Source organism: Blastomyces dermatitidis, assembly GCF_000003525.1.
Source record: "Blastomyces dermatitidis ER-3 genomic scaffold supercont1.2, whole genome shotgun sequence".
NCBI classification, from domain to species: Eukaryota; Fungi; Ascomycota; class Eurotiomycetes; order Onygenales; family Ajellomycetaceae; genus Blastomyces; species Blastomyces dermatitidis.
In genome coordinates, this window is record NW_025544775.1 from 3,480,841 (window position 1) to 3,621,980 (window position 141,140).

Genomic DNA, 141,140 nt, shown 5'->3' on the forward strand with positions numbered 1-141,140 from the left:
AAGAAGAAAGAACTGTGAGAACTTTCTTATCTCAGAAGCTTACAGAGTCTTTGTAAGGTTGAAACAGGCATTCATAGACACAGTGATACTGTTTCACTTTAATTTCTTACTCTTAATCAGATTAAAGACAGATGTCTTCTTCTTTATAATTTCAGAAATAGTCTCATAACTACAGTTAAATGAGAACTGAGTTTCAGTAATCTCTTTCTCATAGAAAATGTAATCTGTGAAGATCAACTATAACATTTATAATCAGAAGCTTCTTATAATAGTGAAATTCTTTTATCACTGATATCACTACTTTAAGAGCCTTGTAATAGTGATTACTATTAGAACTGATTATAACAGCTTATAACAGTTTACTTCAATTAAGAAACTCTCATGATAACAGATTCACTGAGTTCAGAGACTGAGTAAGTTCTGATTCAAGATAGAACATATTAAGAGAACTAAGAACTCAGTGAACAGACTCTCTCACAGATCAGACTATGTTAAGAAGATCAGAGCAACAGACACTGAGAGACTAGAGAAGGCAGAAAAGCTTCATGAGATGCTCAGACTGAGTGTTGTAAAGAGATTGACTGAAGAGTCTCTTAATTCTCTATAAGAGAAGAGAAAGAAGAGAGAAAAGAAGCCTGTACAACTACTTTCTATAACACTGAGAGTCAATACTCTGAAGATCTCTGCAAGAATTCTTGAAGAGAGTATCTATAATCTGAAGAATTTGCAGACTTTGAGAAGTACTGTGAAAGATCTGATATAAGAGAAAACAGAGTATAAGTCTTTATAAGATCTTCTATTCAGATTGTCTGAACTGCAACTGAAGAATGAATATACTCAGTATATTTGAAAACTGCTTATAATAGAGATTAACTCTGCAGAAATAAAGAGTTGAAGAGACTTAAATAATCTCTTATGAAGAGAGGACTGAATTTATATGCCTGTGAATAAGTTTCTATGTATAGAACTTATTAAAAGACATCATGACTCTTCTCTAGCAGGTCATTTTACAGACACTAGAACTCATAAGTTGCTTATAAGAAAATACTTCTGACTGAAGATATAAGAACTTGTGAAGAAGATAGTAGATTCTTATACTGTTTATCAGAGTTTGTGAGTAGTGTGATTCAGATTATATGAAGAACTTACTCCTCTACTCATCTCACAGAAACCTTGAGAACAGCTAGAAATGAATACTCTTGTAAGCCTCTCTAAAAGTAAGAACATATATAATGCCTGCTTTAACAGTGTACTGATGATAGTGAATCACTTTATCAAGATAACACACTTTATACTCACTTATAAGAACTTGAAGTCAAAGAATTTAACTCACATCTTTATTCATAATATAATCTGATTGCATGAGTTATCTGTGAATATTATCTCAGACAGAGAATTAATCTTTGTAGAAGAGTTCTGATCTGATCTGATGACTATACTGAAGATCTCATGAGATCTAAGTATGACTTTTTATCAACAGACAGATGATCAGATAGAATATCTGATAAGTATATTAAAACAGTATCTGCAGTGCTTTATCAATTATAATCAGAATGACTGAGTGCATTAATTACTACTTACAGAGTTTATATACAATAACTCAAAGCATGTCAGTACAGATAAAACTCTCTTTGAAATACTCACTGAAACTCATCTGTGAATAATCTTGATGAATCTGTGAGAGTACACTATAGAGTGTGATAATGTCTGTAAACAGACTGAGAGAATTCAGAAGATCTGAAAGAAAGCTCATGAATTCTTGAGAAAGACTTAAGAGTATCAGAAGAGATACTATAACTTCAAGCATATTATAAAGAGTTTTAAGAAAGATGATAGAGTCTGACTGAGTCTAGAAAACATCATTATATAGAGATCTAATAAGAAGCTGAATCTCTTACAGACAGAGTCTTGTAAGATTATGAAGAAAATTAGCTTATAGTTCTATAGATTGAAACTGTTATCTAAGTTACAGATATACAATGTTTTTCATGTCTCTTTGCTCTGTGAATATAAGAAATTCTCAGAAGAGAATTCTATGACTCATCACTCTATCTGTGAAGCACTAGAGAGTGAAAGAGAATATCAGATCAAAGAGATTATTAACTCAGAGAAGCAAGATTACAAGCTCTGATTCAAGATTCAGTGATAAGAGTATTCTGATAAGATAAATGAGTTCACTTAAGAATTATTCAGACAGATAAGATATCTGCAGAAGCTGAGACATGACTTTTATACTGTGAATTCTGATAAGTCAGAATGATATAATCTTTACTAAGAATCTGATTATGATAAAGATATTAACACTGTTATTTATAAATTCTAGTCTATAAGATAATGAGTTTCTACTGAGATGAATAGTCTGTGATGTATATAAGAAAAGAAGAAATCATATTCTTATTAAAGCTAAAAAATAAGAAAATAAACAGGACTATGAATGTAATTTAGAGATTAATAAAGAAAAAATAAAGAAAACTCATAGTTATATTATCAATATCTGTAATACTTAACTCTCTCACAACTATCAATTTCTCTCTTCAAAGAAGCAGAGAGTATTATATCTGTAGTACAGACAATTATTACATTTGATATAAAGACTATCAGAAATGCACAGACTTCAGAGAAGCTGAATATTAGAGTATATATAGTTACAGCAGAATCTTGAGAACTGATTATCTGCACATGTGATCAGATACTTCTTATAAAGCTGTATTCACTCTCTCAGTTATGCTGAAGTATTCAGCTCAGAAATAATTGATATATGAAGAGAGAGCTTATCTGTTCAGATCAACTTCTGTCACAAATTCATGACATTTGCATTATCTTGATTATTCAGATTTTGCAGATACTCAGAAACTCATCTCTTATTGACAATGAAATTGCAGAAATGCACTGCGGTGTGAGAATCATTGATGAGAAACCTAGACATATTTACATATGCCTGATCAGAGATTGTGCAGACAGAGAGAGAGTGATTATAGGCCTGCAGAGCTGCAGGAGACACTGACAATACTGAGAGCTTTATAAGAACTATTAGCTAGAATCTGTAAGAAATTACTTATAAGAAGACTTACAGCAAAGAAAAGAACTGTGCTGCTTGAAGCCAGAAACTGGTCTGAGAAAGAGATGAGATGAGCTGCTGGCCTGAAGATCAGGTATGATGATAAGACTGAGAAGAATGAAGACATGATTGTGAGTGACAGTATCTTCACTTCATCAGTTGATAAAAAGCAATCAGAGAAGTCACAGAAACACTCATAAGAAGCTCAGCAGCAGTCAGACATTATTATGAAGATATTGAAATTGAAAAATTTTTATTCTTAAGAAGTTCTTGAATCAATATACAGACATTGTCAGAAACACTCTCTCTCTATCATCTGAATAAAAACACTTCACAGATGAATGAAGATACTCACAGTTTATAGAGATAAAAGCTGTTATAGAAAAAGAGAAAAGAAGATAAGATTCTGTAGACAGATCTGAGATATTTATACTACTCTAGAGAGATTTATTTACACTGTGAGTGATCTTATAAAACAGTCAGATCACTCTAGTAAATAAAAGTGATTGTGAATTGCAGATCTGAATCTTTCTATATGACTATAAAGAGTGATTGCAGACTATGAACATCTTGATTCTACAATTCTACAGAGTTAATGAAAGAATGGAAAATTCCTCATAATTCTACAGTATCAAAGAACAATGATTTATAAGAATGAGTGAAAGATTAACTTATAAATGTTTCTCTTTGATAAGAGTGATCTCATAGAAAGTAATTCATCTGTGAGATGAATCTGTGTGATGATCACATAAGAATCTCATGAAAATGATTAAGAGTTAACTGAAATTCTTCTATATGAAAGATGTGAGATGAATCTGTGTGATAGTTAGAGAAGAATCTGTAGACTATAAAGAATCTTATAGAATAAGAAACTGAGTGACAGACTCTTTTCTCTTCACAGTAACAAGGAATTTTTCCTCACTGAGGTTTTTTATAGATATAAAGGATTTTTAGTGAGTATCACTGCAGTGCTGAGCTGATTCTATGAAGTCACTCAGTGAAAGGCTTCACAGATGAAGTCTTAGAGAGAAGAGAATATGTAAGAAATCTCACTTCTCACAGATTCTTTATCTCTATTTCTATCTCTCATGTAATCAATAGAGCTAGCGGCTCTTGACTACACACAACTATATAGACTGAAGTTCATGAATACTATTTATTTATAACTCAGCTTGAATGCTATTATACATTTAATCTCTACATTTTATCTTTCTACCGCGAATACTTCTAGTAGTTAACAGTACATATCACGCCAAGCTGCAAACACCCGAATAATCGCCTGCGAGCACTTATTCTTACAGAGTGATACTGAATATCTTATGAAGAAAATATTGAATAAGTAAATATATTACAGTAAGCTTCAATATCTCATTAAATAAGAAGATTATTCATTATCAGAGAATTTATGAAAATCACTTAAGTATTTGAAAAATGCTGAGAAAGAGATTGCAATCTATAAGACAGCTAGTAGAGACTGCTCTATTACACATCAGAGATATTAAATAAGAAACACTGCTTAAGACTTCTCATTTTTCTTAAAGAATTTTTTAGAGATAATCTTACAGTAATAAGCTGATATCTTATAGACTCTATAACACTCTTCTTCTATTTTCTCTTAAAGAGTTTTTAGAAGTTTAATAAGACTACACAAGTGTAACATTTCTGAAGCAGTTAAAAGAAAAGAAATATTTGAAATCAATAAAAAGATTAATATTATCAATTCATAGACTGCTGCTATTCTAATGAGACTGCAGTCTGTTAAAAAAGTAAAAAGAGAGATCAGAGTCTACTCATCAATAATTACATTCTCATTAAACTTATTCTTCACTGTTAAAGTCTCTGATATCAGTATCTTTATCTACTGAGAAGTTAGTACTGTGACACTGCAGAGAAGCATGCTGCAGAAGAGTATGAGAGATACTGAAAGTATTAACTTATCAACTTATAAAATATCTTAATCATCTACTTCAACTGAAGTGAGATTCTCTTCAATCAGTGATTGATCTCTGTGATACTTTTAACAGTGATATCAGCTGACTTCTTCTTAAGATCAGTTATTCTAAGATGTTTTTTTATCTTGAAGACTCATACTTTCATTTTCTTTTATAGATGAGTAAGAGAAATCTCTTCAGTCTTGATAGAATCTGTTAATACTTAAAGCTCTGAGATTCTCACTCTATACTGCTTAAGCATCTGAACTTCTTGTCAGAGCTGATACAATGCCTTCTTGTAAAGTAGATAATACTTACAGAGAGACAGAAGTCATTATTACAGATATAATGAAAATAATGAGAGTGAGAGAAGAGACAGATGTATAAAATTCTCTCTTTCTTCAGCTATTTAATATAGTGTAGATAAGTAGTGATACTGATCAGAGGCTGCACTGAAGCCTTCTCACAGAGAGAAGATGAAGAAACTGCAGGATTCTGCAGACTCAACTTAGTAGTATTATGAGCAGGGCTCAGGCATGCTGCAGGAGACAAACTACAGATTGAGCTTCTCAGAGTCACTGTTCTCAGAATCAAGCTCTTTTCAAGTTTCTCTCTGAATGATCACACAGGGTCATATATCACTGTATTGACTGAAAGAGGAGGCAGTGTTACAACAGTAATGAGAGAGGCAGAAAACAGATTAGATACAGACAAACTGATCAGCAGAAGAAATAACATCTCACTGTAAGATACAGTGACTGTTATCACAGTCATAAGAGAAGTAGAAGAAGAAGAAGAAGAAGATGTGATAATGAGAGCAGTGCTTTCACAGTTCATCAATACTGCTGTCTTCATCTTCAATCTGGCTTTCTTAACAGTTATGAAGGCTGCAGCTGCACCATGAAGACATTTATTACTTACTAGAAAACATCAGAATAAGCCTCTTATTATCTCTCAAGAATGATGCTCTTATGCACTCACTATTACAGATGAGAGAGAGAAAAGAAAAATGTGTTATAAGAAGAGAGAATCTTTTTGAAAAAATTCTATCACTACTATTAGCTTTGTCTCTAAAACACATCACTTTTATAGAGAATTTCATATATAGAATGAAATATATTAAGAGATCTGTAAGTCACTTATTAACTACATTTTTCTCATCTCAAATTAATATATAAGAAACCAACTTATCATATGTTTAATTTAAATAAAGATGAGCAAAGAAAGATCTACACAGTCAGCTGAAAAACTCATTTATTTCTTTGTATCATGCATAGTATATATACTGTCAAATCAGTTAATAACTGTTACTATATAACAAAGATAATTTCTAATTCAGTAATCTTGAGAATATCAGAACTATGCTCTTAAAGAAGAGAACATTGTCACATCTCTGACTATATCAAGACTCTGCTGTGATTTCACACAGCTCATCACTTTTATGTGAATAATTTCATTCATTTCACAGACTATCTAAACTAGTTTTTAACTGCTCTATAATATCATTCAGATATATTATAGAAAGATCTAATTAATAAATATAAGAACTCTGCTTCTATATAAGATCAGCAGATTACTTTTTCTTGACAGTGAGACACTGCTGAGATATCACTTCAGCTATTCTCACTTATGAAATAAGAGAAGGTATTCACTCATTATCTATATAAAATAGCTAGATGCTGACTTCTCATAAAAGAAGTCAGTAATTCATTTTTCTTCTACTGAAATATATATGAGAGTTACTGTGTGTCTTATATAATCTTCTTAGTATACTAAGTATTATATCTGTGATATTCTTGCAATAACCCTGTAGCCTACAAGCTCACTATTTAAGCAAGATAGTCAAGCTCACTTATACAGCTTCTCAAACAACTATCTCTATATATCGCCGCTGACTAGCCACCGCTTCGGTTCCGCCACGTTACACTAACTGTTGAAAGAAATACTCTGAGAAATATTCTTCAAATTCAAATTTCAACATCAATAGAAACAAGAATAAAGACAAGAATGCAGAGAATACAGATACTGCTTCTGTTCACAATGTTATAAAGCAAGTATTTTGCATCAAAGAAAAGATCTATGTAAGTGATCAGACAGAAAAAGATACCTGAATTCTAGACTCTGAATCAGACGCTCATGTCACACCTCACAGAGATCTTATCATGACAAAACCTCAGAAGATAAAAGTGATGTTGAAAATAACAGATGAAACAGTGATCTCTGCTACAGCTATAGAAGATACAAAGATTTCAGTGAAAGAGACAGATATGCTATTAAATAATATCTGCTATATTCTGAAGTTAGAAGTGAATCTCATGAGTATAAGTAAGCTTGTACATCAGAGTTATATCTATAAGCAGTTAATATATAGAAATAATCATACTATGTTGATTATGTCTTCTGACTGCATGTTCTCATTTACAGCAAGATTAAATAAGAATAATATCTATGAGATGAAAAGGCCAGTTACATACAGAGACTTGATTCAGTTTGCTATACTTAATAGTGATTTTGAACCTGTGAACACATTACAGATGAAAGATGACACAATATTGACACTATCTGAAAGAAATGATATAAAGATTATAGAACTTATAATGATGCAATGACATTAAAAGCTAGAACATCTAAATCTCACAGATATCATAAAAATGACAGTAGATTCTCAACTAGAAATGAGAATAAAGAGTGACAGAGCTTTGTCATTCTGTAAGATCTGTATACAGATAAAAATGATACATTCAACATTTGTATCAATGATAAGAACTATCAAACCTGCAATGAGATTCTTCATGAACCTTGCAGATGACAGCTGTACACTATATGATGAAGTCAACCTCTCTACTCAAGAGAGAGCTAATTATTGAATGAGTATTACAGATAATGCTACACACTACAGATGAATTATTCTTATAATATCAAAAAATGAGATCACTGTGTATTTAATAATCTTTATTGATGAAATTGAGATCACTACTCAACACTGAATTGAAATTCTATACTGAGATGATGAAAAAGAGTTCAAAAGTCAAGAACTTAAGATTTACTGTCAGAGTAAAGAAATAGTGTATAAAATAACTACATCTGATACATTATAATCAAATGACTCAGTGAAACACATGAATTAAATAGTTATAGAGAAGACAAGAAGCTTGCTATTTAATAGTAAGCTGATGAAAGAGCTCTGAGATGAGGCAATGCAAGTCACAGTCATGATAATCAACACATTCTCAATATTAATAAAGATATTTAAATGTAAGAAAGAAACATTACTTACATCTTTTAAAGCTTGAACTGAGATGCAATCTTCTGTTCATTGAATACAGAGATGAGAATGCAAGATTTATAAGAAGAATTTAAAAGTGTTAAATAAGCTCACAGATAGAACTGATGACAAGAAATAACAGCTGATTGAATATCAAGAATTACATTAATATCATGTGTGAAATTCTATTGTATGTTGTCTTGAGATTGCATGAGATATCATATTTAATAAAGCTCTTGACATAGGTGCAAATACACCTGTGAATACAGTGAGAGAATTCAATGAATTATCTAATGAATTGAATATTCTGAATATCAGAGAGAGATAACAGTACTACTTACTATAATATCTTATAAAGAAAAAGTCAGATGTTTTGAAGATAATTGTAAATAAGAACTTAGAGAATGTAATTAATTTAATCTATCTTCTAGATAATAAGATATAGCTTATTATGAATAAAGAGTCTGAAGACTCTGTTAATAAGAATAATTCTATTCTAAGTATTCTGACAGACTGATCAACTACACTAATAAATGTCAAGAGAAGCTCAGACTGAAACTATTAACATAAGATAATGAAAAAGAAGATTAAGATATTTAAATAGAAGAAGATATATATTATTGTTAAGAAGATCTCAGAAATGAATATTCTTACAGATAAATAAGTATATAATTGAAAATTCAATAATAAGAAAGAAATCATCTACTTTAAAGCTCACTGAGTGATTAGAGAGTTCTTACAATAGTAGAGTATTCATTATACAAGATTGTATACTGCAGTGATATCAGAGTCTACATCACACAGTCTATTCACTATATTAACTGTCAAAGAAAGAAAGATCAAATCAATTAACTATATATCTGCATTTTTGAATAATATACTATCACAGAATGAGATGATCTATATATAACTATTCACAGGTGTTAAGCATACTAGAGAGAACTTGATGAGACTACTCTGTCAGAGTCTATATGAAATGAAGCAAGCTGTAAGAGTATGATATTTTCTAGCAATGAAACATCTTACTACATTGAGATTTATATTATCTTATAATGATAAATTTCTATATCACTCTGTTCACAAGATCTATCTGACATTGCATATCAATAATTGTCAGATGATAGAATCTCAAGAACAGTAATTAGACTGAGTATTAAGAGAGATTATAAAGAGATTTGAGATAAAGAATATTGAAGAGACTAAGTCATATCTTGAGATAAAGATTAAATATCAGAGAAATGATGATTTAGCAGTTACACAGAGCTGTTATATTAAGAAGATTCTTAAAGATTTTAACATGAATAAGATAAATTCAGCTGATACTCTGATAATAGTTAGTATACAACTGAAATTCTCATCTGATAAGAAGAAGAGATTGAATAATAACTTTACAGCTATAAAATATTATCAAGAATTGAGATTATTGTAATATTTGATCTCAAGCAGTCAGTTAAATCTGATGTTCATGATTAACTATCTCTTGTGTTTTAACTTATATCTGTATAAGACATGTTAAGCAGTGTTAAAGCATGTTCTACATTATATTAAGAAGATGAAAAATCATGACATATTATACAGAAAGAAGATCAGTGATATGAGTCTGAGTTCTGTAATATACTGTAATTCAGACTAGACAGAAGTAAATTCTCAATACAAATTAACTACTGACTATATTATATTGATTAATAAGTAATCAATTTCATAATAGTTACAGAGACAGATATCTATCATTAAATTAATCATAGAAGCTGAATATATTACAGCTAGTAAAACAGCTTATAAGATAATCTGATTAAATAATATATTATATAATACTGAGTTGATGAATAATAAAAAAGTGAAAATATACTCACATCTATAAGTTGATAATAAGAAAGCAATTGATCTAGTAAAGAGAGAATTCTTAATATGAAGATTATATCATATTAAGATTAGATATCATATTCTTCATAATTTAATTGAAAAAGAGAAAATCATGATAAAACATGTTAATTCTACAGTGAACATAGCTGACAGCCTTATCAAGTCACTGGTGAAGCCTGCATTTGAAGATTTTATCAAAAGAATTGACATTCAGGAAATTGAGAAGAAGAAATGATTGAATAATAATGATAATACAGCAGATCAATGAATTTTGTATATATTTCTTAATTTTTACAGTTATTGCTGTACAGACGCCTTTCCTAATGAGGAAATCAGGGTCTGATTGATGTAATTAATTATTATTGCATTTTTGAAAGATTTGAGAATGAGGGAGGCCCCGGGTGGCGGCTTATAGACCACGGTGTAGCAAGGGGGGGTGTTGGTGATTACTACACCTACCCTAGTCACGTGCCACCCCAACCTATTTAGTGTAACTCGCGTAGTTAGATTACAACACAACAACGTTATCCTCCAAGAGAATCTATACGCGTTTGTAGCGGCCGAGGATCGGTGATTGAGAATGGCCGAGAATCGGAGTGTACGCGTTCGAGAATGGAGCGGTTGGAATCTGTGGAGTGTAACGGAATAGTCTATATGATTGATCAGGCGCAGCCCGCCACAAATACACTTCAATCTTTCAGATTCTGTAACCTGGAAATGACTCTGCTGAGTCAGTATATAATTAGAGAATAGAAATTCATGCTAAGAAGATTGAGAGCTTGATAATAACAATAATAATAATGATGATGATTGTGAATGTGAATATGAATCAGAAAAGATAATATAAATAGAGAAAGATTTAAATGAAGTTAGTGATTAATCTGTCTTACTACTGACTTATATTTCAGTATCTTTCATTCTCACAATAATAATAATAATAATAATATAAGATATGAGACTAACTTTTTAAAAAAAGATGAAGATTATTGAGATTGATGAGATTTATATCTATCTCACAGCAGATGATGAAGCATCAATTGTTATAACTAACTGAATAAGAAAGGCTGTACAGCACTAATTACATGTGCATACTATGTATGAATTCATATGGAAACATTGCATGTACAGATCCACCTGTGTGATAGTGATGTTAATTAAAAACACCACTGAATGTTAATTTACATGACATTAAACTATATAAGAAAGGCCATTACTGCGAAAGGTGCTTGCAGGATCCCTCTAATATATATATAGCTAGCTCTTCCTACACGAATACAACGGATTAACCATCCCACAATATAATGATGGAATATGTGTTACAATCGGCGACACGTGACACGGATGGAATGGTGGATCCACGGTGTAATCACCGTAAATTAACCCTACGTTCTTCCCGTATGGTTCCCACCGAATACAACAGATTAACCATCCCACATATTAAGCTCTTTGTAGATAGCTCTATCAAGACAACCTTCAACCATCCTACAAAAACCGACCCCGCGCCAAAACCGCCCGGTTATCTGATAACTATATCAAGACCGCAAATCGCAACCTCGAGAGTTTTTGAGATTGTATCCTCTTAATTTACTCCCATATACATACGCTCACACACGCATACAGAGAAAAAGAGAGGGAGAAAGAGCTTTTTTTCCCACGTGTCAGTTCTCACCATACGTGGGGGTATCTCTCTTAATTCTCAGTCGGCCATAATACGCGACGATAACAGCAGATGCTTAAGAACCAGGAACTGTAACTGGGACCGGGATCTAAGGTATCTGATTGAATATTCGACTGCGAACTGGATATTTGGAGGTAGAGGGGAGAAGGCGAGGCAGGAGGAGGTCTGTATATTTGCTCACTGATCCAAGAAATGTGCAACAACACCCTTTAATTGTGAGAAAGCCGTCCGTTTGTATACGCTATTCTATCCCAATATATATATAGTAACTTCAGCTATTTCCCTCCATTAACCAGTTTTACTTACTCACATAGCCAACCATCCCCCGCAGACGAAACGCGCAAGAAAAAAATTAAAAAAAAGCCCCAACGAACAACAAACAATGAGCCCCCAAACCTTCCAAATCCACTACTTCTCCATCGCCTCCGCCTACACAAAGAAACATACAGAATCCCTCCCCGCGCCGCTCCCGCTGTTCAAACTCTTTGATCTGCTCGAGTCGCGGTATCCGGGTATTAAAGAGAAGGTCCTTGTTAGCTGTGCGGTTAGTGTGGGGTTGGAGTATGTTGATGTTCATGCTGATGGTAATGGTGATGGCGATGGCGCTGTGACGAAGGCGGATGGGGGAGAAGAAGGTGGTGCTGGTGGTGGGGAGCAGCAGGAGAAGAAGGTTCGGATCATTGGACCTGGGGAAGAGGTTGCGATTATTCCACCGGTTAGTTCTGGATAGGTGGGACGCATCTTGGATTGGATTTTGGATTTTGGAGGTATGTAGATGTGGATGTGGAATTGGGGTCAGCGCTAGCTTTCATATATACGAACTGGATAATGTATTTATTGCTCTTGGAAGGCTTCGGAAGTTTTTTTTTTTTCAGTTCGATATCCGGGATACAGAGAATGTGTATAAAGGATGATACTGGAAATCAAAAGCCCTCATAAATTCGGATTATCATGATCTGCGATCATCACGACTAACTAGCCCATTCCAGCACGAAGATGGAGCGGAGGAAGCCCCCGGTAAAAGGGAGCAAAGGTGCGTAAACTATTAAATTACGCGGAAGGAAGGGACAAATTTTGGAAAAGAAAACAAAATGGTCCCGAAAATTTTGTCAATTTCAAAATCACGCATCCATCATAGTCCCCAATTTCCTAATACCAAGTCTTTTCCTCGCGACCCCCCCTTCCTCCCCCCTTCCCACACAAACTCATTACGTGAGTGATTCTCAAGATTTAAGACGGAGGAGTTAGCTGGAAGACCTTGTCGGCATCAGCAACCGCGGGCTGCCACTTGATGTTGTTCTTCGCGTAGATCTCTGCACCCACTGGCCAATCCTTGTAACCCTCCAGTCCGGCAGTGCGGATGACGTATTTGGGCCCTGCGACAGTCTGGTGGTGGTAGATGTGGGTTGTGCAGTTGGGGCAGAAGTAGCAGTGGACAGGGTTTCCTGTTTTTTTTGTTATCAGCTCACAGAAGGTTTAATTCTCTAACTATATACTTTTTGGGGGCATGATGCGGGACAAGCTAGGGCTGACGGCGGAATTGGTGGCAAAAGACGCAGTTTGGAAGAGGCATACCGGAATCACCGGTGTAGGTATATGAGCCTAGAGTGCCCTTGGTGAGTTCGAAATCCTCCTTGGGAACGATCTGATTGAGAGTATAGTCGCTGCCGTTGATGACTTTGCAAGCGTCGCAGTGGCTGCATTTGTAGAAAGCGCTTAGCCCACATCCACGGTATTTTGGGAGGGGATTACCTAAAAGCTCGGAGTATCTAGATTTATAGAACTATTGAGAGGATGGATATATTACCAAAGAATATGGCTGGGAGTCTCCATCTTAACAGTGAACTCGGTCTGGCCACAGTGGCAGCGTCCCTTAAAAGTCGACATTTTGGCAGTGGTTTTGTTTGTTGACTTTGCTATGATACAAGTGAAAATAGATCGGGCTTTGATGTAAGCTGGGGCTGGAAGAGCTGCGAAATCGAAAGGATGTCAAAGGGCCGTGTGTGTTAAGATGGAAAGAGAATTGCAAAAAGGGGTAGGATGGCGCTGGGTTTTTATATTTGTTCAGCCCTTCCTTGCCTGCTGCCCCTCACCACCGAAACCCTCCCCTCGATCACATTAACTTTCCCACCTTTTCTAACCCAGCAACCACGACGATAACCCTAATTGGCTAAGGTTTCTATGATGCGTGGGTGGGATCGAGTGTAAAAATAGCCAGCCATTATGATCATATATTTTTTCCTTAGTTTCGGCAATTGACGTCAGATCATTGGCAAGATAGCGGGGGAGCTGGCAGAGAATTTGTCAACCTGCTGCAGCTCTATATGATCCAGTCAGGGGGTGCGTGGTTAAAGACTAGACTCAGCTATACACTTGCAATCGTCTGCGATCCGCGGGCAACGGGTATTGGAGATTAAACATGATGCGGGAAGTGCCTGGACATGCCAGACCACATCCATCTGGCCAATGCCACAAATTCGATGTTAACCGTGCATCAGAGGCGCTCTCCGCTCTCCAATCTCCCGTCTGGAATGAAGCCAAGAATACCCGACCGATGCCAGAAATATCTCAATGTGGGGTTGTGCTGCGCTAAGGGTGCTTGGGACTTTCTGCTGGAGCCATCGAAAGGTGATTCCAAATCCAACCCTGGAAGCAACCGTGTTGGGGCAGCCGCTAGCGTTAGTAGACAATGAAAAAAAAAAAAAAAAAAAAAAACGTTCCGGTTAACACGGGCGGAGGAGGGCCTGGCGTTCAACCCTAGTGAACGTGGGAGGGATATATCGTGAACTGAAATCTTAGAAAAGGCTTATTGCCTATTGCCCACCAAATGTCAGCTGCGAGAATGGCTGATAACTTAGATCAAAGGATGTCCGAACCCGTTGAGATGCAGTTTGCAAGGTTGAACTTCATGAAAACTAACAATCCAAAACTGGTATATCAATCATGCTCGGCTTTCCTATTCCTTCTCCCAAAATACCCTCACGGGCGATACCCGCGTTTTATGACCAGCAAAGTCTGATAGCATTGAGCTCCCAGTCGCAAATTGCATGAAGCCTGGAGCGTACTATTATGACAGCGGGGGTTCTAGACAGAAGAGTCCATTCCATTTGTCACATTCGCAGTAATTTCCTCATGTCCTTGTCTTTGGTATTGTTCTTGGGCGGTGCTGTACTCAGCATCACGGATTCCAGGAAATCTGGACGTTTGAAATATCCAAGTCCTTGCAGGGTAGTTGCATATGGACTGGTTACTGGAGAAACTAAACTGACTACTGGATGTCAGGTTTGGAAATATATAGCAGTGGCATGAGGTCCGCAATCATGATGAATTGAGAATGTGAGAAAATGACAGAGCCTCGAAGGTGTGGAGAGCTCTATATATATATATATATATAACTGATGTGGGGAACCGCAAGGTCCTCATTCAAGACGTGTTTAGCTCCGATCCACAACACGACAACGCACCTTCAACCTTCAATCTTCAACCTCCAACCTCCATCTAACCTCCTCCCCGGTCGAAACCCCAACTCCTCGCTGAGACCGATAAATTCTACCCATCTCTCTAGATAAATGGAAGCAGTCCTACATCTCTAAACTCTACGCTGTGGTGTTGTTTCTCTGTTTTATTTCCCAATCTTCCCCATCTCACCGCCAATTGGCGTTTAATCCTGTCACATAGCAATCCGTAAGCCCTTCCCCTTGGTATTTGCAACCCAACTTGAAGGTCCAGAGATCCTTTGAAGCCTTGGCCAGTTCATGGATCAATTCGTTTTATACTCACGCGCACCCACCCCGTCGCTTTGATAACGACTTGAACCCAGCAGGCGTCAAGCAAACAAAGGGAAGCTATGCCGGCTCTACTATGGAATCCTAATGTTGTTAGACAATATGATCTACCCGAACCTATAATTCTACCTTGTGCAATGAGAATTTATTTTTCCTGCGAACCCGATATCGATTGTTGACTCGCCTGTATACATTGCTCAACTAGCGACGAAAATGAATAACCTCTTCAGTGGCCAGGGAATAGGACGCTTAGAGACCGCGAGCCAAGCATCCTGTAGCGAGGCTCAAGTTTCGAGTCCCACACTGGCAATAGGAGCCACCCAACTTTGGAGATTTTGCAGCACGCTCACAATGGTAGCGAGGGAAGATCTCTGACTGACAACATTGAGCAAACATCTGCGTCTAGAACGACAAACACCACTGTATAGGGGCACAGGTTTCTCAACTCATTTATAGGGCCGTCTAATCTGGTAGTACGGAGTACATGTAACTGCACATGAAATTCTGGCGAATGTGTTGCGAACGAGGCATCAATACGCAATACAACATCAACGGGCTTGAGCATGTTGTATGAGTTTGCCCGCTAACCTTCCGTAACCGTGTCTTCTAAACTTCAACGACCTAGGAACCTTGGAAGTTGACACTGATTACACGCTGGTTCCTTGAGCAATGTGGTTGGCGCAATAATAAAGCAGCTATCCCTCCGTAGCCGCTCGACCAATCAAATTCGCGAATCTTGTGGGATGCTATTATTCAAGGCAAAATCTACGAGACAATAAGGAACATAATCTATATTATTGTCTTATGGCGAATTTGGTTGGACTACCGGGCGACTTATTGCACGAAGCGAAATTGAGCTCTTTCATTCAATTTACATTTTTCCGAGCCCAACAGCGAAAACAGGGGAAGGCACCTTTACGGGAGAAATGGCATACGTCGCTCAATAATAGGATCTGGACAAGGAACAATAGGATCCAGTTGACTCAAAATTGGAAAAGAGCTCGGAGAGATAGTTGAAAACTGACATCGAAGCACTTAACAATCTAGAATTTGCGGATGATGGCTTGCCCCAGAGTATGGCTGTGTGGCTTTCACTATGGCTTCGGATAGCGAGCGTATCACTGCATCAGGATTCCACGTACTTGGGTGAAAATCCCCTTCAGCTGCAGTTCCCAATGTGTGTCTCCCGGTTGTTGGGACATATGATACTGCGGGTTATATGCATCTCTGTTCCCGGGAATATTCAAAGGGGCTTGTGCGCTGCAGACCCTGAGTCTTCCGCATTGTTCACTGCTTAGACTGCGGTTGAACTATGTTTCACTATGTCCCAAAGCCCAAGCCCCCGGGAGAAGGAAGATATTGTCTCTACATGTATGTATGTACATGTACACACATACATGGTACACCCGCTTTACCCCACAGCCCCAGGTGCGGGAAGGAAAACGTACTTTTAGGTCTCCCTCGGGATTATTATTGCGGAGGACCTTGGGCGTTTCGCGGCTTGGCTAGACGTATATGATTACCTCGGCGGTGGGGCCATTGAAATTCTCTGGTGATGAAAACATCTCCACTTTGTTCCTTGAACTAGAAAGGCTGGAGTAGGAGGAGAAGGGAAAAAAAAAAAAAGAAAAGAAAAAAACTAGAAAAACAGAACGTGTAGAACAGGAAAAAGGGCGGGATTATAACTGAAATATGAGTGAGGCTGTTCATACTCAGACCTTTAGCTCTTGACGTGTGAGAGAATGAGGATGCACTGTGGCCTGGCTATCTCGGGCAAGATGCATCTTCGCACAGAGCCTAGGATATCGGATATCCTTCCGGACCCTAAAACAAACGACGACCCTAACTAACTCCAGGCGCCTCGCTCTCCCAAGTTTTTGGCTCTGCGGTCCAAGTCTCGCAGATTCTTGAGGCGAACGGCGGAACAAAATTTTGGATCCGGGCCACGTGACTGAGCCGATGAATGGAGCCGCGACGTCACGGCGCGAAGAGAACAATAGTTGAAGGCACAGATTGTTCAGTAACTGAATTTTGGAACAATCGACATCCCAACACCAGGAAGTTGGGAATCGATACCGACGGAACGGGTGGATTCACACCCCACATTTTTACTCTTGATGGCTTACCAAGAATTCATTTATATATCTCCTTGATGCTCACAGAAAGCTCGAAAACATCCTTCAAAATGCATTTCCCCTGATTCCATGTGAGACTGTGTTGCTCCATTTCATATTATATTCACATTATTAACATATATATACATTTTCTTTGTCCTTATTTTTTATTTATTTATTTTTATTTTTATTTTTTTCCTCCTCGAACTGCATACAATGCAGAAAGCGACAACAGGAACGACGCAGAGAACAACGACTCAGGCTTCCTCGCCTGTCCCGCTCGCATGTCGTGCTTGTCGGAAGAAACATCTCAAGTGCGACGGCCTACATCCGGTCTGCAGCCGATGCCGGAAAACGCGCACCTTATGCGAATACACCCCGTCTCGCCGTGGCTACAGGTCGACACCTAAGCCAACTATAGCCGCAAGGACTAGTATAAGTTCTCCATCTGGCTCATCTGTACCGTCTGACAATCAGTCCAAGTCGCCAAACAACTTCGATTTCAACAATGTGATGCAGACGCCAGAATGGGCAGCTCAAGATCCTTCGATCATGAACGCTAGCTCCTCCACAGAGTCCTTGGATACATCGCCTCTAGCATTGCTAGATCAAGGGATTCTACGTCGTAACAACCTCATCTCAAAAGTTGGTGACCCGATGTATACCGATGACAGTGATGCGCGACTGGTTGACTTTTACTACGCCTTTTTCCACGAATCTCATCCAATAATGCCCCCTACCCACTTGCTGCATTTCATTTCCCCGTTTCCAGCATGTTTGAAGACAGTTATGAAATTCGTTGGCGCTCATTTTGCTTTCGGAGTGTCTACCGATGCCTACAAAATTTCCACAGCCAAAGCGATTGAGAATGATCGGGAACCGTCCTATCAGAAAGTCCAAGCTCTCCTTCTCTTTTCAACGATTCTCCACGCGCGAAACGATCGCGAAGAGGCCATCTCTTACTTCTCCATTGCGGTTAACTTAGCCGTTGAACTGGGCATGCACCGGAAATCCATGGTTGAAGTTCTCGCAGGCGGTAACTTTGTTCGTGAAGAGAGCATAAGGCGAACTTGGTGGGAAATCTACATGACCGATGTCATGTTTGGGGCATTTGATCACTGTCCCTTGAAGATTGGAAACTTGACCATGGACGTACATCTTCCCAGCGAGGAGGCTAGTTACTGCACCGGCATCAGCCTCGTTGAGCCACCGTCAACCACCCAATTCTATAACCGTGTATTTGCCGATCACTCACCTAAATACTCGTCTTTCTGCTATGCAGTCGAAGCAACTCACCTGTTGAAGCGGGGAATAGCCCTCGGTGTCACACTTGACGACGAAGACGTACGTGACCAAGTTGAAGCTCTCGAAGCAAATATCGGTAGCTGGTTCCGCCATGCACCAGAGGACAGGCCCAACGCTCTATGCATTGACGGAACCGTCGACCAGGTATTGTTCCGCGCCTACATGCTGGTCCACTGTGCCTCAATATATCTCCACCTGCCACGATCGTGTCTAATGGCCTCCCCTACCGCTAATGCCACCATTGCCTGTGCGCGCAGGGGAACCTACCTGCCGCCCACTTCCCACACACTCACGCACGCCTCCAAAGCGCTCGAGGCTGGGAACGGGATCGTTGCCCTGGGCTCCATCCGCACCCCTCTCCTCAAGCACACTCCCTTTTTTATCTGCGGCCTTGTCCTTGGCGCAGTCGTTGAACTCTGCGCCTGCTCCGTCAATGTCGGGCACTCGATCGAGCCCCGCAGGGACCGCATAGCGTTGATCGTTGGAGAACTGAAAGCACTGGACCGCACATGGGCGCTGGCGCATCAGGTTATGTGGCATATCAAAATGTTGGCACGAGAGGTGTTGGAGATTGGTCTCTTGCCACCTACTCAAGCGACTTTGGAAGATCCGGGCCCAGACGTTAATGTGTTGCTGTATAGTGATATGTGGTTGGGAGATATTACCATGAACCCGAATATGTAGCCTGAGATGTATTTCTTTCTTGCTTTTTTCTTTTCTTTTCTTTTTTTTCCCTCTTCTTTCCTTTTCTTTTCCTCCCCCCCCTTCTCTCATTTTTTTTTTTTCCAAATTTAACACGAAACAGAAAAAAAGCACACAAATCCCCTTGGATCCTCAATTCCCGTTTTCTTTTTTTTTTTTTTCAGTGTATTTCGGTTATTATAAATATGAACCTTCTTCTGAATACATAGTGGACGGTAGTGGTGTTTGATAGAGAGTGGCTTCATTGATTGGGACGGAAGGGGATATCACGGCAAATTACATCCGGCGTACACTGATAGCAGGAGAGAGTCGCTTTCGGGCTGCATTGAGCCTTTGTTTTATTTATATTTTGTCTAACTAATCAGTTACACTCTGCGTTCAATTAAGCATACAACTCATCGCAGTCACAACCCACAAAATGCACCTGCACTTCTGCATGCCCTGCATAATCCCATGTTGGCGGGAACATGGCAAATCAGAAGTATGTACGGAGTACTTTGTGCTCCTAAAAAAAATCCCAGAAACTCCCACCAACCAATCTACACCCAGGATTATGGGATGAGCTACAGATTACAGGCGTGCAGGTATTATTTAAATTAGCATTTATTTATCCACTGTTCAACCAACAAGTTTTTCCACAGTAAATTTTTCATCGAAAAACGTTAACTATCAATGTAACTACTGCTGCTGCTCTTATTTTCAAAAGCCCGAGACACACACAAGAGAACAAAAAAAAAAAAAAAAAAAAAACACAACAGCATAGTTATTATTTTAATTATAATTTCTAAACCAACGCCCTCCCGACGTTCCAGCCCACAGCCAGTTGACTAACCAGCATCGGCCTCTGACGTCATACCTTGCCGGCGCCAATTACACGCCACTGACGCCAGTCGCCAGCGTACTCGCATTTCCGTCAGCAATCTGTGCTAATTCAAAATTCTTGAGCTGGATTATTATTATTATTATTATTATAATTCCATCTAAAATAGCGGCAAATTATTTTATTTTATTTTTTATATTTTGTTTTTGTATATGTTTGTATTTGCCTAAAACTTGGAAGAGCGCCTGAAAAAGTTAAATACAAGGGCTCCACACTGGAGCCCGATCAATTTTGGTGGGGCCGAGGTGAATCTTTTGATGTTTTATATTATTATTGTTGCCGCCCGATATGTGGAATGGGAGAGAGTATGTATGTGTGTGTGTTTGTGTGTGTGTCTTTGTCTGTGCCATGGACCATGGCCAGTGCAGGTGATGGGAATTAAGAGCCACGTTGAGTAGTTATTATTTGAATGTTTGTCGGGTTGAGCGACTTGCGGAGACTGATACAAAGGTTTTAGATCGTATGGGAAAAAGTGTACATTGTGTACGCTGTAAGAGGAGGGAAGGAAAGAAGAAGAGGGGGGGAGGACTGGGAATGGGATTGGATTGGGGGGGACATTTTGGTTTCAGATTAATAATGAATGGTAGGGATATTGGTATTTGAAGTCTAATAACTGTACTGCGTATATATGGGCGTTAATAAGATGCTGAGGACTCATTGTATTTTAAAGTTAAAAGGAACTAACTAAGGAACTAGCAGGGGTCATTTATAACCTTTATGCTTAATCTTTTATGCTTTTATTAATGCTTTGCAGGACGGGAACCAAAATAAAGAACAAACACGTTGAACAGTTCATTTAAGACGGGTACTTTTTCTCTCTGCACAACGTTGCCTAACTCTGTTGTTCTGCTGCCGCTCGATTATATGATATGTTGTGTAGCAGGGATGCACGAAGGGAGCAGATGTAACCATAGCTAGCTTTAGAAGAGTATTATATGCTGAAAAGTGCATGGGGGTATAGATGGGATGTTTGTTAACTTTTGTTGACCAATCCAAGAAGCGGGGAAGATGTATATTTATATTACAATTATTCTATTAGTATCCCGATGTATGACTATTTTAAAACCTATTCAGAGGTTTTCAAAACACAAGCGCAAAACAAGAGGACCAAAGCAAAAATAGCTAATAATCACGCTACAATATATACATGCAAAACATCAATAGCTTTCAAGATGCTATCGTGTATAGCAGGTGTTGAAGCAAACCGATTGAACAAATCCAGGCTTTGACGTCTGCTCCTAACGCTCGCTACCTCTTTCTCAGGTACAAAACGCCCCATCCAAAGAATCTGTAGACCGCGGTGATAGCCAGTAGAATGCCCACCCACTTCCCAGTCCTCCCCGTCGCATACCCATAAGCACTCAGCACCCCTGTCCCAGCGATCTTACACTCAGACGCCAGCTCGCTGGCATACATACACTGGCAATTGGCCCCACAATCAAAAGTCCTGTCGGCAAACTCGTTAACCATCAGGCCCTGGAAGACGTAGGCCTGGTAGTCGATGTAGTGAAAGACGTAGCGCCAGAAGACGTTGAGGACGGTAGGAGAGACCATGAAGCCGCCAACGCACATCCAGACGCCGTTGGCGAAGGCAGTTAGGGCGAGGGAGATGACGAAGTTGGGGAAGAGGGAGGAGATGAGGACGACGAGGGATTCGGCGGCGAGGAGGTCGAGGAAGAGCCACATGACGAAGGTGAAGAAGCCTGTTGCGGTGTTGTGGTAGTTTACGAGCCAGAAGGAGACGACGGCGAAGAGGATTGTTATGACGACTGTTTTTTGTTGTGTGGTTAGGGTTAGTGAGCTGGTTGGGAATTGGAATTGTCTTTTGTTTTTGTGCGAAGGATGTATCCAGGTTTACTTACATAGGAATGGAATGCCAATTATGAAATTGGAGATGACGAATGATAAGGGTCCGTATAATCCATTGGCCCTTTCTTTGATAAAAATCGCGCGGTCCTCGAGGAATGCAGGGACGTAAGCGACGGCCATGAAGGATATAAATGCAGATGAGAAGAACTATGACGGAGAGGGGGGTTCGTTAGTATCATGCAACCCGATCGGGAGATTCTATAGACGCGTGTGGGTATTCTACTTACCACTGCGTTGATAAACGGCTGGATATTTTCTTGGCCGGAACCCAGCCGGAGCCAGACCGTGCCGACCAGAATCGCCAACCCTGGACTGTGTTAGTACTTGAACCCGGCTGTTCTGCGAAAAAAGGGACATGTCAAGGGGAATAACGTACCGAGATACATGATGATTCGAACGCCATATGCGAATACATCGCGATAACTCTTAACAAAGGACCTATGGAGTAGAGTAAAGACGGTACCAACGGCGCTGGCACCTCTTACGGATGAGGCGCAAATCTCATGCTTCTCAGCTTGGCTTGCGACCTTTTCAACCTCCGCATCAAGCGCCGAGGCCTCGTCTGAATTTTCCCAATTAGTGAAAATCTTGGAGAGTTGCTCGTCCGCGAATTCCTGGTCGCTTGCGAAATCGGTGTTGACTAGGTCGAGGACGAATTCTGCGGGGTTCATCTGGAGCGGCATGCGATATCCAGTCCTGTCGAGGTAGGGTTTCATTTCGGAGCTGGGTCCAAAGTAACAGGTGCGGCCTGCGGATAGAATCATGAGCTTGTCAAAGGTCTCAAAGGTTGCAGTAGACGGTTGGTGAACGCTCGCGATCACGATGAGCTTAGCAGCAGTTGTTGTCAGTAACGTAAATGTCACAAGCGTCCAGGCCCTGGGGAATAAGCTCACTTTATTATTCTGCGCAAGTTTCTTTACAAAAGACATCACTTCAAAACTGGCTGTGGAGTCCAGGCCGCTAGTCGGTTCATCAAGGAATATTATTTTAGGGCATGTAATCAGCTGGCTAGCCACGCTCACACGGCGTTTCTGGCCGCCGCTGATGCCTTTGCGAATCGGGGTCCCAATCAAGGTTTTGGCCTGGTTTTGTATTCCGAATGAATTGAGGAGAGTGGAAATACGTTGCAAGCGTTGTTTTTTAGGGATGGAGCTGCAAGTTGGAGTTAGAATATGGTTCCAATTGAGGATGGAGGTGCAATAACCGGCTCACCTGGGAAGGGAGAGCTGAGCGGCAAAATATAGTGTCTCCTCCACTGTCAAGGCTCCCACCAGAACATCTTCCTGCTCGACGTAGGAACTGATGTTCCTAAATATCTCGAGGTCGATATTTTGTCCATTGACGAGAATGTCTCCCTCTATTTCAGCACCGGGGGCAGACTGACGATGGGCGAGTACGTTCAATAAGGTAGTTTTCCCACTACCCGAAGGGCCCATTAGGACCATGACCTCTCCTACGATTTGAGTTAGAGAGCATTATCCACGGAGTAACTAAATGAGCAGTGATATGAGAAATTTATGTTAGTAATACACACCTGGGTTGACATGGCCGTTCGAGTTTTCAAGGATAGCCTTTTGTTTCTTTGTTTCGCGGTCCTTAACTGTGACAGCCACGCCTTTCCAAGCAAAGGAATGGACTGTCTCGTTCATGAGAAACGCATGTTCACCACCGGTTGCCTCGACGTCTGGACCCATTGTCATTGAGCCAAGCGACATCCTCTATATTCGTATATAGCTAGCAAGCTAGAGGGGAGTAGGAAAGTCGAATTTAGAATGCAAGAATATATGGGACGGAAGAAGATGCCTCCCTTTTATTTATTGAAAAGAGGAGATTAATTAATTGAATGACGCATTATGCACCTCCCACAGCCGCTTAACAGGCGCCCTTTATATATAAGAACAAACACCAACAGACGAAGGTTGAACCTCCCCGGCTCCCCGCGCGCCCCCTCCCCTTCCCTCACTGGGCCGCCACACGAGCGCAGAGCGGTGACCAGGGTGGGTCCGGCCACCATCGACGAGCGAACGGGGAACGAACTGGAGAATACAGAGTAATAAAGCCCGAGACGTAGTTATGTTAAAGTTTTTTTTATTCTCTCTTCCAAACTCACTGAGTCGCCGACGACCACAAATTTTGGGGTTTCAATGAGGGCCCATTGAGGAGGCGACGTGGCCCGTGGCCAACCCAAAAGCCCCCCAAGCCGGACGAAACGTAGATCCTGGATGCTGAACTGGGTCTTCGCCGGCATTCGGGCATGGATATGCCCTGGCTAGGGTGGCTAGGGCGATGCACATGTTGGACACTGGAGGGATTCTCAGACTCCCACAGGATGAACAGCATCGTTCGCGGGTGAGAAAACGTGCAGTAGCCCGGTGTTAAGTTAACTTAGAATGGTCGGCGTTAGTTGCACCAACCTCTCGCACAGTGTGCGGTGTCTGTAGCAAGGTCTGTTGTTGGCAGCCAGCTGGAAATGAGCCATCGTAGTAGCCGGGAAGCAGCCGGCCGAACACAGCAATCATAGTTAATCAATCATAGCAACGATGGATTGGAGTGCATTTGTGTGGAATGATGGAGGGATAAGAGCGACTCCAAGTTAACTACTAGGCTAGTCTCGTAACACAAGATCGACGGCCACCAGGTAACTAGGGACTAGGAACGAAGAACGGGATGTGTCGTTTTATTCAGACACAGATGAGGAAATGCGAGCGCCATCAGGATAAGATCAATCTGTCGAACAAACCGTGGGAGAGGTCGGAGATTTATACTCTCTGCATGCGAGCCTCCAAAAGCCTCAACGTGGGAAAACATGCAAACTGTGTCTATTATTGTTGAGGAACAATATCAAGAAGATCCTCCAGCTAGTTAGTGAGTTATTTAACTCGCGCCACGATTGAATTTACACTATTTTTTCCGTCTTTTTTCTTTTTTAGCCCCTAGCATCATCTAAATCAAAGGCACGTCCCAGTCAATCCAGTCAATCCAGTCAGTGCAGGCTCTGCGGATGTGGCTTCATCTACTCGTTTGCAGAAGAGACCACTACCACTACCACTACCATTAACCTATTAATATTCATTATTGTATTGCTTTATCTGAGCTAATCATCTCTGTCTGCGTGCTCCAGCTTCAACTGCCTGCCCAGGTCCATTGCTAGCGGCCAAGCGGTAGTTATGGCCCCAGCCTCCAGCCATCCCCAAACCTGCTTCGATTAACTCCATAACATACCACCCATGCGGCCCGCGTCTGTCCATCTCACTCCATTCGCCGTCATCTGCCCCTTGTCCGATTGGCAGTCAGTCCCTGGACTCTTCTGCGATTCTCCTGCGTCAAAGGACGTGGGGGAAACGAAACAAGTTAATTAAACAATTATGGCCAGGCCTCTCAGAGCGCTAGCCGCGTTCTGCCTCCTGCTTCTCACATACCTCTCCATTCACGCGCTCAGAAGATCATCGGATGCCAGGATATACATTCTGCCCTCTGCCCTCGAAACCCGTTCCCTCCAGGCCCGCCAGATCGAATTTTGGCATGCCCTTCTGCCGATCCTCCGCCAAAATGCGCCGGATTGCCCGCCCCCACGTCGAGATCGCCAGGCGGATGCGGTCGGGTTCAACGCCGCCCAGCCGCCACCACGTCCTTCCCTGATCTCCATGCCGGAGGGAGATGTACTGAAGATGCAACAGGCGCATACACGGTTCCTTCAGCAGGTTATAGCGTCCCCCAATTTGAAGCCCGTGGTTATTCCGAAAAGTCGCGGAGTGGTATCTACAGCGGGGGGGAAGTATCTGCCCGTTTTCATATCCTCGTTGCGCATGTTACGCCGTACTGGTTCAAATCTCCCCGTCGAACTCTTCCTCAAAGACCGTGCCGAATATGAGAGCAGCATTTGCGACGACGTCATCCCCTCCCTGAACGGCCGCTGCGTTGTCCTTTCCGATATTCTAAGCGCTTCTCCAGTACGCACAGGCGACGATGGCGACTCGGCTAATGACACTGGCGACCAAAAACCTCTGGTCGAGATAGCCCACTACCAGCTCAAAATCTTCGCTATGCTCTTCTCCTCCTTCGAAGAAATCGTCTGGTTAGACGCAGACTGTTTTCCTTTACGCAAACCGGAAGAACACCTCGACTTAAACCCTTTCAAACTGACCGGAATGGTCACCTGGCCCGATTTCTGGATCTCCACCGTGTCCCCCCTATACTACAACATATCACAACAACCAATCCCTTCCGTGGGGCTACGTGCCTCGTCAGAAACGGGCCAAATCCTCCTATCCAAGAAGACACACCCAATAACCCTCCTTCTCGCTGCCTACTACAACTATTACGGACCCTCCCATTACTTCCCGCTTCTCTCACAAGGTGCGCCAGGTGAAGGTGACAAGGAGACATTCCTCCAGGCCGCCTCTGCAGCGGGCGAACCCTTCTACGCCACCAGCGAAGCCGTCACGGCAATTGGACATGTAAAGAGAAAAGATGGCACTGACATCGCCGGTTCCGCAATGGTCCAATTCGACCCTTCTGACGAATATCGCAATTACCAACTCACCCTCACAAACTCCCACAAGAAAAACAATAATAATCATAATAATAACAACCACAACCACCATAGCAACAACAACAAAACCTCACCCCGCGTCTCCTTCATCCACGCCAACTTCCCCAAATTCAACCCAGCCACCGTCTTCGACTTAGCCCACGAGACAAAACCGACCTACCGCCCCGACGGCAGCGACGGACGCGCCTGGGTCGTGTCGCGCGACACCCTCGCCCGCTTCGGCTATGATGTCGAGCGCGCATACTGGGAGGAGATCCTGTGGGTGGCCTGCGAGCTGAAGGGCAAGTTTCGCTCGTGGGAAGGGAAGGAGGGTATCTGCGAGCGGGTGCAGAGGTATTGGGGGAATGTGTTTGGGGCGGAGGCGGAGGGTGTGGATGTGGATGGGGTGATGGGGCTTTGGGGGACGTGATGGATCGAGCTTTAAAATCGATTATCGAGCCAAAGGAGGAACGCATTTCCCTCCCCTCTCTCTTCCTGCGACTGGGGCATCAGTGTTCGCGGTTGATGGTTGGGGCGAGCAGTCGGCTATTGATATGGAATGAGTGTTGTATAGTTAGTTCTTACTAACTTTCTTTTTTTTTCCCCTTTTGGGGGGGGGGGGGTTCTTTCTTCTTTTGCTCTTGAGCGGGACCAACAAGTAACTTTCATATCCATATTTCTTTCATATATTTTTTTATTCCCCGGTATATATCCCCTTGGGGAGGCGTTGGTGGTCCCCAACAGTGTGCACCTGGGCCTGTCTATGTCATTGCTCAGCAGTCCCACGCCCCTGTGTCTCTTTACTTTCGCCGTTCGTGTTCGTGTCATTGCTTGATTCTTGCACATGCGTTTTGATATAGAGATCGCTGTATACATAAACGTGCATACATATAGATAGATAGATACACTCGGTTAGAGAGATAGATAGAGAGACCCGGGTTCCTGAGCTTCGTGCTTTGCAAGGGTACATGTACCACAATGTCTATGGAGTGATAATGATGATAGTTTTAATTGGTGCTTTCTTACTGACTTAAAGAAGGAGAGAACTGTGCGGAATACGTGTTCAATCTATCAATACTCCGTATATGGTGTTCAATATTCATTGGTCAGAGAAGAGTACGGCTTTCCATGAAAGAAATAGTAAGTAAGTAATAATAATAAAAAGAGAGAATATATGACTTCGTATCCAACACCAAGCCACCCATCTCATAAAAACCTCCAAATACACCCCTCTTTATTTACAACACGTACGAACAATAATAAACATTCGTTTATGGACTTTAAACGCTCGGCCCCTCACGACCTCTTCGGCTCCACTGATGTCCTTCAGGCCCCTTCGTCACATCCCTGGTCTTCTCCTTATACAGCATGCGCGTAAGCTGCTTATACAAAAACTCAGAACCACCATTATACCGGATACTATGGTCAGAATCCGTGAACCACTGCGTCGCCATCTTCTGCGGTGGCACCCCGGCACCCATCAGCAGATCAATCAGCGCCGCCGCGTGCTGGAAGTGCACGTTATCATCGCCCGTGCCGTGCTGCACGAGGAAACTGCCCGCGACATTCTTGAAGCCCTCGGGCTTGCGCACGGCGGTGGCGTTGTAGCCCGCCTCGTTTTGCTCATAGGTCTTCATGTAGCGCTCGGTGTACATGCTGTCGTAGAGGCGGAAGTCGGAGACGGGGGCGGTGATCATCCCGAAGGAGAAGATGCCGCTGTCTGTCTCGAGCACCTTGGATGAGAGGTAGCCGCCGTAGCTCCAGCCCCAGATGCCCATGCGGTCCTTGTCGACGAAGCATTTCTTGCCCAGGGACCTGGCCGCAGCGATTTGGTCCTCGGCTTCGAGCAGCCCGAGTTGCTTGGCCACGGTGGCGCGGAATTTGCGGCCCTTGAAACCCGTGCCGCGATTGTCGACGGTCCAGGTGATGAATTCTAGCTCTGGGTCGGATGCGATGTAGGCTTTCCAGTTAAGCGCTTTCCACGCTTTGCTGACCTCCTGGGCCCCCGGTCCACCATATGGGGTGAAGAGGACTGGATATTTCTTCCTTGGGTCAAAGTTCGCTGGAAGGCGTTGCATGACAGCCAGGGTATCACCGGATTCAATGGGGATGTCGAAAAATGTGATCTTGGGCAGTTTGTATTCCTTGAGCTTGTTCACTATTTCCTCATTGCTGGTGATTACCCGGAGGGGCTTGGGGGAATCAATAGAGTATAGTTCCTGGTAAGGAACGTCCGGGCCACGGTAGGTGAGAATATAATATCCGCCCTTGGAGGAGAAAGACGCAGACCAGTACGCCGCAACCGTGTCATCGACGAGAGCTTTTGTTTTCAAAGTGCTGTATGAAACGGAATATAGATGCCGTTCTGTCGGGTGATGTTTGGTTGAAAGATAGTAGATCAATTCGCGCTCCGTATCGATGCTAACAATACCCGTGACCTCCCACTCGCCAGAGGTCAATGCGATCGGTTTGCCCCCCTTCACGGGGAACAGGTAAATATGTGCCCACCCTGATTCATCAGAGATGTCAACATAGTAAGTGTCGCCGTGGCCTTGGGTCTTATCATTTTTAACATTGCCAACGTATTGGATGGACATCAGATTGTCCAACCAACCATCGGTGCCATCCCGTTCACGAACTACTGAAGCTTTTCCGGAGCCCGTGTCCACCAAGACAATCTTTTCCTGATCTTGGACTCTGTTGAAAGCGCGGAAAACGACTTCTTGGTGCTTTTCCGTGACCCATGCAACTTCACCGATAATCAACTCATCCGCGGGAAACGCATCAGTGGGCACTTTTTTGCTCTTGAGTGAGCTCATATCTAGCAGGTGGAATTCAACCGTGGGATTTGTTTCAGACACCTTTGGATAACGGAGATCCAGCTCCTTAGGGTAGGGTGGAGCCACTTTTTTGTTGTTCATATAGTACGGGATTGTGAATGTAGGCACCCCAGTTTCGTCGAAGCGTAGGAATGCAAGTGACTTCCCGTCAGGAGAGAACCAGAATGCATACCGATCACCGAAGATTTCTTCTTCATAGACCCAGTCGGGGACGCCGTTGAAGGTGTCAGGGCCACCATCGGTAGTAATTTGTGTGGTGGTACCGTCCTTCCAGATAAACAAATTGTTTCCACGGACGTATGCGATTGTGTTTCCAACGGGGCCCCAAGCAGCATACTGCAGATCACCGGCTTGGTCTTCGGCCAAAGGAGTCAACTCGCCTGTCTTAACGTCTTGAATAAAGTAGTTAGAGAAGTAAGAATGGCGATACTGCTTGGTGTAGTTGGTAGCCCACATCACAGCCGATAGGTCCGGCTTGAGGAAATATTCATGAGCGTCATCCGGCACTTGGTCAGCCTTGATCAACGTCTTCTTGGTTTCAGTAATGATGCTCTGGATAACGAGAGTTGAGTCTTCGTCCTGATACAAGTACTGGCCGTCCTCGTCCGTGGAGATCCAGTCCACTGAGATAGTTGCGGGAGAAATCTTCGCCCTGGGAACCGTCTCATTATAGGTCAGAAGCTTATCACCGCCGCCAATAGGAGGATGCGGCTGGCGCGCGGGTTCAATAGCCTGGCAGATGCCCGCAAGGAAAAGGAGCATAAATGTCTATGCATTTAGGCTGCTCAATCAGTATATCGCATTCTCAGAGTCCATACCGTGGTTGGTCATGAATATGTGTGTTTTGCCCGGCTTACTTACCTTCATGTTGAAATTCTCCAATGTGCGATCTCTTCAAGAAATGATAGTGATATCGATAAACAATGCCGCAACCAATGCTCTTCAGCTCTGGAGATGCACGAGAAGGGAAACCGCGGGAACGACTGTAAGGCGATAGCAGCGTACTCCTTGACGAAACACTGAAATCTAAAGTTTTCCCCGGGATCGCGATAACCGCAGTGTCCACAGCGTCTGCAAATAACCCATGTTGAGTAAAAGCGAAGGGGGTGGTGATGCGCAAGACGATATATATATATATATCCCCGCAAATTCATGATTTCCCCTGACTCGACCGAGAGCTTGCCGATCTTTCACGTCAATGGCACCTTCTTCTTTCCCGCAAATCAGGAGCTGCTGAGCCAGGACTTTGCTAGCTCCTCTTAGCCGTCATTTAACAGGGAGGAGGATGTTACATCGAACAACTCGACAATAATTCCACGACGGGCATAATGGGTTTTGGTTTCTCCTGGCACTGGGGAGAAGGCAGGGTGGGTCGCAATTGGTGGAAATGTTAAGTGCGTCATTGTGAGCAATAAGGCGAAGACTTTTGTACATGTACATGTATATACATCACATCAAAATGCTGGCGGTGCTGGTTCTGTGTTGTGTGATGATGATTTCTTTTTTTGCGGAGTGTAGACTCACTACTACTGCCGAGTGAGTGTGTGGAGTGACAAACGCGGAGAAGGGGCTTCAGTTAAGCATCCGGAAGGCCAAGACGCTAGAACTTTGTTAAGCCAGCCTCCAGTTAGTTAAAGCTAGTGAAGGCGGTTCAGGGGCTAGTTCAGGGGCTAGCTTCCCGGCTAACAACGGCAGACACAACAGAGTATGGTAAGTACTCCGTGCGATGTTTCCTCATCCATCCTTCGTTGCTCAACCTCAATAATAATAATAATTAATATTGGCGAACTCTCTCTCATATTTGTGCGTCTGAATTCAGGGCTATCCAATTCCAACCTGCCAGTCTAATAGTCTGTCCTGCAGCCGCTGGTCTCTTCAAAATCTTCTTTTATTAGCGGTGGAGATTTGCCAGGACACACACACATCTTGAAATTAGAGCACAATATATCAAACAATTTTCTCCAACACCTTACAACGCCCTCCTATTCGAACAACTTCTCACTAGCCCAGGCTGAGGTAACGTCGTCTACTGCATACCCTGCAGCTTCTTCTTACTCTCCAAGCCGCTGGGCATGAATCATCCGGGGGTAAACAATCCAGCCTTGAGCCTTCGCGCGGTTTGTGACTCTCATCATCGGAAAGTTGCGGCATGTGTGCGTAGGAGAAGATTATTTGCATCCTTCCCCGCTCCAACACCCATGTCCTCGCCTCGAAACGCAGTGTTTACCCTGTCAGTTGGCTAACTATTCATCAGATTCTCTGTTACTATCTTCCTGGATGCCAATTGCAAAGCTGCAGGTCTCCATTCCTATTTGAAAAGCCCGAAACGTGAAAATGAATGCCATACTTCTCTAAGGGCAGAGATCAAAATGATCAAGAATGTGGTGTGATCAAGGAAGTTGTTGAAGTACATAACGTGTACATATATCTACTCCGTAGTTACAGTACTCCGTACATGATCTGGCATCCCAACCTACGTTGCGCTGCATTGCCAATCAACCGGGCCGTTCCTTGCTTTCCGGCCCTCCGCTTCCATAACTAACTACGCCAAAGCTTATATTTGGTATGCGGCTCCACGCTGGTTCAGGAAATAAAAATTTCTTTATTTATTCCTTCCAGTCATTCCCCGCTCCGAACCGCAAGGACCCTACGCATACTACTCTGGAACGAGGCTTTACTCTAATATAAACCATGAGACTACCAAGGACATCCCGTACAATTTCCGTTGCGAAACACTGGGCAGGTATATCGCAAGCCATCCTTGGTTTAACAATTATGCACCAACACCAGGTACGCTGCCGAAATTTCAGTTAAAACAGTCAAGCTCGAATTTGGTGCTCTGCATGCATATTAAGCTAATGAACGCCACCACTATCAACACAACTGTGGCTCCAAGAATCGTTCGTTCGTATTTACCAAGTCGCAACGAAATTAACACTATTAGAAATCACAACATAAAGCCTCCAGGCCCGGGTTTCCACCCGTCGAATACCATATCTTCCTTCCTATTTGAGACTGGAACTACTAATTGCCCAGACTACAACTGTACGCTCAGCGTTTTACAAATCTTGGTGTCAACCCCATGCATCTCCTTCGGGAAATGGCAATTTGGTCGGTGGCACGGATTGTTCGGGCACCTGTGACCGGAATAACAATTTTCATCCTCGCACTCCAATCCGGAAGGGCACGGTGCGAGTCGTGCTACGTAGCGCAGAGCCTCCATCATTTTCTCACTCAGCCGTTCGCCATGCTCATGCTTACAAGCAACAAAGTGGCAGGCGCCCAGCAAATGGTATGGGTTGCAAAGTTTCCGCGATTTCAGGCTTTGGACAATGCTGGATGAAGGCTTGATGGAGGAGTCGACGCGCTGTCCATATTTATTCTTCAGAACCGCGGGCCCGGAGTTCACGGTACCATTACCATTGAACCAAACTGATCCATTGGCGCCGTTGGGTGAACCTGGCGTTTTCTCAACTGATGCGGGAGTGGATGGGCGGGAAGAATTATACCCCGGCGGAGAACTGCTGAAAGATGCGGCATGTGCGTAGCTTGGAGGGGATTTAGATGGGGTCGGCTCATACATAGGTGTGGCGGAAAATGAAACTCTTCTAATCGGAGGTAGCTTCGTGTCTCGGAAGAGCGTTGGGAATGAGGTAGTGCGGTACCTATTCTTCAACTCTGCTAGCTCTTTCTCGAATGGTGGGCCTTCGAGCATCGTCACACGCTTGCAGAATTCCGGACTACTGCTGTAGGGCCCGAGGAGACGCGCATATCCGTTATCGGTGGAAGCGGCAAACACGATGTGCTTACAATGGACATTGCCAGCGTGCAACTTGAAAATTTCTGGAGTTGAAGCAGGTTAACTGGCAAGTCCTTTCGTAGGATCTTAGTGCGATAGGAGATTTACCGCGAATCTTATCATCCGAGCATTCTTTGCCAGCACCTGCGTCCACAAAGCTGCACAGGGGATGGCCCATGTTGAATCCACGAACAAACAGCTCAAACTCATTCTCATCGTCCAGTATATGAGCTTGGTATGTTCGCCTCAACCCCTTCAGATTCGCGAATACACGGACATCGACGGAGAAGTGGGCGGGAGGATCGGCCAATTCATTCTGCACGTATCTCGACACTAGTTGAATTAGGAGTCGGGCAGCTTCTTGACCTCCCGACTCACCTTGCTCGACAAACTCGTCCAAAAACTATCATTCACATCAGAATTGACAACAAACCAACAATGGTAGTGATGCTTAATATCGAGAAGGATTCACAGGGTAAATCTCATACATTCATCGAGTCTCCGTCAACCAAAACGGACACAAACGCATTACGTTCCTAAAATATCAGATGCGCGTACAGTTAGCCCGGCCGAACCCAGTGGTTTAAATACTTCGTTGCGAACTATTCCCGGGGAGGGTCAAGTTCCCTAACCATATTCTGCTGAATCTTCTGCAAATCCGCCTTCGTTTCTCTGACACGCTGATGATACATATTTGCCATATCCTTCTCTTTTTCTAGATCCACGTTCTTCTTGTCAAGATCAACTTCGAGGCTCTTGATCTTTTGGAGCAATCCCTTTTTGCCACATCTGTTAGTTTTCAAGTGTATGAAACAGTTGGATCGGATTAAGACCGGCAAGCAAAAGGCACGGATACACACCTCGATGAAGCTGCATGCGGCTTCACTGGCTTTTCTAATCTGTATGAACTGCTCTTGATCAGGGCTGGTCACCCCAACGAGCGCCCCTGGCATGTCTAGAACTTCGGACATTGAATTGCTTCACTCGTTGTTGATTCGAAGTACGGTAAAATAATGATAAACAATCTGCTGCTTTAGAATTCGAAGGGAAAAAAAACAGCAGTTCCCCCAACTCTATATATATATATATATAGATACCTATCCACATTGAGCCATACACCTTGGGCATTTCGCACGGCCACTTGTCAGGCGTCATTAAGGTAAGCCTTGCAGAACATTAAACACAAGGAGTAGGTGAATCTGCCAGCCTGTCTGTATACATTTACCAATGAATAAAAGGCACATCGGGACCTTGGATGAGAAGGGGGCCAGATAAATGAGTGAAGTAGCGGCTGGAGCATTTATTCTGCAGCTCTCCATTAAATCTCATGGATATATCTAGCTCCAAGTCAGCCGCTGGCTCTGTTGTCGTGTGCCTTTTTTCAGTGTTTTTGTTTTTGTTTGCTTGTTGTTCTTGACATTGACATCTGAACGAAGGGGGTGCGAAGGGAGTGACCCGATTGCCCCCAGTCCCGCAAGCCAAGGCCGACCGATGCATGCCCGCCGCTGCTGTTGTCGCCTCACCCCCGCATCATCTGCCAACTTTTGCCCACACTACTGGATTCAACGTATCGATTTTTCATGGTTGTTTGAGGTTTTCTTTTCCCTTTTTTCGTTTCTTTTTTCCCCATGCTGGCTGGCAGGCTGTTAATATTCAGAGTTTCTCCGTTTCATCTTTCATTTTATCGACCCCATCATTACATGATTGAATGGATATAAGAAACAAGAATACATCGTATGGTCTACATGAGGGCCATTGATAACTAGGAAAAATGGTATTTCTCCCTTGCCCTCACTTCGTATCACTGATTCTCTGCTTTGCTCATCCATGCACAGGCGGAAGGAGACAGATCAATTTTACGACCCGCCCAAAGTTCAAGGGTCTTTCCCTAGCTTTTGTTAACTCGCTCCCGCCCCAGACCCTATGACACGGAGAAGAACTAGTTGACCTATGAGATAAAGCCCGCCAGCGCACCACTCTGTCCCTCCTTAGGCATTAGACATAGGCGTATGCGTCGCATAAGGCACTAGGGTGGAAAAGCGGGAAATTTTGCCTAGCTATTTAAATATGTTCGTTTTGAGCGGTAACTCCCCTCCCCCCAAGATCCCTCGCTCCTCTTATGTATACGCGTAGCCCATATCTAGGCTGGGCTGCTGACCAGTGGTAGTGTCTGAAATGTCATAACCAATCGATATTCGTAAACATCGCCCGGAACTTTTCACCACCCTCCATTAATCAGCTCAGTGCAGGGAGGTTATGGAATGGGAAACTATTTATTGGTGGAACGCTTCCCCCCGTCTCCCGCTCTCTCTCCCCTACTCCCCTAATGGGAACTCCCAACAACGCCCTCCATGTTTATTTTTGCCTAGTCCATTCGGGATTAACAACGCCCCAATTGGCGAAGTCAGCGCTTTAATTCTTCCGGTCCATTAGCAATCTGTGATAGCCAAGACAATAGAATGATATAGACAGCCAATCGTCGCTCTCGATAAGAGGCATGTTTTTGGCGGGTGTTCCAGTGCCTTGGCAACCGTATGTTTTAGTCGATGATATCACTGACTGCGGTTGGATGGACAGTGGAGGAACCTAGATTTTGAGAAGGGTACTCCGTAATGCCTGGGGAGAAGTGGTAGGTATGGCATATTAATGCCACCAAGAATTCGTCGACAAGATCAAATAGCAAGGGAGCATAGCTATATGTCTCTGGTATACCCTCTTTCCAACGCCACTGTTAAACAATATTGAAGATAGATTCCGTAGGCGTCGCTAGTATTTAATAAACCGGCGTTTGTCGAAGCGGCAAAATGCATTGACAATTGAAGGCGTCTGGTTAAATACAAGGGAAAAAAAAAAGATTTCGCTCGTGGTTGGCTCCTCTGCATGATTGACCTTGCTCAAGATAAGGCATCAAGGCGTTGAAAATGTCATGCGGCATCAGTCAATCTGCACGGCTACCAATTGCTCATTGAAGTTATGACGGGAATTGGCTCAGCAGGAGACCTCCATCGAAGCCGCAGCGTCTCAACATAGACGATAGACGGTGCTAGGAAAACCCGCAACATATACTCATCGAGGTGTATGGTATTCAGCCGAGAATACGCCCGGAGATAGACTGGTGGATGACGCGTAAAGAGCTCTCTAAGAAATCGTTGCCAGATATGTGTCGAACACGTCACACGCATATCAGGGATGAGGAAGCCTCGCTCTTGATTATGCTGATTAGAGATCCGGTTCAATATCCTCACGGTAGATAGGTATCTGCTGCGTAGGTAGTGACAATGAAAAACCCCCCTTCATAGCTCGAGGATCAAGAAAAGAGTGTTTATCAACTGAAACGTGTTCGAATGTTGTGCAAATGGCGTGCATTGGTCTCTTCAATGATATCTCGCAACATGTTCAATGTGGGGGCGAGATGCAGCTAGGGGTGTTGACTTCTGGATCCTGAAAGACACACCTCGCTTGCGTTCTTTTTCTCAATAACGCTTTCAAACTATGTCTAAATCATCATTTTATTTGAGCTATAACCTAGCAAGCTCAGCCGGCACGGACCAACTGGAGCTCCCTCGACATCGTTAACTATCGCTGCCATCAACTTCTCCCTTCCTCCCCTGAGTCTCTGCGAATGTACGGAGAAGTCAAGTGTAAGTGCTAAACATCTAAACTCTACCTCGTTTCGTCCTTTATAAAACTACGGAAACTACTAGAAGTATGAAAATCTGTGACTTCATTATTAACAGCCGCGCCTTTCTACGCCAAGCTCAGCATAACGTTATCTAAAGCCATTACAACAGTGAGCAAATGGATGGCGTTGTTGAGATGAAGGTATACATAACATCATGCTGGGAGGTATATAATGCGTGCCCTGAGCTGCTGAACGGGGACTCTGTTTTCTTAAGCACGCTGAAATCATCATTAGGCTTTATTCAAAGATATTTTACCATTTATATTTCTCCCAAGACCCGGCTACCCCTACCAACCACGAAATTTCTGAACAATTGTTGGAAGAAAAAAAAAAAAAAAAAAAAAAAAAAACCATGCAAGCTACGAATAACTGGTCCTTTCACTCCATCGCCGGAGCATATATGCTTGGCCTAGCGCCTCATGGATACTACGTGCTTAAACTAGCTTCAATGAAACAGATATCCAATGTCCTGTAAGTTGTCTCCTAGGGCTGGGGCGTGGAACAGGGGAAGTATTTCATTATTTGACATATATGGCCCGAAATTATTGCTAACAAAGAGATTTTCCTCCGACAGGCCTCGCGACCACTTCTCCTCACTCAAGGGTCGTATCCCAGCGGAGACATGGGGTAAGCTCTTTCGCGCGCACAGCGCGCATCTGAATGCGTTAGAGTCCCTTCCTTTGTTTGCTGCTGCAATGGTATGTACACACCGTCAATAAAACATTGTGCATCCTGCCAAGTCACAAGGCCGTTCTAGTCAAAGAAATTTTTGAGGGGATAACAACTAACAAAAATTAAATAGATCGCAGGAAATGCCGCGAAGCTGCCTGCCAGCGATCTAAACCTGATCGCTGCTGAATATATTGGTGCCCGTATGATATACACCGCGCTGTATATGAGTGTCAAGTCGGAAGGTCTCAGCTACTTGCGAAGCGGAGTGTGGGCATGGAGTATCGGGTTGCCGCTCTACTGTCTGATCAAAGCTGGGAGGGCGCTGGCGGGAGGTGAGGGAGATATTCCTTAGATTCTGCTGTTACTATAGCGGTTGTTGTTGGTGTCGCATTTTTCCTTTGCATGCCTGTATATATTATCGGGGCGAGATTATTTGAGAAAGAAATGGTGGTCAGCGTTGGTTTTGGCACAATAAATAGTGGGCCTTTGCTGCACATCTCACTATACAGCCCCCAATTTTTGACATAGAGGACAGTAGTATCAGAGGGCTTGAAGATGTTCGGAGGCATCGAACTACCTTAAGCATGCATAATACATACTCCATTATAACTGTTTTGTTTCAATATCGAATTTTTAACATCAAAGTAGAATCGGCGGAGCGTTGCTGTTGGATATACCCTTGTAGGTCCGCTCCATAAGTCACCAGCTAGATGTTGATGACCACCTCAACATTTGTGATTTGAGAGATATGCAGGATTGACATACATAATGAATCTTGCATAGCCCTACAGAGCTATCATTCCTGTCAATCCTATAAAAACCCCACAGAAGGTGGCCACGAGAACACACATGAAGTTAGTTTGTACTGTATAATCATACATTTACTGTGCAATCCAACGCCATTTTAAGGGAAACAAACAATAACAAGGACTCGTCATAACTTCCTCTAACCAGTCTTTAAAGATTGTTCTAGGCTCCAAGGTAAGAATAATAAGTTCTCGCTAAAGAGATATAGAGGGTTTGGCTGGGCCTCATCAACTATGTGAGGTGTTTAATGATTGGTCAGAACCCGAAGAGCACAGTAAAACGCTAAACTTTGTTTGGCCTGGTGCCTGCCCAGGTGTTTCTGTACGGATCGACCCTTTGTTCATTGAAGAACTTCAATGCATCTTAACTTCTTCACGTACGTTGTACTGTACTGGCTGCGTTTTATTGATATGAAGAAAGGGAACAATAGTACCCAAATTTCATCATGGGAAAAGGACCGAAGTACCCGTACATTGTACATGTACAGTGCATACATCCATCCCACAGGGATGCGACTGTTTGCACCCAGGTACCCGCATTCAATGTCTTCTGCTTGAGCCAAATCCAATGAAACTCGCTTCTTTTACTGGTTTACGGAACTTGGCCACTTGGGGAGTAATACGCAGAGTCCTTTGGCCAAATCCCCAAATGACCGCAAAGCTCATCGGCATACCAATGCTTCTTGTCAAAGGATCGAATCGATGGACCGAAATCGTAAGGATATCTCAACTCGTTTACTCAGAAAATTCTTTGAACATTGTTCAAAGGCAGAGAGATGCATGCCTGGTGTTCTCCTTCCCCTTAACTACTGGGGACCCCCAAACCCAGATATAGTCTCCGTGTGAATGTCGTACTCCAAATGCACAAACGCAAGCCACATACAGATGAAAGCAACCGATAATGCGAACACTTAACATTAATAGGATTTGTCCTGCATCAAAGAAGAGTCACTTAACTGTCGAGATATAATACTCCCCTCTAGTGCTCTGTTTTCTCTTTCACACAAAATTATTGTTTCCATTAGGCAGACAGGTGCTTGTGGGCGAAATAATGGCAAAACTCCCGGGCGTCGTGTATGATTTCAAGTTCTCAAATTTGATTGAGCCTAGCAGAATTTCGCCGGCCTGTTTTCATAGCACACTTCCTGTCCGCGTGTCGAGATTCGTCGGGCAGTTTCAAGCCGCATCACTCGATGCCTGGAGAGAATGGACAGAGGCGCTGGAGGCTGATCAAGAAGATTCACAGCTACGCGCCTTATATCTCACCGATAGCGGTGATAACTTCATGTCGTTACTACTGCCAGAATGCCCACCAGAGTTAATTACTCCGTGGACGAAATTTGCACAATTTGGTTTATGTTGGCATGGTATGTCCAGCGGCTTTCATGATCTCATGAACGTTTTTGAGCTTATAGTATCTGAGCAGATGCCGCTAAGAATCTCGATGAGCAATCTGTGAGTGCATCATGACGTAGGAGTTGATATTACCGGGAGGTTCTTAACTAACGCAAGAACAGCGTAACTCGGCGTTGACAGACCTACTGCAAAATCTGGACCAGAAGAATCAAAACTTCCAGTTCAAAATTAATGAACTGTGGTTTGATGCTTTTAAGGACTTCACGGGGACAGTTGGCATCACCGATCCCTGCACTCATTTCTCGAAGCTTTTCAAAAATATTGTGACAACAAAGCGAACTGCAGATCTCACGGTTGAGATGAACTTCGAGGAGTATAAGTTGCTTCGAGGAGACTATGGGGAAGAAAGGCATGGCCAAATAGCCCCTCAACAGCTCTAAGGGATATGCTAACGCGTACCTCTCTACTTTTGTTCAGGCTCATAATCTCTCTCGTTGCATCGTATGCACGGATCTCGGAGGAAGAGCAGAACTCAATTTCCTCCTTCGTCGATAAAGGGATTTTGGCCCTTGCTTTGCTCAATGACCTCTACGACTATCAGAAAGCGTTCAGAAATGACAGTAAAGGTGCCACTTTGGATAGGATCTCCAACACGGTTGTATTCCTAATGTCTACTTATAGTAGATCTGAGGATGATGCTGTGAGGATTTTGAAGACTGAGATTTGCGCGCTTGAAGATGCTGCGTTGCATGAATATGACACTTGGCAGTTGTCAGCGGTACAAAGGTCTGATGAACTTCAATTTTATGCTGCCTTAATCATGGCGGCAGCAGGGGGGATGGCCTATTGGAAAGCGACTTTTGAGACAGACCCGGCGACGAGCGCAAACGATGGAGATATACCTGTTAGTTACAGTTCCAAGAACTGCATACCTCGCCCACCCCAAAACGGTGCACTCACGAATGCGCAATGGACTACACAGGATGGTCATCAATTAATGGATACGAATGATTTCTCCGGCTCCATTACAAACGTCGCAAAGACAGCCTCAAAACTGTCTGGAAACAAAGCCCAAATTTCCGTCACAGCAGAGATTGATGTCTTCCAAACCTTTAGGAGGGCACCATCGGAAACGGTGAGCCATCTGTTCCCACTTTTATAGGCACCTTCTAATAAAAACTTGGACAGATGTGCATGGCACCGTTTGAATACACTATTTCCTCTCCTAGCAAGGGAAACTTGTCTAGACTCGTAGAGGGTTTACGGGCTTGGATCCCTGGGCTGCGAGAGGAATCAGTTAAGGTCATTGAAACCGCAGCCATGATGGTCTATCACAACTTGTTAATGTGTGTAAGGCCCTGTTCTTCATTCGCATAGCCGATACCGCATGACTGAAAATGTTCTTCAACCGATTTAGGGTAGATGATGTACAAGACGGCTCGCAGACGCGGCGAGGAATGCCTGCAGCGTACATCTTGTATGGCACGAATCAGACCATGAACTCGGCAACCTACGTTTGGGTTAAAATATTCGAGCTAATGGCGCAATTGAAATTCGCGGATGCATGCAGAGATATCTTAATTGGTAGGTTGAATTGAAGCCTCTTAACCCTTCCCACACTCAGACAATTTTGGGTAAATTGTTAACTTTACTGTCACAGATGAATTGAAATCCTTGGGTCTAGGCCAGTCTCTGGAATTGCACTGGAGATTTCACAAGCTGTGTCCACCCATCAGTGATTACTTTGTCATGGTCGACAATAAGTCGGGGAGTTTCTTTCAGCTCGTGATGAGGTTAATGTCTGCAGAGTCGGGGAATCCAGCAGCCCCGGACACCAAGCTGTCACATTTCATTAATCTACTGGGAAGATACTATCAGATATGGAATGATTATCAGAATTTGGAGTCTAGCGAGGTAAGTTCTGTTCTTTTACCCTCATTCAAGTCCCCATTCCTTCGATCATTATTCTTCAACCCCCCACCCAAGACAATCAAATGCTAATTATTACTTGATTTGCCCACTTCCACCTGCAGTACATGGCCATGAAGGGTTTCTGTGACGACCTTTCAGAGGGGAAGCTATCGATAATTCTAATACACACGCTTCAGAATAGTGTCGCGAAGGACCGAATTAAGGGGTTAATGTTCCATCGCGAGCCGGGTATCGAGCTTTCGGACGAGTTAAAATCGTATATACTTTCCGAGATGAAGGCTGCGGGGAGCTTAGATTTCACGAAGCATGTTGCTTTACAGTTATATGACGCTATGTTGGAAACCTTGACTGAGCTGGAGGCTACGATGGGAGAGAACAAATTATTGAGATACATTCTCCATGCGTGGAAAATATGATTCCATGTGGTTTGTGAGTTTCCAGCAGGTGTTGGGCAGCTTAGACGAAGAGGCATAATTGTATATGGGATATGGGACTATATGAAGAGAAATTCCCAGCGAGATGGGCGGCAAGGAAAGATAAGCGAGGAATGCCTGGTGGGTATACAACGACAGTGAAATACAATAAATACAATGTTCACCAGGGGTATTTTCAAGAGCTACCTGACATTTTCAAGGAAAGACATGAACGCGAAACTCTTGAACCAATTGTGCCAGGGAAGTTCCTGGTTATTAAAACGCAATTCACCGCGCATCCACAGCGGAAGTGGCCCGTTTAGTTTGCATATCCTGTCTCTTTATCAAAACTCAAAACATCCCCGTACTAGGCTTATTTTGTAACAAAAATCCGCGACGCCCGCCGTTGAAAAGATTTCACCAACGAGCGAAAACCCTCATTCAAGTTCCTGCGATTGGACCTCTGCTGCAATGGCCCTGCCTGGCGGCTTGGGACTCGGCTAGTGAGACTTTGCGCTTCAGATGTGCTATCAAATTCATCGGATGCTACGACCGCTACTCTGCGCTCACGAACAAGATTTGTCACTACATCCACAACGGGTTGGTTATACCTGGACGACAACTCGACGACATATTTGGCCTTCCTCTGTGGAGACCACCCGTGGTTTACTTGGGGTGACCCATCCCAATTCAGCCACTAAAGTCAAAGGTTTCGGCGGCAGGAACGTGTTTTCATTCCAGAATATTTTGGATCCTTCTTCATAAAAGAGTCTACACACTTTCAAAATGTCCAAGTTAATCCCAGCGACATGTGCCATGGTAAGCGGAACAGGATCAAGGACATGTGAGAGCTTCGCGCAGGACGGAGATTTGCAATTCCGGCAGGCGTGGGAAGCACATAAATGTTTGTGGTGTCTCCAAATTCGCCGCTTGGGTCGCTTTATCTTCTGATGACGCTTTGTAAATTGGCCAGCCAGGGAACACGCAGCTCTGTGGCGTAGATCTGAGAAATGCAGCATGGGTTTGCTGGGTTAAATCAAGCTCCTCCCTCTCCGTGACATCCAATGTGAGGATGAGGGTGTGGGTGTCCTCGAATAATAGGTGCACCTGTTGGTTATACTCCGTAGCAGTATTCTAGCATTTCTATCACAACAGCCTTGTCGTCGACCACCATCTGCTTTCGGTACTCTTCGCCACCAAACGGGTCGTATGTTTCAAGCCAGCCGCCGTAAAAGAACTTGAGAAAGGGTGAAGGTTCAGCTTGACTGTTACTGATAACATCGATGTTCCTTTGCCACAATTGGATACTGTCTCTGAATCTGTTTAGCTTATGGGAGTGGGGAAAGGTGGTGTGTAAAAGTTTGCTATTCACGGATTATTACTGCGTTCTTCTTGAATCCATTTTGGAGTAACTAGTTATGTGAGGTGAGTGAGTAGTTAAGCAACGGCACGAGTACTCCGTAGTTAATAACTAACTACTGTAAGTTACTGTAGTTAGTTACTAGTTAGTTACTAACTGTGCCATGCTTACTCACTCTCTCTAGTGAGTGCACCACAGTGTATGGAAAACCACATCATACAGAAAATATTTTGAATATATTGATCTTCAAAAATTAATTAATAATCATTACCACATCTATCTATAACATAAAGATTATCTATATACTCATTAGAAGATGTAGAATCCACTGTAGATTGAGATTCTATAGAATTATCTTATTGTGATTGAGTGACTGTAGATTTTATAGATTTGATTTCAATCAATCAAAGATTCTTATTGAATATCTTTTTTATGTTATCTACTCTACAGATTGTGATCTTGTGATTGACATTCTTAATAGTGAGAACTTCATCTACTTATACCTGTCTGTGAGAGAATTTGATAACTTAATATCTATTTGTTTAATAATGATCTGTAAGTTCACTCTTATAATATGTGTTCAATTTCATCTGAATCATGCTACTCTTGAAGATCTTGTTCAACTGTTTTATCAAATCAGATGTAAGAGTATTCTTCACATCTTCTAAGGTCTTGACTGCTGTATTGATTTAATGACATAGTTTTGCAACTGTCTCTGAAGAGGTTAATTGTAAGAAGACAGTTAATAATTAATCTGCAGATAGTGAGATAAAGTGATTGCATACATTATCATCATTATTATATATGTTGAGATTCAGAGCATCATCAATGATAAGAGGTCTCAATTGATTGAGAATTATATCATGATTAACTGAATACATTCTGCAGTCAGCAAAGCCAGCTCTCACAGTGTTAGATTTGAATGCTTGCAGTCAGACACTCTTCAGATTAGTAAGAAATTATCTATCATTGTAAGAATAAGTGCTTGCAGGCGATTATTCAGGTGTTTGCAGCTTGATGTGATATGTACTGTTAACTACTAGAAGTGTTCATGATAGAAAGATAAAATGTAGAGATTAAATATATAATAGTATTTAAGCTGAGTTATGAATAGTATTTGTAAACTTCAGTCTATATAGTTATGTATAGCCAAGGGCTGCTAGCTCTATTAATTATGTGAGAGATAGAAATAGAGATAAAGAATTCATAAGAAGTAAGATTTCTTATATATCTTTCTCTCTCTAAGACTTTATTCACAAAGTCTTTTACTAAGTGATTTCATAGTCAGCTCAGCACTGTAGTGATACTTACTAAAAACTCTTTATATCTATAAAAAATCTCAGTGAGAAAAAATCCCTTATCACTATAAAGAAAAAAGAGTCTGTCACTCAGTTTCTTATTCTATGAGATTCTTTATAATCTACAGATTCTTCTCTGATTATTATACAGATTCATCTTATATCTTTCATACAGAAGAATTTCAGTTAACTCTTAATTATTTTTATAAGATTCTTATATAATTATTATATAGATTTATTTTACAGATGAATCACTCTTTATAAGATTACTCTCATTAAAGAGAAATATTCATAAGTTAATCTTTTATTTATTTTTATAAATCATTATTCTTTAACACTGTAGAATTGTGAGAAATTTTTCATTCTTTTATTAATTTTATAGAATTGTAGAATCAAGATATCTACAGTCTGTAATCACTCTTTATAGTTATATAGAAAGATTCAGATCTGTGATTCATAATTACTCTTATTTACTAGAGTAATCTAACTGTTCTACAGAATTACTTACAGTGTAAGCAAATCTCTTTAAAGTAGTATAAATATTTCAGATCTGTCTACAGAATCTCATCTTCTTTTCTCTTTTTCTATAACAGCTCTCATCTTTATAAACTGTGAGTATTCTTATTTATCTATAAAGTGTTTTCACTTAGATAATAGAGAGAGTATATTTCTGATAATATTTATATATTAATTTAAGAACTTTTCAAGAATAAAAATTTTTTAATTTCAATATCTTTATAACAATGTCTGATTACTACTGAGCTTCTCATGAGTGTTTTCATAACTTCTCTAATTACTTTTTATCAGCTGATGAAGCAGAGACACTGTTACTTATAATTACATCTTCACTCTCTTCAGCTCTGTCACTGTATTCAATCTTCAGATTAACAGCTCATCTCATTTCTTTCTCAGATCAGTTTCTGACTTTAAGTAGCACAGTCTCTCTCTTTACTATAAGTCTTCTTATAAGTAATTTCTTACAGATTCTAGCTGATAGTTCTTATAAAGCTCTCAGTGTTATCAGTATCTTCTGCAGTCTTACAGATTTATAATTATCTTCTCTCTACTCACACAATCTCTGATCAGATATATGCAAATATATCTAGATTCTCTATCAATAATTCTCATATCACAGTGTATTTCTGCAATCTCATTATCAATGAGAGATGAGTTTCTGAGTATCTGTAAAATTTAAATAATTAAGATAATGTAAATATTATAAATTCATGATAAGAGTTAATCTGAATAGATAAGCTCTCTCTTCATATCTTAATTATTTCTGAGCTGAATACTTCAGTGTAACTGAGAGAGTAGACACAGCTTTGTAAGAAGTATCTGATTATATATATAGATAATCAGTCTTCAAGACTCTGCTATAACTGTATATACTCTGATATCTGACTTCTCTGAAGTCTGTGCATTTCTGACAGTTTTCATATTAAATGTAATAATTATCTGTATTATGAGTATAATACTCTCTGCTTCTTTAAAGAGAGAAATTGATAGTTGTGAGAAGATTGAGTATTATAGATGATAAGAATATAAGTTTAAGTTTTCTTTATTTTTTCTTTATTGATCTTCAAATTGTGTTCATAGCTCTGTTTATTTTCTTATTTTTTAACTTTAATAAGAATATGATTTCTTCTTTTCTTATATATACTGCAGACTGTTCATCTCAGTAGAAACTCATCATCTTATAGACTAGAATTTATAAATAACAGTATTAATATTTTTATTATAATCAGATTCTTAGTAAAGACTGTACTATTCTAACTTATCAGAATTTACAGTATGAAAGTCATGTCTCAGCTTCTACAGATATCTTATCTGCTTAGATAATTCTTAAGTGAACTTATTCATCTTATCAGAATATTCTTATCACTGAATCTTAAATCAGAGCTTATAATCTCACTTCTCTGAGTTAATAATTTCTTTAATCTGATATTCTCTTTCACTCTCTAGTGTTTTATAAACAGAGTGATAAGTCATAGAATTCTCTTCTAAGAATTTCTTATATTCACAGAGTAAAGAGATATGAAAAATATTATATATCTATAACTCAGATAACAGTTTTAATTTATAGAACTGTAAGCTAACTTTCTTTATAATCTTACAGAGCTCTGTCTGTAAGAGATTCAGCTTCTTACTAGATCTCTATATAGTAATATTTTCTAGACTCAGTCAAACTCTATTATCTTTCTTAAAACTCTTTATAATATACTTGAAGTCATAGTATCTCTTCTAATACTCTTGAGTCTTTCTCAAGAATTCACAGACTTTCTTCTGAATCTTCTGAATTCTCTCAGTCTGTTCATAAGTATTATTATACTCTATAGTATACTCTTATGAGTTCATCAAGATCATCTGCAGATGAGTCTTAGTGAGTATCTCAAAGAGAGTTTTATCTATACTGATATATTTTAAGTTGTTATATATAAACTTTATAAGTGATAATTAATGTACTCAGTCATTCTGATTATAATTAACAAAGTATTACAGATACTGTTTTAATATACTTATCAGATATTCTGTCTGATTATCTATCTATTGATAAAAAGCTGTGCTTAGATCTTATAAAATCTTTAATATAGTTATCAGATTAGATCAGAACTCTTCTATAAAGATTAATTCTCTATCTGAGATAATATTCATAGATAATTCATATAACTGAATCATATTATGAACAAAGATATGAGTTAAATTCTTTGACTTCAAGTTCTTATAGATGAGTATAAAGTGTGTTATCTTGATAAAGTAATTTACTATCATCAGCATACTGTTAAAACAGGTATTATATATATTCTTGCTTTTAGAGAGACTTATAAGAGTATTTATTTCTAGCTATTTTCAAGATTTCTGTAAGATGAGTAGAGAAGTAAGTTCTTTATATAATTTAAATCACACTATCTGTGAACTCTGATAAATAGTATAAGAATTCACTATCTTCTTCACAAGTTCTTACATCTTCAGTTAGAAGTATTTTCTTATAAACAACTCATGAGTTCTAGTATCTGTAAAATAACTCACTAGAGAAGAGTTATAATATCTTTTAATAAGTTCTATATATAGAAACTTATTTATAAGTATATAAATTCAGCTCTCTCTTTATAAGAGACTATTTAAGTCTCTTCAATTCTTTGTTTCTACAGAGTTAATCTCTGTCATGAGCAGTTTCTGAATATACTGAGTATATTTATTCTTCAGTTGTAGTTCAGACAATCTGAATAGAAGATCTTATAAAGACTTATACTCTGTTTTTTCTTATATCAGATCTTCTGCAGTGCTTCTCAAAGTCTGCAAACTCTTCAGATTATAGATACTCTCTTCAAGAATTCTTATAAAGATTCTCAGAGTATTAACTCTCAGTGTTATAGAGAGTAGTTATACAGACTTCTTCTCTTTCTTTTCTTTCTTCTCTTATAGAGAATTGAAAGACTCTTCAGTCAATCTCTTTATAATACTCAGTCTGAGCATTCTGTGAAGCTTTTCTATCTTCTCTAGTCTCTCTGTATCTATCACTCTGATCTTCTTAACATAGTCTGATCTGTGAGAGAATTCATTCACTGAGTTCTTAGTTCTCTTGATATATTCTATCTTGAATCAGAACTCACTCAGTCTCTGAGCTCAGTGAATCTGTCACTGTGAGAGTTTCTTGATTAAAGTAAACTGTTATAAGCTATTATAATCAGTTCTAACAGTAATCACTGTCATAAGACTCTTAAAGTAGTGATATCAGTGATGAAAGAATTTCACTATTATAAGAAGCTTCTGATTATAAATACTATAATTAATCTCTATGAGTTATATCTTCTATAAGAAAAAGATCACTGAAACTCAGTTCTTATTTAACTGTAGTTATAAGACTATTTCTGAAATTATAAAGAAGAAGATATCTGTCTTTAATCTGATTAAGAGTAAGAGATTAAAGTGAAATAGTATTACTGTATCTATGAATATCTATTTCAATCTTATAAAGACTCTATGAGCTTCTGAGATAAGAAAGTTCTTACAGTTCTTTCTTCTTAATAATCTTTTTATTCTCTATTTATGAAATAACTTTTTCTTATTTTCACTCTTCAGTATATCTGTAAGAGTTAAGAAGATTCTTATAAATATAAAGATAAACTGTCTATAGAAATTCACAAAGCTCAGAAAGATCTGAATCTCATGAATACTAGTTAGCTTCAGTTATAATAAAATAGTCTTAATCTATGAAGATTTCATCTGAATATTATCTGTAATAATTACATATTCTAGAAAATTAATCTGATGAGTACTGAAGTTATACTTTATAAGCTTAATATACAGTTCTGTCTTATCTAAGATCTTTAATATACTTCATATATACTCAGTGTGTTCTTTCTTCTTTATAAAGTACATTATCACATCATTCAGATATATTATTATAAAGATATTCAGATATATATAAAGTGTTTTATTAATAAAAGACTGAAATACTGTAAGAGTATTAGTCAGATTAAAAGACATCACTAGATATTTAAATAATCTCAGTATAATTCTAAAGATAGTCTTTTATTCATCTTCAGACTGTATTTACAGTTATATATATATATTAATTATATTCAGTTGTGTGAATATGACAGCTTCTATGAGACAGTTGATTACATTCTTAATCAGAGATAGAAAATAGCAGCTCTTTATTATCTTAAAGATTAGATTACAGTAGTTTATATATAATCTGAGATCTTTATTCTTCTTCTTTATAAATATTATAGAGACTTCTGTGAAGATCTGTAAAGATTAGATAAAGTTATTCTTCAGATTCTTTTTTATATAGATCTGTAAGATCTCTGTCTTATAATAAGAGAGTTTATAGATTGATTCTCAGAAGAATTTCTACTCTTCTATTAAATCTATTACTAGATTCTTCTTATAGTGAGAAGAAAGCTCAGCTGTCTTTACTGAGCTGAATATCTCTGTAAGATCTCAGTATTTCTCTAATATCTGAAGCTCAGTTTTCATGACTGTGAGATTCTCAGACACTTATAAAGTTATTATATAAATAAGCTTATCTTCTCTAATTAACTCTGCAGTATTAACTGATTCTATCTCTGTGAGTAAGTTTATTAACACTGATTAAAAGTATAAATCTGACTCACAGACAGCTATATGCAGATTATGTCTTTAAAGTTATATAAGTCTTAAGTATATATCATCTGCAATATCTGTGATAATTATAGTTTCTATAAATCTTCTTCAGATTCTAGAGAGATCTTGTAATTCAAAGATAACTCTTATAAATCTCTCAGTTCTCAGATCTGAGTTCTTATATTCTGCTTATTATAAGAGCAGATTCTCAGTCTTTATCTTTCAGCTTATTTACTTTATAAGCTTTAGAAATATTATAGTAATCTGAAATTCTGAGTTTATTAATACTTTTTATACTTATAGAGTAGCAGTACTGCAGTATAGTCTCTCTCTATAAGTAAGTATTTTCATTGAAGAAGTAACAGATTCAGATATCAGCTTTAAGACTCTTAAGAAGACTGTTACTAACTCTGTCTATAACTTCTTAAATTTCTATTTTAATTTATCTGAACAGTTTATATAAAGATATTCTGATTTAGAATAGATAAAGCAGAGTCTCTTTTTCTTAGTCTCTCTATTATATACTCTATTTATAAGAGCTTATAAAGCTCTCTCTTTCTACTCAGCAGTTAGACATAAATCTCTCTATATTTTATTATCTTTTTCTAATAAATCTGTTCTCTGTTGTTCTGATTCTTACAGAGTCAGTTAGTGATTCACTCTTCACAGATCTATAACTCTTACAGTGATTTATAAGTGATGAATAAGAGTTATTAGTTTCTTCAGAGTCAAGAGCTTAGAGTCTTATTTAATGAGCTTATTCTACATATCTTTATTCAGTTTCTTTATAAATATCATTATTCAGATCTTGTTTTAGAGCTCTATTTTCACAGATCTTAATTTATATCATAATTTTATAAAATACTATAAGTAGTCTTTATCAGATTTCTTATCTCTTTTTCTAATATTAATAATTACAGTTTAGATATTCTCTGTCTGACTTATAAAGTCTCTTAACTTATTCTCTAGATAGATCTTAAGAACAGATTAGTGAAATCTCTTATAATTATTCTCTAGATAATTCAGTCAGTTCTTGACTTCAGTATAATAAAGATCTGTTATTATATAGATAACAGCTTCTTCATCTTTTATATTACATAGTCAGACTTATAAGTCAATTTTAAATATAAACTTGTAAAAGCTTTTATAGATTGTGATTCAATAAGTGATTTTAAGTAATTATAGATTAAGAAAGTTTCTTTTCAGTTCATAGATATCTCTAAAGATTATGTTTAGAAACTCAGTTTAAGAGTGTTTATAGATAGTAAGTATTTCTTATAGAAAAATAGCTTAATTCTATAAGAGATACTCAAGAATATTCTTCATTGAGATTGATTTATTTATAAGTTTGAAGAGTTTCTCTATTACAGATATAAAGAATAATATTCTGTAAATAATTAATAAGTTCTCTGAGACTTCTTTTATAAGAATTATTCATAATTCAGATAACTGCTTCTGAGTATCTGCAGTAGAGTTTACAGAGATTAAGATATATAAGTTTCTAGTTCTTTCAGTTATAATAGACAGTTACTGACTGACTAAGCTTGAAATATAAGAATAAGTACTTATAGATGATTATTCAGATATTTATAGCTTAATATGATATATACTATTAACTACTAGAAGTGTTTACAGTAGAAAGATAAAATGTAGAGATTAAATATATAATAGTATTCAAGCTGAGTTATGAATAGTATTCATAAACTCCAGTCTATATAGTTGTGTGTAGTCAAGGGCCACTAGCCCTATTGATTATGCAAGAGATAGAAATAGGGGTAAAGAATCCGCGAGGAGCGGGATTTCTTACAGTCATCATACTGCTCATATCTGTAGCAGGCAGTCTTATTAATAATATTCAACTGATGAATTCATATCTTAATTGCCTCTTCCTGACTGTCATTCAATGCTCAATTCAGTGGAATCCTCATAGTCCTTAATTTCTTCCTGTTGATTCTCTCATACAAGATGATATATGAGACTTTGAATTCTTGTGACAGAGACATGATTTTTAATTTTGAATTGCTTTTATACATGTCAACAGCTCTTTGTAACTGCTTCTCAGTATAATTAGAAGATTTAGACATGATTATAATTAATGATGATTATTTGAAGATGAAGAATGAAGATATTGAAAATATTTTCTGTACAGTGTGGTTTTCCATACACTGTGGCACACTCACTAGAGAGAGTGAGTAAGCATGGCACAGTTACTAACTTACAGAAAACAACAGACAGCCCTCCTCATTTGTCTAACTTGCATCATTATATCCATCGTTGTACTTAGGTACTTCAACAACTGCTCTTTCTCATGAAGAAACGAGACCAGCAATGCAAGCATCAAGAAACGCAAATTTCCACCTACCAACAAAGGAAATCCCAAAAGGAGAAGAAAAACCCGCTTCAAAATTACCGCCGTCACAAAAGAGAAATGAAAATAATTGCTCTTCCTCCGCAGACAGATGCATCGAGTTTTGAAAGTCACCTTATCGGTCTCCTGATCATGTACGCCGCGTTTGTCTAACGCAATCGCATATTAACCCCAGAGGCTTCATTTCTCGATGTCTTTGGGATCATGCTCCTGCGACTGGCGCCACAGGAAGACCATGCATGTCGCTGACAACGCAAACAAGATGCTGGCGAGGGAAGTCAATTTGGGCTGCAAATATAACAAAAGTTTGAATGCCAGATTGTCCACCCCGCTGCACATCCGTGGGGGTGGTTGAGGGAACTGCAAACTCACCAAAGAGCTATGCTAAGCCCCCAGATGGACTTCATCTCAAGGCAATATGCCTTCGAAGCCCCGGCCCACTGGGCATAACCTAGCTTACCGCCATCCTTATCGAGATTTTTCAGCAGGGCCGTGGTGAAAGCGAAACCGGAGGACTCGGTAACCTTGCCTATCAACTCGCAGTTGAGATAGGAGAGTGGCTTCCCTACAACCACTGCGATCACGATCACCGCAATCAGATGAAGGGTATCCATCCCGGCAGAGATGAGCAGAGGGAGGATCCCGTCCAGATAGAGGATGAAGGTAATTGCGCAGTACAGCGTGGCAATGCATGTCTGGAATTTCGCATATGTCAGTAGCTGGCATGAAGGGGATGCTTCTCTTTCTGGACAAAGCGGCTCCGTGGGGTTTTCGAACACCTACCACGCTGAGTGTGCCGACAAGCACTTGAGGTGGAGTAATGCTGGCCTTAACCATGTCTGAAATGAAGTTGGCTGTCATACCGATGATGGAGACTAAGCAGACCACCTGAAGGACGCGGACAACCTTGAACGTGATTCCAAGAGCGCCATCGTGAGAAGAGCCCATCTTGCTTATGTTAAGGGCGCCGACGTTTAAACAGAATATTGCAAGAAAAAATATCTAGAAAAGATAAAGATCGCGAGAGCTGTCGAAGCTATTCGTCTCCAACGCGGTTGTGTAGAGCTACAAGTATCCGGATATAAGGTACGGCGTGTTGTCGTAAGGAGGGAGATGACGCCGGGAAACGATGAAATATGAATATGAATAGTAGCAACGGATGATGAAACTACGATTTTCCAGAGCCTATAGCGAAAGGATTTGAGAAACAAAGAGGGAAATCGGAATGGAATAGAATATTACTTCTTCTTTTTTCTTCTTAGAAAGAAAATAAAAAGGCTGAGGAACGAAGGCAAAAAAGGAGTTTGAAATGAAACCCGAAAGGCAACAGAAGGCAATAGGAAACTCGTGAAATAGAAAGAAAGGGAACAGACAACTTTTTTCAGTTTGCTGATTGATTGATATGAACGAGAGAAAACGAGTTTGAACATGGCAATCGTATCTGCTTTTATATACAAATCTCCCGCTGAGTCGAGTTCACCTGGCGAACAACATGACGCCGATCATATTGTCTAGAACAGTTCTTTTTTCCGTTCTTAGAGCTCCATACCGCATCGCTAACAACTCAACAATCGTCAAGAAACTCAATATCGAAGAGATCCAAAGCTTCTGAGCAATCAAAGTGTATGGAAACATGTTTGAGGTCCCTTCTGAGGATGCGCCGTCACAGCCAATCAGTCTCCTGAAGACCTGAGGGCCAAGGGCCGATCCCTGTACTTTGGTCGCTGGAGACGGGCGAGCCCTTAAAAATAGATAGGGCCGCGCAAGGCGCTGGGAACTTCGAAGGCAGTCCCAAAGCTTAGAGCAAGAGAGGCACCACAGCGCGTAACGCAAAGCCTTTCCCAATGGATCCTTGCGCTGACCACAAATTAACAGCCAAACAACCACATCTGAGTAGCAAGTTCTGAAGCACGGGAACTTGCTAAATATTTTCTTCGACGTTTCCAATACGCGCTGCTCTCTTGGTTTGGTGGTGAGATATTGTTAATCCCCGGTCTATCCAAAAGCAACCACCATGCTTTCTTTCGTCGGAAAATGGCTAGAAGTCGTTGAAAAGGCGCGGCCGAGTTTGGCTGAAACCGAAGCCACCCGGAACATTTCTTTTTGATGAGGTCCTCAGGTTTCAGCTTTTCTTTCTTTCAAGTCCTTATTGTTTGTTGTTTGTTGGGATTTGCGAAACAGCCTAGGATGGGACCTTTCAATTCGTTGAATCCACGAGTGCAGTGATGCGAACCCACGAACAATGGACTTGAACATTTCATGATCAGAATTAAGTTTACAGAATGCGGTGTATACAGTTTAGACAGCTCTTGAATCTGATTACGTTTGTGATGAAGGTTCCTATGAACCTTGCTCGTCAGTTGCGCTTTCATATCCATTGCACATGATGAGCAGCATTTCATCTGGAGAGGAACGTTCGATCGCAAGTGAACAGCATTTAAAAATCCAGCATATCCATGGGATTTTAGGTTATCAATTTCAGTCTTATATCCTATTATGGGGCTCCATTAGGTATGTAAAATGTATTGCTAGTTTGAATGACCATTGCATGGAGAGCTCCCGTTCATAATACAATTAGACCCAGGTGTACTTTTGTATTTTCCCAAACATGCAGAGCAACGCATTTCAGCCTACAAGGTGAACTCAGCAATCCAATTTCGGGTTAAAATGGGCGCCATAGGTGTATGAACCTAAGCGCAAAAGTCCGCTGTTTAAACTATAGTATAGGCGTGTAGATCGCCGGGTCTGTATAGTAAACTGAGGGCAATACTGCCCTGGGTTCTGCAATTCAACTGGCCAGTTCTCCATCCGGCGACCAATTAAGTGATGAAAAGAATACGACACATCCCTAAATATAGATGAAATAAAAAATATTCTGCGTACCTCACGAGACGTGCTGAGAAGCGTTGGATACGGCCAGAAAGCAGAACGAAAGAAACATAGAGTGAGCAGAAGGTAGTGACAAATTGTCGACCTTAGGTCTCTCCACACTTCTGGAGTGATTGTTGCAGTAGGATGAGCAAATTCAGCTTCAACCCAAGGCTACCAATCCCAATCAATCCGGTCATTGAATTCCATCGTCCTAGATTTTATTCCACCCTACGTAGTAGAAGTGGTGAAATGTATTGACTGTGGATTAAGTTCAGCTCAATAGCATTTGAATCATCTTGTCTGGGCAGATCATTTGAGATCAACTCCAGCTTCTCTATCCTCATGATATTTCCAGGGCCTAGACCTGCGGGCACAATCTCCTGCTTGCACACTTGGCTTTCAAAGTTGATCACTGATTTCATATTTTCTGAATTGGCCTGTCGCATTGATAGCCCTGGTACATATTCAACCAGAGTTAGTCAAACAGTCCCACATTTCATCAGACCCTTTAATAGGAATTCAATGAATATTATCTATAGATGGTATTAGTTTGCCCTGTGGCTTAGAGATAACATCTTGCACAGAGGTCTCATGGGTATAGTACTTGTCCACACGAAGAAAAGGGTTAAGGTTATCCTTGTTCATCATCAAAATAAAGAGGGTCGCGTATCTTGATCTGATCACCAAGGTCCTATTCAAGTAAAGGATAGAAGGGATTAGGCCTAGCTTCAAGAATCCTAGTAGTATGACACTTGAGTATTGTAGCCATCTCCAACCCTGAATAGATCAATCAAGGATCTTCAAGTGGACATTGTAAGATCCCATGCTCCCTCGTAAATTCGTAATGAAGGATGTACCATCACTTAACTAAATGCAATTGTTTTCCTTTCCTTTCTATCCTGACAGCTGCAGCAGCACATGTAGAGGATGGAGGGATGAGGGATCGAACAGTGAACATCCAGCCCTTAACACAGGGGAGTAAGAGGCTTTGGCAAGTCAGTAGATGGAGGATCCAAATGGACGCGAGTTGTTGGATGAGGATCAATGCCAAGCTAGACCTGACATTTACGGCTAGCGTTGCCGCGTGCCAAGCCTTGCCCGTAAAGTTTATGCGGCTCCAAAAAAAAGTCGATTTCGGTCTTCGAGATAACTACGCTAGATGTTGCCGGTTTGTTGTTCAGCACGGCACTCTTTTCGGTGCCTTTTTTGAGGATGCTGCCATCTCCAGTGCGGTTGAGAACTTCTCTATCTGCCACTAGATATGGACAAAGATTGCAGACTTGTGCTCACCTTCGGTCATTACACAACCCAGCGCTTGGGTCAAGCGCAACATGGATAAGCTCCTCCTCAAATACCGGCGCTGAACGATCATATAACCCACCGTATGCTCCCCGGTCGTATCATCGGGGTTTTCACTACACCAAATATGTATGCGGCGTGTCACTCATCTCTACTGAAAGCAAAGTTTTGCTAATTTCTTTTCCTTGTCAGCTTTCTTCCCCCGCTTCAAGCACCGACCGAGAATCATTGCTCAAAACCGAGCTATCGCAAGCCGAATTACAAGGAAATGGCGATATATACGATTACCTCCGCAAATGGCAACAGATGAATCAGCCCTTGATTAATGAAATGGACCCGATCCAGTTACCTGGGGACTCCAACACTGGAACCGCGCTTAAAGGGGACATGTTGAAGGACGGACTGGCGAACCAGGAAGATAATATCGATTTATTCGACACGGATGAATACCGCCACTCTATTGACGAGGATGCAGGCTCACGGTTTCTCCAACCCGGAGACATGGTTGTACTGAAATCGTAAGTCTCTCACCATGCTCTCCATAGGAATGGTGCTCACACGAACTAGGGAATCGAGTTTTGCAGACGGTCAGTTGGCCATATACATGCGGTCATTGGAAATGCAGCACCAGTTTTATACAATGAGAGGGAAATGGCGCTCCACAAGCCTTACCAAAATGGAATTTATTGCTAGCAAAGTAGCGACATTGGATATGTTGAAAAAACTTTTGCCCTACTTTCCATCTCGAAGAGTCGAAAAAGCTCCTCTAGCCCAGTTAGGGGAGGAAGGTGGTGTTCCACGCCCGATCGGGGCCCACCTCATTGATTTGATGATGGACTTCACTGCCGCAGCAGAAGAATTCCACCGCAAGCACGCCGTCGCTTTGAACGAATTATATCATAAGCTTGTTGCTGATGGAGACGCTCCCGTAATGACTCTAGATGAAATTGCAGAAACGGCTCTCGGGCTTGACCCTTCAAAATTGACAAACCCAGAGAGGTGGGCTATTCAGAGAGCTATTGGCCGCCTATCCTTTTACATAGCTGCCAACAAGATCGGACCGTTTACCGAATCGTACACCATTCGACCAAAAGAGGATGCCCAGAAGGTTGCCGCAGTCATTCGCTGGGCTCGGGAATACCAGAGTCGGGCAAAAAGGATAACCTTAGGAGAGACCATACCTGACAATGATAAACATCCTATCGAGATGTTCATCCGGAAGGCCCGGCGGATCATTCAACAAAGCCGGCGGTCTAGGTCACCAACCACGATGTTTTTAGTTAGCCCAAGTGCGAAAAATAAGTTGGCCACTGATGATGGAGAGAGCAGTTCTTGTTGTAAAGACGAAATTGAAACATTTTCTGAAACAGACAAAATTATACTTGATTACTTCCGCATGTGGACGCTTCCTCCGTGCCTAATGACGGCCGGGACTCTGAGATCATCGGGCTCTACCATTCTCCGAGCGATTGGCCTTTATAGCGACCTGCGTTTAACGCCGCCCACAGGATATTTGTTCTTGCAGGAAATGGGTGTCTTTACTCCGTGGGAAAATCTCCACGTCCTTTACGAACAGCTCGCGCTCCCTGGTCATGGAATTTCCCGAACCGCAGACGAGATAGAGGAGGAATCCAACCGGTTCTGCGAAAATATTGGACCAGAAGGTCTTTTAGATACGATGAAAGATCTAAGGAAGGACTGGGGCGATCTTCCTGTATTCTGTGTCGATGATGTTCATGCAGCCGAAATCGATGATGGATTTTCGATCGAACCCGTTCCCGGCTCTGAGGACACGTACTGGGTTCATGTTCATGTTGCCAATCCATCTGCATTTATTCCGCCAGATCACATTGTTGCTAAACGAGCCGCCGAATTCAAGAGATCTTTCTACTCCCCTGAGCGAGTCTACTCCATGCTGCCTCCAGCTCTCGTCCAGAAATATTTCAGTCTAGCCCCTGGTCGCCCGGCTCTTACTTTCAGTGCGAAGATTAACATGACGGGGGATATACTTGAAACGAACATTTCTAACGGATATGTCAAGAATATAATCTACGTGACGCCAAATAAAGTTCGAAAACTATTTGGTATTGATCGAGAGACAGCTCCTTCTCTGACTCTATCTTTTGACGGCGAGTTGAAAGAGCAGTACCCTGAAAAAGCCCAAAATGATATACATGACGAGCATAAATCGGCTTTCTATACTTTGGAAAAACTGATGGCTGCTCGCCGTGCGAAACGAGTGGATAAGGGTGCATTGGAATTTTTATCTCGACAAAAATCCCAACCGAGAATATCGGGTGAAAAAAATCAAGAATCGATGTATTCCGTCGACAGAACAACGGGATATCATTTCACCGGAGACCCAGTGGTTCACTTCAGCAATTTATCGACTGATCCATTTGAGATGTTGGAATCAACTAAGGACGATCTTGTCAACCATGTCATGGTACTGGCTGGAGAGGTTGCTGGGCAATGGCTCAAAGACCGGCAGGCCCCAGTAGTGTTTACTGGAACGTGGTATCACCCCGAATACACACCGGTCACGAGAGAGAGCTTATCTGCTGAAGTGCCCAACTCGTTCCATCTCGGACTTCCAAGATCCTTTGCTTCGCCAACTCCAACGCCACACGTCTCACTTGGGGTCGACCAATATGTGAGATGCACCAGCCCACTTAGACGATATACCGACCTCATTGCCCATTGGCAAATAGAAGCGATCCTTCGCCACCAGGCAAATGAGCCATCGCCCTCCTCCCCACCTCAAGTTGTCCCGGACAACCTCCCATTCAAAACTCATGATATTGAAAAATACATCTCACGCGCTGATTGGCAAAATCGCCTAAAGGATCGAGCGCAAAACCGTTCACGTGACTTCTGGATCTGCCAGGCCCTTTTCCGGTCCTTCTATTTCAACGCGGCAAAGCTACCCCCGACGTTTCAGTGTATCATCCAGGGCGAGAACTTTGACGCAGTGTACGAATTCGGAGCCGATTGGGACGAATACTTCGGCAGACTGCAACCTTTCGATCTGCAGTGTATTGTCACTCTTGACAAGACTGCTACACCCATGCAAATAGGCGATCTAGTGGATGTGGAACTTGTATCAATTGATATGTACACTCTTCGAGTTACAGTCAAGTTTTCTCGTCATGTCAAACGGCCGGAGAACGGCGCGCTTGCGTCGAGGGGAATAGCAATTAACTGAGTTTTTGAAGGGGGGCTGGTGAAAACGGTGGCATCAGGTCGTTACGATTAGTGCTTGGATGTGGACAGATACAGGACACGTTTGAATGGATTGCCCGGGCTGGACTGTCCCCGTCATTTCTTAGAAAGAACCCACGTCGGAATATTTATAATCATGCATGTAATGTAATGTACATTACTTCGGGTGCTAAGAATTTGAGTGTAATAAGGTATGGTTGCTCGATTTTTGGCCGTTCGGTATTTAAGTGTTAAAAACCAACCATGGGAGTTTGGGATTTTGGCCATCCATGTATGGATGATTTTTTTTGTATACATAGATAGACTGTACGATTTTACTCTGTATAGATAGAACCTGGGAGAGTTGTACTATATATATACTATATCATTTTACATCTTTTGTTTTTACTGTACTTTTTTGTTACAGGACGAAGACGGCTATTGGCTGTGGCGATCTCCCTAGATCACGTGACCAACCACAATATCCATTTGATGGAGGTGGAAGTTATCTCAGCGGGCTCAGACCTCTGGCTCGGTTTGAACGGGTTGCAGCATTATTATTAACTAGTTAATCCGGCATGACACTAACCTACTTTCAGGAAGCAGAAAACTTGACCTCGCTAAGTGCGCCACTTGACCTCGTTATGTAAGCTGACCTCGCAAATGTGGCCCGTGCCACTACCTGACCTCGCTCAATACATCTTTTCTTGTAATTTGAAACCACTTAATTATTTATCATCAATTCTACAATCAATTCAAAATCAATTGTTAATTACTTAAATATACAGATTGAATTTATTTTATTACTATAATTAATTAACAATTAATTCAGAATCAATTTAAAATCAATTCAAAATCAATTTAATACTGAAATTATTCTTGAATTTAATAATAATACTGAATTGATTATCATGTAAGAATAAGTACTCGCAGGTGATTATTCAGGTGTTTGCAGCTTGATGTGATATGTACTGTTAACTACTAGAAGTATTCATAGTAGAAAGATAAAATGTAGAGATCAAATATATAATAGTATTCAAGCTGAGTTATAAATAGTATTCATGAACTTCAGTCTATATAGTTATGTATAGTCAAGAGCTGCTAGCTCTATTAATTACATGAGAGATAGAAATAGAGATAAAGAATTTATAAGAAGCAGAATTTCTTATATATCTTCTTCTCTCTAAGACTTTGTTTATAAAGTCTTTCACTGAGTGACTTCATAGTCAGCTCAGCACTGCAGTGATACTTACTAAAAACTCTTTATATCTATAAAAAATCTTAGTAAGGAAAAATCTCTTATCACTATAAAGAGAAAAGAGTCTATCACTCAGTTTCTTATTCTATGAGATTCTTTATAATCTATAGATTCTTCTCTGACTATTATACAGATTCATCTCATATCTTTTATATAGAAGAATTTCAGTTAACTCTTAATTATTTTTATAAGATTCTTATATAATCATTATATAGATTCATCTTACAGATGAATCACTCTTTATAAGATTACTCTTATTAAAGAGAAATATTTATAAGTTAATCTTTCATTTATTTTTATAAATCATTGTTCTTTAATACTGTAGAATTGTAAGAAATTTTTCATTCTTTTATTAACTCTGTAGAATTGTAGAATCAAGATATTCATAATCTGTAATCACTCTTTATAGTTATATAGAAAGATTCAGACCTGTAATTCATAATTACTTTTATTTACTAGAGTGATCTAGCTGTTCTGTAGAATCATTCACAGTGTAAATAAATCTCTCTAGAGTAGTATAAATATCTCAGATCTGTCTGTAGAATCTTATCTTCTTTTCTCTTTTTTTATAACAGCTCTCATTCTTATAAACTGTGAGTATCTTTATTCATCTGTGAAGTGTTTTTATCTAGATAATAGAGAGAGAGTGTTTCTGATAATATCTATATATTAATTCAAGAACTTCTTAAGAATAAAAATTTTCAATTTCAATATCTTTATAAATAATATCTGACTGCTGCTGAGCTTCTTGTAGATATCTCTGTAACTTCTCTAATTACTTTTTATCAGCTGATGAAGCAGAGATATCACTGCTTATAACTATGTCTTCATTCTTCTCAGTCTTATCACTGTACTTAATCTTCAGGTCAGCAGCTCATCTCATTTCTCTCTCAGATCAGCTTCTAGCTTTAAGCAGTATAGTTTCTCTCTTTGCTATAAGTCTTTTCATAAGTAATTTCTTACAGATTCTAGCTGACAGTTTTTACAAAGCTCTCAGTGTTATCAGTGTCTTCTGCAGCTCTGTAAGTCTATGATCATTCTCTCTCTGCCTGCACAATCTCTGATCAGATATATGTAAATATGTCTAGATTTTCTATCAATGATTCTTACACTGCAGTGCATTTCTGCAATCTCATTATTAATAAGAGATGAGTCTCTGAGTACCTGTAAAATTCAGATAATTAAGATAATATGAATATTATGAATTTATGACAGAAGTTAATCTGAGCAGATGAGCTCTCTCTTCATATCTCAATTATTTTCAGGCTGAATACTTCAGTACAACTGAGAGAGTAGATTCAGCTTTATAAGAGATATCTGATCACATGTACAGATAGTCAGCTCTTAAAACTCTGCTATAACTGTGCATATTCTGATATTTAGCTTCTCTGAAGTCTGTGCATTTCTAGTGATCTTCATATCAAATGCAATAATTGTCTATATTACAGATATAATACTCTCTGCTTCTTTAAAGAGAGAAATTGATAGTTGTGAGAGATTTAAGTGTTATAAGTATTAATAATATGAGTGTGAATTTTCTTTATTTTTTCTTTATTAATCTCTAAATTGTATTCACAGCTCTGTTTATTTTCTTGTTTTTTAATTTTAATAAGAATATGATTTCTTCTTCTCTTATATATACTACAGACTATTCATCTCAGTAGAAACTCATTATCTTATAGACTAGAGTTTATAAATAACAGTATTAATATTTTTATTATAATCAGATTCTTAGTGAAGACTGTGTCATTCTGACTTATCAGAATTCACAGTATAAAAGTTATATCTCAGCTTCTGCAGATGTCTTATCTGCTTAGATAATTCTCAAGTGAACTTATTTATCTTATCAGAATATTCTTATCACTGAATCTTGAATCAGAGCTTATAATCTCACTTCTCTGAGTTAATAATTTCTTTGATCTGATATTCTCTTTCACTCTCTAGTATTTTATAAATAGAGTGATAAGTCACAGAGTTCTCTTCTAAGAATTTCTTATATTCACAGAGTAAAGAGATATGAAAAATATTATATATCTATAACTCAGATAACAGTTTTAATCTATAGAACTGTGAGTTAACTTTCTTTATAATCTTACAAGACTCTGTCTGTAAGAGATTCAGCTTCTTACTAGATCTCTATATAATAATATTCTCTAGACTCAGTCAGACTCTATCATCTTTCTTAAAACTTTTTATAATATGCTTAAAGTTATAGTATCTCTTCTGATACTCTTGAGTCTTTTTCAAAAATTCATAAGCTTTCTTCTGAATCTTCTGAATTCTCTCAGTCTGTTTACAGACATTATCATACTTTATAGTGTACTCTCACAGATTTATTAAGATTATCTGTGAATAAGTCTCAGTGAGTATCTTAAAGAAGATTTTATCTGTGCTAACATATTTTAAGTTGTTATATATGAACTTTATAAGTAATAATTAATACACTCAGTTATTCTGATTGTAATTGATAAAGCACTGCAGATACTGTTTTAATATACTTATCAAGTATTCTATCTGATCATCTGTCTGTTGATGAAAAGTCATGCTTAGATCTCATGAGATTTTCAGTATAGTTATTAGATCAGATCAGAACTCTTTTACAAAGATTGATTCTCTATCTGAGACAATGTTCATAGATAATTCATGCAATCAGATCACATTACAGATAAAGATATAAGTTAAATTCTTTAACTTCAAGTTCTTACAGATGAGTATAAAGTGTGCTATCTTGATAAAGTAATTCACTATTATCAGTACACTGTCAAAGCAGGCATTATATATATTCTTGCTTTCAGAGAGGCTTATAAGAGTATTCATTTCTAGCTGTTCTCAAGATTTCTGTGAGATAAGTAGAGAAGTAAGTTCTTTATATAATCTGAATTATACTATCTATGAACTCTGATAAACAGTATAAGAATTCACTATCTTCTTTATAAGTTCTTATATCTTCAGTTAGAAGTATTTTTTTGTAAGCAACTCATAAGTTCTAGTATCTATAAAATGATCTGCTAGAGAAGAGTCATGATGCCTTTTAATAAGTTCTATATATAGAAACTTATTCATAGACACATAAATTCAGTTCTCTCTTCATAAGAGATTATTTAAGTCTCTTTAATTCTTTATTTCTGCAGAATTGATCTCTGTCATGAGCAGTTTCTGAATATACTGAGTATATTCATTCTTCAGTTACAGTTCAGACAATCTGAATAGAAGATCTTATAAAGACTTATACTCTGTTTCTTCTTATATCAGATCTTCTATAATACTTCTCAAAGTCTGCAAACTCTTCAGATTATAGATACTCTTTTTAAGAATTCTCACAGAGATTCTCAGAGTGTTAACTCTCAGTATTATAGAGAGTAGTTATATAGACTTCTTCTCTTTCTTTTCTTTCTTCTCTCACAGAGAATTGAAAGACTCTTCAGTCAATCTCTTTATAATACTCAGTTTAAGTATTCTGTGAAGCTTTTCTGTCTTCTCTAGTCTCTCTATGTCTGTTACTCTGATCTTCTTAACATAGTCTAATCTATAAGAGAGTTTATTCACTGAGTTCTTAATTCTCTTAATATATTCTATCTTGAATCAGAACTCACTCAGTCTTTGAGCTCAGTGAATCTGCTACTGTGAGAGTTTCTTGATTAAAGTAAACTATTATAAGCTGTTATAATCAGTTTTAACAGTAATTACTGTCACAAGATTCTTGAAGTAGTGATATCAGTAACAGAAGAATTTCACTATTATAAGAAGCTTCTAATTATGAATGTTATAGTTGATCTCTGCAGATTATATCTTTTATAAGAAAAAGACTACTGAAACTCAGTTCTCATTTAACTGTAGTTATGAGACTATTTCTGAAATTGTAAAGAAGAAGATATCTGTCTTTAATCTGATTAAGAGTAAGAGATTAAAGTGAAACAGTATCACTATATCTGTGAATATCTGTTTCAATCTTATAAAGATCTTATAAGCTTCTGAGATAAGAAAGTTCTTACAGTTCTCTCTTCTTAATAATCTTTTCATTCTCTATTCATAGAATAACTTCTTCTTATTTTCACTCTTCAGCATGTTTATAAGAGTTAAGAAGATTCTTATGAATATAAAGATAAATCATCTATAGAAATTCATAAAGCTCAGAAAGATCTGAATCTCATGAATACTAGTTAACTCTGATTATAATAGAATAATCTCAATCTGTGAAGATTTCATCTGAATATTCTTTATAATAATTACATATTCTAGGAAATTAATCTGATGAGCACTGAAGTTATACTTTGTAAGCTTAATATACAGTTCTGTCTTATCTAAGATCTTCAACACACTTCATATATACTCAGTGTATTCTTTCTTCTTTATAAAGTACATTATTACATTATTCAGATATATTATCATGAAGATATTCAGATATACACAAAGTGTTTTATTAATAAAAGACTGAAATGTTATGAGAGTATTAGTCAGACTAAAAGATATTACTAGATATTTAAACAATCTCAGTGTGATTCTAAAGACAGTCTTTTATTCATTCTCAGACTGTATTCACAGCTGTGTATATATATTAATTATATTCAGTTATATGAATATGACAGCTTCTGTGAGACAGTTGATTACATTCTTAATCAGAGACAGAGAATAGCAGCTCTTTATTATCTTAAAGTTCAGATTATAATAATCTATATATAATTTAAGATCTTCATTCTTCTTCTTTATAAATATCACAGAGACTCTCATAAAGATCTGTAAAAATTGAATAAAGTCATTCTTCAGATTCTTCTTTATATAGATTCACAAGATCTCTATCTCATAATGAGAGAGCTTATAGATTAATTCTCAGAAGAATTTCTACTCTTCTATCAAATCTATTATCAGATTCTTCTTACAGTGAGAAGAAAGCTCAGCTGTCTTAACTGAGCTAAACATCTCTATAAGATCTTGATATTTCTCTGATATCTGAAGCTCAGTTTTCATGATTACAAGATTCTCAGACACTTGTAAAGTTATTATATAGATAAGCTTATCTTCTCTAATTAACTCTGTAGTATCAACTGCTTCTATCTTTATAAGTAAGTCTGTCAACACTGATCAGAAGTATAAACCTGACTTATGAACAGCTATGTGTGAATTATGTCTTTGAAGTTATATAAGTCTTAAATACATGTTATCTGTGATGTCTGTAATAATCACAGTTTTTATAAATCTTCTTCAGATTTTAGAGAGATCTTGTAATTCAAAGATAATTCTTATAAGTCTCTCAGTTCTCAGATCTGAATTCTCATACTCTGCTTATTATAAGAGCAGATTCTCAGTCTTCATCTTTCAGCTTATTCACTCTGTGAGCTTTAGAAATATCACAGTGATCTGAGATTCTAAGTTCATTAATACTTCTTATACTTACAGAGTAGTAGTATTACAGTGTAATCTCTCTCTGTAAGTAAGTATTTTCATTGAGAAAGTAACAGATTCAGATATCAGCTTTAAGACTCTTAAGAAGGCTATTACTAACTCTGTTCATAACTTCTTAAATTTCTATTTTAATTTATCTGAATAGTTTATATGAAGATGTTCTAGTTTAAAATAGATAAAGTAGAGTCTCTTTTTCTTAATCTCTCTATTATATATTCTATTTATAGAAGCTTATAAAGCTCTCTCTTTCTACTCAGCAGTCAGATATAAATCTCTCTATATCTTATCATCTTTTCTCAGTAAATCTATTCTCTGTTATTCTGATTCTTATAGAGTTAATCAGTGATTCACTCTCTATAGATCTGTAACTCTTACAGTGATCTATAAGTAATAAATAAGAGTTATCAGTTTCTTCAGAGTTAAGAACTTAGAGTCTTACTCAATGAGCTTATTCTGTATATCTTTATTCAGTCTCTTTGTAAATATTATTATTCAGATCTTATTTCAGAGCTCTGTTTTCACAGATCTTAATTCATATTATAATTTTATAAAGTATTATAAGTAGTTTTTATCAGATTTCTCATCTCTTTTTCTAATATTAATGATTATAATTCAGATATTCTCTGTTCAGCTTACAGAGTCTTTTAACTTATTCTCTAGATAGATCTTAAGAATAGATTATTGAGATCTCTTATAATTATTCTCTAAATAATTCAGTTAGTTCTTAACTTCAGTATAATAGAGATCTGTTATTATATAGATAATAGCTTCTTCATCTTTTATATTATATAGCTGAGCTTATAAGTTAATTTTAAATACAAACTTGTAAAAGCTTTTATAGATTGTGATTTAATAAGTAATCTTAAGTAATTATAACTTAAGAAAGTTTCTTTTCAGTTTATAGATATCTCTGAAGATTATGTCTAGAGACTTAATTTAAGAGTGTTTATAGATAGTAAGTATTTCTTATAGAAAAATAGCTTAGTTCTGTAAAAAATACTTAAGAATATTCTTTACTAAGATTAATTTATTTATAAATTCAGAGAATTTCTTTATCTGAGATATAGAGAATGATATTCTATGAGTAGTTAATAAGTTCTCTAAAACTTCTTTTATAAGAGTTATTCATAATTCAGATAACTACTTTTAAGTGTCTGTAATAGAGTTTACAAAGATTGAAGTATATGAGTTTTTAGTTCTTTCAGTTATAATAAGTGATTACTGACTGACTGAGCTTAAAATATAAGAATAAGTGCTCACAGATAATTATTCAGATATTTACAGCTTGATATAATATATACTGTTAACTACTAGAAGTATTCACAGTAGAAAGATAAAATGTAGAAATTAAATATATAATAGTATTTAAGCTGAGTTATAAATAGTATTCACAAACTTCAGTCTATATAGTTGTGTGTAGTCAAGAGCCGCTAGCCCTATTGATTACATGAGAGATAGGAATAGAAGTAAAGAATCTATGAGAAGCAGAATTTCTTACATATCAACTGATTTTCAATCAATTATTAATTACTTAAATATATAGATTAAATCTATTTTTATTACTATAATCAATTCAGAATCAATTTAAAATCAATTTAAAATCAATTATTAAATATTTTTATCTTGATATATTTTAAAATTCTGTAAAATATCTCTTTATATTCTATATGAATTTATCTATTCATTTAATTGATTATGAATCAGCTATACATGCTTTGATTGATTGATAAGCTGAATGAATAAGACTTAGTCTCAGAGACTATGAGTGAATTGAAAGGTTGAAAGTCAATTACCAACTGATTATTACTGTATTGTGCGAGGTCAGGGTCATGATTATGTAATGAGGTCAAGTGGCGCACTTAGCGAGGTCAAGTTTTCTGTATACACACCTACTTTTGATACAAGTCATGTGCTCAGAGCAATCCTCGCCAGACACACACTTGCTACGGCCACCGATCCACGTGATCGGCGATCGCAAGCTCCTATATAAGGCCATGTAGCAGCTAGCTTCTCATAATACAACCAACTACTCTACAATCACCTCCATCATTTATTTATAAAATGAGAACAAAAATCTCACCCTTCTCTCATCATTCAATAGTATCTTCTCTTCCAAAAAGGCAAAAAAATAGAATAATAATAAAAAACAGGCGGAAAAAAACACCCCTTCACAGGGTTTCAAGTTATGCAATTCATGAATATTAGACTGAATGGGGTTTAGAGAGCAGATACAGAAGAAATATAGAGCAGCGTACAAAAAGAAGAAAAAAAAAAAGTTTGCTCTCTTCTTCGCTCGCTGTAAAAAGAATATATATATAAGAGGAACAAACAAATAAAATCAACAAATGACAAAAATAAAATTGAAAAGGCACGGCCTGACTTCGTACAAATCGCAAGGGTAAAGCTAGGCTATTAAGAGAGACGGAAAAGAAGAGAGGAAATGCTGCCGAAGGAAAAGAGCAGCATGGAACAATGAGACGACAAAAAAGGAGAAAGGGGAAAACAAGAAAGAAAAATAACACCATGGATTTCCCCTGTCATGAAAAGGGAAAAAAAAGCAGAGAAAAGAGAAAATAAACGCCCCCAAGAAAATAGAAAACAAAACAAAAAGAGAACTTCCATATAAAACGGAGCGAGGTATAAAATGGAGTGAGGCATAACTTCTGCCTTTCTAGTGTTTTGCTTATTCTATTTCCGAAGCGATCCCATCCTCGACGGTTCCTTGACCGAGCCAGGCATGACATTTTGGAATTCAGCCCTATCTGTAAAAAAGAGAAACAAAAGAGAAAAAAAAGCAAAAGCAACATGTTAGCATTCTAAAAAGTAATATATGTATCGAACTAGGAAATGCCTGCCTACCATTCTCCGAATCAAAAGCAATCGAAATATCATCATGCTCGCCTGGATACTCCGGTATGTCGAGGGACACAAAGCCCGCCGCGGGATCATCAGCAGGCGTCGGCAGGGCAAATTTCGCATCGACGATCTTGACGCCAAACTTGCCAGAGCGGTGGTTGAAGCTCTCGAAGATGTCTGTGCTTTTCAGGACGAAGTTCATGCATTTGCCGTGGCTGAAGTCGTCGTGGAAGAAGGCGACGAGTTGCACGATTTTCTCCTGCGTGAGCACCTGGATGCGAACTTTGCTCGCTTCCCATTTCTTGTAGATGGGGACCACCATTCTTCTTCTGGAGATTGCAAATAAGGAGGCGAAACTGTTTTTAGGGAGCGTTGGTTAAACGCTTTGACCAACGAAAGAATTTGGGGGATAGTTAGGGGGTAGGGAAATTATTTACCCGTCGAATACAACTTTAAAGTTCGTGATGGCTTGTTGGAATCTATGGAGATCTATGCACCGGAAGAAAGTTAATATCAAACTAAGAAAAGAGATAAACAAAAAAAAAGGGGGGGGGGTTGGGGTTTGATGATTTCTACCAACCCTGTAGAGATGAGAAGTTATATCGTCGAATTACAGCTTTCGTCTGGGCTATCTTTAAGAGTTGGGCCATATCGCCCGGGGTTTCCTTAGGGACCAAATTCTCCGCCACGGAAATACCCAAATCCAGTTGGGGTGGCCTAAGAATGCTCAATGCAGTAGGAATAGTAACGTCGAGAGCAATTTCAAGCTCTCCAGGACCTAGAGATGAGAGTATATCTAGGTCAGTATAGTTCCCGCGAAATACAAATCACAATATAAGTCATGCTGCTACATACCAATATTAATTCTGTCCGTCACTGATCCCCAATTCGACGTCACGAAAACACGCAGATGTTCAGATAAAATCGTAGAACTGTATCCATGCTGAGAATATAATGGGGAGGAGCTAGTATTAATCACCGTAGCAGAGGGCGAAGAGAATTGCAAATGTACGACGGGTTTCGATACCGAATGCCCATCCGGGAGTTGTTCCATCGAGAAAGACCGCATGGGGATGTCGGGTGTCTTCACCTCGTCTTGCAAGGTAGCGATGCCGAGGAGTAGCGAGTGTAATTTGGCGCGTTCCTCCTGTTCGTGGAATGTTAATAACATGGAGCGCTTTGCACCGCCGCCACCTTCTTGCGGTATTTTGACGAGAAGGGCTGGAGCACCGTCCTCGCCTCGCAGATAGCCAAAGACAATGGGTGTCCCGTTGCCTAGTTCGTGGGAAACACTACTGAGCGTCTTAACCTTAGGGCTTGTCACGGCGATGAACCGGAACCCTCTATGGGCTTTTCGCGTGCCAGTACCCTCAGTTATAGTTACGGATTTCTCGAAGAGGCGTATTCGACATCGCGGGCTAGGTTCCGGAGGGAATGCTTTGTTGGGACTGGAGTCCATGTATTGAAATACTTTCAAAACGTCCTCGAACAGTAAAGTTTCGCCCGCTTCCGGTTGTAAGCTGTCCTCAGTCTTATGGGTATATTCCACAATTTTCCAGATCATTTTAAAGTCGGCCTGCTCAAACTGAATATCCAATTCGAAGCCACGAGGCAGTCGAACTCGCATCGAGTTAGTTCTCACTTGCCACTCTACATCTGCCCATGTGGGACCCAGCTTTTTATCTCCCTGGATCATTAAATTAACAAGTTCATTTTGGCTCGTAATTGAGACAAGTACATTCCAGTCACTTCGATCACGTATAATAGACAATACACAAGGAATTGCGAATTGTTCAGAATCGTCTTCGCTGGAGCTTAGGTACGCCTCCACAAACATCCTACCATAACAGAAATAACGGCTAGAGTCTCCCAATGGCATAACATCACCAATTTCCGTCGCCTTTCGCGCTGTATCCATGAGCATGGATCGCGTCACTTGGCCGGAGAGAACTGCGGAAATGTCGGGCGCAAAGAAAGGGTACCGGACCCATATCGTGGTATCGATTCCTCGGGAGAGATGCAGTTGTTCCATGGCTGCTGGGAGGATATTGTTTCGTTTCATCGACATCGCCAATGCGCGTAGATGGCTGAGGGTTCCTTGACGAACACTCATTAAACTACTCAACCTTTGATCGCCTGCCGTTGTGGCTACCGCAATCATAGTTTCTGTGCTCATATTTCCGAATCGGGACAACTCGGGGTGATCGGGGACAATATGCTCGGTAATCCACCAGGATTTCGCCAAATTGAGCACACCCTGACACGTTCTATCAACATCAGGTGGAGAGTTTCTTCCGCCATTTGAGGGTTGAGGACGCATGGACGCTTCGACGTCAGACTTGCCCTTGAGAAACCACCATACACTTGTTCTGATCCATTCGGACAAGGACGTCTCCATGGACGGCTTAACGCTCTCTGCAGCATCGCTGAAAATATCATTATATTGTGCAGCGCGCGCTGTAAAATCAGCCAGGGCATCATTACTAACGACATTAGCAGCGGCTCTCCACGACGTCTTCAAAGAAGCTGGATCTTTAGTTTGTTGAGTCTGATTATCAAAGGAGCTTTTCGGAGGCAGACGTTGTTTATCTGGCTCACGATCCGGCTCTGCGGGTGAGGATCTCAAATAGGGTGGGGGTGGAGTGTCCGGATACGACCCCGGAGAAGTGTGTGTTGTTCCAGGGCTGTCCGACGCACTATTATGGTGTCTGTTTGGCTCGCTCTTGCTAGGCAGAGCAGATAATACACTTCCCCAAAAATCAAACTTCGGGGGAGAGGATGTTTCGCGGGTCATATCTGGTGATGGGTTCGAAGCAGCGGACGGGCGGAGCGGGAGGGCAGTTTCTGGAGAAGGGTGAGAATCGAATTCGTCTGGATCCGTAGGCGAAGCAGTCCGTGCCGCCTTTTGCAGTGCCAAACCCTCCTCAGCTCTCATCCTAGCCTGAATGCGACTTGCAAAGGAGTTTGGATCTCCCGAATCCCTCAACGATATGCGAGACCCTGTCGTGTTCTGTGTCCCAAGGGATAGTAAGAAGTCTGCTTCGTGGGCGCTTTTCACCATTTTGAGCTTCTCTCGAGTATCCTCTAGGCTAAGACCTTGCCCTGAAGAGGCTCCACCCCAATACGTAGAATTCGATGGGGAGCCAAATGGGCCTGCATTCTCAGAATGGGCATGTGATCCATCCGTCGCAATGGAAGCGGTCGAGTGTGATCTCGAACGATAAAGAAGTACATCCTTAGTTGGTAGCTCAGCCTCGTCACCCCCTTCTCCAATGACCTCGGGGCCATTGTTGGCGAATGTCACCTTTAAACCCTTTCTACGACTCCGTTTCTTCGGGGGGCTGATCGGGGTGGTACGAGTTGGATCTTTGGTATCAATGGAGAGACGCGAGGGAGACCGGCCCGGGGAGTCGCCGGATTCAGGCCATCGTTGCGAAACGGCAAGATTGAGACGGGGTGCCACGGGGACACCAGTCCGCGATTGTTGATGTTGATGCTGATGCTGATAGTGACGTGGCGGTGATCGCCGTTGTTGTTGCTGTTGTTGCCATTGTTCTTGTTTTTGTGGTGGTGGTGGTGGCTCATGCTGATGTTGGTAGGGTTGTTGGTGTTGTTTGGCGGGGAGTTGTGGAGTGGAGATTGGGGAAGAGATGGACTGCCGCGGCGGCGGGAGAGGGGAGCGGTGGGAACCTAGGAAGTCATCAACCTGCTCATCAATAGACACTTTCGGAGTCTTGTCTTTGGAGAACAATTTGCCGCGCCATTTGCGGGCCTTGGATTCAGCAGCTCCAGCCAGGGAGCCATCCTCTGGTGATTCAACAACCATGCTCGACGAGGGAAGCGGGGACGACAACAACAGCGGCGGCGGCGGCAACAGCAGCAGCAGCAGCAACAACAACACAGACTCCCACAGGCAAAATTGGATATGGAAGCGCCAACATTGGATGGAGCAGAGGATGACAGGAGCAGTCGACGCAAAGCGACGGGCGCGGGGGAGGTTAGGTGTTCGCAAGGGTCAGGACAGGACGGGACGTGGGCGTCAAAGTAGTCGTCGGGTCGGATAAGCAAGTCCTCACGTGCAAAGCGGGCTTGATGAAACAAGTAGGAAGATCGACAAGGGGCTAACTAAGAAGTGGCTTGTGTGAAAGCGTGGTTGATTGAGAGAACAAGGGGAAGAGAGGGGGGGAGAGAGAGAGAAGAGGCCGGAGGTTGGTCTTGGACTGACAGGCAGCAGGCCGCCAGTCAATCAATGAATAATGAATTGCTGCAGTCTCCAGACTCCAGACTAGGGGTAATTTAATCGAGGACAGACGACCAGATGAAATAATAATATGTGGCAGCAGCAGCCAACGAACGCTATGGATTGGCTGGAGCCAAGCGATGCGGGTTTGTGTCAAGCTGTGTGTTTCTGTGTGTTTTATTACTGTGTTTCCATTCACAGTCTCTTGATGGGTCTGGCTGTGGCTAGACAGCTTGGCGAGCGTCTCGGAGTGCCTCAGATGGCGGGGCACTCCCCTGAGAGTCGCCTACGATTGGCCCGGCCGGCGGGGCAACTGGGGCCAACTAGAGGCTGCCCAGTGCCCATGGGCCTTGGTCAGCCCTAGTCTTTAATTAAGGAATTAAGGGGGTGGTTTGGCTCATACAGTCATGTCATAACCTCTACGCTGCGTAACTGATGAAGCTACTACTCTGAGCGTTTACGGATTATATGCTGAACTTCACATGTACACGTACTGTACGGAGTCCATACCACACCTGTTAAATAATAAATACTTCCAAGAACTGCCGACACTAGGCGTGACTTGAATGAACCATGATCATATTCACTTTGCAGACCTCGCGACGACGTATCGATCGGTCAATTAGTACTATCAAGATTATAGTGGATAACTACAATAGTTTATTCCCATTAAGCCCTAAAACGATACTTGAATCTCCGGTCTTGAGTACACTCAATTAGGATTCTAGGTAAGCTATGTGCGTACATACAACTGCTAAAGAGAAGTCGTTTTACAACCTAGTCTCTTTTTGCAAACTCGACTTCTGCAAGAACTATTTTCTTTCATGCATGAGAAGATCCTTGCCTAAAAAAGCTGATGAAGCACATTGGAAAAAGCGTTACGAAGCTAGTTAACTACTAATAAACGTTATGTATGGTACATGTATAGGAAAGCCAAACGCAATATCTAAAAAGGAATACCCTTTTCTAATTTCTGTCTATCAACATAAGAAATATATCAATATATACAATCCCTCTCCTGCCACGAGGCCTAGTTTATCTGTGACCATAACCGTACCAGTCATACCATTATTGCAATTCATCATTCCCACTCCGCATCCCGCTCAACGCTTCTGATACGTAATCTTAAACTCCGTCGATCGCAACACTCCATCCTGCGTCTTCCACTGCTGCCGCTGATGCTGCCGGTCTTGCTGCTCTCGTTGCTCCGGCTTAATAATCGCCTCACTGTTATTCGACAAATTGCTGCCCTGGCGGCTGCTTCTGGCCTTGCTGATTATCTGAGTCTTGCATCGTGCAGTGCCTATCCCCCGACTCCAGCTTGTTGAAGTCTGGCTGTGCCTTGCGCCAGCCGCGGCTGCTGCTGCCACCGAAATGCACTTCTATAAGCGAGCGCATGGCGGGAACTGGGGCGCAGAATTATGCACATTTTCACTTCGAGGGCCGTGCAGAGCTCTGCGGCGCACCAATGCCTGTGGCGTGTCAGCTTTTTCTTTGTGTGTCAGGGTTGACCAAGTATGAATGGGATAACTCTAAGGTTGAGGAAAGGGGAGTGTCTGATGAAGGATCACAGCAGAGGAACATACCAGAAGAACTCGAGAGAGTTGTTAAGGGCAATGGCATTGGTCATTTGTCTTGCTATCATGATGCAGATCGTGAGGATACTGATACTGAAGTAGAAGACTAGGCCGACTATAATGTTGTGTTGGTTAGCGCTGTTTCCCCATCACTGTTGAGATACTGTTTTCAGTGGCATGGGGAAGAGAGGAGGGGTGCGCGCCTTATATCACCTGGGACCTACTTTTCCATCGGCGATTGATTTGCAATGTTTTCAAGATGGGAATTGAGAGAACCGCGAGCAGGATATCGGCGTTGAAATAATGAAAGTGCAGGATGTCAATGTATTCAACCAGAAATGTTGGGCTCCACATGAGCGAGACGGTTGTGCAGATAAATATTATCATCTTCCATTTCCATCAAATCAGTACTGCTATTCATCTCATCAATCTATATAGGAGAGATAGAATGAGAGACTAATGAGGGTTGCTGCAACTCTGTGGAAAAACACAACAGCCCCGAAGGCGTAGAGAAACTTCAAATGCATGGCACTCAATGCCAACTGTGTGTAAAGGGCGACCATACTGGATTTTGCAAGGAAATACTGAAAAGGTCGATAGTACAGAATTTGCAATCCCCTCTCTCACTGCATTGAATCCTAGTGTAGCATGTGCATAGATAGATAGATACTGTCATGGCAAAGGGTAGGAAACACACATTCATCCACATACAATTTCATGCATTGACAGGTCTGCCGCACGGCATCCAATCCCAAGATAGTACATGCCCGGAACAGTGACTGTGATACCAAACACACTCAATTGTATAGATGGAGTGAACAAATTCAGCAGTCAAGCAGGCAATTCAAACAGCCAGGTGCAGATGGTGACAATAACAGGGGATGAAAATGTACAACAGTGTCAAACATGAGATAGCTCCCATATCTCAGATCAGGAAGAGCCTTGCATAATACCTGCAGTTTGTTCAAAGAAAATGATCCAGTCAACACAGTTCTAAATGAGATTGAACAAGAATAGTAATCATTATCTACCTCAATGACCACTATCATAGCAACACCAAATATTGACATAGCAGCCTATTTGCAGACTCTGGTTCAAACCTGGCTTAAGAAGGGCCATTGTGACTGATAAAACAATGGAATGGGATAGATGAGTTGGCCGACATGAAAACTCATGAGATGAGTTTGCACAGTTTCCCCTGGTTCAAACATCGCATGCACACAAAGTCAGAGGGAGCTTGGGGCCATTCGTCTATATAGAGACCAAGGCCAATTTTTTATTTTATTTTATTTTATTTTTTTTGGGCGCCGCACAAGCACTCATGCTGAAAAGAGAAAGAAAAAAGATCATCCAATGTTCGAAGGAGTGAAAGAGAGAAATCATGCTGTGTGATCAGCATCCAGAATCATCTCTGCTCATGACAAGCTTGATGGGATCAGTTGCTATTCATCTTTGAAAAGAGAGAAACCCCCCTCCCCATACCAGCCAGTTGCGCAGTCCAAGCGGTTTCTCAGAAAGCTGTTGAACTTATCCACCAGCCACAACCAGGAATCCCGCCCCACATTTTAGTGTCGAGCGGTCGTATCCCTGTGAATGGCATGGCGTGGCCAGAGATGTCCACTTCATTCACACCTGTCCGTATCTACATATCCTGGTTAAAGACATTATTATTGAACACGTCTCTCCCAGTGAAAATCGAAAGGATAGCAAGGGGCATTGCAAAGGCAAGTCCTCTGAGGGCTCGCGCAATCCAAATTCTCCGACATCCCAAATGCGCGCTCGGGATAAATAAGAAGCTTCCATTTCACAGGTTGGGTGAAACTATTTTAAATGGGCCTAGCACGTCACCACTGGCGAAGGAGAAAAAAAAAAAAAAAACATAAAGGGCACGCACATCTTACGTGATGGATTTTAATGAACACAATAATCATGTCAATTTGTGCCGAATTTACCCCGTGGCCACTGTCACGGACATAGAGACTACCAATTTATTCATTTCGTCGTAAGTTCAAGCAATCACCCGCCAACCAAGCGTGAAGAGCAAGGGCATTATGGTAGTCCTTGGCGCACCAAGTGTTGCTTGAAGGATTGAGGCGAAAGGCGGCTCGTCGACGAGTCATCGTTGTTAAACGAATACCTCCTTTGCCAATTAGGGCATGGTTGGGCTGGATTATGGAGGACACTGAAACTCCTAGCGCGCGCTACTAAACAGTAAGCGCTGGCTAACCACACCGATGTTTCATACATTTTCCTTCAGTGCGCCCGGCTGCCAGGCTCCTGGACAGGACGGAAGAACACTAAACTTCCATCCTCTCTTGCCAAATGTCTCGCCTGGATAACTTATTCATAACTGGAAGCAGACTCGGGAGACAGGCTTCGGGACCGCAGCCCGTACCAAAATTCTGCGGGGATGTGTGTACACCTCCCGCTGAAGCAAGAATTTGGATATATGTAGTATAAGATCAGGGATTCCTACTGAAAGAGGATTATAAGTAAGCTCGTATGCCAACCCATCCAAGCTGTAGTATTTTGCCATGGACTTCGCGCCTGGCGGATAAAGCCATGCAAGCCATAACGTAAACGAAACGAACGGTCTTGGCTGGGACGAGCGCTGGAGGAATGTCGGCCATCACGCTGTTACAGAATGAAGATTAACTTTACCAGGGTGAATAGCAGCAGTATACTGATTATATTGAAACTGAATCTTGAAGAAGAAGAAGAAGAAGCTATCTAAGCTAGAGGTGAGCGGGTGGATATGAGGTGGTGAGGCTTGTATGGGTCACCTGACCATGCTCTATGCCCTAAGATCCTTATACACGCACCATGTAACTACGGGATTGGTTAGCAGTTTAGTCAATGATTAGTCACTAGTGTAGTAATTGATAATCTGGCCAATTATATTCGTTGAATAATTTAATATATGCCAAGCCTATACGAAGATAGTATTCGAATAGTAGTATTCGGTACGCACACTGCCGCTGGTGCTTCTGCGGGTACGGAAATATTATTGATAAATAAGAAGATGATTTAATTACCTAGAAGCCTGTATATGTCGGGATACGCAGAACCTGCAAGGGCGAGGGCAAGCTATATTTAGCTGATTCGCAAGTTCTCTGCGAGCGGTGCTCAATAAATAGAATTTCGGGGCTGGTGAGTGGTTGACCTCGGTCAGGATCAATACAGCGTAAGAGCGGATCGAGGATCACTGTGACTGGCCGATACCGAGTGGCTGTGTTCCAGCCAGAGTCGACGTATATTGGTTGACAGCAGAAGTAACTGGCTGATGTGATTGGGATCCATAACTATTGGTGAGACAAGCTTTTCCGGGTAGGAGGACCATGCAGCAGACAGAAAGAAAAGGAGCACAAGTTGCTGGCTTGGGCGGCATGAGTAAGTTGACAGTTTGTTGACCACGAGAGCCGCAGCGAGGAGTGTGGCGCATCCTCGTATTGATATCAGCAGAGACATGGAACAGAGTAAGTGTCAACCTGCATTATTTTGAGTAGAAGTGTGTTAAGGTTCTCACATCCCCACCAGAATTAACAGACAGAGAGAGTCTATTTAGCCTTTGCAACGCCCACCGGCGTACACTCACTCACGTTGGAAGCTCGGCCAAAATAAGAGAACCACGTAGAAGCCGGGGCGTATGAGCCATTATGTATGTATTTCTTGCCAGTAACTTAGTTATAAAACTAGTAATAATAATAATAATAATAACTAATAATAATAATATGCGCAGCGTGTGCATGAGAAACACCAAGCCCAAGTCAGTCCAGCCAGCAGCAGTGATACAGCGTGGGCCCCAGCTCATTTCCAAGTTTGGCGCAGTCTTGGGCCCTACAGGACTATGACAGCGCTAGAGCCTTAACTAACGAATACCTAAATATGTAGTGCCCACCAAAGCCAAGCTGGCCAAGCGACTTCAGGCTGAACGAACCAAGACCTCCTCCGCCAAGTTTGTCTCCATGCCTGTCATTCTTCCTGTCCTGCAAATATCCCCCGTCCCCAGTCTCCAGTTTCTACCGTGGCCTTGGGATTCCGATCGTTGTTCAAAAAAGAGAGAAAATTGGGGGAAAAAATATATCCCCTCGCTGCCTATTACTCGGTCCTTGACCGAGCCATTCGCTCCCAAGGTTGTGACCCTTCCCATATCTCGAGCTCTTCCATTCGCCCTTCGATCCGCCGTCCCTTCCCTAACCCTCCAATTCAACATCTTACGACCTATTCCTACGTTATATTCCATTCAGTGGCACCATCGTGTTGTACTGGGGAAGAACCTATCGACTTTCAAGGTTCGCGGGAATTTATCATCGTCCTGTAGCGGAGAACAACGGTGATAAAAAGAAAAAAAAAAAAAAAAAAAGAAAAAAAAAGAAAAGCAACACTGATTCAGCCGGATTTTTATTTTTTGGATATTATCGGAGTCGTGGATCGAATCGTTGTCTAGGTGGGAGGACGGGCTGTCCTCCTCTGGGAGGCTGCCTCGCATATTCTGGGTGGCCGTGATGGGTTGGGTTGCTTCGGTATCAGGCGATCTCCCGCTGCACTGCCTGGGTTCCCGGGAGAATTACTCGATAGCTAGGGATCGCGAACAGCAGGAGGTACAGAGACGGCGGCGAAAACGACACCGCCAATGCGCAGATGAAGATTACCATGCTGATGAACGGATGGCTCCCCGGGTCATTTCGAAATTGAATCGGCGACGACGACAAAAAATTCTGGGTCAGAATGGGAGTTCGATGTTATTCTTGATATCAATTTTCGTCGCATTACTCACATCTCATCGTGCCAATGCAGCGTTTGTCAACTTTGAAAATTGCCTGCCCCAGTCGACCATCTACTCCGATCCTCTCCAGCTCCAGTTCAAGCCACTTTATGTCTGGGCTTCAATGGACAGCGCTTCCGAAGCCAAAAACCTGAATGTGACGGTCTATGGGAATGTCACTGGGGCCTCAACCCGGGAACCCTATCCTCCTCCCGATTCTCCTCGCTGGTCCGATCCAAATGACACCTTTGGCAAGATAGTCGATGTGGACGTTGAGAATAACATGCTCTCGACCCTTTTTACCAGATTCGAGGTCCTCAGCTATTCTCCATACGTCGCCGAGGCTGCTCGATTTTGTGAGTCCTTGATCCAGGGAGAGTGCCCACTGGGGCCAGTTTTTTATTCTAATGGGTATGAATTTCCCTCCAACGAAGATATATCAATATGCGCGTAAACATTGTTGTTGGATGATTTTATTGACCCTGTCATTGATGTATAGGACTCCATCCGAATTACGAGCTTTCTCCGCTGCCCATGAGCTCTTCTCTGCCTATTCTTTCACGACCATAACGCCTTTCATGAGAGTGACAGCTGGCGATTCCGCTAGAACTCTTGTTGTTTGCGTATCCGCCGAAGTTACGCCTGCCTTAGGATCAACGCTAGATAACGCCCTTAGATATATCCCCCTTGTCATTCTCATTCTGGTGGGAATTGCGACAGTATCTGCGGCCATGTTCAGCCCATGGGGTTCTTTAGATATCTTTCGGTGGACCTCCAATTACGGGCGAGACGAGGATTTGCTGCGGCTTGTCACCCCAGGATTCGCGGACTGCCTACAGTATATTCAATTTGTGGTTCTAACCGGATCGTTAACTCTGAATTACCCGGGGTTCTATCAGCCTATTGTAAGCAGGGCGGCATGGTCTACTCTCATGTTCAACGAAAGCTTCGTCAGCCATGGAAATGGAACCCAGCCTGTTCAGGATGGAGTGTATGTTGTCAATGCAACTTATGGTTTGGATCGAATGGCCCACCTGGTCGGCATGACGTCGGTCAGGGACGTATGGTCTGGAATGGTAATTTGGCTTCTTGTGATTCTTGCAAGTGTCGTTGTAATAATCCAGCTTGGGTTCGGTCTACAATGGCTACACCACCAAGTCGCCCGTGTACCAGAAGAAGATCTTCGCGCCAAGAACTTCCCTTTCACCATGGGCAACGTTATTCGCATCATTTTCAACTATTTTCTTTTGCCAATCGTGTCATTATCCATGTTCCAGCTGGTGGTCACTCGCCATTCCGCTATTTCCACAGTAGCTTTGGCTGTCGTCCTTCTTGTTGGGTTGATTGGATTTGCTGCTTGGCTATTGATCCTCATTACCCGAACGCGTCCACGGTCGTATATGTTTGACGATCTTCCAACAGTTCTACTTTACGGCTCTTTGTATAATACATTTTCCGATGGTGCTGCCGCTTTCTCTGTAGTATCCGTTCTTCTCACATTCGTTCGTGGCATCGCGATCGGAGCCGTCCAACCTTCAGGGATTGCACAGATTGTGCTCCTAGCGATCTGTGAAGTTGTCCTGCTACTGACGTTGTCCGCGTTCCGTCCCTTCCCGCAGCCGACAGCTATGAATCTCTATCATGCGATTTTCTCTATCATCCGCTGTTTAACGATGCTCCTATCTGTTGCGTTCGTTCCATCGCTGGGTGTCGGCCACGCGGCGAGGGGCTGGATTGGTTACGTTATCCTTCTATTGCATGGGATGGTTTTAACTTTTGGATTCTTCTTGAATGCAATTCAAACTTTGGTTGAAGTACTTGCTCGTCTTGCTGGTGCTGGTGGCGAGGGTGGAGTGGAGGGCGGTGCGGCAAGGGGCGGTCTTGTAAAGGTCTGTATTTCCCATTGGAATGGATCCTACCTGTTCAAAGGAATGCTAGGGTAAATTGCCAGGCGTATTAGAAGTAATTTTGCTCATGATTTTGCCAACAGGTCTTTGGAATGCGCCAACTTTCTCGCAGAGTCCCGCGAGGACCTCGCCATGTTCCTCGTCATAGCAGCACCTCGGAAGCAACAATGTTAGGCTCGGATCATGGAAGAATGTCAACCCACCTAGACGCTGAGAGAGCTCGAAGCTTTTCTGGTAGTTCAGCACTCTTGTTGAGCCGGTCTGCAGCTGCCGAGAACAGGGTGAGCGCTGGCTTCGAAGCGAGTAGCCTTTTTGGAGTGGGCCATCATCGCCAGGGAAGCGGAACCGCACCGTACACACCTACCACTCCGGGGGGTATCTCACATTTCGCGTTCCCTGGCCAATATTCGGGGGGCAGTGGGTCACCACGCAGCGCCTTGGCTAGCCTAAAGCATTCAGATAACATTGGCCCTTACTATCGGCCCCCTAGACGGCGGCGAGCCACATTGGACGGAATGTCGTCTCGCAGCCGCACTCACACATTATGGACTAGTGGCGATTGGACTAAACGACAGTCAGGCAGTAATATCGACGGTGAGGGAGTTCATACGAATGACAGTACCCCAGTCGCCGGGAGCAATACACCAGTTCCAGCTTACCTTGGGGCATCTAGGGATGATTCGGATGTAGACATGGACGAACCGGGCCGTCCAAGGACTGACTATGCTGTCCGGGAGGTAGACTTTTATTATCGCGTTCGAGGTCCTGCGCTTTCCCATTCTGCAACCCGAAAACTAAAAACTGGCCCTGCCGACCCGACTGGTCCAGTATCGTCTGCCACAGGCTGGTTCCGCGAACTCTTCCGCGGTAAAACAAGGGATAAAGGGAAAGGTTTCGAAGTCGTTCGCAGCGCCAGAGCCCCCCCGCCCGGATTGATACCACATACTGAGGTCGGCGAGCCGTTCCCGGAACCGTATCAGGATGAGCCTGATACCTCGAAGAATGCTGGTTTGGGTGTAGCCCAACACACCCGTAGTATATCGGGAGCACACAATAGTTCCGAGAAGATAACTAGATACGAGCCAAAAATAGCAACTGAACAACCCGCCCCTACGTTACCTCCTATCGAAGCAAGTGAAGCTATCGAGCTCCCACGCCGAACAAGCTCAAAGAGTGATGCGCAAGGAAATTTCCTCATACTGCCGCCCACTATTCCCCGCAAAAGCTCCAAACGACACTCCTCAGTCGTACCGACATACCTAAAATTCGAAGCAGGGGCAGGGGCAGGGGCTGGGGCTGGAGCTGAAAATGGCGTCGAAATCATTCCCCCTGAGAAGATTCAGAATACCAACAATTCCGACAACCCCCTTCAATCTTCCCCAAAAGCAACCAACACCCATACCACACGACTCCCTTTCGGCTCCAAATCCTCGTCGATGCGGAGCGAGTTTGTCTCTACGGGATCGGGCAATTCCAGTATTCAGAACACGACAGACGACGACAACAGCTATAATACCAGCAATAATGACACCGACAATCCCGATCCCAACAACAACAATGATGATAATAAGCATGGGCCAAGAAGACGACATAGTTCGGCACCTTACATTCCATCTACCCGTAACCAGGGCCGGCCCTCGAGTATGGGATGCGTCCAGATGCATCGCGCAAGCGACCATATATATGTCACTGATGCTGCACCGTTTTCTGGCAGTACGGCTGAGATCGTGGGGGACCCTCCTCCCCCTTCTTCTCCAGTGTCGGCTGGTTCACCTCGTCCGTCCTCTGACACTCACCCTCGTTCACATTGTCCGCTTTGAGACTGAATCGGCACATGTATGCTCCTCCTACCCCCTCCTACATCTCCCTCCCGCCTTCTCCAAGCCTTCAGTATCTCTCTACTTCACCCCATCCCCCCAATAGGGGTTTTTATCCGTCTCTCTATCTATCCACCTCTTACACTCTCGACTTCTTCCTCTATCACCCTCCACGTATGACTTCAGCAGTGTCTAATCTTCTGTTCTCTTTTTCATATTTCTTTTCTTTTCTTTTTTTTTTCTTTTCTTTTTTTTTTTTTTTTTTTTTTTTTTTTTTTTTTTTTTTTAAACTTATCATTTAATCACTTCTCGCACGATTCCAATATTTCTTGACACGAATTCCCTTTGTGGCTTTCATTTAGTATGATTTTTATGTTATTTCTGAAAGGCGCATTTGGAGGAACGGCATTTGTTCGTAAGCGTTTCTTATTTCTTTCTTTTCCTCTTCTTTTCCTCTTTTTTTTTTTTTTTTTTGTTTTTACCATATATTATTATTTTCTCTTCAACAAATTATTCAAATATTATTAGCTCTAGTAGCGTGGAATTTGCTATTTCCCATTTTCTGCATGTTTCCCTTTCGTCCCCTGTACTTCTTGGATCTTTTATCTACGTCACTGATGCTGTTGCTAAAATCTAAAACGGGGCTCTTTTTTTGTTTTCCTGCCTTTTTTTGGGGTGATTGCTAAATTGTTGTAAGTTCGGTATGTAATGTTATGATGGACAAACAGGGAACGGAAAAACAAATATTGATTGAATGATGATCATGACGATGAGCCTTGTCTCTTTTGCCCATTTTTCGTTTTCTAGATACATGTGTATTATTTGCTTCATCGAGATGTTTTGATCCAACCTACATTGTTGTGCGGGGAGCAGCAAACTGATATCGCTTGCAATTTTGCCAACTGTGAGCTTTTTTTAGTTAGCTTAACCAGCCTAAAATTAAGCAACGTACGGAGTACTGTACTGTACTGTGTGCACATACATACGCAGGAAGCTATCTGCCCGATGAGGCTTGGTTCGTGTTCTGCTTATCGGCTTAGCCTTGGTTCCAGGCTAACTCCGCCCTGGGCACACCCGCCGATGATGATGAGCCTCACCCAAACCACCATCTCATGGCAATCCTGTCGTGACAAATCAATCGAACGCGGAATAACTAATACAATTAACTACCAAACTGCCCCCTGCGTGGCTGTCTTGTACTCCCCAAAGAATCGATACAAACCACTTTGCTTCGTGGCGAATGCTGGGCAACTGACCAGCCAACCTCCCCTCCCTGTATCGTCGCCAGCTAACTCTCCTTTCCCCTCTCCATTCTGCTGGCCTGAGACGCCGCGAAAGTTACAATAAAACCAGCGCGGCCCTTGTTGCACTCGTGACATGTCTCCTCGTCTTCCTTTCTTTTGGACCTTTTTCTACTACTAGGTAGGTTTGCCCCTCACGAATCTCTCTCTTCAAGCAATGCATTTGGGAGGAACTGACCCTTTTTTCTCCAAACTCTCTCAGACTACGGATGGTAGCTAGAACGACGGCGGAGCCTTTTCTAGAGTCTATTTTATACGAGAAACACGGCGACTAGACGAGACGGCTTGGATCACCTTGACCAGCCTTGGTGACCTAACAGCGCCCTGCGAAAGGTGACGCAAAAAAGGGAGGAAGAGGAAGAGAGAAAAAAAAAAAAAAAAAGAGGGATATTCTGTCGTTTTTCTTTGCTAGGGTCGTCGATCCTCATCACCGTTTCATAACTCTCATTTCTCCTCGTCGATCTATCTATCTCCTAGCACGCCACCACACACACTATTCAGAAGGTACTTAGGAGGACTCTCTCCTCCGTACCAACGTGGAATATCCCCTCGGTAGAGCCAATGACGACGGCCCTTCGTCCAAGCGACGGAGACTGGTCTCGTCTCCCCCCTCAGGAAGAAGACGAACGTCGTTCCTGAAATCTTATCTGCAGAGAACCAGTCACTTACTACTTCATTCGATGTCATCTCCTTCCTCCGCCTCCACGTCGCCGTTGTCCTCCTCCTCCGCCTCCTCTTCTTCACCCTCACCTGCAGCGGATCCTATCACTTTCCCTATTTCCCCAACCCCTGCAGCTTCCAGGTCTCAACATGATTCTAGTACCACGTCTTCTACTCAATCCTCTCACGACTCGCTTCAAACAACGAGAAATATAACGGCGGTTGGGTCGAGGGATTCACAGGGATCAACACGGACTGCAGGGTCGTCTAGACACACTTTACTGGAGTTTCTACAAAATGAAGGTCCCGAAGCTGGGAATGGCCAGCAACAGTCGGAGCAGGGACAGAGCGTACGGAATGCACAAGAAGCCAACACTACAAGTTTGGAACGAAAGAGGAGGTTGACCAGCGCGAGTGACAACTTTGGCTATGCTCACCCAGGGGCGGGTAGCTCCTCAGTAGATGCTGGCTCGTCGGGAGCTCGTCCCAGACCCTCTGCCACTCAGTCGTGGGGACGCACTGGTTCAGGACTACCAGGGAGCTCAAGAGAAAATGCAATTGATCTCTCCGGGTCTCAAGAGTCACTCTCGCGGCAGCTGAGCTCGTTGCGGCATCGGGAGAACAGCTTTGCAAATTACGAGTTACCGCAATGGCAGTCTGATTCTGAAGTTTCAAAATGTCCCATCTGTGATACCCAGTTCAGCTTTTGGTACAGGAAACATCACTGCAGGAAATGCGGGCGGGTAGTTTGTGCCTCGTGCTCACCACATAGAATCACCATCCCACGCCAGTTCATTGTTCGTCCGCCAGAATCTAATAGACCGCTCTCGACACTTCTCCAGTCGAATCCCTCTGAAGCTCAAGTTATTAGTCTCATTGATGACGATGAACAAAGGCCCTCCGCAACTGCCGGCTCGTCTGTCCTCATGGACAGACAGCAAAGATTACGACAACAAAGAGGCCGCTACCCTCCGAATTCAGCCTTAGGAGGTGGAGAAGAAGTCCGTTTGTGCAATCCATGCGTCCCTGATCCCAACCCTGAGCCTCCCAGACGTTATACAAGTGGTGGCTCATTGTTTCCACCCTCCCTTTCAGGCTGGCCAGACGACGCAGCGGCGGCTTCTCATGCACCTACGCAACATCATTCTACATTACCAGGCTACTACCGCAATAGTAGTGCATATAGACGTGATAACAACCTCTTTCATCGACCGTCGGCTTCTCTCTCATCAGCCGCAGATATGCCGGCTTCCCAGGAGGCTCGTGACATCCGAAGACGCCGGGGTCGCGGTATGATTGTGAGTTTTTTCTTTTTTCTTTTTTCTTGTTTACATTATGATCTCCTAGTGTTTCATATAAACAAATTGCGCATGTTAACATTCTGTTAAATCTAGTTCCAGCCCGAGACTCCTGAAATTCAACGAGCAGCTCAAGAAGGGTTTCCTGATGAAGGCTTGCCGTCGTATGGAAGCTTTGATTACACAGTTGTCCCGAATTTCCGTGGCATGCCCCCACGGTATCAGTCAACGCAACAGGCTGCTGGGGCCCCGCATCCTCGTTACTCTCCTCCAGCATATTCTTCAACTTCTGGCACGTCCATTCCGGTATGGATTCCCTGTTGATAAGCCTTTCGTTCCATTTTTGTTTTCTTTTCGTTTTATTTTATTTTTATTTAATCACACTAGATGGTTTCCCCTTAAGATGCCGACATATGTACTAAAGCAGCCGTGTAACAGGCTTCCCGCCATCGTGCCAGCCACTCCATCTCCCGTCCCATGCCCACCCATCACCGCGGCCCATCCACCGATTTTCTCCAAAGCCTAAGCCCTTCATCATCCAGCCGAAACAGGCCCTTACATCCCGTCGCGCCACACCACTATCGCCGCCCGATTGACGAAAGCGACATTTGCCCTATATGCGGTCGCCTCCTTCCACCGCGGGGCCCCGATGGCAATGAAGCCGCCCGAGAAGCCCATATACGCGATTGTATAGAAGGGCACGGGACCGGACACGGGCATCCCTCTAACATCCCTTCCAGCAGCACAGGTCGTCGCATGTCACAGTCCCATCCCAATGAGAACGACCACAATAATAATCACCATGCCGACCGCCCTTTACGAATGTTGCCGTTTACAGCGACAGAGAAAGATTGTGTTGGTGAGGATGGCGGGCAGCAAGAATGCACGATTTGCATGGAGGAATATGAAGTTGGGGACCATTTGGCGCGGCTGGAGTGCCTGTGCAAGTTCCATAAGGCGTGTATAGTGAGCTGGCTGGAGAGGAAAATGGAGTGTCCGGTTCATAAAGTGCATTAGTTCGCTTCTATTTTTATTCTTTTTTATTTTTTTTGCTGTTTTTTTTCTTTTTCTTTTTATTTTTTTTTTCCTTTGTGCATGTTAGCGGGTGTTTTGCGGGTCGGGTCTACTTTGAGTAGTTTTGGATTTGTCCTTATGAAATATGTTCTTCTCAGGGTCTCCGCCGTCCTTTTTCCCCCTTCCTTCCCCCCACCTTCCCGTCCCGAACCTACTCTACTGTTGCATGCGATGGTTACAACTTCTCGGCTGGTAACCAACGACGTGTCTCGTTCCCTATTCTGGGCATTGATGCCTTTTTTTTATATCTGTGCAGTATTTAGATAACTGGATCCAGGTCAAGAACGTGCTTTGGTCCGATTTTTTCCGAGTATCGTAGGGGAGCTAATTTCTCATTCGAGCTATGTGACAATCACAGACTGGACGTCATCACATTGATAAAAATTACAATGAGCTGGCATTAGGACTTTTGAAAAGACAAAGCATGTTCAAAAAGATCTCACCTCCAAGGCAGCAGCTCTAGGCTGCGAAATTATCACTCCGGCAATTGGCTAAATAATATTTTATTTCTTTTTCATCGCCAGCTGCTGGCGGAATAAACGCTTGGAATACGAGAAACCAGCAGAACGACGTCCATTCCCTGCCCATTTTCCGCCGTTTTGACTCAGCCCTAGGCACGGCAGTAGTCATAAGTTCCTCCCATGTGTCCTAGCGGGCGATTTCGACCACAAGTTCGCCCTCACCGACGACGACGCCCGCCTCGACCTCCCCCGGCTCTGTTGATCTCTCGATCTCAGACAAGTTCGCGAACGAGACAGAGAACACGGTTATCACCAGCTTCATCTTCTCAGTATGCCCCGTGCCTGACACTGCTAAGCTAGCTCTGTGCCGACGCTCTCGCCACACCCTCCCCCCAGCGGCTTCCCAGCTGTGTCAGACCGGCCGCCGAAAGCACCGTTGGCCGTGCACGCTATCGGGAGTTGCCTAACCCACGCATCGTACGTTTCTGTGCCACAAGCACCGGGGAAAAGGGTTTCCCCAGAGCTAAAAAATCTAGTAAAATCCAGGGGGAGGCGGGAGGGGGGAAGTATTTATTACATTTGCTGACGATGACGAGCTTCTCAACAGAAGGGAATCGCCTCGTTCACGCGCGGCCACAGCCCCTCCGGCGTGGCGCCACCCAAAAACGCGTCCCAAGGGAAAAAAGAAAGCTTTGAGAATACCGAGCGAGAAGAGGGAAAACGGGGATCCTGTTTCCATCCACAGCTCCTGATTCCATGGATGCCGATCCGCGAGCTCCCCGACGTCACACCGCGCCCTCGCAGTCTTCATCCACACCCACCTCCGACTTGAGCATCCAACAAACTCACACTACTTACTACTACGACGACAGCCCGAACCCGCAGTCTCCACACTCCGCAACCCTTGGCGGCGGTCCCCACGATGACGATAGTACCCGGGACCGTGACCAGGACCACAGAATCGGGACCGGGGCCGGGACCGGCATTGGAGTCGGCGCCGGTACATATACCGAATCCACTGTCGTGACAGACGCTCACAATCATAATAACAACCCCAATGACCCCCTAGCTGACTTGAAGCGCCCGCGCGCCTGCGAGGCCTGTCGACAGCTCAAGGTGCGCTGCGACCCGCACCCTGACACCCCAGATGGCCCGTGCAAGCGCTGTGCGAAGGCCAATCGCCGCTGTGTCGTGACGGTGCCGACGCGAAAGAGGCAGAAGAAAGCTGATAGTCGTGTTGCGGAGCTGGAGAGGAAGATCGATGCCCTGACAGCAAGCTTGCAGGCCACTAGAGCGAGGAATGGGAGTAATGCTGCTGGGAGCGGAGGGATGGGGAGCCCTGTTTTACGATCTGGGTCGGCGGCGGAGGATCTCCCTGCTGCCCGGTGGATGGGGGGCGTACAGCACCATGGAAGTGAAAGTAGACGGGCGACTACTGGAGGCTCAATGGCAGGGCTAGCTGGGAATAAAAGGTATGCCAGTGGGGAGTTTAAGTCTAGGTTCGGGAATGCTGGGATTCTTGTTCCGCTGGCTGCTCGACCCCATAGTCCGACGACTGAGAGCACGTCGACATTCTATGATGGGTCAAATCACGGTGGCGACGGGAATACCCCAGATAACTGGCCTCCGATATTGCCAACCATTGACAGAGCACTCAAGGCTCGCTACGATTATGAGTATACAGATGTCATTGATCGAGGGGTTGTGGATACGGAGATGGCTCTCAAGTGTTTCAACCGCTATGTGAACGATATTGCACCGTTGCTTCCCTTCGTCGTCTTTCCCCCTGAAACCACCATGGCCGAAGTTCGTCGGACGAAACCCATCCTTCTTCTGGCTATCCTATCCATATCAATCGGCATATTCAACGCGGACCTGCAGACTTCTCTGCTGAACGAGCTCTTCCGCCTCTTTGCAGACCAGGTAATTGTCAAGGGTTCGAAGTCTCTCGAGTTGGTGCAGGCCATTATGCTCTCGATGATCTGGTATACACCTCCGGACCATTACGAGGAAATGAAGTTCTTCCAGCTCATACACATCGCCGCGACGATGGCGATGGACCTAGGTATGAACAGGAGAACCAAGTCGAAGGCGAAATCGAAGTCTATGGGCATGTGGAGGGAAATCATGGGCAAGAAAGTTGTCATGCTAGACCCCGATGCACCGGAGACTCGGAGGGCATGGCTCGGGTGCTATTTTATGTGTGTTAAGTATGTTTTTTGGCCCTTTCCCTGCACTCATCTAGTCATGGTATCGCGTCCTTCATAGCCGTTGTGCCATGCCGGTATTTATTTTATTTATTTTACTTTTGCTAAAATGCTAGGACAGCGTTGCAATGTCACTTCGACGCCCCATCCTCACGCGTTGGCACCCGTACATGGACGAATCTCTCGAAATCCTCGAGACGTCGCCCGATGCGCTTCCATCTGATAGAAATCTCATTCAATGGGTGAAGCTGGCGCACCTTGGCGAAGAAATTCTTTTCCAGTTTTCAATGGATGACCCCGCTACCAATGTAGATATAACGGATCCCAAAAACCAATATGCGTTAAAGGGGTTCGAAAGGCGTTTGGCAGAATGGCGAAAGGAGGTGCCTCCCGAGTGCTACTCTCGTAAGCTCTTTTAACCTTGTTCTCCCATGCTACCTCCGTATCTTTCACTTCTAAACATTACATAGCCCTAATGCGCCACTATGAGCTCGTTCTCAACATCTATATGCATGAAATCGGCATGCACGCCGACCACAACATCGACGATTTCAAACCGCCCTTTATAAATAGTCTTACCTCCGACAATCCGGTCAACCTTGGCTCTCCCGCGCACGTTGACGCTCTAACTGTCTGCCTCACTTCCATCTATGAGGCAATAGACACGTTTACCTCCCTCGATTATACGACTATCCAATCTAGCCCCACCATCCACTTTGTTCGTACATCATACGCCTGCGTCGCTCTCATCAAACTATATACCGCCGCATCGTACCCCGCCACTCGACTGGGCCAGGTATTCAATCCTACAGACTTTAAGATTGAATACTACCTCACCAAGCTCATTGCCCATTTGAAGGGTTCGGGCGAGCGCATGTCAGGACGGGTGCCATCTAGATTCTCGCTAATGTTGGGAATATTAAAGACGTGGTTTCTCAAGAGGAAAGAAGGGAAACCAGTGAGCACTGGTAGCGGTCCGTGGAGCTTTTTTCAGCCGAAGGATATTCGGACGTATATCGCACCGGAGCCGCGCGCATCGGAGTCGGAGAGCGCGGGACAAGCGCAGGTTAGTACTGAGGTTTTACGTGCCTTGCTTTTCCCGCTCGAGATTCAAATCCTCAAGCAACTATCAAGATTTCTTCGCCTGCTTTCTTTTACGAATCTCGGGAGCTGATATATCCACTTCCCATTAGGCTACTTGTAACCCGGAATCAACGCCTTTACACCTCCAAAATCATGCAGCCATGGGTCATCCAGAGACCCAACAATCACACCACCACCAGTCGAGCCTCTCCCCTCAGAACGTTCGCACTGATACGCACACCACTACTCTCCCGATCCACCCTTCCACAACCAACACTTCCAACATTGCCACTAACACAATCCCTGCGAATGAACATTGGACCCCGTTCGGTCCCTCACCAGGCATGGGCATTTTCCCCACCACCACAGTGCCTAACCAACCCTTATCATCGCAGTATCTACCGCGGCACCCGACCCAGGCCTTCGTCACCGCCGACTCAGGGGGACTGGTAAATCCACAACAGCCAGAGCTGGATCCACAGCAGGCCTTCATGCTAACCCAAGATATGCAGCTCATGTTCCAGCAAGATGAACTTGCTGGGTTGGGAAATATGTGGGATGACATTTTTTTTCCATTCCCCTTGGACGAGACCGGCCAGCCGCTGTGACAAGGCGCATAAGAAAAAGGAAGAGGAAAAAAAAAGGGGGAGGAAGAAAACAAAAAGAAAAAAAGGAAACGAAAAAAAATAAAAATAAAAAAGGAATCATATCTACTCCGGACAACATTCCATACCACTCTACTCACTGGCTCCCATGCTCTCTCCCCTCTTTCTATCACTACCTCCATCTCATCTCCCCTCCTTATCTGTAAATATATATATAGGTATCACCGCAACCGACATATACCCCACCCAGCCCACTTCACGATAGCCTAGCAACCAAATAATAAACAACAAACATCACAAAGCCAAAATAAAGAAAGACAGAAAGCAGAACGAATAGTTACAAGAAATGAGGATATATAATATTATTATCTTCATTCAACATCTTCGCTTTAAGCCACATACTTTTATTTGTTTTTACTTTGTCACGGCTAGTTATTATTTAGCGCAAGAGGCCGTGGCCCGTGGGTAACTAACTAAAACGCCATGGCTGACTGGGGTTAAGTTGTCCATGCGGAACACATCTTGAAGCTTCATACCGGCGCTATCCAGAGCGCCGAAACTATCTCGGACATACAGCGTAATGCACATTTCCCCATTTAACGTCCGTTTTCATGTGGAGGGGAGGAAGCCTACTTGGCTCATGTTTGATTTCGAGACACTCGATGACCCTATCGTCTTTTTTTTTTTTTTTTTTTTTTCTTTTTTTTCGGGGAATTGGGCAAAGAAACCTTGGAAGCCTTGAGGATGTGCAATGTGCTCCATCACATGGATTCCCCGCGACGGCACCTCATCCTCGTTTTTCAATCAGGAGGATGGATGAGAAGTTGGATCTCATTGACTGCGCATTCTTCTTTAGAAAACGCCAACCATGGCCTCAAGGCGAGAGCATCGTTCCTACAACAGTTAGTTTACCCCTTCGTAGCCAAACTTTGGAATTAATTAACTTGCCGTTTCCGTACATTGCTTGGGTCAGGCTTCATTCAGACCTAAAGGAGCAATGTCTCTGTTGTGTCTTTTTTGCTCTCCTCCCTCCAATAGGAGACATCGTCCCATTTGTCTGCATGAAGCGGAGATGATGATGCGCTGTTGTTTATCCGGGCAGTCAGCCTGGATTTCCTGATTCAGACAATAATTTCATTAACTAGTTATGTCTCCCAGCAGGCTTTTCTGGAAGCGAGCATGCTTGGCCACAGCCCATTCCTAGCCAAGTCAATTGCTCTTCTTTGTTTCTTTCTCACGGTTGAAGTCTGGGCACGAACGAGGACACGGCGTTCAAAAACTGCGGGTGCACCCTCTTGCGGTTACTCGGTACACTATTACCCTATTGCGACGTTCCAGTTGTATGCCTGATACCTAAATTAGTAGAGGTACCAGGGCTCTTTGATATAAAGCCTACAGATGCAGAGCTTTCCGACCCCAAAAGGGGGGCCTTAATGAACGGGCAGAAAGAAGTCGCCAAGCTTCATTCTCAGTTCCCATTCACCGCGCGAAATTTCATTGTCCTCACATTCACCTGCTGCTGGCTATAATAAAACCACCTTGGAACGTTTAACACCATGGTTAGGCGCAACATCAAACTCCTCTCCAACGGCGCGCGGCATCATCAGATCCCTACTTTCTCATCTCACTGCTACGAAACCTACCACGAAACAGGAGTATAAGAAGGATATTAAGCGGCCAACAACCATGGCAGCCCAAACCCAAACTCCCCCGCAGTTCACACACATCCAGTCCAAGGGCATTTATCACGGCCTGCCAGTCATTCCGGAATCTGATTCCCGCAAGGGGCTGACAGCGATTGTAACGGGAGCCAATGGCATATCAGGTAGCCACATGGTGCGCGTGCTGGCAGAAACCCCCGAGCGCTGGGCAAAGATATACACCATGTCCCGTCGTGCGGCTATTGGAGGGAGCAAATATGGGAATGTGACGCATCTCGAGCTGGACTTCTTGAAGAGCTCGCCGGGAGATTTGGCCAAGGCCATGGTGGAGAAGGGAGTTAAGGCGTTAGTTGATTTATTTCTCCTTTGCTCTACTTGCTTATCTTCTCCCTCATAAGTCTTCTTCGTAACTCTTGGGGAGTTTTGCTGGAGAAACGGGGGACAGGGCTTTCGTTGATTGAGTATTGGCTAACGCTTTCATTTTTCAGTGACTATGTCTTCTTCTACTCGTATATTCAGGTTCCTCCGAAGACTGAGGGGTCGATTTGGTCAGATGCACAGGAGATGTGCAATATAAATGGTAATGATGCGCCGACTTGAGTGGATCTTTTGCTATCTATACATTACCCCCCCCCCTAGGAAATTTCCCGTTCTTGTGAAGTTCCCAGAGGCAGCTGATTCAAATTCAAATATATTAGGTGCTTTGCTCTCCAACTTCATCCAGGCTCTTAAACTTGCTTCAATCACTCCCAAGCGCTTCATGCTCCAAACAGGTGCCAAAAGCTACGGTGCACACCTCGGCACCGCGAAATCTCCTCAAGTAGAATCAGATCCTCGCGTTACAATCGAACCAAATTTCTACTATGACCAAGAAGATTTGCTCTTCCAGTACTGCGAGGAAACAGGCACGGAATGGAACGTCGTCCGCCCTTCATTCATCCTCGGAGCCGCCAAAGACGCAGCCATGAACCTGGCTTACAGTCTTGGTGTCTTTGCCGCCGTCCACGAACATTTAGGCAAGCCATTGGTCTTCCCTGGAAATATAGCTTCGTTCGATGTCATCAGAGACCTGTCTTCGGCTATGTTGAATAGCTATATGGCGGAATGGGCTGTGCTAAATCCAGTTGCCCCCAACGAGGCATTCAATGCCTGCGACTGCAGCGCAGTGACTCCCGGCGCTCTCTGGACCGCGCTTGCAAAGATGTATGGGCTTGAATGTAAAGTTCCAGATCCAAATGCTGAGTATCAGAGCCTCACTCTACCATTTGATCCTCCTCCTCGAGGGTAAGTGGTCCATTTTAATCTCCTAATCTACTTGTCATCCCCCCCCGCGTTTATTTGGCCACATAAATGCGTTAGTGAACCAAGAAAGGGGCTAAATAATGAGTGCTGGACTTCAAATCCAGATTTGGACCTCCCGAAAAGATCGAATTCACCTACAGCATTGCCGCATGGGCGTACGACCCACAGGTCCACACAGCATGGCAAGAGCTCACACAGAAACATGGCCTCGTCCACAACCCATTCGCCACACCAGCTGATCGAAACCGTATCTTCGGCTTCACGGATACCGCTATTTTGGGAGGAACCCCCGTGCACTTCAGGTGAGTTTGGATATGTCACATCTGAGTTATCTTGGTTGATTTTTCCTTCCACCTCGTAGCTCTCCCTGTTTGTCCAACGCTATATTCGTACGGAGTCATGGAGCAAGCACTAATTGGCACATCCCACAGCATGGACAAATCTCGTAAGCTGGGTTGGCATGGCACCGCTGACAGTTTCGCGTCGCTACGCAATGTTCTCGAGGAATTCGTGCAGATGAAAATGCTGCCGCCATTGCCTTCGACCGCGTAGACATGCCTGCCGGCCAGCTGCCTTTTCTGGATATTTGTCTCCTTTTTAGTATTTTCCTCATCAACTCTTCTTTTGTCCCGGCGATTTCGTGTCAATTTTCTTTTTTGACTCCTTCCGTTTTCAGGCGTTCATGATGATTCATTCATGTTATTTTTTCCCCGAGCTGTATTGGTGATGAATGTAGGGTAACGAAAACTCCCCGATTTTTATTCTTGCCTAAACACGATCCAAGACAACTCGCGGTCTTCTGATGCAACCTGCAGGTGATCAGTCCAGTTTGCAGTCCCTTGCCTATCTTCTGCTTCAGAACACCATAACACCGGTGATCAGTCTGGGTTGTGGCCACAGTTGCGCCCCCACCACTGCAGCTGGTGATCAGTCCAGTTTGCAGTCCCTTGTCTATCTTCCACTTCAGAATGCCATAGCACCAGTGATCGGTCGGGGTTGTGGCCACAGTTGTGGTAGACCCACCTTCTTCGAAAAAGGTCTAGCGCTCACTCCCTCATTCCTTATTAGGTTTAGCACCCGCGGCATTTAGTGGTTTCTATCACCTTCTTTCAACCTCATCCTGCCACCCCATTTTCATTCCCCGCGACCGCTCCTTTTCGGACAGGGGAACTGTGGCGTCCACCCTTGCTACTCCTCAGGGCTTCCGCTCCTCCCTTCTTCCACTCCATCCTTATTCCTCTATCTGGAAGCACATCCACCTGCTACTTCCCAGGGCTTCTGCCCCTTCCTTCCTGGGGCTTCCACTCCTTCCTTCTGTAAAGTCAACCATGATAAACAAACAAGCATGTACTTATATATATATATAGGGGCGCCCTCCATCTTAGAAGAAGGAGACAAGATTTACCTTTTTACATGTACTATACATGATTGGCATACACTGCAAGTGATGTATGCTGCAGGGGCTGTGTAATGCTTATGATACCTATTTTTTAAAGTGCAGGCCGGAGCAATTTAACCCCGCTGCAGAAGTCTCATTGAGCAAAGAAGGCAAATATGTAGCTGCACTGAGATAATGCAATAAATGGTCACTCTTTTTTGGGCTGCAAAGTCTTAGCTACCATGTGCGATGGATTAAGCGCCTGTATTAAGGCCTGAAATTGTTCACCTCCTTGGCATGCCAACCAGCGCCATGTGCCAATCATGCGGGAATTTCCCTTGCTTTCAGCAAGTACTTTCCTGATACAGTTTTTTCCTAGAAACCTTTTATGTGAAGATGAAAGTTACTGCTTCTTTCTTGACCTTTTGAATATTTGTGTTTGTTCTAAGGAGGTAGTTGGTGTTACACCTGCCGAGGCAATATGGCACTGACTTGGCTGGCTTGGTGGGCTGTCATCATCCTCACCTGTGAGCACTGATTTGGAGTTGGATTGTTGGGAGTATTGACCTGACTGCGAAATGTCAAAATCCACATCAGAGAGTATCTGATCAATTACAGAGCATATTCTTTTAAAATGAGTTGGCATTCATATATCATAGACATTTCTCATGAATCTGTATATTGTTCATTTCTCTTTGTCATTCAGAGCAGTAAAATCAAACTTGTGAATTGAGTGATAGTAAAAATTTGTCTTCTCTTCTTCAAGAACTGCATAGTAACTGTAGATCCTCACTGCTATATAATTATATAAGACTGAGAAGACAAGTATCTCTCAGTTAATCTCTTTTTCTTGCTTCATCAGTTTGAATAACTCAATAATATCTCTAACTGTAAGAGTCATACTGTGAGCATTCTGTTAATCTGTAATATCAAGTGTCATCTCATCACATTTTATCTCACATATTAGAAATGAAAAATGCATAGTATCTATTATCATAAAAAATGAAGTACACTCTCAGTCACTTATAAAAGGCTTGAGCTTCTCAAGTTGATCATCTATAAATGCAGATTACTTGAATCTCACAGAGTAATCAGATTGTAAACAGAGTTCATAGAAAGAGATACTCTTGTTTCAGTTATTATTAACATCTTCATTCAAACACTTCAGATGAGTAATCTTATATCTAACTAGAGTATCTACAGATGAGATAATTAATAGCTTAATATTCTGAATTATTTTAACTTTATTCTCACATTGAATCTTCTCACAGATTGTGTTGAATAAGTTATCTTAAAATAATAAATTCTCAGAGATAGTTGAGACTGTATTAAGTAAAGATTTAATAAAAGTACTACTTTTATCTGTAATTTCAACATGTGACTTTTTCATAAAGCTGTCTTTTAATTTAAGTATAGTTTAATAGTATGAATTTCTGTATAAAGCACTCTTTTCATTTCTTGATTTTTGAACACTCAGTGTGAAAACAGAGTCAGATTCTGATTGTTTACAGTGAAAAGAAGATAATATCTTTCTTATAAGTAGAGAATTTATATTATTCTATCTGAAATATAATTTAAGTCAATGTTCTTACAGAATTTAATAGTTAATTAAATTAATATTGTTCTTATAGATATAGTTTAGTAACTCTTAATCAGATATGACTTTAATAGCTGAGCTCTTAACAGCAGCAGTTGCAAGAGTTATCTGTGATTACTTAGTAAGAAGACAGAGCAGATCTTCAGATTCTTATAATTATTTCTGTTTCTAATGTCTAGCTAGCAGAGATGCAGTTGAATTCTGTGATAACTTAACTCTGAGTTAGTTTCATAGCATAGTGAGAAGAGAGGAAACATATCACTGTTTCAGAAATATCACTATTTAAAGAGAGATATACTTACAGAGAGATTAGCAGACTCTGAGAAGTCTTAGCTTTAAGTTAGTTTCATGATATAATATAGTAAGAGAAAAGTCACATATCTGCTCTCTAAAATTATTACTTATTGAAAAGAAATATAAGTGATTTTATTCAGTTTTTCTATTCTTCAATTAAATTTGTTTATAAAGATCACTGAGATGTGAACTTCTGCAGATGAATTCTTAAGATTATTTTCTAACCTCTTAAGATTACTTTTCTATTAATAGTCAGTTAAAGTAGATAGTAATGAATATAAGTAATACATCTTGATTTTAATAACAGGTTATGATTAGAATGACTGTGTAACTGTGTCTGAAACCAGAATCAGAATATTTAATAGTTTTATTATCAATTTAACTGATCTCATTACACAGTTTTAAGATTATATAGTAGTCTCATACTATTTCAGTGAGACTTACTGTCTACTCTTATTATATTTTTCAAATGAGATCATGATTTTCACTTCTCAATTTAAATTATTTTTATTGCTTTAAATGACTTTAAATCTCATTTAAGTATTATCAAAAAGTGTTACTTTTTAAAAAATTAAAAATAGGCTAAAAACAACCTTAAAATGTCCAAAAATAGTAAATTTTTGTCAAGAATGAGACTAAATAAAATCAAATGAAATCACTTTCTTATTTTTTCTAAGTTATGATTTCATTTTGAGATTTAATATATAGTCACTTTGCATGTTTTTTTAATGATTAGTTTCAGTGAGATTCATACTAAGAAATGTATGAAACCAGACTAAATAAGATCAAATGTGAAATTCATGATTTTAGCGGCTAGTCTAGTCATGATAACAGAGAGTAGAAGGTACTTTTAAGTTGCTGCAAGAGCAGAGAATTGTGTTGACACTGAGAGACCTTTTAAGTGAGAAGATGATAAGTTTCTAGTGTAATTGTAACTAGTTATTAAAAGAAGAGTTAATGTAATTAACTATCTAATACTTGTTTTCATCTAATACTTGCCTTTTTAAATCAATTACAATCAACTTCAAATATTCATATATCAATGAATATTTATTTAAAACTATTCTAAAAAACAGAATAATAATTTGTAGATATATATTATATTATATTAAATTTTTATAAGAAAATAAAATATAATTATTAATTTATTAAGCTTTTTAAAATACTATTTTAAAATAAAATACACAGTTCATATTTATAAATATATTTATAAATATAAATTATTTTCAAATAAAAATTAAATATCGTATAGATTATATATATTTTTAATAAAATATAAAATTTTATCTTGAAATTCTTATTTATTATTGATTTATTTAAATTTTTATATAAATTTTTATATTTTAAAATATTATTTTTGTAATAACTGTGTATTATTTATACTTTAAAATTGTAATTTAAATAAATTATTATATCAAATCATTTAAATATATTTATATTTAATAAATTATTTTTCAAAATTTAAAATTTTAAGAATTTTCAATATTTTACTTGTAATTTATAAAGAAAATTATAATAAAAAAATAAAAAAATTCTTAAAAATTAAATTATAGAATTCTTATATAAAATAATTTAATATTTATTAAATTATAATATATTTATATAAGAATTATTATTTTTAATAATATATAATACATATTTCTTAATTTATAATAAAATATTATATATTTTATTTTACTGTATTTTATTTTCTAATTGAATCTATATTTTAATTAATTTTAACTATATTATAATAATTTTGAATTATATTATACTATAAGTCTTAATATTTATAGATTACAAATTAAAAAATTAAAATAATGAATATTTATTAAGATATTAACATTTAAAGTTGATTATAATTGATTTACAAAGACAAGTGTTAGATGAAAATGAGTATTAGATAATTAATTATATTAATGTAATTAATCATCTAATGCTTGTTTTTCTCTAACTAATACTTATCTTTATAAATAGACTGATTAATATAAGAGGCCTATACTGAATAGATCAGTATGATATTTATAGATCTTATTTAACAAAGTGAAAAATGTTAAAGAAGAAAAGAAAGAGAAAGTATAAGAATCAGTAATTAAAGTGAATATTTATATACATATATAATAAAGCTTCGGGGTGAAAGAACAGGAATTTCATAGATTCTTTAGCCAAGAATTGATACTTGAGAATTGAAGCTTTCAGTGAGATCTATGAAGTGTAATAAAATAGTCTATATAATTGATCAGATGCAGTCTGTCATATTATCTCTCTTCTTTCAGAGATGAGATTGTATGTAGTTCTTATTAATTAAGAGCTGCTGTTTTAAATAATATAAAGCTCAGAGTTCAGATCAGATGATCATAGCTAACTCATTTTACAAGATATTATTAATCATAGCTGTAGAGTCTCTTATTAAGAATATCTTTAATCTCTCACTTAAGTTCATTATCTTCTTCTACAATTTCTGACAACTGTTAATCAGAAGTCAGTTGAGAAGAGAACAGATCAGTGACAGTGTGATAAAGTAAGCTTGTATAAAAGATATTATAAATCTCTGATAATGTATTAAGATGATAATTATAACTGTCTAGAACTTTTATCACTTTATATTTAATATAATAATAATTCAGTGTATGAGATAAGTATATAATTTATATATTCTTAAAATTCAATCACATCAGATCTTCTATCTCATATTACTTAGCAGAATCTTAGTGAATATTAGTTCAATCTTCTTAATTCTGTTTAGTACTTATTATAAAAGCTTCTGCTTAATCATAGATATCTCTAAGCTTTATTACTATATTATCAGCAATCTGAATCAGACTGCAGAAGTTCAGTGTGAACTGTGTAATCTCTAGAAAATTCAAAACTTTTATATAATATTTATATATAAGAAAGAACAGGCTTATATCTATTAAAATGATATTTTAATCATTGATAGTAATCTCTGTGTATAGAAGAAGATTATATCAATCATTTTATAAATAATTAAAGAACTTATAAAGATAGTTCTTTACAGTCTGAATTATTAATTCTAATATATTATCAATCTCAGAGTGATAAACAGTTGATAAATAGTATATAATCTTAAGAACTTGACAGATTCTTGTTCAGAAAGTGCTTATAAATTAACAGTCTTAATCAGATACTATAGATTTCAGTAAGTTATATATCTGATAGAATAAGCTCTGTAGAAAGATTTCAGTGACTTATTCAGTATTCATCTTATCACAAGACTTTAATATTACACTCTTACTCAATCAGTCAATAATAATTAGAATATTTGTATAACTCTTACTCTCAGAGAGATTAATAGCAAAGTTAATTACTACATTCTATCAGATTTTATCAGAGATATTGAGTAATTTCAGTACATCTTTTCTACAGTTCTTTTATAAGATAATAGAAGAATAATAATTACAGTTTCAGATAAAATGTCTGATACTGTCACGCCCCCGGCCGCATCAAGGCCTCGCTGCGGTTCCACACGGTCTATTACTTTCATGCGGATGATTTCATTCTGTCTGAACTGGTTTTCAATCACTCTATGACATCATTCAGATATATCATAGAAAGATTCAATTAATGAATATAAGAATCTTACTTCTATATAAGATTAGCAGATTACTCTTTCTTGACAGTGAGATACTGCTGAGGTATTACTCTGACTATTCTCACTTATAGAATAAGAGAAGAATATTCATTCATTATCTATATAGAATAGCTAGATGCTGACTCTTTATCAAAGAAGTCAGTGATTTGTTTTTTCTCTACTGAAATATATACAAGAGTTACTGTGTTTCTTATACAATTTTCTTAGTATACTAAGTATTATATCTGTGATATTCTCATAATAACTCTGTAGTCTACAAGCTTACTATTCAAGCAAGATAGTTAAGCTCACTTATATAACTTCTTAAATAACTATCTCTATATAATACTGTTAACTCATCACTGCTTCAGTTCTATTATATTACAATTTAAATTACTTAATCTGATTATAAGTTTAAATCAGTCAAGCTCTAATAGACTGATATAATCTTATATATCTATACTGAGATCAACTTAACTTCACTCTCTGAGAGAAACTCTACATTATTCTCTAGAGTATGTACATCTCTATCTTAGCAGAAATCTGAGATTTCTGAACTCACTGTATATTTTAATATAAGTTCTTCAATTACTCTATCACTGCTGCAGTCTCTACACATCTACATCTATTATAAAGATAGAGAGATTAAGATCAGAGATTCTCTAAGATATAAGAGAAATACATTATCTGAATTTCACAGTTTTATCTAGACTGGCTGCTGAAATCATGAATTTCACGTTTGATTTCATTTGGTCTGATTCTATACATTTCTTGGCATGAATCCCGCTGGGACTGGCTATCAAAAAAACATGTAAAGTGACTATATATCAGATCTTAAAATGAAACCATGACTTGAAAAAAATGAGAAAGTGATCTCATTTGATCTCATTTAGTCTCATTCTTGATATAAAGTTACTATTTTTAGACATTTTAAGGTTTTTTTAGACTATTTTTAATTTTTTAAAAAGTAACGCTTTTTGGTAACACTCAAATGAGATTTAAAGTCATTTAAAGCAATAAAAATAATTTAAATTGAGAAGTGAAAATCATGATCTTATTTGGAAAATGTGACAAGAGTAGACAGTAAGTTCTACTGAAACAGTATGAGACTACTATCTAATGTTTTTCCATCAATTAACTCTGGAAATGAACTGGATTGGAATAGATTTCTTGATTGGAATGAAAATAATTCTTCAAAGAAAATACCTTCTCAACTGTACAGACTATACTCTCTGATTAAAAATCAATTTTCTTCTTTAAATGTTGAAAAAGTTGATCATGAGAAGTTATCTCTCTGGAGAGAAAAGCTTGAATCTCTTATAGACTTATAAATAAGTGAACTATCAAAAGAGAAAGAATATGAACAGCATTTGAAGAGAATTTCTACAATCAATATAAAAGACTCTATTCTGATTTATTCAGATGGCTCAAAAAATGAGAACTTGAATAGATTAGGCGCAGGCATTGCTTATACTGAAGATAATATTAATTTTATCTCAGATTTCTGAAATCTAGGCTCTGAATGTGAAGTCTTTGATGCTGAACTATTTGTAATAGTGAAAGCTTTCAAACTCATTGAAATAAAATCTCATAAAAGAGGAAATTGTTTGAAAGAGGCATGAATATTCTCTGATAGTCAAGCTGCTTTAAAAAGACTTAGAAATAGTCAGATTCATAATGATCAAATGAATCTTGAACTGATCTTAAACTCTGTTTTGAAAATTCAAAAGAGAAGAATATCAAAGCTGATAATTCATCTGCACTGGGTTCCTGCTCATATGAATATTCATGGCAATGAATTGGCTGATTCAGCTGCAAAAAAGAGTGCAGAATTAAGCAGATCTATTCAAAAAATTATGTTCTGATCTTTTATAAAGAGAAAAATAAAAGAATCTTGTTTAGACAAGTGGAATGAAAGCTGGCAGAAACAAAAGAAGAGTATACATTATTCAAGATTTGAAACAAAACCCAAGTGGAAATCTTGTTCAATTAAATATAAAAAGAAAATATTCTCATCTATAATACAGCTGAAACTAGGACATGGCTATTTCAAATCTTATATACAAAGATTTGATGATAGATTTGACTCAATAGAATGCTCATTCTGCAATACAAATGAGAATTCTGAGCATATTATAATGCACTGTGTATTATACAATAGTCTCAGAGCCAGATTGAAAGAGAAGTATGATCTAAATCAATTAAATATGAGATTCTTATTCTCAACTGAGACAGGAATTAAATACTTAATAGACTTTCTATCAGAAACTCAAGCAGCTATAAGAAAATGACTAAATTCAGAATTATCTGAATATGAAGAGGAGGAAATCAATCAGATATAGTCTGTTAAAACAGCTATACACTCTCTTTTAATAATTTGTTTTATTATAGTCTCTCTTTACTTTATCTTTTTCTTTATCTTTTTCTTTCAATTTCTTTCTATCTATCTATTTAATGTGTCTATCTTTGAGACTGTGTTCTTTTTCTCTTTTCTTTTGTCATGATATTGTTAAATGATTTCAAAGTATCAAAAGATGTTAAAACACTGCAATTTGTAAACAGTTTTTGTATTCTGGGCTGGAATTTTCTGATTTTGCATATCTGAAATTGATGAATGTATAATAGTTAACTTTACAGACATAGAAAAAACTCTGAGAACTAAAGTTCTCAGGTAGATGTCATAGTCTCTGACTGCATACATCTATAATTGAAGAATAATAATAATAACTATCTAATGTTAAAACCATGTAATGGAATCAGTTGAATTGATAATGAGACTATCAAAAAATCTGATTCTGGTCTCAGACACGGTCACACGGTCAGTCTAGTTTTATCTGTATTCTTAAACAGAAATTTCATCTTAATCTGAGCCAGTATAATAGTTATAAGATATAAGTAATATACACTGTCAATCTTCTTAAAGACATCTCTGTGATTACTTGAGTTATTAAGAAGAGAGAGCTTGAGTATATCAATACTATTATAACTAGACTGGCCGCTGGGACCATGAATTTCATGTTTGATCCCATTTGGTCTGGTCTCATACATTTCTTGGCGTGAATCCCGCTGGGACTGGCTATCAAAAAAACATGTAAAGTGACTATATATCAGATCTTAAAATGAAATCATGACTTGAAAAAAATGAGAAAGTGGTCCCATTTGGTCCCATTTAGTCTCATTCTACTATTTTTAGATATTTTAAGGTTTTTTTTAGACTATTTTTAATTTTTTAAAAAGTAACGCTTTTTGATAACACTCAAATAAGATTTAAAGTCATTTAAAGCAATAAAAATAATTTAAATTGAGAAGTGGAAATCATGATCTCATTTGGAAAATGTGACAAGAGTAGACAGTAAGTCTCACTGGGACAGTATGGAACTACTATCTAATGTTAAAACCGTGTAATTGAATCAGTCGAATTGATAATGAGACTATCAAAAAATCTGGTCCTGGTCTCAGACACGGTCACACGGTCAGTCTAGTTATAACTTGAGAAGAATTTAAGAACTTTCTACTGAATTAAATTAAAGATTACTGCAACTGTGACTTCACAGCAGTATAGTAGTTTAACTTATTATATTAATAATATAATGAGAGTTCTTTCAATTTTAATACAAGATTTGAAGAATATTAAGAGAAATTAACTGATAATTTTAATTAATTAAAAACACAGCTTTATCTCATGAAGCTGACTTATAAGATGTGAATAATAATATTATAATATCAGAGTTCATTAATTAATTATACTAAGCTTGTTAATCTGACTTCTCAGATCTATTTAAATAATCAATTCTCTGAGAAAAAGATTAATAAGATCTCTTCTAAGTAATTAATAACAGAATCTAAACAGTACTGTGATAGCTTCAGTATAGAGAAAGTAAAGAAGAATTTCAAGTATTCTGATTCTTCACTCACTGTAAAAAAATGTTAAAAAAGATTTAATAAAGATCTCTATTTTAACTGCAGAGTTAATGATTACTATATCAGTGATTATAAAAAGCTGAAGAAGAGAAGAAACTTAGAAGATATCTTCTCAAAGTTAACTTCTCTTCTGATAAATGTATTTACAGAAGATAAAGAAGAGAAAAAAATGAAGAATTAATAATTCTTACATCTTCAAGTTTATATTACAATCATAATATATATCTTAAAAGAGAAGATATCAGTGAGATATCTACTTAACTTTAGAGTGAATACTAACTTTATATTCTATTTCTTTTCTTTAATGAAGAATTGAAAGAAGATAGACTCATCAGATTATATGAAATTTATCAATGAAATAAAATATCATTATTTTAACATAATTCAAGTGAAGTGTGTAATCACAGACTTAGAAGAAATCTTTAAGAAGAGTAGTCTGCTTCTTTATACAGTTAATATTATAGATGAGAATATTATTCTAGATCTTCTATAATTGAGAGAAAACAATTCTCTTATTAAGTGAGTCACTCAGATATAATAATACTATCTCATTAATGAAAAGACAGTGATAGAGAAATCTGAAAAGTTTCATCAGAAGAATCTTGAGAAAAAGATAGAGTCAATATACTGTGTAGTAAATAACTGAGACTTGAAGATAGATGAAGAAGTCATCACTAGACTGACCGTGTGACCGTGTCTGAGTGTAAGAATAAGTACTCGCAGGCGATTATTCGGGTGTTTGCAGCTTGGCGTGATATGTACTATTAACTACTAGAAGTATTCACAGTAGAAAGATAAAATATAGAAATTAAATGTATAATAGCATTCAAGCTGAGTTATGAATAGTATTCATGAACTTCAGTCTATATAGTTGTGTATAGCCAAGGGCTGCTAGCTCTATTAATTATATGAGAGATAGAAATAGAGATAAAGAATTTGTAAGAAGTGAGATTTCTTATATACTTCTCTCTCTCTAAGACTTTGTCTGTAAAGTCTTTCACTGAGTGACTTCATAGAATCAGCTCAGTACTGTAGTAATACTCACTAAAAATTCTTCATATCTATAAAAAATCTCAGTGAGGAAAAATCTCTTATTATTACAAAGAGAAAAGAGTCTGTTACTCAGTTTCTTATTCTGTAAGATTCTTTATAGTTTACAGATTCTTCTCTGACTATCACATAGATTCATCTCTTATCTTTCATATAGAAGAATTTCAGTTAACTTTCAATCATTTTTACAAGATTCTTATGTGATCATTACATAAATTCATCTCACAGATAAATCACTCTCTATGAGATTATCTCTATTAAAGAGAAGTATTCATGAGTTAATCTTTCACTCATTCTTATAAATCATTGTTCTTTGATACTGTAGAATTATGAGGAATTTTTCATTCTTTCATTAACTCTATAAAATTATAGAATCAAGATATCTGCAGTCTGCAATCACTCTTTATAGTTATATAGAAAGATTCAGATCTGTAATTTATAATCACTCTTGTTTACTAGAGTGATCTGACTGTTTCACAGAATCACTTACAGTGTAAGTAAACCTCTTTAAAGTAGTATAAATATCTCAGATCTGTCAGTGAAATCTTATCTTCTTTTCTCTTTTTCTATAACAGCTCTCTTTCTTATAAACTGTGAGTATCTTCATTCATCTATGAAGTGTTTTCACTCAGATAATAGAGAGAGAGTGTTTCTAACAATATCTATATATTAATTCAAGAACTTCTCAAGAATAAAAATTTTTTTAATTTTAATATCTTTATAAACAATGTCTGATTACTACTGAGCTTCTTATAAGTGTTTCTATAACTTCTCTGATTACTTTTTACTAGCTGATAAAGTAGAGACACTGCTGTTCATAACTGTATCTTTATTCTTCTCAGCTCTGTCACTGTATCTGATCTTCAGATCAGTAACTCATTTCATGCCTCTCTCAGATCAGTCTCTGACTTCAAGCAGTACAGTCTTCTTCTTTACTGTAAGTCTTCTCATAAGTAATTTCTTACAGATTCTAGCTAACAGTTCTTGTAAAGCTCTCAGTGTTGTCAGTGTCTTCTGCAGTCTCACAGGTCTATGATCACTTCTTTTCTGCTTATACAATCTCTGATCAGACATATGTGAATATGTCTAGATTCTCTATCAATGATTCTCACATCATGACACATTTCTGCAATTTCATTATCAATGAGAGATGAGTCTCTGAGTACTTATAAAATTCAGATAATTAAGACAATGTAAATACTATGAATTTGTAATGAGAGTTAATCTAAACAGATAAGCTCTCTCTTCATATCTCAATTATTTCTGAGCTGAATACTTCAGTATAACTGAGAAAGCAGACACAGCTTTATAAGAGATATCTGATTACATACACAGATAATCAGTCTTTAAGACTCTGTTATAACTATATATACTCTGATGTTCAGCTTCTCTGAAGTCTGTGTATTTCTGACAGTTTTCATATTAAATATAACAATTATCTGTATTACAGATATAATACTCTCTGCTTCTTTGAAGAGAGAAATTGATAGTTATAGAGAAATTAAGTATCACAGATATTAAGAATATGAATATGAATTTTCTTTATTTTTTCTTTATTAGTCTCTAAATTGTGTTCACAGCTCTGTTTATTTTCTGTTTTTTAACTTTTAATAAGAATATAATTTCTTCTTTTCTTATATACACTGTGAACTATTCATCTCAGTAGAAACTCATTATCTTATAGACTAGAACTTATAAATGACAGTATTAATATCTTTATTATAATCAGATTCTTAGTGAAGACTGTATTATTCTGACTTATCAGAATTTACAGTATAAAAGTCATGTCTCAGCTTCTGCAGATATCTTATCTGTCTGAATAATTCTTAAGTGAACTTATTCATCTTATCAGAATACTCTTATCACTGAACCTTGAATCAGAGCTTATAATCTCACTTCTCTGAGTCAATAATCTCTTTAATCTGATATTCTCTTTCACTCTCTAATACTTCATAGATAGAGTGATGAGTTACAGAGTTCTCTTCTAAGAATTTCTTATATTTATAGAGTAAAGAGACATAAAAAATATTATATATCTGTAACTCAGATAACAGTTTTAATCTGTAGAACTATAAGCTAACTTTCTTCACAATCTTATAAGACTCTGTTTATAAGAGATTCAGCTTCTTACTAGATCTCTGTATAATAATGTTTTCTAAACTTAGTCAGACTCTATTATCTTTCTTAAAACTCTTTATAATATGCTTAAAGTCATAGTATCTCTTCTGATACTCTTGAGTCTTTCTTAAGAATTCACAGACTTTCTCTCAAATCTTCTGAATTCTCTCAGCTCATTCACAGATATTATTACACTCTATAGTATACTCTTATAAGTTCATCAAGATCATCTGTGAATGAGTCTCAGTGAGTATCTCAAAGAGAGTTTTATCTATACTGACATACTTTGAGTTATTGTATACAAACTTTATAAGTAATAATTAATACACTCAGTTATTCTGATTGTAATTGACAAAGTACTGCAGATACTGTTTTAATATACTTATTAAATATTCTATCTGATCATCTGTCTATTGATGAAAAGCTGTGCTTAGATCTCATGAGATCTTCAGTATAGTTATCAGATTAGATCAGAACTCTTCTATAAAGATTAATTCTCTATCTGAGACAATGTTTACAGATAATTTATACAACTGAATCATATTACAGATGAAGATATGAGTTAAATTCTTTAACTTCAAGTTCTTATAAGTGAGTATAAAGTGTATTATCTTGATAAAGTAATTCACTATCATCAGCACACTGTTAAAGCAGGCATTATATATGTTCTTACTTTCAGAGAGACTTATAAGAACATTCATTTCTAGCTGTTCTCAAGGTTTTTGTGAAATGAGTAGAGAAGTAAGTTCTTCATATAGTCTGAACTACACTACTCATGAATTCTGATAAATAGTATAAGAATTCACTATCTTCTTCACAAGTTCTCATATCTTCAGTCAGAAGTATTTTCTTGTAAGCAACTCATGAGTTCTAGTATCTATAAAATGACTTACTAGAGAAGAGTTATAATATCTTTTAATAAGTTCTATACATAGAAACTCATTTACAGGCATATAAATCCAGCTCTCTCTTTATAAGAGATTATTTAAGTCTCTTCAATTCTTTATTTCTGCAGAATTGATTCCTGCTATAAGCAGTTTCTGAATATACTGAGTATATTCATTCTTCAGTTACAGTTCAGACAATCTGAATAGAAGATCTTATAAAGACTTATACTCTGTTTCTTCTTATATCAGATCTTTCACAGTGCTTCTCAAAGCCTGTAAATTCTTCAGATTATAGATACTCTCTTCAAGAATTCTCACAGAGATTCTCAGAGTGTTGACTCTCAGTGTTATAGAGAGTAGTTATATAGACTTTTTCTCTTTCTCTTCTTTCTTTTCTTACAGAGAATTGAGAGACTCTTCAGTTAATCTCTTTATAATACTCAGTCTGAGCATCTTATAAAGCTTTTCTATCTTTTCTAGTCTCTCTGTATCTGTTATTCTAGTCTTCTTAACATAGTCTGATCTGTGAGAGAGTCTGTTCACTGAGTTCTTAGTTCTCTTAATATGTTCTATCTTGAATCAGAACTCACTCAGTCTTTGAGCTCAGTAAATCTATCACTGTGAGAGTTTCTTGATTAAAGTAAACTATTATAAGCTGATATAATCAGTTCTAATAGTAATCACTGTTATAAGGTTCTCAAAGTAGTGATATCAGTAATAAAAGAATTTCACTATTATAAGAAGCTTCTGATCATGAATACTATAGTTGATCTTCACAGATTGTATCTTTCATAAGAAAAAGATCACTGAAACTCAGTTCTCATTTAACTGTAGTTATGAGACTATTTCTGAAATTATAAAGAAGAAGACATCTATCTTTAATCTGATTAAGAGTAAGAAATCAAAGTGAAACAGTATCACTGTATCTGCAAATGTCTGTTTCAATCTTATAAAGACTCTGTGAGCTTCTGAGATAAGAAAATTCTCACAGTTCTTTCTTCTCAATAATCTTTTTATTCTCTGTTTATGAGATAACTTCTTCTTATTTTCACTCTTCAGCATGTCTGTAAGAGCTAAGAAGATTCTTATGAATGCAAAGATAAACTATCTATAGAAATTCATAAAGCTCAGAAAGATCTGAATCTTATAAATACTAGTTAACTTCAGTTATAATAGAATAGTCTCAATCTGTGAAGATTTCATCTGAATATCATCTGTGATAATTATATATTCTAGAAAATTAATTCAGTAGATACTGAAGTTGTACTTTATAAGTTTAATATATAGTTCTGCCTCATCTAAGGTCTTTAATACACTTTGTACATACTCAGTGTGTTCTTTCTTCTTTACAGAGTATATTATCACATCATTCAGATATATTACTACAAAGATATTCAGATATATGTAAAGTGTTTTATTAATGAAAGACTGAAATACTGCAGAGACATTAGTCAGATTAAAAGATATCACTAAATATTCAAATAATTTCAGTGCAGTTCTAAAGACAGTCTTTCATTCATTCTCAGACTGTATTCACAGCTGTGTATATATATTAATTATATTCAGTTGTGTGAATATAACAGCTTCTGTAAGACAGTTGAGCCCCGGTGGCCGAATGATTAATGCGGCCACCTGGTAGCACCTTGGCGTGGGAAACCAAGGCGCGTGGGTTCGAAACCCGCAGGGGATACATTAAATCCGGAACTCAAGCACCTCAGGTTTCTAATAAATACAGAGGTGTACAAATCGCTCCAATAAAATCGCTCTATGTTCCTGGGCTGGGAAGTTATTATCGCATGTATCTAATTGTCACTCCTTTGTATTTCCTATGTTCTTGTTATCTTGGCATGGTCTCAACACCTGTATTTCCTCCTGTATAATCAACACTTGGCCTGTATTTAACATCACGCAAGGACTCATCATAAGCTCCGCTTGCATATGAGTATAATGAAAGAATAATAATAATAATAATGTAAGACAGTTGATTACATTCTCAATCAGAGATAGAGAGTAGCAGCTCTTTATTATCTTAAAGTTCAGATTATAATAATCTACATATAATCTGAGATGTTCATTCTTCTTCTTCACAAATATTACAGAGACTCTCATGAAAGTCTGTGAAGATCAGATAAAGTTATTCTTCAGATTCTTCTTCATATAGATCTGTAAGATCTCTGTCTTATAATAAGAGAGCTTATAGATTGATTCTTAGAAGAGTTTCTACTCTTCTATTAAATCTTTTATCAGATTCTTCTTATAGTGAGAAGAAAGCTCAGCTATCTTTACTAAGCTGAATATCTCTGTAAGATCTCAGTATTTCTCTGATATCTGAAGCTCAGTTTTCATGATTATAAGATTCTTTAACACTTATAAAGTTATTATATAGATAGACTTGTCTTCTCTAATCAACTCTGCAGTATTAACTGATTCTATCTTTATAAGTAAGTCTATTAACACTGATCAGAAGTATAAACCTAACTTATAGATAGCTATATATGAATTGTGTCTTTGAAGTTATATAAGTCTTAAATACATGTTATCTGTAATGTTCACAATAATCACAGTTTCTGTAAATCTTCTTCAGATTTCAGAGAGATCTTGTAATTCAAAGATAACTCTTATAAGTTTCTCAGCTCTCAGATCTGAGTTCTCACATTCTGCTTATTATAAGAACAGATTCTCAGTTTTCATCTTTCAGCTCATTCACTCTGCAAGCTTTAGAGACATTACAGTGATCTGAGATTCTGAGTTTATCAATACTTCTTATGCTTACAGAGTAGCAGCACTGCAGTTCAGTCTCTTTTTATAAGTAAGTATTTTTATCAGAGAAGTAACAGATTCAGATATCAGCTTCAAGACTCTTAAGAAGACTGTTACTGACTGCCCCGGTGGCCGAATGATTAATGCAGCCACCTGGTAGTGCCTTGGCTTGGGAAACCAAGGCGCGTGGGTTCGAAACCCGCAGGGGATACATTAAATCCGGAACTCAAGCACCTCAGGTTTCTAATAAATACAGAGGTGTATAAATCACTTCAATGAATCGCTCTATGTTCCTGGGCTGGGAAGTTATTATCGCATGTATCTAATTGTCACTTCTTTGTATTTTCCTATGTTCTTGTTATCTTGATGTGGTCTCAACACCTGTATTTTCTCCTGTATAATCAACACTTGACCTGTATTTAACATCACGCAAGGACTCATCATAAGCTCCGCTTGCATATGAGTATAATGAAAGAATAATAATAATAATAATAATAATAACTGTTACTGACTCTGTTCATAACTCTTCAAATTTCTATTTTAATTTATCTGAATAGTTTATATGAAGCTGTTCTAATTTAGAACAGATAAAGCAGAGTCTCTTTTTCTTAATCTCTCTATTATATACTCTGTTTACAGAAGCTTATAAAGCTCTTTCTCTCTGCTCAGCAGTCAGATACAAATCTCTCTATATCTTATTATCTTTTTCTAATAAATCTGTTCTCTGTTATTCTGATTCTTATAAGATTGATCAGTGATCTGCTCTCTACAGATCTGTGACTCTCACAGTAATTTATAAGTAATGAATGAGAGTCATCAGTTTCTTCAGAGTCAAGAACTTAGAGTCTTACTTATTAAGCTTGTTCTGTATATCTTTATTCAGTCTCTTTATAAATATCATCATTCAGATCTTGTTTCAGAGCTCTGTTTTCACAGATTCTAATTCATATCATAATTTTATAAAGCATTATAAGTAGTCTTTATCAGATTTCTCATCTCTTTTTCTAATATTGATAATCATAGCTCAGATGTTCTCTGTTCAGCTTACAGAGTTTCTCAACTTATTCTCTAGATAGGTTTTAAGAACAGATTAGCAGAATCTCTTATAATCATTCTCTAGATAATTCAGCCAGTTCTTGACTTCAGTATAATAGAGGTCTGTCATTACATAGATAACAGTTTCTTTATCTTGTATATCACACAGCTGGGCTTGTGAGTCAATTTCAAATACAAACTTATAAAAGCTTTTATAGATTGTGATTTGATAAGTGATCTTAAGTGATTATAACTTAAGAAAGTTTCTTTTCAGTTCATAGATATCTCTGAAGATTATGTCTAGAGACTCAGTTCAAGAGTATTTATAAGCAGTAAGTATTTCTTGTAGAAAAATAGCTTGATTCTGTGAGAGATGCTCAAGAATATTCTTCACTGAGATTAGTTTATTCATGAGTTTGAAGAGTTCCTCTGTCACAGATACAGAGAATAATGTTTCATAAGTAATTGATAAGTTCTCTGAGACTTCTTTTACAGAGATTATTCATGATTTGAGTGACTGCTTCTGAGTGTCTGCAGTAGAGTTTACAGAGATTGAAGTATATAAGTTTCTAGTTCTTTTAGTTATAACAAATGATTCCTGACTGACTGAGCTTGAAATATAAGAATAAGTACTCACAGACAATTATTCAGGTGTTTACAGCTTGATGTGATATGTACTATTAACTACTAGAAGTATTCACAGTAGAAAGATAAAATGTAGAGATTAAATGTATAATAGTATTCAAGCTGAGTTATAAATAGTATTTGTGAACTCCAGTCTATATAGTTGTGTGTAGCCAAGGGCCGCTAGCCCTATTGATTACATGAGAGATAGGAATAGAGGTAAAGAATTCGCAAGAAGCGGGATTTCTGTCACGCTCCCGGCCGCGCCAAGGCCCCGTTACGGTTCCACACGGCCCATCGCTTCCATGCAGATGATTTCATCCCGTCTGAACCGGTTTCCAACCACCCTATGACATCATTCGGATATATCATAGAAAGATCCGATTGATGAATATGAGAACCCTACTTCTATACAAGGTCAGCAGATTACTCTTCCTTGGCAATGAGACACTGCTGAGGTATCACTCTGGCTATTCTTACTTATGAAATGAGAGGAGGGTATTCATCCATTGTCTATATAGAATAGCTAGATGCTGACTCCTTATCAAAGAAGTCAGTGATTCATTTTGCTGCTACTGAAATATACACAAGAGTTACTACATATCTCATACAATCTTCTTAGTATACTAAGTATCATATCTGTGATATTCTCACAATAATCCTGTAGCCTACAAGCTCACTATTTAAGCAAGATAGTCAAGCTCACTTATACAGCTTCTTAAACAACTATCTCTATATATTATCACTGACTAGTCATCACTTCAGTTCTATTATATTACAATTCAAATCACTCAATCTGATTATACATTTGAATCAGTCAAGCTCTAACAGACTGATATGACCTCATGCACTCATGCTGAGATCAATCTGACTTCACTCTCTGAGAGAAACACTACATCATTCTCTAGAGTATGTACATCTCTATCTCAGCAGGAATCCAAGATTTCTGAATTCACTGCACATTTTGGCATGAGCTCTTCAATCATTCTATCACTGTCACAGTCTCTACACACCTACATCTATCATGAAGATAGAGAGATTAAGATCAGAGATTCTCTGAGATACAAGGAAAACATCTTATCTGAATTTCACAGCTTTATTTGTATTCTTGAACAGAAATTCCATCTTAACTTAAGCCAGTATAATACTTATGAGATATGAGTAATATACACTGTCAACCTTCTTGAAGACATCTCTGTGACTACTTGAGCTATTAAGAAGAGAGAGCTTGAGCATATCAATGCTGTCATGACTTAAGAAGAATTCAAGAACTTTCTACTTGATTAAATTGAAGATCACTGCAACTGCAGCTTCACAGTAGTGCAGTGATTCAACTCATTATATTAATGAGATAATGAGAATTCTTTCAATTTCAATATAAGATTTAAAGAATATTGAGAGGAATTGACTGATGATTTGAATCAATTAAAAATACAGCTTTATCTTATAAAGCTGACTCACAAGGTGCAGATAATAATATTACAATATCAGAGTTTATCAATTAATTGCACTGAGCTTGTCAACCTGACTTTCTGAATCTATTTGAATAATCAATTCTCTGAGAAAAAGGTTAACAAGACCTCTTCTAAGCAATCAATAACAGGATCTAAATAATGTCATGACAGCTTCAGTGTGAAGAAAGTAAAGAAGAATTTCAAGTATTCTGATTCTTCACTCACTGCAAAGAAATGTTAAAAAAGATTTAACAAAGATCTCTGTTTTAACTGTGAAGCTGATGATCACTATATCAGTGATTGCAAGAAGCTGAAGAAGAGAAGAAACTGAGAAGATATCTTCTCAAAGTTGACTTCTCTTCTGATAAATGTATTCACAGAAGATAAAGAAGAGAAAGAAAAGAATTAATAATTCTCATATCTTCAAGTTCATATTACAATCACAATGCATACTCTGAATGAGAAGATATCAGTGAGATGCCTACTTAACTCTGAAGTGAATATTAACTTCATATTCTATTCCTTTTCTTTGATAAAGAGTTGAAAGAAGATAGATTCATCAGATCATGTGAAATTTACAGATGAAATAAAATATTATTATTTTAGCATAATCTAAGCAAAGTATATGATCACAGACTTAGAAGAAATCTTCAAGAAGAGCAGTCTGCTTCTTCACACAGTTAACATCATAGATGAGAATGTCATTCTAGATCTTTCATAATTAAGAGAAAACAATTCTCTCATTGACTGAGTCACTCAGGTGTGATAGTATCACCTCACTAATGAAGAGACAGTGATAGAGAAATCTGAAGAGTTTCATCAGAAGAATCTTGAGAAAAAGATTGAGTCAATATACTGTATAGCAGGTGATTGAAACTTGAAAACAGATGAAGAAGTCATCACTCTCACTGCAAGATTAGCAGCAGTATCTGTCATTGAAGATAGATATATACAACATCTCTTTACAGATTTTAAGAATATCTTTTCAGAAAGAGAAGTAGTGAAGTTTCCTGATATCAAGATATGATATAAGATTCATCTTGAAGACAGTGTAACAGCACTGTATGAGTCTCTTTACAACTTGTCTGTAAAGAAGTTGAATGTTCTGTGCAAATATCTTGAAGAAGCACAATCAAAGAACTGAATACATTTATCAAAGAGTTCAGCAGAGACATCTATACTCTTTGTACTCAAGAAGAATGATAGACTACACCTATGTATAGACTACAGAGGTCTTAATAAGATGACAGTTAAGAATCACTATTTATTACTATTAATTAACAAGATGATCAATTGATTATCTGAAGCAAAGATGTTCTCAAAGATTGATATACAGAATGTCTATCATAGAATCAGAGTTAATGAAGACAATGTTTAAAAAACAGCTTTTCATACCAAGTATGACAATTTTGAATATCTTGTTTTATCTTTTAATCTTTGTAATACTTCAGCCATCTTCCAGGTCTATATAAATGAGATGCTGCAGGGCCTTGTTAACATCTTCTGTATAGTATATCTGAACAACATTTTAATCTTCTCAAAAACAGAGAAAGAACATAATACTCATGTTTGAGAAGTGTTGAGTTACTTGAGACAGCATTAACTCTATACAAACACTGAAAAATGCTCATTCTACATGCAGAAGATTGATTTCTTAGATTATGTTATTAAGATAAATGACATTTCAATGAACAGGAGCTGAGTCTTCATCATTGAGAACTAGCCAGTGCTGCGGACATACTGCAAGATGCAGATGTTTCTAGAATTTGCAAATTTCTACAGACAATTCATCTATGTATATTCATAGATTACTGCCTCTCTTACAGATCTGTTGAAGAGAAGTGTGAAAGACAGGAAAATAAAACTGTTTATTCTCACTCAAGACATCACACAGGCATTTGTAGAATTGAAACAAGCTTTCACAGATGTCATGATACTGAATCATTTTAATTCTAACTTACTCAGTCAGTGTGAGACTGATGTATCTGAGAATGAGATCTGTGAAATCTTTTCACAGTTGATACTGAAGATCTTTCAATGTTAAAAGAATCAGAAGATAATCATCTCTGAGAAAACAGACAATGAATTATCTGTGAGAGAAGACTTTTTCACAGAGTCTATAAGACACTGTGAATGAAGATCAGTAGTCTTCTTCTTCAAGAAGTTATCACTCACACAGAGAAGGTATGATACTCATGATCAGAAGATGTTAGTAATTGTCAAATTCTTTAAGATCTGATAATATTATCTTCAGAATAGTAAGTACTCAGTGCAAGTCCTCACTAATCATGCAAATCTGTATTACTTCTTGACAACAAAGAGCTTGATAGAATGTCAAGTCAGGTGAGTAGAGCTGCTTTCAGAGTATGATTTCTATATCTGATACTGTTCAGATCAGCTTAACTCTGCTGACATGCTGTCTAGACAGCCTGATTATAATATTGTTAATGCAGAGAAGAATTCTATAAAAGAACCTCTATCATCACTGCAGAAGAAGCTGGCTGCAGAGGATTGAGATTCTCTAAAGCTTAGAAACAGTGCCAGAGAGGCAGCTGTGTGACTCAGTATAGAAGGTGGAAGAGAACTCAGATTCTCATAGAAGACTGACACTGAAGATCATGAGCTTCTCATGTCATATCTTACAATCATTGAATTGGCAAAGAATGAAATAGTCTACAATCTTTCAATCTGACTACTTTTGAAATTCATTGATAAGTTATAGAAGAGAGATATCTCTACTGCAGCTTGAATTCAGAAGTTAAAGAAGAAAGAGTCTGATTTGAACTTGAAAGAGACAGACTCTGAGCAGAGCAGTGCTGCTAAGGAATCAAGTTACTAGTAACTAGAAGAATGTGAACTTCTACTGCTGAATGATTCAGTCTTCATCTCTCATAGCAGAACAGTGCATCAGAAGTTATTGAGAATTTATTATAATGATTTCCATATAAGACATTTCAGGTTAGAGAAGACTGAGAAGCTTCTAAAATATAAATACACTTGAGACAAGCTCTGAACAGATGTCAAAGAGTATGTTAAGACTTATAATATCTATCAAAGAATAAAGATCTCACAGTATAAGTAATACAGTGAGTTAATATCACTGCCTGTTTCAAAGAGTCTATGACAGAATCTATTGATGAATTTCATAGTTGATCTGCTGAAGTTGACAAGAGTCAAAGAATATGACTCAATTTTGATCATTGTTGACTGCTTCACAAAGATGATCAGATATATTTCTATTCATAAAAAGATTAAAGTCTCTGAATTGACTGATCTGTTTTTAGATATCATCATTTGTGATCATGATGCTCTGAAATTATTAATAACAGATTGAGAATCTCTCTTTATCAGCAAGTACTGATTAACTTTTTACTATCATCTTATAATAAGGCATCTTCTCAGTACTGCATTTCATTCACAGACTGATGATCAGACTGAATGTCAGAATCAGACACTAGAACAGCATCTTTGAGTGTTCTGTTTATATTATCAGAATGATTGACTCAAACATCTTCTGATCACTGAATTCATATATAACAATACAAAGAATGCAATCTTAAAGATATCTTCTTTCTATGCTTATTATGAATATAATCCTTCATTACTCAGTGATGTCACGGATGACATTTCAAAGAGGAAAATAGACAGTCAGAATGTCAGACAGATACAGAGAACAGAGTATTTCTCAGTATCAGAAGTAAAAGTGAGATTGAAACTTTTGAACAAAATTCATAAGAAGACAGTGAAAAGCATTCATCACACTCAGAAGCAGTAGATAAAATACTACAATTGAAAACATCTTCTGATGAAGTTCTTAATAGAGAATCAAGTACTACTTTCAGCAAAGAATATCAAGACAATGAGACTGTGTAAGAAGCTCAGTAAGCAGTGACTAGAATCTTTCTCAGTAACAAGAGTGATGAGTAAACAGATATATAAGTTAAAATTACTCACAGAATTGAAATCAATTCATTCTATTTTTCACATTTTCTATTTAAAGCTCTATAAGCAACACTCTGGGACGGAGCTGTCTCAGCTGAATGATATTGAGATTGAGAGTGATACTAAATATCTTATGAAGAAAATATTGAACAAGTAAATATATTACAGTAAGCTTCAATATCTCATTAAATGAGAAGATTATTCATTATCAGAGAATTCATAGAAACTGCTTGAGTATTTGAAAAATACTGAGAAAGAGATTGCAATCTATGAGACAGCTAGTAGAGATTATCTCATTACATATCAGAGATATTGAGTAAGAAATACTGCTTGAAACTTCTCATTTTTCTCAAAGGGTTTTTTTAGAGATGATCTCACAGTAATGAGCTGATATCTTGTAGACTCTGTAGCACTCTTCTTCTATTTTCTTTCAAAGAGTTTTTAGAAGTTTAATAAGACTACATAAGTATAAAATTCCTGAAGTGATTAGAGAAAAGAAATATTGAAAATTAATAAAAAGATTAATATTATTGATCTGCAGACTGCTACTATTCTAATAGAGCTGCAGCTCACTGAAAAAGTAAAAAGAAGAATCAGAATCTACTTATTAATAATCACATTCTTATCAAACTCATTCTTCACTATTGAAGTCTTCAGTATCAGTATCTTTATCTGCTGAGAAGTTAGTACTGCAGTATTACAGAAGAGTATGCTGTAGAAGAGTATAAGAGATACTGAAAGTATCAATTTATTAACTTATAAAGCATCTCAGTCATCTACTTCAACTGAAGCAAGATTCTCTTCAATCAGTGATTAATCTCTGTGATACTTTCAACAGCAGTATCAGCTGATCTCTTCTTAAGATCAGTCATTCTGAGATGTTTTTTTATCTCAGAGACTCATACTTTCATCTTCTTTTACAGATGAGTAAGAGAGATCTTCTCAGTCTTAACAGAATCTGTCAATGCTTGAAGCTCTGAGATTCTCACTCTGTACTACTTGAGCATCTAGACTTCTTATCAGAACTGACATGATATCTTTCTGTGAGATAATACTTACAGAGAGACAGGAGTTGTTGTTGTGAGTGTAACAGAAACAATGAAAGTGAGAGAAGAAATAAATGTATAAAATCCTTCTCTTCTTCAGCTGCTTGACACAGTACAGACAAGTAGCAGTGCCAGTCAGAGACTGTATCAAAGCCTTCTCACAGAGAGAAGATGAAGAAACTGTGAGACTCTGCAGACTCAACTCAGCAGCATTCTGAGCAGGGCTTGAGTGTGCTGTGAAAGGGGAACTATAGATTGAGCTTCTTGAAGCCACTGTCCTCAGAATCAAGCTCTCCCCAGGTTCCTCTCCAAATGACCACACAGAGTCATACACCACTGTATTGGCTGAGAGGGGGGGCAGTGTTGCAATGGCGGTGAGGGGGGCAGGAGATAGATCGGACACAGACACACTGATCAGCAGAACCACTGCAGCTGCAAGAGAAGCAGAAGAAGATGTGACAATGAGAGCAGTGCTCTCACAGCTCATTGATACTACTGTCTTCAATCTGGCTTTCTTGACAGTCACAGAGGCCACTGCTGCATCATGAAGATGTTTACTCACTAGAAAATATCAGAATAAGTTCTTGATTATTCTTCAAGAATGATACTCTCATGCACTCACTGTTATGATTGAGAGAGGGAAAAGAAAAATGTTTCACAGAGAGAGAATCTTTTTGAAAAATCCTGTCACTACTGTCAGCTTTGTCTCTAAAATACATCACTTTTGCAGAGAATTTCATATATAGAACAGAATATGATGAGAGATCTGTAAGTCACTTATTAACTATGTTTTCTTTATCTCAAATTGATATATAAGAAACTCACTTATCACATGTTTGATTTGAACAAAGATGAGAAAAGAAAGATCTACACAGTCAGCAGAAAAACTCATTTATTTCTTTATATTATATACAGTATATACACTGTTAATCAGTTAGCAACTGTTGCTATATAATAAAGATAATTTCTAATCTGATAATCTTGAGAGCATAGAGACTATACTCTTAAAGAAGAGAGCATTATCATACTTCTGACTGCATCAAGACTCTGTTGCAGTTTCACATGACTCATCACTTTCATACAGATGATTTCATCTCATCTGAACTAGTTTTCAATCACTCTATAACATCATTCAGATATATCATAGAAAGATTCAATTGATAAATATGAGAACTCTGCTTCTATATGAGATCAGCAGATTACTCTTTCTTGATAATAAGGCACTGCTGAGGTATCACTTCAGCTATTCTCACTCATGAAATGAAAGAAGAGTATCTGCTCATTATCTATATAGAATAGCTAGATGCTGGCTTCTCATCAAAGAAGTCAGTGATTCATTTTACTGCTACTGAAATATACACAAGAGTTACTGCATGCCTTATACAATCTTCTTAGTATACTAAGTATCATATCTGTGATATTCTCGCAATAACTCTGTAGCCTACAAGCTCGCTATTTAAGCAAGATAGTCAAGCTCATTCATACAGCTTCTCAAACAACTACCTCTACGTGTCACCGCTGACTAGCCACCGCTTCGGTTCCGCCATGTTACAATTTCTTACACTGAGATCAGGACCAGATTTTTTAATAGTCTTATTATCAATTTGACTGATCTCATTACATGGTTTTAACATTAGATAGTAGTCTTATACTGTCTCAGTGAAACTTACTGTCTACTCTTGTCACATTTTTCAAATGAGATCATGATTTCCACTTCTCAATTTAAATTATTTTTATTGCTTTAAATGACTTTAAATCTTATTTGAGCATTATCAAAAAGCATTACTTTTTAAAAAATTAAAAATAGTCTAAAAAAAACCTTAAAATGTCTAAAAATAGTAACTTTATGTGAAGAATGAGACTAAATGAGATCAAAAAAGATCACTTTCTCATTTTTTTCAAGTCATGATTTCATTTTAAGATCTGATATATAGTCACTTTGCATGTTTTTTTAATAGGTAGTCCCAGCGGAATTCACGCCAAGAAATGTATGAGATTAGATCAAATGAAATCAAACATGAAATTCATGGTCTCAGCGGCCAGTCTAGTCATCACTCTCACTGCAAGATTAGTAGCAGTATTCATCATTGAAGACAGATATATATAATATCTCTTTACAGATTATAAGAATGTCTTTTCAGAAAGAGAAGTAGTGAAGTTTTCTAATATCAAGATATAATATAAGATTTGTCTTAAAGACAGTGTAATGATACTGTACAGATCTCTTTATAACTTATCTGTAAAGAAATTGAATATTCTGTGCAAATATCTTGAAGAAGTGTAATCAAAGAACTGAATATATTTATTAAAGAGTTCAGCAGAGACATCTATACTCTTTATATTTAAGAAGAATAATAGACTATGTCTATGTATAGACTACAGAGGTCTTAATAAAATGATAGTTAAGAATTACTATTTATTACTGTTAATTAACAAGATGATCAATTAATTATCTGAAGCAAAGATATTCTCAAAACTTGATATATAAAATATCTATTATAGAATCAGAGTTAATGAAGATAATATTTGAAAAACAGCTTTTCATATCAAGTACAGTAATTTTGAATATCTTGTTTTATCTTTTAATCTTTATAATACTTCAGTCATCTTTCAGATCTATATAAATAAGACACTGCAGAGCCTTGTCAATGTCTTCTACATAGTATATCTGAATAACATTCTAATCTTCTTGAAATCAGAGAAAGAACATGATACTCATGTTCAAGAAGTGTTAAGTCACTTGAGACAGTATCAACTCTATACAAACACTGAAAAATGCTCATTCTACATGCAGAAGATTGATTTCTTAGATTATATTATTGAGATGAATAGCATTTCAATAAACAGAAGCTGAGTCTCTGTCATTGAGAACTGACTAATACTGTAAATATACTGTGAGATATAGATGTTTCTAGAGTTTATAAATTTCTACAGATAATTCATCTATATATATTCACAGATTACTGTCTCTCTTACAGATCTGTTAAAGAGAAGTGTGAAAGATAGAAAAACAGAATCATTTATTCTCACTCAAGACACTGTTCAGGCATTTGCAGAATTGAAACAAGCTTTTACAGATATTATAATACTGAATCACTTTAATTCTGATTTATTCAGTCAGTGTGAGACTGATGTATCTGAGAATGAAATCTATGAAATCTTTTCACAGTTGACACTGAAAGCCTTTCTGTAACGTGGCGGAACCGAAGCGGTGGCTAGTCGGCGGCGTCATGTAGAAGTAGTTGTTTGAGAAGCCGTATGAGTGAGCTTGACTATCTTACTTGAATAGTGAGCTCATAGGCTACAGGGTTATTGCGAGGATATCACAGATATGATACTTAGTATACTAAGAATATTGTATAAGACACATAGTATCTCTTGTATATATTTCAGTAGAAGAAAAATGAATCACTGACTTCTTTAATGAGAAGCCAGCATCTAGCTATTCTATATAGATAATGAGTGAATACTCTTCTCTCATTTCATGAGTAAGAATAGCTGAAGTGATACCTCAGTGATATCTCATTATCAAGAAAGAGTAATCTGCTGATCTCATATAAAAGTGAGGTTCTTATATTCATTAATCAGATCTTTCTATGATATATCTGAATGATATTATAGAGTGATTGAAAACCAGTTCAAATAGAATGAAATCATCTGTATGAAAGCAATGAGCTGTGTAAAACTGCAATGAGGCCTTGATATAACTGAAAGTATAATAATACTCTTCTCTTTAAGAGCATAGTCTCTATACTCTCAAGATTATCAGATTAGAAATTATCTTTATTATATAGCAATAGTTATCAACTGATTAACAGCATATATACTGCATGTGATATAAAGAAATAGATGAGTTTTTCTACTGACTGTGTAGATCTTTCTTTCTCATCTTCATTCAAATCAAACATGTGATAAGTGGGTTTCTTATATATTGATTTGAAATGTGAAAAACATAGTTAACAAGTGACTTGCAGATCTTTCAACATATTTCATTCTATGTATGAAATTCCCTGCAAAAGTGATGTATTTTTAGAGATAAAGCTAACAGTAGTGACAGGATTTTTTAAAAAGATCTCTCTCTCTGTGAAACATTTTTCTTCCCTCTCTCTCAATTATAATAGTGAGTGTATAAGAGTATCATTCTTGAAGAATAATCAAGAACTTATTCTGACATTTTCTAGTGAGTAAATGTCTTTGTGGTGTGGCTGCGGCCTTTATGACTGTTAAGAAAGCCAGGTTGAAGGCAGAGACAGTGTCAATGAGCTGTAGAAGCACTGCTCTCATTGTCACATCTTCTCTCTCTTCTGCATCTCTTACAGCTGTGATGATAGTAGCTAGACTGACCGTGTGACCGTGTCTGGGACCAGGACCAGAATTTTTGATAGTTTCATTGTCAATTCGACAGATCCCATTACACGGTTCTAACATTAGATAGTTGTTTCATACTGTCTCAGTGAGACTTACTGTCTACTCTTGTCACATTTTCCAAATGGGACCATGATTTCCACTTCTCAATTTAAATTATTTTTATTGCTTTAAATGGCTTTAAATCTCATTTGAGTGTTACCAAAAAGTGTTACTTTTTAAAAAATTAAAAATAGTCTAAAAAAAACCTTAAAATGTCTAAAAATAGTAACTTTATGCCAAGAATAAGACTAAATGAGATCAAATGAGATCACTTTCTCATTTTTTTCAAGTCATGGTCTCATTTTAAAATCTGATATAGAGTCACTTTGCATGTTTTTTTGATAGCCAGTCCCAGCGGGATTCACGCCAAGAAATGTATGAGATCAGACCAAATGGGACCAAACATGAAATTCATGGTCCCGGCGGCCAGTCTAATAGTAGCTGCACTGTGTAGTGAGATGTTGTCTCTTCTGCTGGCTGATGTGTTTGTGTTCAGTCTGTTCTCTGCTCTCTCTGTCACTGTTGCAATGTCGCCCTCTCTCTCAGCTAATACAGTGGTGTATGACCTCATGTGATCATTTAGAGAGAAACCTGAAGAGAGCTTGATTTCAGAGATAGTAACTCTGAGAAGCTCAATTCATAGTTTCTCTTCTGCACATCTGAGCCCTGCTTGAAATGCTGCTGAGTTGAGTCTGCAGAATTCTGCAGTTTCTTCATCTTCTCTCTGTAAGAAGACTTCAGTGCAGTCTCTGACTAATATTACTACTTATCTGCACTGTATTAAGTAGCTGAAGAAGAAGAGAATTTTATACACTCATCTCTTCTCTCACTCTTATTATTTTCATTGTATCTGTAACAATGACTTCTGTCTCTCTGTAAGTATTACTTCACAGAAAGATATTGTGTCAGCTCTGATAAGAAGTCTAGATACTTAAGCAGTACAGAGTGAGAGTCTCAGAGCTTCAAGTATTGACAGATTTTATCAAGACTGAGAAGGTCTCTCTTGCTTATCTGTAAAAGAAGATGAAAGTATAAGTCTTTAAGATGAAAAAACACCTCAGAATGACTGATCTTAAGAAGAGATCAGCTGATACTGCTGTTGAAAGTGCTGTGAAGATCAATCACTGATTGAAGAGAATCTCACTTTAATTGAAGTAGATAACTGAGATGTTTTGTAAGTTAATAAGTTAATATTTTTATGCATTTCTCATGCTCTTCTGCAGTGCTGCAGTACTAACTTCTCAGCAGGCAAAGATATCAGTGCTGAAGACTTCAACAATGAAGAATAAGTTTGATAAGAATGTAATTATTGATAAGTAGACTCTGATCTCTCTTTTTACTTTTTCAGTGAGTTGTGACTCTATTAAAATTGTAAGAATAAGTGCTCGCAGGCGATTATTCAGGTGTTTGCAGCTTGGCGTGATATGTACTGTTAACTACTAGAAGTATTCACAGTAAAAAGATAAAATATAGAGGTTAAATGTATAATAGCATTCAAGCTGAGTTATGAATAGTATTCATGAACTTCAGTCTATATAGTTATATGTAGTCAAGAGCTGCTAGCTCTATTAATTATATAAAAGATAGAAATAGAGATAAAGAATCTGTGAGAAGTGAGATTTCTTACATATCTCTCTCTCTCTAAGACTTTATTCACAAAGTCTTTTACTGAGTGACTTCATAGAATCAGCTCAGCACTGCAGTGATACTCACTAAAAATTCTTTATATCTATAAAAAATCTCAGTGAGAAAAAATCTCTTGTTACTGTGAAGAGAAAAGAGTCTGTCACTTAGTTTCTTATTTCACAAGATTCTTTATAGTCTACAGATTCTTCTCTAACTATTATACAGATTCATCTCATATCTTTTATACAGAAGAATTTCAGTTAACTCTCAATCATTTTTATAAGATTCTTGTATAATCATCACACAGATTCATCTCACAGATGAATCACTCTCTGTGAGATCACTCTCATTAAAAAGAAGTATTTATAAGTTAATCTTTCACTCATTCTCATAAATCATTGTTCTTTGACACTGTAGAATTGTGAGAAATTTTTCATTCTTTTATCAACTCTATAGAATTGTAGAATCAAGATGTCTGTGATCTGCAATCACTCTTTATAGTTATATAGAAAGATTCAGATCTGTAATTTATAATCACTCTTATTTACTAGAGTAATCTGACTGTTCTACAGAATCACTCACAGTGTAAGTAAACCTCTTTAGAGTAGTATAAATATCTCAGATCTGTTTACAGAATCTCATCTTCTTTTCTCTTTTTCTATAACAGCTTTCATTCTCACAAACTGTGAGTATTCTCATTCATCTGTGAAGTGTTTTCACTTAGATAATAGAGAGAGAGTATTTCTGATAATGTCTGTATATTGATTCAAGAACTTCTCAAGAATAAAATTTTTTTTCATTTTTAATATCTTTATAAATAATGTCTGACTGTCACTGAGCTTCTTATGAGTATTTCTGTAACTTCTCTGATCACTTTTTACTGGCTGATGAAGCAGGAATGCTGTTACTTATAACTGTATCTTCATCTCTTTCAGCTCTGTCACTGCATCTGATCTTCAGGCTGACAGCTCACTTCATGCCTCTCTCAGATCAGTTTCTGACTTCAAGTAGTGCAGTCTCTCTCTTTGCTGTAAGTCTTCTTATAAGTAATTTCTTACAGACTCTAGCTAATAGTTCTTGTGAAGCTCTCAGTGTTGTCAGTGTCTTCTACAGTTCTGTAGACCTATAATCAGTTCTCTTCTGCTTATACAATCTTCAATCAGATATATGTGAATATGTCTAGATTTGTCATCAATGATTCTCACGTTACAGTGCATTTCTGCAATCTCATTATTAATAAGAGATAAGTCTCTGAGTACCTGCAAAATCCAGGTAATCAAGGCAATGCAAATATCATGAATTCATAATAGAAGTTGATCTGAACAGATAAGCTCTCTCTCTGCATCTCAATTATTTTCAGACTGAATACTTCAGTATAACTGAGAGAGCAGACACAGCTTCATAAGAGATATCTGATCACATGCATAGATAGTCAGTTCTCAAGACTCTGCTGTAACTGCATGTGCTCTGATATTCAGCTTCTCTGAAGTCTGTGCATTTCTGACAGTCTTCATATCAAATGTAACAATTGTCTGTATCATAGATATAATACTCTCTGCTTCTTTGAAGAGAGAAATTGATAGTTATAAAAGAATTGAGTGTCATGAGTGATGAGAGTGTGAGTTTGAGTTTTCTTTGTTTTTTCTTTATTAGTCTTCAAATTGTGTTCATGACCCTGTTTATTTTCTTGTTTTTTAGCTTTAATGAGAACATGATTTCTTCTTTTCTTATGTATACTGCAGACTATTCATCTCAGTAGAAACTCATCATTTTGTAGACTAGAGTTTGTAAATGACAGTGTTAATATCTTTATTACAATCAGATTCTTAGTGAAGATCACATTATTCTGAGTTATCAGAATTTACAGTATGAAAGTCATGTCTCAGCTTCTACAGATAGACTGACCGTCAGAATCATGAATTTCACGTTTGATTTCATTTGATCTGGTCTCATACATTTGTTGGCGTGAATCCCGCTGAGACTGGCTATCAAAAAAACAGGTAAAGTGACTATATATCAGATCTTAAAATGAAACCATAACTTGAAAAAAATGAGAAAGTGGTCTCATTTAGTTCTATTTAGTCCCATTCTTGGCATAAAGTTACTATTTTTAGACATTTTAAGGTTTTTTTAGACTATTTTTAATTTTTTAAAAAGTAACACTTTTTGATAACGCTCAAATGAGATTTAAAGTCATTTAAAGCAATAAAAATAATTTAAATTGAGAAGTGGAAATCATGGTCTCATTTGAAAAATGTGACAAGAGTAGACAGTAAGTCTCACTGAGACAGTATGAAACTACTATCTAATGTTAAAACCGTGTAATGAGATCAGTCGAATTGATAATGAGACTATCAAAAAATCTGGTTCTGGTCTCAGACACGGTCACACGGTCAGTCTATCTACAGATGTCTTATCTATCTGAATGATTCTTAAGTGAACTCATTCATCTTGTCAGAATATTCTTATCACTGAACCTTGAATCAGAGCTCATAATCTCACTTCTCTGAGTCAATAATCTCTTTAACCTGGTATTCTCTTTCACTCTCTAGTGCTTCATGAACAGGGTGATGAGTCACAGAGTTCTCTTCTGAGAATTCCTTATATTCACAGAGTAAAGAGATATGAAAAATATTATACATCTGTAACTCAGATGACAGTTTCAATCTGTAGAACTGTGAGCTAACTTTCTTCATAATCTTACAAGACTCTGTTCACAAGAGATTCAGCTTCTTACTAGATCTTCATATGATGATGTTTTCTAGACTCAGTCAGACTCTATCATCTTTCTTGAAACTCTTCATAATATGCTTGAAGTCATAGTATCTCTTCTGATACTCTTGAGTCTTTCTCAAGAATTCACAGGCTTTCTCTCAGATCTTCTGAATTCTCTCAGCTCATTCACAGACATCATTATACTTTATAGTGTACTCTCACAGGTTCATCAAGATTATTCATGAATAAGTCTCAGTAAGTGTCTCAAAGAGAGTTTTATCTGTACTGACATGCTTTGAGTTGTTGTATATGAACTCTGTGAGTGATAACTAATGCACTCAGTCATTCTGATTATAATTGACAAAGCATCACAGATACTGTTTCAATATACTCATCAGATATTCTGTCTGATCATCTGTCTGTTGATGAAAAGCTGTGCTTAGATCTCATAAGATCTTCAGTATTATTATCAGATCAGATCAGAACTCTTCTGCAAAGATTGATTCTCTATCTGAGATAATGTTCACAGACAATTCATGCAATCAGATCACATCACAGATAAAGATGTAAGTTAAATTCTTTAACTTCAAGTTCTTATAAGTAAGTATAAAGTATGTTATCTTGATAAAGTGATTCACTATCATCAGCACACTGTCAAAGCAGGCATCATATATATTCTTGCTTTCAGAGAGGCTTATAAGAGCATTCATTTCTAGCTGTTTTCAAGATTTCTGTGAGATGAGTAGAGAAGTAAGTTCTTCATATAGTCTGAACTACACTATCTGTGAACTCTGATAAACAGTATAAGAATTCACTATCTTCTTCACAAGTTCTTACATCTTCAGTCAGAAGTATTTTCTTATAAGCAACTTATGAGTTCTAGTATCTATAAAATAATCTACTAGAGAAGAGTCATGATGCCTTTTAATAAGTTCTATACATAGAAACTTATTTACAGGTATATAAATCCAGTTCTCTCTTCACAAGAGATTATTTAAGTCTCTTTAATTCTTTATTTCTGCAGAGTTGATCCCTGCTGTGAGCAGTTTCTGAATATGCTGAGTATATTTATTCTTCAGTTGTAGTTTAGATAATCTGAATAGAAGATCTTACAAAGACTTATACTCTGTTTTTTCTTATATCAGATCTTTCACAGTGCTTCTCAAAACCTGCAAATTCTTCAGATTATAGATACTCTCTTCAAGAATTCTTACAGAGATTTTCAGAGTGTTGACTCTCAGTGTTATAAAGAGTAATTATACAAACTTCTTCTCTTTCTTCTCTCTCTTCTCTCATAGAGAATTGAGAGACTCTTCAGTCAATCTCTTTATAACACTCAGTTCAAGCATTCTGTGAAGTCTTTCTGTCTTCTCTAGTCTCTCTGTATCTGTTATTCTGGCCTTCTTAATATAGTCTGATCTGTAAGAGAGTCTGTCTACTGAGTTCTTAGTTTTTTTAATATATTCTATCTTGAATCAGAACTCACTCAGTCTCTGAGCTCAGTAAATCTATCACTGTGAGAGTTTCTTAGTTAAAGTAAACTGTTATAAGCTGTCATAATCAGTTCTAACAGTAATCACTGTCATAAGACTCTTAAAGTAGTGATATCAGTGACAGAAGAATTTCACTATTATAAGAAGCTTCTGATTATGAATGTCATAGTTAATCTTCATAAGTTATATCTTTCATAAGAAAAAGGCCACTGAAACTCAGTTCTCATTTAACTGTAGTTATAAGACTATTTCTGAAATTGTAAAGAAGAAGATATCTGTCTTCAATCTGATTAAGAGTAAGAAATCAAAGTGAAACAGTATCACTGCATCTGTGAATATCTATTTCAATCTTATAAAGACTCTGTGAGCTTCTGAGATAAGAAAGTTCTCACAGTTCTTTCTTCTTAATAATCTTTCTATTCTTTATTCACAGAATAACTTCTTCTTATTTTCACTCTTCAGCATGTCTGTAAGAGTCAAGAAGATTCTTGTGAATACAAAGATAAATCATCTATAGAAATTTATAAAGCTCAGAAAGATCTGAATCTTATAAATACTAGTTAACTCTAGTCATAATAGAATAGTCTCAATCTGTGAAGATTTCATCTGAATACTATCTGTGATAATTATATATTCTAGAAAATTAATCTGATGAGTACTCAAGTTATACTTTATAAGCTTAATATACAGTTCTGCCTTATCTAAGGTCTTCAACATACTTCATATATACTCAGTGTGTTCTTTCTTCTTTACAGAGTACATCATCACATTATTCAGATATATTATTATAAAGACATTCAGATATATACAAAGTATTTTATTAATAAAAGACTGAAATGCTATGAGAGTATTAGTCAGATCAAAAGACATTACTAGATATTTAAATAATCTCAATACAGTTCTAAAGACAGTTTTTTATTCATTCTCAGATTATATTCACAGCTGTGTATATATATTAATTACATTCAGTTATGTGAATATAACAGCTTCTATGAGATGATTAATCATATTCTCAATCAGAGACAGAGAGTAGCAGCTCTTTATTATCTTGAAGTTTAGATTATAATAATCTATATATAATCTAAGATCTTTATTCTTCTTCTTTACAAATATTACAGAGACTTCTGCAGAGATCTGTGAAGATCAGATGAAGTCATTCTTCAGATTCTTCTTTACATAGATTTACAAGATCTCTGTCTCATAATAAGAGAGCTTATAGATTAGTTTTCAGAAGAGTTTCTGTTCTTCTATTAAATCTATTATCAGATTCTTCTCACAGTGAGAAGAAAGCTCAGCTGTCTTTACTGAGCTGAATATCTCTATAAGATCTCAGTATTTCTCTAATATCTGAAGCTCAGTTTTCATGACTGTGAGATTCTCAGACACTTATAAAGTCATTATATAGATAAGCTTATCTTCTCTAATTAACTCTGCAGCATCAACTGATTCTATCTTTATAAGTGAGTCTATTAACACTGATCAGAAGTATAAACCTGACTCACAGATAGCTATGTACAGATTATGTCTTTAAAGTTATACAAGTCTCAAGTACATGTTATCTGTGATGTCTGTGATAATCACAGTTTCTGCAAATCTTCTTCAGATTTCAGAGAGATCTTGTAATTCAAAGATAATTCTTATAAGTCTCTCAGTTCTCAGATCTGAGTTCTCACACTCTGCTTATTATAAGAGCAGATTCTCAGTTTTCATCTTTCAGCTCATTCACTCTGTAAGCTTTAGAGACACTACAGTGATCTGAGATTCTGAGTTTATCAATACTTCTTATACTTGTAAGATAGTAGTACTGCAGCATGATCTCTCTCTGTAAGTAAGCATTTTTATCAGAAGAGTAACAGATTCAGATGTCAGCTTTAAGACTCTTAAGAAGGCTGTTACTGACTCTGTCTGTAACTTCTCAAATTTCTATTTTAATTTGTTCAGACAGTTTGTACAGAGATGTTCTGATTTAGAACAGATAAAGCAGAGTCTCTTTTTCTTAATCTCTCTATTATACACTCTGTTCACAGAAGCTTCTGAAGCTCTCTCTCTCTGCTTAGTAGTCAGATATGAATCTCTCTGTATCTTGTTATCTTTTTCTGACAAATCTGTTCTCTGTTATTCTAGCTCTTGTAAAGTAAGTCAATAATTCACTCTTCACAGATCTGTGACTCTTACAGTGATTTATAAATAATGAATGAGAGTTATCAGTTTCTTCAGAGTCAAGAACTTAGAGTCTTACTCAATAAGCTTATTCTGCATGTCTTTATTCAGTCTCTTTATAAATATCATTATTCAGGTCTTGTTTCAGAGCTCTGTTTTCACAGATCTCAATTCATATCATAATTCTATAAAACACTGTGAGTAGTATTCATCAGATTTCTCATCTCTTTTTCTAATATTAATGATCACAGCTCAGATGTTCTCTATTCAGCTCACAGAGTCTTTTAACTTATTCTCTAGATAGATCTTGAGAACAGATCAGTGAAATCTCTTATAATCATTCTCTAGATAATTCAGTCAGTTCTTGACTTCAGTGTAATAGAGGTCTGTTATTATATAGATGATAGCTTCTTCATCTTTCATGTTACACAGTCAGGCTTACAAGTCAATTTCAAATGCAAACTTATAAAAGCTTTTATAGATTGTGATTTAATAAGTGATCTTAAGTGATTACAGCTTAAGAAAGTTTCTTTTCAGTTCATAGATGTCTCTGAAAATTATGTCTAGAAACTCAGTTTGAGAATGTTTACAGACAGTAAGCATTTCTTGTAGAAAAATAGCTTGATTTCATAGAAGATACTCAAGAATGTTCTTCACTGAGATTGATTTATTCATGAATTCAGAGAGTTTCTCTATCACAGATGCAGAGAATGATGTTCTGTAAGTAATTAATAAGTTCTCTGAGACTTCTTTTACAGAGATTATTCATGATTCAGATGACTGCTTCTGAGTGTCTGCAGTAGAGTTCACAGAGGTTGAAGCATGTGAGTTTCTAGTTCTTTCAGTCATAACAGGCAGTTGCTGACTGACTGAGCTTGAAATGTAAGAATAAGTGCTCACAGGTGATTATTCAGATGTTTGCAGCTTGATATAATATGTACTGTTAACTACTAGAAGTATTCATGATAGAAAGATAAAATATAGAGATTAAATGTATAATAGCATTCAAGCTGAGTTATGAATAGTATTCATGAACTTCAGTCTATATAGTTGTGTGTAGTCAAGAGCCGCTAGCTCTATTGATTACACAAGAGATAGGAATAGAGGTAAAGAATCTGTGAGAAGCGGGATTTCTTACAAGAATAGCAGCAGCCTGCAGATCAATAATATCAATCTTTTTTATTAATTTCAAATATCTCTTTCTTTTCTTATTAACTACTTCAGGAATTTTACACTTATGTAGTCTTATTAAACTTCTAAAAAACCCTTTAAGAGAAAATAGAAGAAGAGTGCTATAGAGCTCATAAGATATCAGCTCATCACTGTGAGATTATCTCTAAAAAACTCTTTAAGAAAAATGAGAAGTCTTAAGCAGTATTTCTTACTCAATATCTCTGATATGTAACAGAGCAGTCTCTATTAGCTATCTTATAGCTTATAATCTCTTTCTCAGTATTTTTCAAATACTCAAGCAGTTCTTATGAATTCTCTGATAATGAATATTCTTCTCATTTAATGAGATATTGAAGCTTGCTGTAATATGTTTACTTATTCAATATTTTCTTCACAAGATATTCAGTATCACTCTCAATCTCAATGTTATTCAGCTGAGACAGCTCTATCTCAGAGTGTTACTTATAGAGCTTCAAATAGAAAATATGAAAAACAGAATGAATTGATTTCAATTCAGTGAATAATTTCAACTCATATATCTGCTTACTCATCACTCTTGTTACTGAGAAAGATTCTAATCATCACTCACTGAGCTACTTATACAGTCTCATTGTCTTAATGTTCTTTGCTGAAAGTAGTACTTGATTCTCTATCAAGAACTTCATTGAAAGATATTTTCAATTATAGTATTTCATCTATCACTTCTGAGTATAGCAGATGCTTTTCACTATCTTCTTATAAATTTTGTTCAAAAGTTTCAATCTCACTTTTACTTCTAATACTGAGAGATACTTCATTCTCTGTATCTGTCTGACATTCTGACTATCTATCTCTCTCTTTGAAACATTGTCTGTGACATCACTGAATAATGAAGAATTATATTCATAACAAGTATAGAAAGAAGATATCTTTAAGATTATATTCTTTGCATTGTTATATACAAATTCAGTGATCAGAAGATGTTTGAGTCAATCATTCTGATAATATAAACAGAACACTTAAAGATACTATTCTAGTGTCTGATTCTGATATTCAGTCTGATCATCTATCTGCAGATGAAAAGTAATACTGAGAAGACATCTTACTATAAGATGATAGTAAAAAGCTGATCAGTATTTGCTGATGAAGAGAGATTCTTGATCTGTTATTAACAATTTCAGAGCACTGTGAGCATAAATAATGATATCTAAAAATAGGTCAGTCAATTCAGAGGCTTTAATCTTTTTATGAATAGAAATATATCTGATTATCTTCATAAAGCAGTCAATAATGATCAAAATTGAGTTATATTCTTTGACTCTTGTTGACTTTGACAGATCAACTATGAAATTCATCAATAGATTCTGTCATGAGTTCTTTGAAACAGGCAGTGACATCAATTCACTGTATAACTTATGTCACAGAATCTTTATTCTTTGACAGATATTATAAGTCTTAACATACTTTTTGACATCTGCTCAGAGCTTGTCTCAAGTGTATTTATATTTTAGAAGCTTCTCAGTCTTCTCTAACCTGAAGTGTCCTGTATGAGAATTATTATGATGAATTCTCAATAACTTCTAATGCATCACTCTACTACAAGGAATGAAGACTGAATTATTCAGCAGTAGAAGTTCACATTCTTCTAGTTATCAGTGACTTGATTTCTTAGCAACACTGCTCTGCTCAGAGTCTGTTTCTTTCAAGTTCAAACTGAATTCTTTCTTCTTCAACTTCTAAATTCAAGCTGCAGTAGAGATGTCTTTCTTCTATAACTTATCAATAAATTTCAAAAGTAGTCAGATTGAAAGATTATAGACTGTTTCATTCTTTATCAATTCAATAATTGTAAGATGTGATATAAGAAGCTTATGATCTTCAGTGTTAATTCTCTGCAGAGATCTGAGTTTTCTTTCACCTTCTATACTGAGTTGTATAGCTGTCTCTTCAGTACTGTTTATGAGCTTCAGAGAATCTTAACTCTCTGCAGCCAGCTTCTTCTGCAGTGATGATAGAGATTCTTTTATAGAATTCTTCTTCACATTAACAATATTATAATCAGGTTATTTAGATAATATATTGATGAGATTAAGCTGATCTGAACAGTATCAGATATAGAAATCATACTCTGAAAGCAGCTTTACTTATCTGACTTAACATTCTGTCAAGCTCTTTATTATCAAGAAGTAATGCAGATTTGCATGATTAGTGAGAACTTACACTGAGTACTTACTACTCTGAAGATAATGTCATCAGATCTTAAAGAATTCAACAATTACTAATATCTTCTGATTATGAGTATCATATCTTCTCTGCATAAGTGATAACTTCTTGAAGAAGAAGATCACTGATCTTCATTTATAATATCTTATAGACTCTGTGAAAAAGTCTTCTCTCACAGACAATTCATTATCTATTTTCTCAGAGATGATTATTCTCTGATTCTTTTAATATTGAAGGATCTTCAGTGTCAACTGTGAAAAGATTTCACAGATCTCATTCTCAGATGCATCAGTCTCACACTGACTGAGTAAGTCAGAATTAAAGTGATTCAGTATTGTGATATCTGTGAAAGCTTGTTTCAATTCTATAAACACCTGCACAGTTAGACTGGCCGCCGGGATCATGAATTTCATGTTTAGTTTCATTTGATCTGATCTCATACATTTCTTGGCGTGAATTCTGCTGGGACTGACTATCAAAAAAACAGGTAAAGTGACTATATATCAGATCTTAAAATGGAACCATGACTTGAAAAAAATGAGAAAGTGATCTCATTTGGTCCCATTTAGTCTCATTCTTGGCATAAAGTTACTATTTTTAGACATTTTAAGGTTTTTTTTAGACTATTTTTAATTTTTTAAAAAGTAACACTTTTTGATAACACTCAAATGAGATTTAAAGTCATTTAAAGCAATAAAAATAATTTAAATTGAGAAGTGGAAATCATGATCTCATTTGAAAAATGTGACAAGAGTAGACAGTAAGTCTCACTGAGACAGTATGAGACTACTATCTAATGTTAAAACCGTGTAATGAGATCAGTTGAATTGGTAATGAAACTATTAAAAAATCTGGTTCTGGTCTCAGACACGGTCACACGGTCAGTCTATGCACAGTGCCTTGAGTGAGGATAAATAATCTCATTTTTCTGTCTTTCACACTTCTCTTTAACAGATCTGTAAGAGGGACAGTAATCTGTGAATATGCATAGATAAATCATCTGTAGAAATTTGCAAATTCTAGAAATATCTGCATCTCACAGTACATCTGCAGTGCTGGCCAGTTCTCAATGATGAAGATTCAGCTTCTGTTCATTGAAATGTCATTTATCTTAATAATATAATCTAAGAAATCAATCTCCTGCATGTAGAATAAGCATTTTTTGATGTTTGTATAGAGTTGATACTGTCTCAAGTGACTTAACACTTCTTAAATATGGGTATCATGTTCTTTCTCTGATTTTGAGAAGATTAAAATGTTGTTCAGATATACTATGTAGAAGACATTGACAAGGCCCTGCAGTGCCTCATTTATATAGGCCTGGAAGATGACTGAAGTGTTACAAAGATCAAAAGATAAAACAAGATATTCAAAATTGCTGTACTTGGTATGAAAAGCCATTTTTCAAGTATCATCTTCATTAACTCTGATTCTATGATAGATATTTCATATATCAATCTTTGAGAACATCTTTGCTTCAGATAATCAATCAATCATCTTGTCAATTAACAGTAATGAATAGCAATTCTTAATCATCATCTTATTAAGGTCTCTGTAGTCTCTGCTGAACTCTTTGATGAATGTATTCAGTTCTTTGATTATACTTCTTCAAGATATTTACACAGAACATTCAATTTCTTTACAGACAAGTTATAAAGAGACCTATACAGCATCATTACACTGTCTTCAAGATAAATCTTATATCATATCTTGATATCAGAAAACTTCACTGCTTTCCTTTTCAAAAAGACATTCTTAAAATCTGTAAAGAGATATCATGTATATTCATCTTCAATGACAGATACTGCTGCTAATCTTGCAGTGAGAATGATGACTTCTTCATCTGTTTTCAAGTCTTAATCATCTGCTACACAGTATATTGACTCAATCTTTTTCTTAAGATTCTTCTGATGAAACTCTTCAGATTTCTCTATCACTGTCTCTTCATCAGTGAGATGATACTGCTATATCTGAGTGACTCAGTCAATGAGAGAATTGTTTTCTCTCAATCATGAGAGATCTAGAATGACATTCTCATCTATGATATTAACTATGTGAAGAAGTAGACTGCTCTTTTTAAAGATTTCTTCTGAGTCTGTGATCACACACTTTACTTAAATTATGCCAAAATGATGACATTTCATTTCATCAGTAAATTTCACATAATCTGACAGATCTATCTTCTTTCAACTCTTCATTAAAGAAAAGAAATAGAATATAAAGTTAACATTCATCTCAGAGTTAAGTAGGCATCTCACTGATATCTTTTCATTCAGAGTATATATTGTGATTATAACATGAACTCAGAAATATGAGAATTATCAATTCTTTTCTTTCTCTTCTTTATCTTTCATGAATATATTTGTCAGAAGAGGAGTTAACTTTGAGAAGATGTCTTCTCAGTTTCTTTTCTTCTTCAGCTTCTTACAATTACTGATATAGTGATTATCAGCTCTGCAGTTGAAATAGAGATCTTTATCAAATCTTTTTTAATATTTCTTCACAGTGAGTGAAGAATCAGAATACTTGAAATTCTTCTTTACTTTCTCTGCACTGAAGTCATCATGACACTGTTTAAATTCTGTTGTTGATTGCTTAGAAGAAGTCTTATTGATCTTTTTCTCAGAGAATTGATTATTCAAATAGATTCAGAAAGTCAGGTTGACAAGCTCAGTGTAATTAATTAATAAACTCTGATATTATAATATTATTATCTGCATCTTGTGAGTTAGCTTCATAAGATAAAGCTGTGTTTTTAATTGATTCAAATCATTAGTTAATTTCTCTTAATATTCTTCAAATCTTGTATTGAAATTGAAAGAATTCTTATTATCTTATTAATATAATAAGTTGAATCACTGCACTGCTGTGAAGCTGCAGTTGCAGTGATCTTTGATTTGATTCAGCAGAAAGTTCTTGAATTCTTCTCAAGTCATGACAGTATTGATACACTCAAGCTTTCTCTTCTTGATAACTCAAGTAGTTGCAGAGGTGTCTTCAAGGAGATTGACAGTGTATATTACTCATATCTTATAAGTATTATACTGGCTCAGATTAAGGCAGAATTTTCATTTAAGAGTGCAGATAAAGCTGTGAAATTCAGATAAGATATTTTTCTTATATCTCAGAGACTCTCTGATCTTAATCTCTCTATCTTCATAATAGATGTAGATGTGTAGAGGCTGCAGTGATAGCAGAGCAGTTGAAGAGCTTATATTAAAATATACAGTGAGTTCAGAAATCTCAGATTTCTGCTGAGATAGAGATATACACACTCTAGAGAATGATGTAGTATTTCTCTCAGAGAGTGAGATTAGATCAGTCTCAGTGTGAGTGTATGAGATTATATCAGTCTGTTAGAGCTCAACTGATTCAAACATATAATCAGATTAAGTGATTTGAATTGTAATATAATAAAACTGAAGTGATGACTAGTTAATGACATTATATAGAGATAGTTGTTTAAGAAGCTGTATAAGTGAGCTTGACTATCTTGCTTAAATAGTGAGCTTATAGATTACAGAGTTATTGCAAGAATATCACAGATATGATACTTAGTATACTAAGAATATTATATGAGATACACAGTAACTCTTGTATATATTTCAGTAGAAGAAAAACAAATCACTGACTTCTTTGATGAGAAGTCAGTATCTAGCTATTCTATATAGACAATGAGTAGATACTCTTCTCTCATTTCATAAGCAAGAATAGTCAGAGTGATACCTCAGCAGCATCTTATTATCAAGAAAGAGTAATCTACTGACCTTGTATAAAAGTGAGGTTCTTATATTCATCAATTGAATCTTTCTATGATATATTCGAATGATGTCATAGAGTGGTTGAAAACTGGTTTAGACAGGATGAAATCATCCGCATGAAAGTGATGAGCCGTGTGGAACTGCAACGGGGCCTTGACGCGGCCGGGAGCGTGACACTTTCAATATTGAAGGAATCAGAGAATAATCACTTCTGAGAATACAGATAATGAAATATCTGTAAGAGAAGACTTTTTTACAGAGTCTATAAGATACTGTAAATGAAAATTAGTGATTTTCTTCTTCAAGAAGTTATCACTTATACAGAGAAGATATAATATTCATAATTAAGAGATGTTAGTAATTATTGAATTCTTTAAGATCTGATAACATTATCTTCAGAGTAGTAAGTACTCAGTGTAAGTTCTCACTGATTATATAAATCTGTATTACTTCTTAATAATAAAGAA

General features: G+C 38.7%; 21 protein-coding genes and 1 pseudogene across 28 annotated transcripts; 12 read left to right on the forward strand and 10 right to left on the reverse strand.

The window, feature by feature from the left end:
• The first annotated feature begins 11,539 nt into the window (after positions 1–11,539).
• BDCG_01770 (molybdopterin synthase small subunit CnxG) lies at positions 11,540–14,330 on the forward strand. Of its 3 annotated transcripts, none has more exons than XM_045417301.1 (2): positions 11,540–12,010; positions 12,110–14,330. In XM_045417301.1, exon 2 carries the CDS (start codon positions 12,178–12,180, stop codon positions 12,523–12,525), a length of 348 nt encoding a protein of 115 aa, XP_045279738.1. In that variant the 5' UTR covers positions 11,540–12,010; positions 12,110–12,177; the 3' UTR covers positions 12,526–14,330. The 3 variants fall into 3 exon arrangements, with proteins under 3 accessions (XP_045279738.1, XP_045279739.1, XP_045274159.1); XM_045417302.1 differs by having other exon boundaries at positions 11,540–11,958; XM_045417303.1 differs by having other exon boundaries at positions 11,987–12,010; positions 12,127–12,741.
• Positions 12,083–14,484, reverse strand: BDCG_01771. 2 transcript variants are annotated; one of them, XM_045417305.1, is made up of 4 exons: positions 14,167–14,481; positions 13,603–14,084; positions 13,371–13,492; positions 12,314–13,240 (listed from the first exon to the last, which is right to left on the reverse strand). In XM_045417305.1, the coding sequence occupies exons 2-4, from the start codon at positions 13,680–13,682 to the stop codon at positions 13,026–13,028; spliced, it is 417 nt and encodes a 138-aa protein (XP_045274160.1). In that variant the 5' UTR covers positions 13,683–14,084; positions 14,167–14,481; the 3' UTR covers positions 12,314–13,025. The 2 variants fall into 2 exon arrangements, with proteins under 2 accessions (XP_045279740.1, XP_045274160.1); XM_045417304.1 differs by having other exon boundaries at positions 12,083–13,240; positions 13,603–14,484.
• Positions 14,485–17,910: 3,426 nt separating this feature from the next.
• Positions 17,911–19,683, forward strand: BDCG_01773 (C6 transcription factor; the record flags this gene model as incomplete). The annotated part of the gene is made up of 1 exon (XM_045417306.1): positions 17,911–19,683. One exon carries the CDS (start codon positions 17,911–17,913, stop codon positions 19,681–19,683), a length of 1,773 nt encoding a protein of 590 aa, XP_045274161.1.
• A 2,146-nt stretch (positions 19,684–21,829) lies between these two features.
• On the reverse strand, positions 21,830–24,165 carry BDCG_01774 (ABC transporter; the record flags this gene model as incomplete). The annotated part of the gene is made up of 7 exons (XM_045417307.1): positions 21,830–22,350; positions 22,444–22,597; positions 22,678–22,757; positions 22,827–23,277; positions 23,344–23,602; positions 23,663–23,903; positions 23,985–24,165. 7 exons carry the CDS (start codon positions 24,163–24,165, stop codon positions 21,830–21,832), a joined length of 1,887 nt encoding a protein of 628 aa, XP_045274162.1.
• Positions 24,166–24,556: 391 nt separating this feature from the next.
• On the reverse strand, positions 24,557–24,790 carry BDCG_16426 (uncharacterized protein; the record flags this gene model as incomplete). The annotated part of the gene is made up of 1 exon (XM_045425661.1): positions 24,557–24,790. One exon carries the CDS (start codon positions 24,788–24,790, stop codon positions 24,557–24,559), a length of 234 nt encoding a protein of 77 aa, XP_045279741.1.
• Positions 24,715–28,151, forward strand: BDCG_01775 (alpha 1,2-mannosyltransferase). The gene has a single exon (XM_045417308.1). The coding sequence runs from the start codon at positions 25,816–25,818 to the stop codon at positions 27,409–27,411; it is 1,596 nt and encodes a 531-aa protein (XP_045274163.1). The 5' UTR covers positions 24,715–25,815; the 3' UTR covers positions 27,412–28,151.
• Positions 27,966–31,528, reverse strand: BDCG_01776 (dipeptidyl peptidase 4). The gene is made up of 2 exons (XM_045417309.1): positions 30,683–31,528; positions 27,966–30,589 (listed from the first exon to the last, which is right to left on the reverse strand). The coding sequence occupies exons 1-2, from the start codon at positions 30,686–30,688 to the stop codon at positions 28,262–28,264; spliced, it is 2,334 nt and encodes a 777-aa protein (XP_045274164.1). The 5' UTR covers positions 30,689–31,528; the 3' UTR covers positions 27,966–28,261.
• A 978-nt stretch (positions 31,529–32,506) lies between these two features.
• BDCG_01777 (CCCH zinc finger DNA binding protein) lies at positions 32,507–37,265 on the reverse strand. The gene is made up of 5 exons (XM_045417310.1): positions 34,481–37,265; positions 34,253–34,396; positions 34,109–34,156; positions 33,729–34,023; positions 32,507–33,664 (listed from the first exon to the last, which is right to left on the reverse strand). Exons 1-5 carry the CDS (start codon positions 34,589–34,591, stop codon positions 32,859–32,861), a joined length of 1,404 nt encoding a protein of 467 aa, XP_045274165.1. The 5' UTR covers positions 34,592–37,265; the 3' UTR covers positions 32,507–32,858.
• Positions 36,620–38,646, forward strand: BDCG_01779. Of its 2 annotated transcripts, XM_045417312.1 has the most exons (4): positions 37,081–37,261; positions 37,383–37,773; positions 37,877–38,000; positions 38,105–38,586. In XM_045417312.1, exons 2-4 carry the CDS (start codon positions 37,655–37,657, stop codon positions 38,324–38,326), a joined length of 465 nt encoding a protein of 154 aa, XP_045279742.1. In that variant the 5' UTR covers positions 37,081–37,261; positions 37,383–37,654; the 3' UTR covers positions 38,327–38,586. The 2 variants fall into 2 exon arrangements, with proteins under 2 accessions (XP_045274166.1, XP_045279742.1); XM_045417311.1 differs by having other exon boundaries at positions 36,620–37,773; positions 38,105–38,646.
• Positions 38,647–39,089: 443 nt separating this feature from the next.
• On the forward strand, positions 39,090–43,957 carry BDCG_01780 (geranylgeranyl pyrophosphate synthase). Of its 3 annotated transcripts, none has more exons than XM_045417315.1 (9): positions 39,090–40,147; positions 40,207–40,235; positions 40,298–40,545; positions 40,614–41,040; positions 41,179–41,271; positions 41,325–41,482; positions 41,554–41,720; positions 41,797–42,050; positions 42,170–43,957. In XM_045417315.1, the coding sequence occupies exons 1-9, from the start codon at positions 39,832–39,834 to the stop codon at positions 42,482–42,484; spliced, it is 2,007 nt and encodes a 668-aa protein (XP_045279745.1). In that variant the 5' UTR covers positions 39,090–39,831; the 3' UTR covers positions 42,485–43,957. The 3 variants fall into 3 exon arrangements, with proteins under 3 accessions (XP_045279745.1, XP_045279743.1, XP_045279744.1); XM_045417314.1 differs by having other exon boundaries at positions 39,090–39,495; positions 40,027–40,147; positions 40,614–41,271; XM_045417313.1 differs by having other exon boundaries at positions 40,614–41,271.
• BDCG_01781 (uncharacterized protein) lies at positions 41,922–43,903 on the reverse strand. The gene has a single exon (XM_045417316.1). The coding sequence runs from the start codon at positions 43,498–43,500 to the stop codon at positions 43,087–43,089; it is 414 nt and encodes a 137-aa protein (XP_045274167.1). The 5' UTR covers positions 43,501–43,903; the 3' UTR covers positions 41,922–43,086.
• Positions 43,958–52,474: 8,517 nt separating the features above from the next.
• On the reverse strand, positions 52,475–54,910 carry BDCG_01782 (uncharacterized protein). Its single transcript, XM_045417317.1, has 3 exons — positions 53,400–54,910; positions 52,989–53,311; positions 52,475–52,881 (listed from the first exon to the last, which is right to left on the reverse strand). The coding sequence occupies exons 1-3, from the start codon at positions 53,562–53,564 to the stop codon at positions 52,797–52,799; spliced, it is 573 nt and encodes a 190-aa protein (XP_045274168.1). The 5' UTR covers positions 53,565–54,910; the 3' UTR covers positions 52,475–52,796.
• Positions 54,911–55,134: 224 nt separating this feature from the next.
• BDCG_16427 (uncharacterized protein) lies at positions 55,135–56,501 on the reverse strand. The gene has a single exon (XM_045425662.1). It carries the CDS (start codon positions 55,931–55,933, stop codon positions 55,706–55,708), a length of 228 nt encoding a protein of 75 aa, XP_045279746.1. The 5' UTR covers positions 55,934–56,501; the 3' UTR covers positions 55,135–55,705.
• Positions 56,502–56,521: 20 nt separating this feature from the next.
• Positions 56,522–59,991, forward strand: BDCG_01783 (mitochondrial exoribonuclease Cyt-4; the record flags this gene model as incomplete). The annotated part of the gene is made up of 4 exons (XM_045417318.1): positions 56,522–56,655; positions 56,747–56,915; positions 56,979–57,304; positions 57,354–59,991. 4 exons carry the CDS (start codon positions 56,522–56,524, stop codon positions 59,989–59,991), a joined length of 3,267 nt encoding a protein of 1,088 aa, XP_045274169.1.
• An 8,905-nt stretch (positions 59,992–68,896) lies between these two features.
• BDCG_01784 (uncharacterized protein) lies at positions 68,897–73,919 on the reverse strand. Its single transcript, XM_045417319.1, has 5 exons — positions 70,357–73,919; positions 70,082–70,279; positions 69,939–69,990; positions 69,505–69,857; positions 68,897–69,407 (listed from the first exon to the last, which is right to left on the reverse strand). Exons 1-5 carry the CDS (start codon positions 73,325–73,327, stop codon positions 69,334–69,336), a joined length of 3,648 nt encoding a protein of 1,215 aa, XP_045274170.1. The 5' UTR covers positions 73,328–73,919; the 3' UTR covers positions 68,897–69,333.
• A 1,125-nt stretch (positions 73,920–75,044) lies between these two features.
• Positions 75,045–75,672, reverse strand: BDCG_01785 (uncharacterized protein; the record flags this gene model as incomplete). The annotated part of the gene is made up of 3 exons (XM_045417320.1): positions 75,045–75,213; positions 75,328–75,433; positions 75,543–75,672. 3 exons carry the CDS (start codon positions 75,670–75,672, stop codon positions 75,045–75,047), a joined length of 405 nt encoding a protein of 134 aa, XP_045274171.1.
• A 3,272-nt stretch (positions 75,673–78,944) lies between these two features.
• BDCG_01787 (uncharacterized protein) lies at positions 78,945–84,036 on the forward strand. The gene is made up of 4 exons (XM_045417321.1): positions 78,945–78,976; positions 79,058–80,494; positions 80,583–81,972; positions 82,074–84,036. Exons 2-4 carry the CDS (start codon positions 79,824–79,826, stop codon positions 83,808–83,810), a joined length of 3,798 nt encoding a protein of 1,265 aa, XP_045274172.1. The 5' UTR covers positions 78,945–78,976; positions 79,058–79,823; the 3' UTR covers positions 83,811–84,036.
• Positions 84,037–85,788: 1,752 nt separating this feature from the next.
• BDCG_01788 (FYVE zinc finger protein) lies at positions 85,789–88,083 on the forward strand (the record flags this gene model as incomplete). The annotated part of the gene is made up of 3 exons (XM_045417322.1): positions 85,789–87,066; positions 87,163–87,372; positions 87,505–88,083. The coding sequence occupies 3 exons, from the start codon at positions 85,789–85,791 to the stop codon at positions 88,081–88,083; spliced, it is 2,067 nt and encodes a 688-aa protein (XP_045274173.1).
• Positions 88,084–89,357: 1,274 nt separating this feature from the next.
• BDCG_01789 (C6 transcription factor) lies at positions 89,358–92,499 on the forward strand (the record flags this gene model as incomplete). Its single annotated transcript, XM_045417323.1, has 4 exons — positions 89,358–90,811; positions 90,930–91,213; positions 91,279–91,874; positions 92,002–92,499. The coding sequence occupies 4 exons, from the start codon at positions 89,358–89,360 to the stop codon at positions 92,497–92,499; spliced, it is 2,832 nt and encodes a 943-aa protein (XP_045274174.1).
• A 716-nt stretch (positions 92,500–93,215) lies between these two features.
• On the forward strand, positions 93,216–97,629 carry BDCG_01790 (NAD dependent epimerase/dehydratase). Its single transcript, XM_045417324.1, has 5 exons — positions 93,216–94,502; positions 94,646–94,737; positions 94,856–95,441; positions 95,564–95,761; positions 95,891–97,629. The coding sequence occupies exons 1-5, from the start codon at positions 94,183–94,185 to the stop codon at positions 96,009–96,011; spliced, it is 1,317 nt and encodes a 438-aa protein (XP_045274175.1). The 5' UTR covers positions 93,216–94,182; the 3' UTR covers positions 96,012–97,629.
• A 14,247-nt stretch (positions 97,630–111,876) lies between these two features.
• On the forward strand, positions 111,877–111,965 carry BDCG_16428 (annotated as a pseudogene). The gene has a single exon. The product of its transcript is annotated as a tRNA-OTHER (tRNA).
• Positions 111,966–121,504: 9,539 nt separating this feature from the next.
• BDCG_01791 (uncharacterized protein) lies at positions 121,505–121,684 on the forward strand (the record flags this gene model as incomplete). Its single annotated transcript, XM_045417325.1, has 1 exon — positions 121,505–121,684. The coding sequence occupies one exon, from the start codon at positions 121,505–121,507 to the stop codon at positions 121,682–121,684; it is 180 nt and encodes a 59-aa protein (XP_045274176.1).
• Between the last annotated feature and the right edge of the window lie 19,456 nt (positions 121,685–141,140).

What these genes read in the sequence shown, in the direction of transcription:
- BDCG_01784 (XM_045417319.1), bottom strand. Translation starts at nt 73,327, where the DNA reads ATGGTTGTTGAATCACCAGAGGATGGCTCCCTGGCTGGAGCTGCTGAA. An exon ending in TTTAAAGTTGTATTCGACGG is followed by an intron (nt 69,858 to 69,938) that starts GTAAATAATTTC and finishes CCCTAAAAACAG; the next exon opens with TTTCGCCTCCTTATTTGCAA. An exon ending in TGCTTTTGATTCGGAGAATG is followed by an intron (nt 69,408 to 69,504) that starts GTAGGCAGGCAT and finishes TCTTTTTTACAG; the next exon opens with ATAGGGCTGAATTCCAAAAT.
- BDCG_01771 (XM_045417304.1), bottom strand. Translation starts at nt 13,682, where the DNA reads ATGTCGACTTTTAAGGGACGCTGCCACTGTGGCCAGACCGAGTTCACT. An exon ending in ACTCCCAGCCATATTCTTTG is followed by an intron (nt 13,493 to 13,602) that starts GTAATATATCCA and finishes CTACAAATGCAG; the next exon opens with CCACTGCGACGCTTGCAAAG. An exon ending in TACCTACACCGGTGATTCCG is followed by an intron (nt 13,241 to 13,370) that starts GTATGCCTCTTC and finishes CAAAAAAAACAG; the next exon opens with GAAACCCTGTCCACTGCTAC.
- BDCG_16427 (XM_045425662.1), bottom strand. Translation starts at nt 55,933, where the DNA reads ATGCGACAGGCCAATTCAGAAAATATGAAATCAGTGATCAACTTTGAA.
- BDCG_01780 (XM_045417313.1), top strand. Translation starts at nt 39,832, where the DNA reads ATGGCAAAACTCCCGGGCGTCGTGTATGATTTCAAGTTCTCAAATTTG. An exon ending in GGAGACTATGGGGAAGAAAG is followed by an intron (nt 40,546 to 40,613) that starts GCATGGCCAAAT and finishes ACTTTTGTTCAG; the next exon opens with GCTCATAATCTCTCTCGTTG. An exon ending in GGAGGGCACCATCGGAAACG is followed by an intron (nt 41,272 to 41,324) that starts GTGAGCCATCTG and finishes AAACTTGGACAG; the next exon opens with ATGTGCATGGCACCGTTTGA.
- BDCG_01781 (XM_045417316.1), bottom strand. Translation starts at nt 43,500, where the DNA reads ATGCTGCATTTCTCAGATCTACGCCACAGAGCTGCGTGTTCCCTGGCT.
- BDCG_01782 (XM_045417317.1), bottom strand. Translation starts at nt 53,564, where the DNA reads ATGGGCTCTTCTCACGATGGCGCTCTTGGAATCACGTTCAAGGTTGTC. An exon ending in TTGTCGGCACACTCAGCGTG is followed by an intron (nt 53,312 to 53,399) that starts GTAGGTGTTCGA and finishes GCGAAATTCCAG; the next exon opens with ACATGCATTGCCACGCTGTA. An exon ending in GGGCTTAGCATAGCTCTTTG is followed by an intron (nt 52,882 to 52,988) that starts GTGAGTTTGCAG and finishes TTCCCTCGCCAG; the next exon opens with CATCTTGTTTGCGTTGTCAG.
- BDCG_01770 (XM_045417301.1), top strand. Translation starts at nt 12,178, where the DNA reads ATGAGCCCCCAAACCTTCCAAATCCACTACTTCTCCATCGCCTCCGCC.
- BDCG_01779 (XM_045417311.1), top strand. Translation starts at nt 37,655, where the DNA reads ATGCAAGCTACGAATAACTGGTCCTTTCACTCCATCGCCGGAGCATAT. An exon ending in AAACAGATATCCAATGTCCT is followed by an intron (nt 37,774 to 37,876) that starts GTAAGTTGTCTC and finishes TTCCTCCGACAG; the next exon opens with GCCTCGCGACCACTTCTCCT. An exon ending in CTTTGTTTGCTGCTGCAATG is followed by an intron (nt 38,001 to 38,104) that starts GTATGTACACAC and finishes AAAATTAAATAG; the next exon opens with ATCGCAGGAAATGCCGCGAA.
- BDCG_01775 (XM_045417308.1), top strand. Translation starts at nt 25,816, where the DNA reads ATGGCCAGGCCTCTCAGAGCGCTAGCCGCGTTCTGCCTCCTGCTTCTC.
- BDCG_01777 (XM_045417310.1), bottom strand. Translation starts at nt 34,591, where the DNA reads ATGTCCGAAGTTCTAGACATGCCAGGGGCGCTCGTTGGGGTGACCAGC. An exon ending in CCGCATGCAGCTTCATCGAG is followed by an intron (nt 34,397 to 34,480) that starts GTGTGTATCCGT and finishes TGTGGCAAAAAG; the next exon opens with GGATTGCTCCAAAAGATCAA. An exon ending in AGAAGATTCAGCAGAATATG is followed by an intron (nt 34,157 to 34,252) that starts GTTAGGGAACTT and finishes CTGATATTTTAG; the next exon opens with GAACGTAATGCGTTTGTGTC.
- BDCG_01787 (XM_045417321.1), top strand. Translation starts at nt 79,824, where the DNA reads ATGGGTTGGGTTGCTTCGGTATCAGGCGATCTCCCGCTGCACTGCCTG. An exon ending in CCAGTTTTTTATTCTAATGG is followed by an intron (nt 80,495 to 80,582) that starts GTATGAATTTCC and finishes ATTGATGTATAG; the next exon opens with GACTCCATCCGAATTACGAG. An exon ending in CAAGGGGCGGTCTTGTAAAG is followed by an intron (nt 81,973 to 82,073) that starts GTCTGTATTTCC and finishes TTTTGCCAACAG; the next exon opens with GTCTTTGGAATGCGCCAACT.
- BDCG_01790 (XM_045417324.1), top strand. Translation starts at nt 94,183, where the DNA reads ATGGCAGCCCAAACCCAAACTCCCCCGCAGTTCACACACATCCAGTCC. An exon ending in GTGGAGAAGGGAGTTAAGGC is followed by an intron (nt 94,503 to 94,645) that starts GTTAGTTGATTT and finishes TTCATTTTTCAG; the next exon opens with TGACTATGTCTTCTTCTACT. An exon ending in GGAACCCCCGTGCACTTCAG is followed by an intron (nt 95,762 to 95,890) that starts GTGAGTTTGGAT and finishes CACATCCCACAG; the next exon opens with CATGGACAAATCTCGTAAGC.